We start from the raw sequence: 115,508 nt of genomic DNA, 5'->3' as shown, positions 1-115,508 counted from the left end.
TGGCAGTGCCAGGGCCATGATCTGGTAGGCCTGAAGGGGCGCTTGGGGCCACCTACATCTGGGCTGTCTGCTCAGCAGGGCTGGTGGGGAATCTTCCAGGCTGTCGGTGGGTATACAAATGGGGTGGGGTGGGTGTCACCTCCACCCCAGGCACTGTGTTTCTTTAAGGCTCCTCCTCACCCTCCCCACCAGGCTGTGGCTGGCGGGTTTCCATGGAGATGGGAGCCAGCTCCCTCCACTGGCAAAGATGGGGGAAGAAGGGAGGAAAGCTTGCCGCAACCTAATGGGTAATTTAGATACTACAGAAAAGAGGCTCCTGGGTGGGAGCCCCCACAGGTACCGTGGTAGGGGGGTGGGGGGGCGGCCAGAAGTCTTAGAGGAAGCTGCTGAGTCCCAGCCTCGCCCCACCCTCAGGGAGAGCACGCCCTCAGCCCCTACAAGGCTGCGGTCTCCAAGGCAACGCCAGCTCACCTGTAATGGACCATTCTCCTTACAGGGTAAGGAAGGGGTGGGGCAGAGGTTAACCCTTTGTGGGAGAGAGGGGAGAGCGGACGGTCTCCAATGAGAAAGGAAGGGGGGTGGAAATCTCCCCAACGGCAGTTGGACATTCCCACCTTTCCTATTTTATTAACTGAATTTGTGGCCAGCACGTCCCACATGCCAGGAACGCTTCTAAATAGCCTTACATGCATCACTCATTGAATCCCGAAAATGACCCTGGGGGAGCAGTACTATCATTATCTCCATTGTATACATTGAGGAAACTGAGGTTCAGAGAACCGGAGCACCATGCTCACCAGGTATGGGGTTCTAGATGCCATGGAGGCCCCCAAAGCCGCCAAAGACGACTCCAGGGGGATCAGCTTGCCTCTGGGCGTCTCAGGCATCCTTGTGTGTACACCTGCCTGCGTTCACAGAGGGTCAGGGGCCTGGACAGGGATGCACTCCAAGCCAGCCTGCCCCCTGGGGAAGGGCCTATTTGCTAGGCAGATGGCAGGCAAATGTGGGCAACCGGGAGGGAATTCTTGGGAGCAGGCCATGCGGAAGTAGAAGGCGACCCACATCCCGTCTCAGCACAGAGCAGAAACCACCCTACCCCTCAACCCCTCCCCCCCCCCACCCAGGACTCTGCACAAGAGAAGGCAGACAGCTCTTGGTTTCTGGCTCCTCTCTTCCTGGCCATGCAGAACCTTGGGATGCTCTGACCCCTTTCTGTAAACCAAAGGCTCCAGGGCCCCTCTCACAAAGACCTGGCTACCTAGAGGGCCCCTCTTTCCAGATTCAGCTCAGGGGTGGCATGGACTCCCTTCCTGGGCAGCAGAGAGGTTCCCAGGATGTGTGGCCAGTTGGGAAAACTGATGCCCACGGCCTAAAAATGGGGCCCCCTCATCCCCTTTAAGCCCTCCCTCTAGGTCTGGAAAGTGGGCTCAGGATAAGGTCGCAAGCCCGCATCCTGAGAAATGAACCTGGCACCAGAAGGGGGCTGGGGGCTTTGGGGACCGGGCAAGAGAGGGCGACATATATCTGCTCCAGGACCCCAGAGGAGAGAAGGTGGCAGGCCCTATGGGAGATGAAGGGTGCCCGGACAACGGGAGAGGCAGGAGGGGCCCGGCCCAAGGCCCACCCCGAGCTGCGCAGCCCCGCTGGCCCCGGGACACCTGGCCCAAGTGAGAAGGGGCCTCCTGGAAACAGCTCAGACACAGCCGGGCCTCTCTGGTTGCCTCAGGGCTCCCTGTTCCAAAGGGTTAAAGGGCAGAGGGGGCACCGGAAGCCTGGAGATGGACAATGGAGGCTCTGTTGTCCCCTGGGCCTCAGCATTCCTAAGGCATGAACGCAGGCGGCCAGGGGAGGGGCCAGAGGGCACCCCCCATCCCAAGCAGGAAGCCCCCACCGCACACAGGGAAACACACACACACACACACACACACACACATACATACACACACGGCCTCTGAAGCCACCACCAGCATCAGCCCCGCCCCTTCCTAGCACAGGATCCACGCGGCACAGGACAATCTGTGTGCACACACTCTCCCAAGCACAAGGAAACACACACACGGTTGCACACTTGCAATGAGATGGCTAATGCTCATGCATGCAAACAGGAATATGGGGAAGCCATGCACACACACACACACGCGCACACACACACACACAGAAAGCTGCCCTGGTGCAAACCTCCAGACCAGCTGCCTGGCTCTGAACACTTCCGAGGGAAGCCTGGCTCCTGGGACACACCAGAAGGGCAGGAAGGGCCAGGCCTAGGACACCGCAGCCCTCCTGCTCCTCTCAACCCGAGGTTGTCCCGGTTGGCCCTACTAGGTTGAGGGCCAGAGGCTGGCAGTGGCTGCCCCGTTGCAGGGGAGAGGGTGGGTCTGCAACCCCCTCCCCCAGCTCTGTGACCTGGGGAGAACATGGCGGGGGGTGGGGACGTAGGCCCAGGCCTCGGGTGGGGGGCACTGGACAAAGAAAAGCTAGAAAGACCAGCAGTCCATCCAGACCCTCCCCTGCATAGGAACTCACCACCCTCCGGCCCCTCCCGCTCGCAGACCACAGCCTCTAGGAAGCCACAAAGATCCTGTTGATGTCTGGGGAGAAGGTGGGCCAGCCTCTGCTGACTGCCCCCAGTCCTTGGCTGGCGGCCACCAGGTGCCCCCCGCCCCCGCCCTGGCCACCCTGCAGGTCAGACAAAGCTCCACGGGAGGCCGGGGCCCAACCCAGTGGACGCAGGCTAGGAGGTGGTCACTCTGAGATGGGAGACAGACAAAAGGGGAAATGGGGAGACAAGGGACAAGGGTGTGTGGGGACCAAAGAGAGGGGGACAGTGGCGTGCCCCCCCCACAGCGATGGGGCAGGAAGCGAGCAGAGGGAGGAGGAAGCTAACAGGTGGGGGGTGAGGGTATAAGGAGGCAGCTGAGAGCAGGGTGGGGGGGAGCATCCAGTAATGGCCAGGTCAGAGCTAGCAGGAGGGAGAAAACTGGTGGGGGGTGTAAGGCCCCACCCAGGGACCTCAACCCAGCCTTCCCAATTAGGGGAGGAGGAACAGGGCCAAGCCAGCAGCCCACCTGGGACCCTAGAGCGGGGGTTCAGATCCTTTCTCTCCCTCACGGTCCACATCCCAGGGTGGGGCACAGCTCTGGGGGGACAGCACTCTGGATGGCCACTGATGCCATGTGGCGGGGGTGCCTGGTGGAAGAGGGAAGTGGGCTCCGTTATTCCATTCTCCCCCAGAACAGACCCCTGCTCAGCCCAGGGCACCCCCTGGGAAGCTGCTCCCACCCACTCCTGTGTCACCCCCAAGAAGGGGTTGGAGAAAGGCTTCCATCGCACCTTCGCCCTGGCTCGCCAGGGCAGGCACGGCAAGGCTGCTTGCCCCCTGGACAGAAAGAGTGTCCCAGGAGACATTCTGTCCATCAAGAGGGGCACCAGGGACAGTCTGCCTTGAAAGGGACCTTGCAGATGAAGGGGTCCACACCCCACGTGACAGCCAAGAATGCCATGATTCAGAGGGGAAAGGGCAGAAGGGCCTGCGTCTCTGGGCCATGCAATGGCGGGTGTGGCACAGGGGCGCCTCCCCAGCTGGCCTCGCCCAAGTGCGTGCCATGGAAGCTACCCACCCTGGCACAGGAAGAGGCTGATGGGGGCACACAGCCTGGGCACGTCTGCCCACTGGAGTAGGCCCAGGACAAGGCCCTGCCTCAATTCTTGTCTCCTCTTACCCTGTGGGGAGTCACAAAGGAAAACAGAAAACCCATCTGGAGACAAAGAAGGTGCGGGTCCAGTGTGTCCCTGGCTTTTCCATGGGCAGCCCTGAACCTGGCACAGGCAGGCACCCAGCAGGGCATGCTGCCCCGTGAATGACTGCGCGCCCTGTGGGCCCTGGAGCTCCTGAGCTGGGAGGAGCTCCTGACTGCCCGGTGGCAGGGGGCTGGGCGCTGGGGGAGGAGACTCTTGGGAGTGGTTTGTAACCAAGCAGGGAGACTGAGGCTGGGGTGTGCTGAGCGGGGGTCTCTCTCTGTGATCAGATCCCCAAAGATCCCTAATTTCTTTTGTTCTTTTTTTATTTTTTGTATATTTCAAGCCCAGCACAATAAGATGTATTACTTTGGGGATCACACACACACACATGAAGAGAAAGAGACACACATGAAAAGAAAGGATGTAGCAAAGACAAACATCAGGTGGAGGGGTGTCGCAACCTCAGCACTGATAAGGGCTTGCCATGTGGCCATAGATTAGCCAAGAGCCCCCCACGAGAGCTAAGGAGCCCATGGGTGCACCTGTGGGTGTTGCATGGAGGCCCTGTGATTGGCCAAGCTGGGCTGAGCCCCATCACCTGCAGCAAGGCGTTGGTCAGAGGCGAGAGGCCCCCCCACCCCACCCCAGCCACCCCACAGGGGACCAGGAAGGTGGGACTCGGAGGCACTTCATGGGAGGGAAGCGTTACTGGCTTATTCACCCTCAGGGCCACGTGAGTCAGCAGAGATGGCACCGGGTTGCCCAGAAGCCCCTGCTCTCTGGGTGGAGTTAACTGGAAGTAGGGCACCTCCTTGGAAGGGGGTGTCAGGCCCCCCACTTCTTGGGGGGGGGGGGCGGATGGCCCTGGGCATGTCAACCAAGAGTCTCCCAAAATTTACCCTAGGAAGCGGCAAGAGGAAATGCCATCTCCTCCCATAACTAGACAGCCAGAAGGAAGATGGCCATGGGCACAAGCCCTGCAGTGGGCAGGGCCGAGTCACGACTAGACCAACGCGGCCCCCTCTTCCTGCACCTCCCCTACCTGATGGGCCACAGTCTACATCCATGTGCCCAGTGGCACCCTAGTGGGTGTCCAGGCCCACCTCACTTGGGGTGCCCTCTTTGGGTCCCGAGAGCCTGCAGAACCTGCGGGCTCCAAGGCGGGAGACTCTGGTCTTTGGCACAAGGGGGGAGGGGAACCCTGGGGAGGCCAGGTTGGGGTTTAGAAACCAGGAGAACAAAGCCCCCCCTCTCCTACCTTGGGGCAGAGAGCAGGGCAGCGCCCAGCCCAGTTCCCTCCCCTGCCCCCCCACTGCTGGGCGGCCTTGTCCAACCTGCCCCCCAAGCACACAGGGAAGCTTAATATTCCACCAAACAGGATCCTGAACGGGGGAAGGGGGGCAGCCACGCCCAGGGCCACACCCCACGGCGGCTGATGGGGACGCGTGGGTGGGGGTCCCTGGGTCCCACCCCTCTTGCCTTCTCACCCGCGCGCGCACACCCGGCGAGACGTGTCAACTTCGGCCCCCCATCGGCCCGCACCGACCCTGCCCGACTCCCCCCGGAGAGTCGGCATTGGGGGCGCCGCCCAGGTAGTCTTCACCTGTCGGGGATGCTCCTTCCCTGCCCCGCTGCGCTCTGCGGGGCCCGGAGCTGAGCGCCCGGCCAGGGTGGAGCTCTGGCCGCTCCGCCGGTGGTCGCGGGCTGGTCCGGGTGGGGCACCCCGCTCTCGCCCACCCGCCTACCACTCCAACCCCTCCGGGAAGGGCTGGGACAGGAGGCTCGGGGCGCTGCCCGCGCGGCCCCTGCGAGGGCTGGCCTGGCCGCCTTACCTGCGCTGTGGCCGCCTCTCGGGCTGCCCGCCCAGCCTCCGCACGCGCCGGCCTCGGACCAGCCGCCCGAGCGAGACTGCGATGCTGATGCTGCGGCGGCTGAGGCGGCGGGGCGGGGGCGGGGGCGGGGCGGGGCGGGCGTGCGCGCGGGGAGGGGGCGGGGAGGGCGGGGGACGTGAGGGCGGGGGGAGTGAGATCACCTCCCCGCCGCCCGCCCCGCCCCGTCGTGCCCCTCGTCCCGGCGGGACCCGGAGACCGAGGCCAGCGCAGGCTGGGGAACCCCGTGACCCCCCCTCCGGAGCTCAGTGGCATCCCGGCCGCCGGGTCCCGCCGGACCCGCGCCCGTAGCCCTGGAGTCCCTGGCCTGGCGGCGCCCCGCAGCCGAACATCCACACCGCAGTGGAGGCCCTGGGCAGGAGTCTCGAGGCTGGGGCGCCCCCCGGATCGTGGTGCCGGGCGGCGGAGAGAGGAATCGGGGGTCGAGGTGGGGGAGAAAGAAATGCCCCCCAGACTCCACCCGGCCTTCGAGGGCGCTGGCGAGCGGCGGAGACCCACGCGCCAAGCGGGCTCGGCCGCGCCCTGGCTGGGGGATGTTTGGATGGCCCCCCGCCCCCCACCTCCAGCAGGATTCCCGAGTTTCTCAGCTCTTCCTGGAACCACTCCTAGCAGCTCTGTTCGCTAGGGCAGGGATCTCAGCTAGTCAGGGAGGCACAACGGGGCGCGCGCTCCTGAGCAGCACAGAGCTCCGGGAAGCGGGGCGCGTGGAGGTGGCTGAGAGGGACCCCCGTCGAGCTGCCATTACCCATTCCCAGAAGTACCCCCCCTCGCCCCGTCCCTTTTTCTGGAGTCTGATTTCTTTGTCCTGGGAAATGGCCTCATCCCGACCTCTCCCGGTGGCCCAGCCCTTCCCTTCCCTGGAAAGTCCCCGGGGACCATCCCCTCCCCAGCGCCCCCCACCAGTGCTGGCGGCCGTGACCTCCGAGGCCAGGAGGAGGGCAGAGCTATTCCGGAGCCAGCCGAGCCCAGCCGCAGGGCAAGGAAGGCCTAGGGCCCAGATGGCAGATTGCGGCCCTGGTGGCCATGGTATTTTTATGGGCATGCCTGTGGCCCAGTGAAGCATACTCAGGCCCTCAGCTGGGCCTCCTGAGACCCTCTGAGTTGTGCAAGGGGCCCCCGTGGGAGGGGACCTCGATTCGCCATTCCATCCCACAGTCCTTGGAAGGGGAATCTTCGAGTGGTCCCACGTGCCCCCAGGGAAGGTTTGGATGCAAGGTTGCCAGGCGTCTTCAGAATCTTGAGTGAAGCGGGGGGGGGGGGGGGGGGGGGGGGGGGGGGGGGGGGGGGGGCTGGGGCAGGGAGAACCAAGGGAGCCAGGTGCAGGGTGTGTCCCAGGGCGGCCAGTGGCCCCCCACTCTTCGATTCCAACAGACACAGGGCAGGAGAGCTGCCTGGGCCTTTGTGCCACCCATCCGGCCCCTTCAGGAGCCGTGAGGAAGCTGGGGCTAGCGGGGGCACCAGGCCGGTAGGCTGGGAGCTGCGCGTGGAGGAAGCTGGGCAGAGGGCGGGCATGGGCGCCCAAGAGGGGGTATTTTCCATGAGGCACTGAGCTGCGGTTGGCTTCCTGCCGGCTCTGATCTGACCTCCGATAGGCCTGGCCTATGCCTTCACTCAGCACCCTCCCCCCCGCCAAGTTCCCAGCTCCAATTTCCACAAGTCTTTTAAGGACCCTAGGGTTCCATGCTTATCCCTGGGATGAGAATGACCACATTGAAGTAAGAAGGTGATAGAGCCATTTCGTGTGCTCCTGCTAAGCGCAGAGTCATGGGCTCAGTCTCCATTTCTCATACTATATTCATTACTATTCCACTACATCCCATTTACTGACCATTGCCTCAGACCTGCCACTGTTCTCAGCACATGTCGAGTCTTGGCACATTTACTTTTCACACCAACCAGTGAGGTCAACCATGAACCACATCAACCAGCTCAAGGAACGTGTCCAGGAAGCAAAGCTGGGAAGAGTGTCTTTGTCTCTTTAGCTCATTGTGTCCACAAGTTACCCCCCTCTCCAAGAGAGGGGCGCAAGGGGCAGGGGGGCAATCGAGCAACCAGGGGTGATGTATGGAGCAATTCGCCTGCATTCACCCACCTGTTCTTCAGCACATCACTCTATGTCAGCACCAGCATTACTCCCATTTCCCAGATGAAGAAACTGAGCTTCACACTGGTCAAGTGACTGACCCAAGATCACCCAGAAGGTGAATGGTAGAGCTGGGATTTGCACTTGCTTCTGTATGACTGCCATATGCAGAAATGGAGGAATAAGAGAGGACTCTGGGCTCCCCAGGGGAAGCATTGGCAGGCAGATTCTTTACCTCCGAGCCACCAGGGAAGCCCCAAGTCAACAATCCTCCAATATAAATTACTTTTTAAAAAAGAAAGTGAAAGTTGCTCAGTCGTGTCTGACTCTTTGTGACGCCACGAGCTACACAGTCCATGGAATTCTCCAGGCCAGAATACTGGAGTGGGTATTCTCCAGGGGATCTTCCCAACCCAGGTTTCCTGCATGGCAGGTGGATTCTTTACCAGCTGAGCCACAAGGGAAATGAAATTAAAAGACGCTTGCTCCTTGGAAGAAAAGTTATGACCAACCTAGACAGCATATTAAAAGCAGAGACACTATTTTGACAACAAAGGTCTGTCTAGTCAAAGCTATGGTTTTTCCAGTAGTCATGTATGGATGTGAGAGTTAGACTATAAAGAAAGCTGAGCATTGAAGAATGGATGCTTTTGAACCCTGGGGTTGGGGAAGACTCTTGAGAGTCCCTTGGACTGCAAGGAGATCAAACCAGTCCATCCTAAAGGAAATCAGTCCTGAATGTTCATTGGAAGGACTGATGCTAAGGCTGAAACTCCAATATTTTGGCCACCTGATGCAAAGAACTGACTCATTGGAAAAGATCCTGATGCTGGGAAAGATTGAGGGCAGGAGAAGGGGATGCCAGAGAATGAGATGGTTGGATGGCATCACTGATTCGATGGACATGAGTTCGAGCAAGCTCCAGGAGTTGGCGATGGACAGGGAGGCCTGGTGTGCTGCAGTCGATGGGATTGCAAAGGGTCGGACATGACTGAGCAACTGAACTGCACTGAACTGAAAAAGAAAAAGAGGTGGGCCTGAAAGCTGAGCGCCAGCGACTGTCCCAGCAGTTCCCTCAGCTCTGGGCCATCTTTTAGACAGACTGAACGTGCTCTTTTTTCATTCTCCCCTCTTATTTGTTTAGAAGCACTGTAGTTTCCATTTCAACATGCCTCCTTAACAAAGTCTAAAGTTATTCTGGTGATTTTAACCTGTGGCCACAAGCTCTTTGATGCTCTTCTCTTCAAGAGGTGCATCCTCTCGGGTGTGGGCTGGACTTGGTGACTCACTTATAATGAATAGAGAGAGACAGAAGGGACAACAGGCAACTTTGGGGAGCAGGTCATAAAAGGCACTGCTTCTTGCTTCCTGTTCTCTTCCAGGGTTGCTCTGTCTGAAAGTCAGACGCCATGTTGTTTGAGGTTCTCCTCATCAGGCCTGGCCACCCTCTGCTCCTTCTTGTGCTATCACTCTGCCAACCTGCCCTTCACCCATATGACATCCCCACCTCTCAGTTCCTTGACCTTATCTCTAAAGACCTTCTTGGCCTCACCTCAGCCTCTCCCTCTCACAGTTGTGCCTCGTCACCACCCACAGAATTGCTCTGAGGTGTTAAGTTCCAAATGCCACCTCTCTGGGCATGACCTTCAATTTTCCCTTCTCGTTCTCTAGCTCTCACCCTTCTACCACCCCTGCATTTGAGCTGAGCTCCAAGCTTTTCAGTTCCTTGACCCCTGCACTCAATCTATCGGATCCCACTTGACTTTTTTCTCCCTTCCATATCCCACCTCAGCTCGATAGTAGATCTCTTCACGCTCAAGTTTCTGCCTTGAGGGAGGGTTCCTGTAAGAATGAGGAAGGCCGTTGTGTCAGTCAGAGGTTTTCTAGAGAAACAGAACCAATAGGATGTGTCTGAGTGTGTGTGTGTGTGTGTAAAGAGATTTATTAGAAGGAATCAGTTCCTGTAAGTATGGAGCCTGAGAAATTACAAAATCTACAGTTGACAAGCTGGAGGCCTGACCGTGTAAATTCCAGCCCATGTGCAGGAAAACACCCGTGTCCCAGCTCCTGCAGTCTGGCCAGAGAGTCCCCCTCACTCAGCCTCTTTGTTCTATTCTGATCTTCAATTGATTGGATGAGGTCCACTCACCTTATGGAGGGCAATCGACCTCACTCAATCTACTCATTCAGATATGGACTTCATGCACAAACACCCTCACCAACATGCCCAGAATGATGTTCAACCACATGTCTGGGCATCCTGTTGCCCAGTCAAGTTGACACATAAAATTAACCATGACAAGGTTGACCTCAGACATACGGACGGGTCCCCTGGCAAAACCCGACACCTGAGCTCTGGGGAATCTGAACCAGATTTTTGAGCAGGTCTGTGGACCAGGTTTTCTGATCTATATGCCCAGCCTCCCACCCCTGAGCTGCTATTATGGTGACTCAGCACCTGTAGCTCCCACCACCACCAGCCAACAATATCACCTCTGCTCTATGGCTGTCTTTTATTCATCCCTTTGCTTCTCCCTAATCTTAGTTTCTGCTCCCCATTGGCTTCGACTGCTTCATGAAAGTCACATGTGACCTTTCCCCTGCATGTCTTTTGGCTTCTAATCTCACTGCAGTTCAAGTACCTACAAGAAAGGAGCTTATTGGCCCAAATCCTCACCATCCTTATTTGGGAAGAGCCTTCATCCCAGGTAACCTGATAGGCAACTAACTAGTCTATATAGACTGGTTGTTCTTGGCCAGTGCTTGCTCCTGATCCAAGCAGCTAAGATTAAAGTTGGGGCCGGCTATTTGATATATAGTCTGGTCATCTGCTATGGACTGAATTTTGTGTCCCCCTCCCCCCACAATTCATATGTTGAAACTCCAGCCTCCCATGTGACTATATTTGGGGATCGGGCCTCTGAGAAAATAATTAAATTTGAATGAGGTCATGGGGTGGGGCCCTGAGCTGATAGGATTAGTGTCCTTATAAGAAGTCACACCAGACCCCACAGTCAACTGTCCCTGTGTCTCTCTCTCTCTCTGCTATGTGAGGACTCAGTGAGAAGACAACCATCTACAAGCCAGGAAGAGAGCTGACAAAAACAGCAGCTACATGTAAATCACTGGCTGGAGGTGCTCCTGCAGCAGGGAGCTATGTCTTTGGTGGCATTTTGCTGGGCCTGTCCAGTCTAACCATACCTAAGTCACCTATTCTCTTGTTTTCCCTATAAACCCCCAGGTTTTGAATGGAATTGCCTATTTGACTTTGCTTCCCGCAACAGGCTGCAGAGAGTGCTGCTGGAAGAAACCAAGTCAGTGTGTAGACAGATCACTAGGGACTCACGGGCTCCAAACAAGCTGGCTGGTGGGCACCATAGCCCTGTCACACACCCCCTGCCAGCCTCCCTCTGTTTCCATTCAGTGGCTTCTCCAGACTTTTTCCACATACTGTTGACTTGGAAACAAAGGGGACAGATGAACACATGCATTTACTATCTCTCCCCGCCCACCCCCGCCGGAAGCCCCACGACAATGACAGTAAATGATTTTTTAAAAGCAAAAATTCTCAAGGACAAAAATAATAGGAGATGAAATAGCAGCAACAAGGTTATGACAACAGAGCAGTAACCGCTGTAGCAGGTCAAAGAAAGCCAAGGCAGTGCGGACGACTGAGCACCAGCTGAATTCACAAGGCAGAGCTCACGCAAGGCTTGGAACTCGGTAGAAATGGCAGTGGGGAGGGGAATGAAACTGTACAAGAAGCAATTGGATGCCATCGTCCATCCCAGAAGAAAAATAACTTCATTCTTTGGGGATGATGAAAGCATGAGTGTCTCAATTAGAAAACACCAGGAACAGCTGAGCGGTTACCATGTTGAAAACAAAGAGACTGTTTATTTACTTACTGAACATGGGGTCTTCTGGGCCTTCTCACTGACTCAGTTCTTCAAGTGCTGACAACCAGCCACAGCCATCAGACTAAAGGTCTTTCTCTGGACCATTTGAACATTTCACAAGGAAGGGACCCCAGAGGGTAACGTTGGGATTCCCCTCGAAAACAGCCCAGGTACTTCACCCTACCATGAGGCTCATATTGACAAGCCCGCCTCTTGCAATAAGCTCTTTAGTATCCCATCCTTAAATATGAGACGACAACCAAGACGCACTAGACATCTGAGAATGCCTCCAACATGAAAGCATGAAAAATAAAGATCAAAACGAAGAGGAAAACAACTGATGGGAAACAGGACTGTGAGGGATAAGAAATATTTTCTTTAAAACTCCTTAACTTCCTCAAGGAGATAATAAAATGAATATCCATGAAAGAAGAAGAGGAGCCATAAAAAGGAACATTCAGAGAACCAAAGAGAGCTTTCTGCAGTTGCAGAAATTCCAAAGTCAATAGATGGCTATTTTGCTGCTGTCTGGGAACAGAGTCATAGGTTTTTTTCTTTGAAGCCTATCAGGGATCTGAAATTGCAACAAAAGTGGGCCAAAATCTGAAAAATGACAAGTCCTTCCCAGGAAAAAGACCCATCACTGCTTTTATCCTGGACGGCAGCTGCAGCAGGAGGAGAAGGAAGCTGCCAGACACTAGTGTGAGCAGAAAACAGAGGAACTTTTGATAAATTTTTTAAACGTTGAGTATGGGATGACGTGACAGTTTGAATCCCTAGAAACCTTAGACATAGAGTTTGCATTCACCCACCAACCCTTTGCTATGGGCCTTCAACAAAATTTGCAGACAGGGCAGCTGGGCTGAGGGAAACCACACTCCAGAACTTCCAGTGCTAGTTGTTGGCTGGGAAGGGGCAAAAGAGCTAAGAGAGAGCCTCCCCAGGTCGAAGGGACAAAGATGGTGAGGTCATAAGTCAGGATAAGGAGGACTGAGAGACAACTTCCAGGCCACCAACTAAGTCTCCCACTGAGACTTAGGGTGAATAAAAACCCAAAGCAGAAGGCTGCTATGGCAGAAGACTGGAAGCACGTGTTCATGGACCTACTGGAGTCCAAGATCACAAGTCCTGCTAGAGAGAAGGTTCTGATCCTACCTTGAAATCATTTTTATTTTCTTTTTGGCTATGCCCTGAGGCACTGGGAGCTCGGAGTCTTAACCACTGGACCACCAGGGAAGTTCTTACTTGAAATCTTTGAAGCTCGCGGAGAATAGAATCTACCTAAATCAACAGGAAATTGCAGATGTAGCTCAACTACAGAGCAAATTGACTCAGAACCAACATCCAACCCCCCCCCCCACACACACAAATAGTCTAACAGAAGAAGAGACATGTCTTTTGGAGGGCATAAATATGTTTCTGCTTTGTTTTTTAATTGGAATATAATTGCTTTACAATTTTGTGCTAGTTTCTGCTGTACAACAAGGTAAATCAGCTATTCAGTTCAGTTCAGTTCAGTTCAGTCGCTCAGTCATGTCTGACCCCTTGCGACCCCATGGACTGCAGCATGCCAGGCTTCTCTGTCCTTCATCAACTCCTGGAGCTTGCTCAAACTCATGTCCATTGAGTTGGTGATGCCATCCAACCACCTCATCCTCTGTCATCCCCTTCTCCTACTGCCTTCAGTCTTTCCCAGCATCAGGGTCTTTTCCAATGAGTCAGTTCTTCGCATCGGGTGGGCAAAGTATAGGAGCTTCAGCTTCCAATGAATATTCCGGACTGATTTCCTTTAGGATTGACTGGTTGGATCTCCTTGCAGTCCAAGGGACTCTCAAGAGTCTTCTCCAACACCACTGCTCAAAAGCATCCATTCTTCAGCACTCAGCATTCTTTATGGTCCAACTCTCACATCCACAGAGGACTGTTGGAAAAACCATAGCTTTGACTAGACAGACCTTTGTTGGCAAAGTAGTCTCTGCTTTTTAATATGCTGTCTAGATTTGTCATAGCTTTTCTTCCAAGGAGAAAGCATCTTTTAATTTCATGGCTGCAGTCACCATCTGCAGTGATTTTGGAGCCCAAGAAAATAAACCTGTCACTGTTTTCATTGTTTCCCCATCTATTTGCCATGAAGTGATGGGACCGGATGCCATGATCTTCCTTTCTGAAATATTGAATTTTAAGCCAGCTTTTTCACTCTCCTCTTTCACTTTTATCAAGAGGCTTTTTAGTTTGTCTTCACTTTCTGCCATAAGGGTGATGTCTTCTGCATATCTAAGATTATTGATATTTCTCCCTGCAATCTTGATTCCAGCTTGTGCTTCATCCAGCCCAGCATTTCTCATGATGAACTCTGCATATAAGTTAAATAAGCAGGGTGACAATATACAGTCTTGACATACTCCTTTCCCAATTTTGAACCAGTCCATTGTCCCATGTCTGGTTCTAACTGTTGCTTCTTGAACTGCATACAGATTTCTCAGGAGGCAGGTAAGGTGGTCTGGTATTCCCATCTCTTGAAGAATTTTCCACAGTTTATTGTGATCCACACAGTCAAAGGCTTTGGCATAGTCAACAAAGCAGAAGTATATGTTTTTCAATCTGATCTCTGGTTCCTCTGCCTTTTCTAAATCCATCTTGAACATCTCGAAGTTCTCAGTTCACGTACTGTTGAAGCCTGGCTTGGAGAATTTTGAGCATTACTTTGTTAGCATGTGAGATGAGTACAATCGTGCAGTAGTTTGAACATTCTTTGGCATTGCCTTTCTTTGGGATTGGAATGAAAACTGAACTTTTGCACTCCTGCGGCCATTGCCGAGTTTTCCAAATTTGCTGGCACATTGAGTGGAGCACATTTACAGCATCATCTTTTAGGATTTGAAATAGCTCAACTGGAATTCCATGACCTCTAGCTGTGTTCTTAGTGATGCTTCCTAAGGCCCACTTGACTTCGCACTCCAGGATATCTGGCTCTAGGTGAGTGGTTACACCATTGTGGTTATCTGGGTCATTAAGATCTTTTTTTGTATAGTTCTGTGTATTCTTGCCACCTCTTCTTAATATCTTCTGCTTCTGTTAGGCCCATACCGTTTCTGTCCTTTATTGTGCCCATCTTTGCATGAAATGTTCCCTTGATTCTCTCTAATTTTCTTGAAGAGATTTCTAGTCCTTCCCATTCTATTGTCCTCTATATTTCTTTACATTGCTAACTTAGGAAACCTTTCTTATCTCTCCTTGCTATTCTTTGGAACTCTGCATTTATATCTTTCCTTTTCTCCTTTGCCTTTTGTTTTTCTTCTATTCTCAGCTATTTGTAAGGCCTCCTCAGACAACCATTTTGCCTTTTTGCATTTCTTTTTCTTGGGGATGGTCTTGATCACTGCCTCCTGTACAATGTTGCAAACTGTCCATAGTTCATCAGGCACTCTGTCTATCAGATCTAATCCCTTGAATCTATTTGTTACTTCCACTGTATTATCATAAGGGATTTGATTTAGGTCATACCTGCTTCCTCGGTGGCTCAGACAGTAAAGAGGCTGCCTGCAGTGCGGGAAACACTGGTTCGATCCCTGGGTCGGGAAGATCCCCTGGAGGAGAAAATGGCAACCCACTCCAGTATCCTTGCCTGGAAAATTCCAGGACAGAGGAACCTGGCAGGCTACATTCCATGGGGTTGCAAAGAGTCAGACTCGACTGAGTGACTTCACTTACTTCTTTACTTTCTTTCTGAATGGTCTAGTGGTTTTCCCTACTTGCTTCAATTTATGTCTGGATTTTGCAATAAGGAGTTCATGATCTGAGCCACAGTCAGATCCCAGTCCTGTTTTACTGACTGTATAGAGCTTCTCCATCTTTGGCTGCAAAGAATATAATCAATCAGATTTTGGTATTGGTCATCTGGTGATGTCCATGTGTAGAGTCATCTGTTGTGTTGTTGGAAGAGGGTGTTTGCTATGACCAGTGTGTTCTCTTTGCAAAACTCTGTTAGCCTTTGCCCTGCTTCATTTTGTACTCCAAGGCCAAACTTGCCTGTTACTCCAGGTATCTCTTGACTTCTTCCTTTTGCATTCCAGTCCCCTATGATGAAAAGGATATCTTTTTTGGTGTGTTAGTTCTAGAAAGTGTTGTATGTCTTCATAGAACCATTCAACTTCAGCTTCTTCAGCGTTACTGGTCGGGGCATAGACTTGGATTACCGTGATATTGAATGGGGTTTGCCTTGGAAATGAACAGAGATCATTCTGTCATTTTTGGGATTCCATCCAAGTACTGCATTTTGGACTCTTTTGTTGACTATGAGGGCTACTGCATCTCTTCTAAGGGATTCTTGCCCACAGTAGTAGATACAATGGTCATCTGAATCAAATTCACCCATTCTGGTCCTTTTTAGTTCACTGATTCCTAAAATGTCAATGTTCACTCTTGCCATCTCCTGTTTGATCACTTCCAATTTACTCTGATTCATGCACCTATCATTCCAGGTTCCTATGCAATATTGCTCTTTACAGCATCGAACTTTACTTCCATCATCAGTCACATCCACAACTGGGTGTTGTTTTCTCTTTGGCTCAGCCTCTTCATTCTTTCTGGAGTTATTTCTCCACTGATCTCCAGTAGCATATTGGGCACCTACTGACCTGGGGAGTTCATCTTTTAGTGTCCTATCTTTTTGCCTTTTCATACTATTCATGGGATTCTCAAGGCAAGAATACTGAAGTGGTTTGCCATTCCCTTCTCCAGTGTAGCATATTTTGTCAGAACTCTCCACCATGACCCGTCCATCTTGGGTGGCCTTATGAAACATGGCTCATAGTTTCACTGAGTTAGACAAGGTTGTGATCTAAGTGATCAGGTTAGTTTTCAGTAATTGTGGTTTCCATTCGGTCAGCTATATGTGTGCATAAATCCCCTCCCTCTAGGATCTCCCTCCTACCCCACCCCCATCCCACCCCTCTAGGTCATCACAGAGCAGTGAGCTGAGCTCCCTGTGTTGTACAGAGGCTACCCACTAGCTGTCTATTTCTACATAGTAGTGTGTATATGTTAATCCCAATCTCCCAATTCATCCCACCCTCCCTGTCTCCCCCTGTGTCCACATGTCTACATATGTGTCTCTACCTGTGCCCTGCAAATAGGTTCATCAGTAGCATTTTTCTAGATTCCATATATATGTGTTAATACATGATATTTGTTTTTCTCTTTCAGACTTACCTCATTCTGTATGACAGACTCTAGGTCCATCCACATCTCCACAAATGACCCAAAGTTGCTCCTTTTTATGGCTAATATTCCACTGTCTATATGTACTACATCTTCTTTATCCATTCATCTCTCAATAAACATTTAGATTATTTCTATGTCCTGCCAGGCTCCTCTGTCCATGGAATTCTCCAAGCAAGAATACTGGAGTAGGTAGCCATTTCCTTCTCCAGGGCATCTTCCTGACCCAGAGATCGAACCTGGGTTTCCTGCATTGCAGGCAGGTTCTTTACCATCTGAGCCACCTGGGAAGCCCTTCTATGTCCTGGCTATTGTCAATAGTGCTGCAATGAACACTGGGGAGCATGTGTCCTTTTGAATTATGGTTTTCTCAGGATATAGGGCATAAATGTTATTTATTATACTTCCTACTGTTCTATTACATATGATGTCTGGCATTCAATTTTTTTTTAAAAAAAGATACATGTGGAAAAGCAAGGAAACAGGATCCATCATCAAAAGAAAAGAATCAATGAAACCAGACTCATAGATGACCCAGAGGTTATAATTATCAGACAGAGACTTTAATATAATAATGTATTTATCATAATTCCAATACCCTCTAGGCACTTCATAGTGAAACTGCTAAAAAAAACAAAATTTCTTTAAAACCTTGAAAGCAGTCAGAGAAGAAAAGACATGCTATATCCAGAGGAATACTAAGAGTGACGGCAGACTCCTAATCCAAAAACAAATAGAGGCCAGAGAGTAATGAAACAACACCTTCAAATGCTAGGGGGAAAATAAAAAATTTTAATCTGGAATTCTATATCCAGTGAATATATCCTACAAAAATTAAGACAAAATAAAGTTGCATCCCCAAATGGAAGATAAATGATATCAGACTGAAGAAAGGAATGAAAAAGACCAGAAAGAGTTAAAATATGACTATTTACTCTTTGAAGTAAAAATAATAACAATGGAAGGTAGAGTTATCTTTTTGTATGCTGTGTGTGAAAATAATTATATAACAACCAGAACACAAAAGTTGGGACTGAAGGAACTGGAATACTGTTGTAACAGTCTTACATTATTTATAAAGTAGTAGAATATTTTTTTTTGAGGGTAGAGTGTGCTAAACCAAAGAAACAAACGTTAGTCTCTAGAGCAATAATTTTTAAAATAATACCAAAGATTTAGAACTACCAAGGCAATAAAGAAGATGAAATACTGACAAAATCCAGTTTGTCCTCTCCCCTTGAAGAAGGGGGGGAGAAAAGGAGAAAAAGAAGAAAAAAGGATGGAACAAATAGAAATCAAACATTGAGATGATCGACCCAAAGATATCAATAATTTTGGTAAAATATCAATGGACCAAATGTTCTAAAACTTTTCCTGTTACTGCTGTTGTGTAACAAATCGCTCCAAAATCTAGTGTTTCTATTTTTTTAATTAATTAATTTATTTTAATTGGAGGCTAATTACTTTACAATATTGTAGTGGTTTTTGCCATACATTGACATGAATCAGCCATGGGTGTACATGTGTTCTCCATCCTGAACCCCCCTCCCACCTCCCTCTCCTAGTGTTTTTATTTATTTCTTCCCTAGTGTTTTTAAATAGTTAAAATAATTTTCTTATTGTGCATGCTTTCTGTGAGTCAAGTATATGGGATAGGCATTCCTCGAAAAGCTAAACATAGGAGGACCATATTATCCAGTAATACCACAGTTTTTTTCTTTTTAAAGGATTTGGGAAGGGCTCAACTGGGCAGTTCTGACTGAAGGTCTTTCATGCAGTTATCATCAGACAGTGGCTGGAGCTGCGGCAGCTTAGAGCTGGTCAGTTACCTTTCTCTCTATCTTCATGTTGTCTCAGAGCGTTTTCATGTGGTCTGTCTGTCAAGGGCTACCTTGGGCCTCTTCATAGCATGGCAACCTCAGGGCACTTGGACTGATCACGTAGTAGCTAAAGGCTGCATTGCCTTTCCTGATCTAGCCTCGGAAATCAAGCAGCACCACTTTTACCTTATCATCTTGATTAGAAGTAAGTCACAAGTCTGTCCAGATTATAGGGAGAGGGTTAAATCCCACCTCTTGATGGGAAAATGGAAAGGTTCCAGAAGAGCATGTGGGATGGGAAATATTGTTGCGTCTACCTTTGAAAAACACAATCTGCCACACACACCAGTTAAAAGGCAGGGAGCATCAGGCTAGATAAAATAGCTCTGTCCTATTTACATGCACAAAGACACAGAGAAGTTGCAAGTAAAAAGACAGGAAAAGATACACCATGCAAAATACTGAACATAAAAAAGTCGGTATAGCTACATTAACATCAGATAGAGTAGACTTCGTGACAAGGAATATTACCTGAGGTAAAGAGGAATATTTCATAATGGAAAAAGGACAAATCATCAAGAATATATAAGCATTTAAAATATGTAAGCACCCAATAACAGAGTTACCAAGTACATGAAAAAAAATTGACAGCACCAAACTGATCTGAAAATAGACAAATCTAAAAACATAGTTGGAGACTTTCCTATTCCTTTCTCAGTAACTGACAAAATAAATAGCAAAAAAATTGTTAAGCTAAAGAAGATTTGAACAACACCATCAACCAGAGTGACCTAACTGATATTTATGGACGACTACACCCGACGACAAGAGTATATACATTCTTCTCAAGTACATATGTAACATTCACCCACATAGACAACTTGCTGAGCAATAGAGCAAGCCTCAATAAATCACACAGGATAGAAATCACACAAAGCAGGATTTCTGAATACAAGGAAATTTCTATTTGGAAATGAAAAAAATATATGCTTCTAAGTAACCCATGGATTGAAGGAGAAATCACAAGTTAAAGTAGAAAATATTTGTAATTGAATAAAACTAAAGACATGACATATCATAAATTGAGAATTCAATTAAATAAGTGATTAGGGGAAAATGTGCAACATTAACTATTTATATTAGAAAAGGAGAAAAGTCCCAAATCAATTTTGTTCTTTCTCTTATGACTTATTCTCTGTACAGGAATTTTTAAAAATTGTTAAATAGTTGAACTTAATGAATTTAAGTGAAATAATACAGAGAGACAAATGATCTCACTTATACATAGAATCCAAAAAAGTGGAACACGTAGTAACAGAGAATGGTGAGTACTAAAGACTGTGGGGCAGCTGAAATGGGAAGATGTTGGAAAAGGGTACATAGTTTCAGTTATAAGTTCTCTAGAACTCAATAAGTTCTAGAGACCTAATGTATGGCATGATAGTATACTCGAACTCTGCTAAGAGAGTAGATCTCAAGGGTTCTCACCACCACCAAAAAAAAAAAAAATTTCAGTATACCTAAATATATACAATTTCAAGACAATAAAACTGGGGGGAAAACTGGAATTTATTTTTATTTTTTTTTATAGTTTCTCGTTTTATCTATCTGTGTGTTTGTTTTACTATAATGAGGATGGCTTGTCCACAGCAAGAGAGAAAAATTCTCCCATGTTTTCTTCTAGTGTTGTTCAGCATCTGACTCTTTGCAATCCCATCGATTAAAGCACGCCAGGCTTCCCTGTCCTCCAGTATCTCCTGGAGTTTGCTCAAACCCATGTTCATTGAGTCAGTGATGCCATCCAACCGTCTCATCCTCGGTAGCCTGCTTCTCCTCCTGCCTTCAATTTTTCCCAGCATCAGGGTCTTTTCTAATGAGTCGGCTCTTCACATCAGGTGGGCAAAGTATTGGAGTTTCAGCTTCAGCATCAGTCCTTCCAGTGAATATTCTGGATTGATTTCCGGTAGGATTGACTCATTTGATCTACTTGCTGTCACATTCCAACCTTTCCTCTATCTGGAATTTCTTCTGCTATAAAGTGTGAGGTAGTGACCCAAATAAATTTTTTTTCCAACTCACTTTCCAGTTTCCCCAATATCCTTCATTCAATAATTCATATTTTCCCAACTGATTTATAATACTATCTTTATAATAATTGTATGTATATAAATTATATATAACATTTCATATAGATATAGTCTTAGGTTTTTAATTTTGTTTCATTGATCTATGTGCATACTGTTAAAAAAATTCAGAAAGTGACTTTGAAGATCTAATTGGCTTTATTAGGCAATTGATGAATTGGGCAGCATTCCCTCTAGCAACGAGAGTAAATTAAATAAAAATTAGGTAGAAGGGAGAAAATAATAAAGATCAGAAATCAGTAAACTAGAAAACAGAAAAATAATATAGCAAATATATGAAACCAAAAGCTGATCTTTGAAAAGATTAATGAAATTGATAAACCTGTAGCCAGTCTGATCAGGAAAAATGGAGACAAGATATAAATTACCAATATCAAAAATGAAGGAGGGGCCATCAATGCAGATCTTACAAATATTAAAAGGATATTGACAGAATGTTGTAAAAAACATATGGCAATAATTAGATGAAATGGAGGGATTCTGTGAAATATACAAACTATCAAATTTCATTAAAGAAGAAATAAATAACCTGACTAACCCTATAGTCATTAGAGGAGTTGAGTTTGTAGCAAAAAAACATTCTCACAAAGAAAACTCCAAGCTTGTATGGGTTCCCTGGCAAATTGTACTAAATGTTATGGAAGAAATAATACCAACTCAACACAAACTCTTTCAGAAAATAGAAGAGGAGGGAACACTTCCTAACTCAGTTTACAAGGTAAGCATTATCTTTATACCAAAACTGAAAACATTACATGAACAGTAAACTACAGAGCAGTATCGCTCATGAACACACATGATGTAAAAGTACTAATCAAAATTTTAGCAACTCAGGGAATTCCCTGGCGTTCCAGTGGTTAGGACTCATGCTCTCATTGCCAAGGTCCTAGGTTCAATCCCTGGTCAGGGAACTAAGATCTTACAAGCTGTGAAGTGCAATTTTTTTTTTTTTTTTTTTTTTACAATTTAGCAAATCGTGTCAGCAATATGTAAAAAGATAACACATCATGACCAAATAAGGTTCCAGTTTGCTTCAATAGCTGAAAATCAGTCAGTGTAATTGACCATATTAACAAGGCAACAATTAAAAAAAGAAAATCAAGTAGCTGCAAGAAAACATTTGATAAAATTTCACACCCACTCACAATAAAAGCTTTCAGTAAACTAGGAATAGAGGAAAACTGCCTCAGCCTGATAAAGGGTGTCTATGAAAAACCCACAGTTACTGTCATATTTAATGGTGACAGATTGCTTTTCCCTTATGATCAGGAACAAGGCAAGGCTGTCTGCTCTTATCACTTTCACCCTTTGCTGCACTGGAGGTCCTAGCAAGTGCAGTAAGGCACAAAAAAGGAATAAAAGGCAGACAGATCAGAAAAAAAAAAAGAGTAAGAGTGTCTTGATTCAGAAAGAATATGATTGCCTATGTAAGAAAAAATTCTAAGAAATCTGCAAAAACCAGTAGAACCAATAAGTGTTTAGCAAAGTTGCAGGATAAACAGTCAATATCCAAAAATTGTTAGTATTTTTATAAACTAACAGCAATCAGAAATTGAAGTTTAAAACTACCATTTACAATAGCATCAAAAATGTGAACACTTAGGGATAACTTAACATATGTGTAAAACCTGTATATCAAAAACGACAAAATATTGCTGAGAGAAATTAAAGAAACTTAAATAAATGGAAAGAAACACCACATTCTTGGGTTGAAAGACTTGTTACTGTTACGATGCCAATTCTCCCCAGATTTATCTACAGATTCAATGTAATAGCAATTAAAATCCTGGCAAGCTTTTTTTATTTTTTGGTAGAAACAGACAAGCTGATTTTAAAATTTACATGGAAATGCAAATTACCTAGACTAGCCAAAAGGATTTTGAGAAAGAACAAATTTACAAGATTTATGCTATCTGATTTGAAGACTTACAATAGGGAATTTTCTGGCAGTCCATGGGTTAGGACTCAGCTTTCACCACAGAGGGCATGGGTTCGATCCTTTATCAGGGAAGTAAGGTCCCCACAAGCTGTTTGGCATGATCCAAAAAAATAAATTACTATCACTCTAGAGTAATCAAGATAGCGTAGCCTTGGGTTTCCCTAGTGGCTCAGTGGTAGAGTGTCTGCCAGTGCAGGAGACGTGCGTTTGATCCCTGGTCCAAGAGCATCATGCTTGTCTAGGAGCATCTAAACACCTCTGCCGTATCTATTGAGCCTGTGGTCTAGAGACCGGGACCTGCAACTACTGAAGCCCTCACACCCTAGAGCCCATGCTACCCAACTAGAGAAATGACCACAATGAGAAGACTATGCACAGCAATTGGAAAGTAGCCCCCGTTCTCTGCAACTAGAAAAAAGCCCAAGCAGCAACCAAAACCCAGCACAGCCACACAGTAAACAAAGACATACATATTTTTTTTCTAAAAAATAAGCAGTGTAGCCAGCCTTGGTATAAGGCATAAGAGTAGGCATAGAAATCAAAGGAACAGAATTGCAAGCCCAGAAAAAATAAGACCTACACACATACGATCAATTTTCAGGGAAGGTGCAAGATAATTCAAGACAAAAAGAACAGTCTTCTGAACCACTGCTTCTAGCACAGAAAACACACAGAAAATAAGGAACCCAGACTTTTACCTCATACTATGCACAAGATTTAGCTTGAAATGAATCGTAGAGCTAACTGTAGGAGCTAGAAATATACACCTAGAAGAAATCATAGGAGAATATCTCTGCAACAGTGAATTACTCAAAGACTTTTTGGAGAGGACACAAAAAAACACAAACCATAATAGAAAAAAATATATAAAATTAAACTTTGTCAAACTTAGAAAACCATTTGCCACAGGGTGGGAGAAACTATTTGCAAAGCCTTTCTGCTGGAGGACTTGTAACCAAAATACACACAAAACGGAAAAAAAATGAGAGAGAAAATTTTTAAAAAGTGCCAGAGATTGGACCAAAGAATTGTATATTGTATATTCCTCACCAAAGAATATAGACAACTGGCAAGTAAGTATATGAAAAGATTCTCACCATCATCAGTCAAAAGGAAATGCAAAATAAAACCTGAAGAAAATACTACTGAAATGGTGAAAATTGAAAGAGGCTCAAGAAAAATGACAGACCAATCATAGCAAGGGCTGGTGAAGATGCAGAGCAAATGGAACTGTGCTTGTGGGAATGCAAAGCTATCCGAGGCATGTGGAGAACAACCTGCTGGTTTCTTATGGAATGAAACCTACTTATCACAGGGGCTGGCGGTCCCAGGGCCAAGGCACCGGCTAGAGAAGCTAAAGCCTGGAAATGCTGGCACTCAGGGGCTCAGAGTCACCTCATTCATGAAAGCCCCGAACCGGAAGCGACCTACCTGTCCATCCACCGCTAATGGAAGAAGCTGCCTGGGGTCCATCTGGACAACAGAATGCTTCTTAGCAAGAAGAACGAACAAAGTCCTGATACAAACAGCCATAGAGATGAACTCAAAGGCATCTTGTTGAGTGAGAAAAGCCAGACTTGAAATATTGCACATGCTTGGATTCTATGTGTAGACAGTTCTAGGGAAGACACAGTTATAGGGATAGGAAAATGCCAGGCTCTGGGTAGGGGAAGGAGACCACAAAGAGTCATGAGGAAGCTTTCTGCAGTGATGCAACAGTTCTGTATCATAATTGTAACAGTGCTTACATGACTGTATTGGACTTCCCTTATGGCTCAGCTGGTAAAGAATCTGCCCACAATATGGGAGACCTGGGTTTGATCCCTAAGTTGGGAAGATCCCCTGGAGAAGGGAAAGGATACCCACTCCAGTATTCTGGCCTGGAGAATTCCATGGACGTGTTCATGGGGTTGCAAAGAGTCAGACGCGAATGAGCAACTTTCACTTTCACTTACACGACTGTATTGTGTCAGATCTTGTGAAACAAGCCGTGAATTTTACTGTATGCTAATCATCCCTCAATAGAGCTGATTTTACAGAGTCATCCCTGGGGAATTCCCTGGCCATCAAGTGGGTAGGACTCAGTGATTTCAGTGTCGAGGGTGAAGGTTCAATCCCTAGTCAGGGAACTAAAATCCCACCAGCAGAGGTGAGACTGAAATGATTATTTAATGAATTTTTAAAAACTATGCATTTATTTATGTATTTATGGCTGTGCTGGGTCTTCATTGCTGCACGGGCTTTTCTCTAGTTGGGGTGTACAGGCTTCTCATCGTGGTGGCTTCTCTTGTTGCAGAGCATGGGTTCTAGAACATGGGATCACTAGTTATGGTGCACAGTCTTAAGTGCTCTGAGGCATGTGGGATCTTCCCAGATCAGGGATGGAACACATGTCTCCTTCATGGGCAGGTGGATTCTTTACCCCTGAGCCACCAGGGAAGCCTTCATGACTTAATGTTTGAAAATTCATCCAGGACCCGGAGAGAGCTCAGAGCCTACAGGGCTCCTAAGCCATCAAATTCCATTGCCCGGCCTCCCCCAATGTACAGGGCTTGTCTCACTTTCAAAACCCCTGTTCACTTTCATTCAGACCTCAGGCGAGTGGTCACCCTGTCTTTCCATTGTCCCAGCACACACTTGCCCAAAAGCACATGCGCATGTTTGGATTCAGGGCATCTGTGTCCGCAGCCTGCCTCCAGGCCCTGCTTTGTCCCTGTCATATCAGTTCACTCGCTGGGACATCACGCATTCCTCCCACGGCAGGCAGGAGCTGCAGGTTGCAACGCCTGCCCCTGGAGGGATGCCCAGTTACGGGCCCTCTCTCCATGTCTGGTGTGGACAAAGAATGTCACCTGCACCCCTGCATCTTCCACACACAGAAAAGTACTTGATGCAGTCACTTGAGTTGTCTAGCTTTCTTTAGCCAATGCTAATCTTTGGATGTTCCCATGACCTGATTTTAGTTGCAAAAACTCCCATACATCCTGGCTCCTCCCTTACCTGTTGGGGACCGTCCCTCAGAGCTTTCCGAGAGGCTGGTCCCCCGGGATGCAGTCCTCTGAAAGTCTGCTAAATAAAACATACTTCACTTTTCAGGTGTACATTTTTTCCAGTTGACCCGAGGTATGGCCTCCCCTCGGCTTGGCTCCTGTCTTTCCTTCCCTCACAGTACCTGTCTCCCCTCCCAACCTTGGGAAACCCTGCTCCCCTGGTTTTTCTCCAGGCTTTTTGTCACTCTTTTCTTGTGTCCTGGGCTGGCTCCTCTTTCTTGCTCATGCCTAAAATAGCCTTCCAGGGTCTTCCCAAAGGCCTGAGAAATGCCTTTTGTCTCCATTCCTGCTGGGCTCCAAAATCACTGCAGATGGTGACTGCAGCCATGAAATGAAAAGACGCTTGCACCTTGGAAGAAAAGCTATGACCAACCTAGACAGCATATTAAAAAACAGAGACATCACTTTACCAGCAAAGGTGCATCTAGCCAAAGCTATGGTTTTTCCAATTGTCACATATGGAAGTGAGAGTTGGACCATAAAAAAAGCTGAGCACCGAAGAATGGATGCTTCTGAACTGTGGTGTTGGGGAAGACTCTTGCTAGTCCCCTGGATTGCAAGGCAATCCAATCAGTCAATCCTAAAGGAAATCAGTTCTGAATATTCATTGGAAGGACTGATACTGAAGCTCCAATACTTTGGCCACCTGATGCAAAGAGTCAACTCATCGGAAAAGAGCCTGATGCTGGGAAAGATTGAAGGCAGGAGGAGACAGGGAGGACAGAAGATGAAATGGTTGGATGGTTGGATGGCATCACTGACTCGATGGACATGAGTTTGAGTAGGCTCCGGGAATTGGTGATGGACAGGGAGGCCTGGCGTGCTGCAGTCCATGGGGTCACAAAGAGTTGAACACGAGTGAAGGACTGAAAAACAACCACCATCACCTGTTGCCTGCCTGCACACCACTTGGCACAGGACTGCACTCCCCAGGGAGGATCTGGGTCCTGCTCCCCCGACCTCCACCCTGGCACCCAGTACCTGGGGGACGGCCTTCTTTAGCCTTCTGCTCAGACACTGGGCCAGGGGAGCTCAGGGCACACTCCTTGGCCACACATAGAACCTATCTGCAAGTGCAGTCCTGGGCAGGGCAGAGGGGGCTGTGCTGGGGAAGGGGCTTGAGGGAGTGGGGAGGGTGTCTACTCAGCTCTGCCCCATGCCTGAGGCCACCTGAGGCTAATCAGCATAGCTCCATGGCTAAGTCTTTCTTGGTGGCTGGGGCAGGGGCCTCCTGGGGCATCTCTCTCTCATAGGTCTCTGCTGCAGGCAGCAGGACTCGGCCCAGGCTCTCAAGGGGCACAGCACCTGCACGTGCACCGGGGTTCTGTGGTGGGGGGTGTTCTCAGGGGCCAGGGGAAGCCAGAGTCTCTCTCCAGGCACAGCCACTGGCCTTGGGGTCTCTCTGTCCCTTCCAGAGGTCCCCAGCACTTGCTTCCCTTTACACCCTGGCTTTGGTGTAGACACAAATCCCTCCCTTTGCTTCTTGGAACCCAGAGAAAGCTGCAGGGAGGGGCCTTCCCTGTGACTTTCCCTGGACTCTCAACAACAGGAAACAAGGAACACGGGGAGCAAAGATGGTCCCCGGCCCTGTGCCAGCTCGCTGCTGGAATCCAGCCCTGCCGGGCCCCGTTTGGGTCTGGGCAGAGAACCCCATAAGGAGGTGATGGGGTTGGCACTTCATCACCAGCCAGCTCAGGTCTCTGCCCATCCTAGAGCCAGGGCTCAACTTTCAGTCACTGGATTCCCATTTTACAGAGGGGCAAGCTGAGTCACAGAGAGCTGGTCACAGCCTTCCAGAGTCACACAGTGGGGGAGTGGCAAAGCAGGTATCTCAGGTTCCCAGGCCGATGGGGGAGTCCTGGGGACTGGGGTCCTGTGAGGCACATGGGGACACAAGGCAAGAAGAAAGACATACTGGGTGGTGGTGTTGTTTCAGTCACTAAGTCGTGTCCAACTTTGTGACCCTGAGGACTGCAACATGCCAGGCTCCTCTACCCTCCACTCTCTCCTGGGGTTTGCTCAAACTCATGTCCATTGAGTCAGTGTGATGTGATGTGAATTTTTCCCAGTGGCTTACAGTTTTCCTTTGAAAAATCTGTTCTATAAACTTACCTGGAAACTCTGCTTTCTACCTTTTTATTTGATCTAGATGGCAGCTGAAAAGTTGTTTCTATGCTTGTGGGTTAATAACACTCATGTGGTTACAGGCAGAAAGTGAGGACGCTCTTGTTGTCAGGAGCTGTGGCTGATGTATTCAGACGTGTGGCGCTGGTATTCTATAACTGACTTCCAAATAGGAAAAACCATTACAAATACCCATGTGTACTGCAGGGGTGTGAGGCAGAGCATGTGTACAAGCAGTGTGTGTGTGTACTGTGTGCTGTATGAATACTGAACATGATGCAAGTATGGTATGCTGTGTGTGGGTGTGTGGTGTGGGTGTGTGGTTTGTGTGGTGTGTGCTGTGTGTGGGCGTGTGCTGCTGTGTGATGTGTGTGTTGTGTACTGTGTGTGGGTGTATGGTGTGGGTGCGTGGTGTGGGTATGTGGTGTGGATGTGTGTGGGTGTGGTTTGTGTGGTGTGTGTGTGTGTGTGTGGTGTGTGTGTGTGCATGCTGTATGGATGTGTGCTGTGTATTGTTTACACTGTGTGGTGTGTGTGGTGTATGTGGGTGTGTGGGGGTGTGTGTGGGTGTGTGGGGGTGTGTGTGGTGTGTGTGGCATATGGTGTGTGCTATGTGTGATGTGTACGTGTGCATGCTGTGTGCTATGTGTGGTGCATAAGGTCGGATAGACCCCTGTCCTAATGTCCCCCTACTGGTGCTGCCAGAGTCCGGCTAGGAGGAGGAGGCCTGACCTGGGCTGTACCCGGGCCTGTTCTGGGAGAGGCCGTTTTGGTCTCGTAACCTCGCAGATCAACAGGGAAGACGGACAAACAGGAAGACAGGGCCAACGTCAGCCTGGAGCCAGGCTCTGTGCAGTGCACAGGCCATGACCTGGGGCTGGGCTGGGCCGGCCTGGACTGAGGGAGGCTGGGCCGGTGGCAAGAGAGTGTTGGCGAGGGGAGGAAACAATAGACTGGAGGGGAGGGGGTCCTGGAGGCTGAGGAAGCACATGGAGGGGGAGACGGGATGTGGGGTACAGAGACGGACAGGTAACTGCGAGGGGGGATGGGGTGTCCAGGCTCCCACAGAACCTCAGGGGAGGGAGCTGGCAGGACCTCATCTCTGGCCCTCATCTCCGGGAGGCCTAATTGAGGACGGGAGGGGCCTTGACTGGCTGGGGACAAGCCCTCCCTCTGCCTAGTCAGGGCCTCGGGCGCTTCGCCCAGGCCCGGAGAGGGGCCAGAAGAGCCTGTCCCGGTGAAGGGGAGTCAGGCTTTGCCAGGAGAAAGCTGTGTGGTGCTGAGCCAGTGCATCTCTGGTCACAGCTGCCCCACTTTGAAAATAAGACACTGTGAACTCGGGGATGGCCCAGAGCTCCGCAGACCCGACATTGTCATAAGGTGGTATGTGTGGGGAGCGTTAGGGGGTAGCCAGGCCCAGCTCAGGAGGGCTCGGGTCTTCTCAGGGGCAGCCTGGGGCCCCAGGGACGGACCTGGGATGGCTCGGGCAGGCCGGGAAGGGAAGCAGAGAAGGCCAGGAGCCTACTTCCCTGTACCAGAGGCAGGGAGGCTCGTGGAGGCGGGGAGGAAGTCCCCTCCTGAGCTGGTCACTCCCAGAGGACTAGCTGGGGCGGGGCTGCCCATGGAAAGCCGATCTGAGCTCTGGGGCCACCTTTACGCCTGCTGCCGCCCAGCTGCCCAGGAGCCTGGGAGTCCAGCCAGGTAAGGGGGACATAGCAGCCCTCGCACCCTGACCCCAGCCCTCCAACGGTTCCCTCTCTGGGCCTCTGTCAGGGTGGGGGGTGGGGGCGTCTGTATGTCTGCCTCACTTCTCATGGGTGGGTCTTAGGCTGGGTTCGTCCGTCTGTCTGACGACCCCTGGCACCATCTTCCCCTGTCCAGTCCTGGGCGCCAAGGTCCGTGTCTGCCTCAGTGGCCAGACTTTACCAACGTCGATTAAACTAAGACATACCCCCCAGGGCCCGGCCATGGGAATGAACACACACACACATACACACAGTCACACACACACACACAGTCACACACACACACAGTCTTTCTCACACACACACACACGAGTCACACACACAGTCTCACAGACACACACACAGAGTCGCGCGCACAGGCGAGACCCCCACCCCACCACCCCGGCCAAGGCTCTAAGGACCCCTATCCAGAGACTCTGGGCAGCACGGCTGGCCCCTTGGGTGGGAGGCTGAGCTCACAACCTTGTCTCCCCCAGGCACTCAGGACTCCTGCCTGCCCCGCTATGTTCTTGGCATCCACCACCTCAGGTAAGCTTCCTGTCCCTGGGCGCCCCCCATTCAGCCCGCCTCCCTCACTGGAAAGAGCCAGCCCTCTGGTTCACCGGGGCCTGAGGCTGCCCTTTCCTCCCCACCACATGCGGTTTGAGACGGGCAGGGGGCAGGGGGGGCGGGTTGGACGATGTGTGTTGTGCTGGAAGGCCAGGAGCCAGGAAAGAGGAGGCTGGAGGGAAACAGAGGGCCCAGGGTGACAGCGGCCCAGTGCCCGGGCAGAATAGACTCACTGACTTGGCCCTCTGTCCCCACTTCTGCCCAGCTGTGCCCCGGCACCTCTCTCAACCTACCACAGCAGGCAATGGCAGCGAAGGGGAGCTGTGGACTGCCCGGGACCCGCTGCTAGCCCAGGCAGAGCTGGCACTGCTCTCCACCGTCTTTGTGGCCGTGGCCCTGAGCAACGGCCTGGTTTTGGGGGCCCTGGTGCGGCGGGGCCGGCGGGGCCGCTGGGCACCCATGCACGTCTTCATCGGCCACCTGTGCCTGGCCGACCTGGCCGTAGCTCTGTTCCAAGTGCTGCCCCAGCTGGCCTGGGATGCCACCGACCGCTTCCGTGGGCCTGATGCCCTGTGCCGGGCAGTCAAGTACCTGCAGATGGTGGGCATGTATGCCTCCTCCTACATGATCCTGGCCATGACGCTGGACCGCCACCGTGCCATCTGCCGCCCCATGTTGGCACACCGCCATGGGGGTGGCACTCACTGGAACCGGCCAGTGCTGCTGGCCTGGGCCTTCTCGCTGCTCCTCAGCCTGCCCCAGCTCTTCATCTTTGCCCAGCGTGACGTGGATGGCAGCGGGGTCCTCGACTGCTGGGCCCACTTTGCCGAGCCCTGGGGCCTCCGCGCCTATGTCACCTGGATCGCCCTGATGGTGTTTGTGGCGCCTGCCCTGGGTATCGCTGCCTGTCAGGTGCTCATCTTCCGGGAGATTCATGCCAGCCTGGGGCCGGGGCCGGCGCCAAGGGCCGGCGGGCCCCACCGAGAGTGCCGGCCGGGCGGCCCTGCCGAGGGAGCCCGGGTGTCGGCGGCCGTGGCCAAGACTGTGAGGATGACTCTGGTGATCGTTATAGTGTACGTGCTGTGCTGGGCGCCCTTCTTCCTTGTGCAGCTGTGGGCCGCGTGGGACCCGGAGGCACCACGGGAAGGTGCGTGGCGGTGGCTGGGGCTGCAGGGGGCCGCCCAATCTTGGTGCACATGCACCTTCACCCCTCTCCACCCCCCCAACCCAGACAGCTCGGCCTCCGAGCCTAGGTGCACTGACCTCGAGGGCCCCTCAGCCCCAGCCCTGATTCCCGCCCCACACAGGGCCGCCCTTCGTGTTGCTCATGCTGCTGGCCAGCCTCAACAGCTGTACCAACCCCTGGATCTACGCCTCCTTCAGCAGCAGCGTCTCCTCCGAGCTGCGAAGCCTGCTCTGTTGCACCTGGAGGCGTGCCCTGCCCAGCCCGGGGCCCCAAGAGGAGTCATGCGCCACAGCCAGCTCTTTCCTGGCCAAGGACAACCCCTCCTGAGAAATCGGGGCAGCAGTGGGGGCGGGGGGCGGGGCATGGAGCTGCTCTCCTCTAGAGGCTCCACGGAACTCAGCTGACCACCTACAAACTGGCTCCGCAGGAGCCTGGCCGAGACATGTGGCTGGCCAGTAGAGGTCCCGAGGGCCCAGGGGGCGGAAAAAGGAGGTTGGGCCAGGGACCATCCTTGTCCCCACTGTCTTGTCCCCCTTGGCCCTCCCTCTGACTTTGCCCTCATAAAAATTCCAGCTCATTTTCCACCTGGTGAGTCTCTTTGAATACTGGGGTACTGGAGAAATGAACACATTTTCAATAGATTTCCCATATTTTTCTATATTTGCTTCTTTTTGTTCCCCTTCTCTACAAGGATGGTATTTAAAAAAATTCATGCATGTTTAATTGCATTAAATGTGGGGGAAGTGCAGAGAGATTTTCAGGCCTCTCCCACACCCACAGACGCATGCAAGGTTCTGGAACCTACCACATAGGAGACGGGACTTCCAAGGTACAGGTCCCCAAACCACAAAGCCCTGTGCCAAGTAGCCGCAGAAGCTGGGCACCCTGGCCTCAAGTGCTGGGGGTGCCAAGAGGCTGGCCCTGTACCCACCTTCCAACCACCACCCCCCCATCCAAACAGAGAACTGGCTTGCATCTGGGAGTCAATGCACAGGATTTTATGAATGGTTGCCAATGCCTGTCAACCCCCACCAGGCTGGCACCCTCAGCTGAGCAAAGGCACCCGCCACCTGCTGGCTGTCAAGGGTGACAACCAGCCACGAGCCCTCACACCCAGGGCCAGGAGGGACCTGCCCCCTGCCTCCCTCCGCGGCGGCCTCCCAGAGGGGCCCAAACCAGAGCGGGGAAGGCAGGGGGGAGCTGGAGAGGCCACTTCCTCCTCTCTGCAGAGGGTCACGAGCAGGTATGCTGGACAGGGCCAGGGAGAAGCAAAGGGTTGGGGGCACCCGGCCAGTCTTGCCCTGGGCTGGGGCAGGGCCTGCAGAGGATGAGGTGAGCCTTCAGTGTGACTTGAAGAGTGAGTCCAGGCCCTGGGGATGGGAGGTCGAGGGTGAGGCCGGGGCACCAGGGCCCCGCGAGAAGCCTTTGTTCTTGCCCAGGCGCCCACAGCCTGGAAGCTTCGGGCTGCGAGGCCCGGGGCTTGGGGAGTTGTTGGTGCCCGGTCCAAGGCCCTGACGGAGGGCGGTCTTCCCCAAGAGCTCCTTAAACACAGAGTCCATGGTCTGTGCCACAGCCTGGCGGAGAGGAGAGAAAGGCAGGATGTTGGCACAAGTGGGCCCCACCTGCCCAGCCGGTCCCCTGCCCCCAAAACAGTGACCTGACTCAGGAGTCAGGCCCTCTGACCCTCTAAACTCCTCTGCCCCCTGAAACAAAGTCCTCAGCCACTGCCTCTGTGGACTGCGGTGATTAGCTCAGCCTTCAAATGGGAGCCCCTCGGGCTGGGCCCTGGGTACCCATCCTCTCCCCACTCTCTCCCTGGCAGAGATCACAGCCACCACTCCCTGGCTTGGGGGGCCCCCAGCAGGCCCCGACCTCCCAGGCCAGGGCTCCCCAACAGCCCGCCTGGCCCAGCCTACTGGCCACCTGCCCTGGGGTCTCATGGATGCCCTGCCCCTCACCCCTGGCCCATACTCCCCCGGCCACCTCACATGTGTGTCCCCAATCACCCCTCTGTCCCTGGTGCCCAGACCCGGTCACCAGGCCACACCTGGGTCACGGTGGGCTCTCTTACTCTCTGTCCCCAGGCTCACACTGTCCCCCACGGCTTCTGGCAGTGCCCACCAGGAGCCCATGGAGGGGTGTGCTGGGGCCAGTGGGCACAGAAGGCAGCTGGGTGTCTCCCCAGGCTGCACCCCACGCCAGGGCCCCATCTGGCACCCGCTCTCTGCCCCCCTGTAAGAACCATGACCCCGCCAGGCTCCCCAGTTCACCACCTCACTCAGCTGCTTTTCCATCTGCCCCTTTCATCTTCTTTGGCTCACAAAGCGCCTGCCATGTTACCACCTGTCACCTAGCCTGGCTCTAGATGCCAGCCTTAAAGCCTGTCCCGTGCGCCGTTTCCCACTCAGGAACCAAACATGAGGCCTAAATGTGTGACCGCCCTCCCCCAGGTCTCCCACTACCTTGCCTCCAGGCCGGTCCCTCCCCACCAAGCTCACTCCCTTACCGGCCTGCCCCTCTCTAGGCTGGGCTCAGCCAGTGTGCCTGCGATCAGGAATGTCAGACTTGAACCTCAGGCGGGAAGAGTGGCTCATAAGGGGAAGCAGAGAACCCACACCTGGGCAGGTGCACCCCTCTTGCCACGTGACCACTCCCAGCGCTCACCTTATCCACCTCCACATGTCGTTCCGGGGATGCTGGGACCATGCAGGGCCGTCGGTGCCCGGAGTGACCCCCGGGGATGCCAAGAGGGATCTCGGGTGGGGTGCATGGCTCTGGCCTGCAGGGCACAGACAGGGAGCCTAGAGGGGGCCCTGGGGAGGCCCCATGCTCCCAAGCAGGGGCTTCTCCCAGCCTGGGGCACAGGAAAGGGAAAGAAACAGCAAGGCTGGTCCCTGGCCACTCTGCCTCCAGCCTGGGTTGGGCGAGCAAGGCCCAGAAGGGGTCTTCCCCGCTCCTGCTCACCTCTGGACAAGCTCCACCACAGGGAGCCCCTCTGAGCTGCTCAGCAGGTCCCCGCCGGGCAGCAGCCCCTGGCCCACCGCGAGCTTCTCCGCTCTGGGGATGGAAAGACAAGACATTTGGAATGCTCACTCTGGGTTTGGGGTCTGCAGGGCAGAAGGCATGGTGCAGGCCAGCAGTCAGCAAGGCACAGCCTGGGACCGCAGGACCTGGGACTCTGTGTATGGGAAGGATTGGAAACCCGGGGGTGGAGGGGGGGCTAGAAGGAGGCTCTCCTTCTAGAGCCTCCAAACTCACCCCGCAGGTAGAGTGATATACTTGTGGGGGATGAGCCCCCGTGCCCCCGCATGCTCGCCCCGCCACCAGTCGCCTGAGGCCCGCTCGTGTAGCCGCAAGACGTCCCCACGCTGGAAGGTCAGCTCCTGGGCCGTGCGGCCCGTGTAGGCAAAGCAAGCCACGGCCTCCACGACACCCTCCAGGTCTGGGAGGAGAGGAGATGCAAGTGAGGTGGGGTGGGGGTGGCGTAGACGCCCTGGCCAGGGACCTGGTGGGGCTGTCCTTGCCCATCCTCACCCTCCTCCTGGGCTGAGGTCCCTGGCTCCAGCTCCAACTCGTTGTCCCCCGTCGGGCCCTCCAACTGGGCATCCCTGTAGTCCAGAGAAGAGCGAGGTGGCTGAGCGTCCTCAGGGTGCCCCCTGCGGCCAGCCTCTCTCTCCTGGCGGTGCCAAGAGCCTACCCCAAGCAGCTGGCAGAAGGCGGGGCCATGCACTTCTCATAGATGGGGCCGGGCAGCTGGGCTGGGGCCGGGAAGACCCGTACAGGCTGGATGATGAGGGTCTGCACCAGCTGGTTGACACGGCCCTGCAAAGCCACCGGGTCCTGCCCAGCAGGGACGGGCAGCAGCGTCGGCCCAAAGCACACGGCCAGGTTGTAGGGGTCCATCATGTTCTCGTCGCTGTACTGGGCCAGGCTGAGGATACAGGCAGGTCACAGGCACGGAGCTCCTGGCTCGGCATCCCCACTCCCCCAACTGGGCTGCCCCTGAGCTCCCCCCCTGGCCCCCAGAAGCACTCACTGGTTGAGGAAGGTGAAGAGGTACCGCAAGACCACCAGCACGGGTCCAGGCAGCCGGGACAGGAGGCCAGCTACGTGCTCCACCCGCTCGGCCACAGCCTCCAGCTCTGCAAACAAGGCCATCACCCCAGGGAGAAGCCATGAGCCCGGGCAAGGTGGCCACTAGGGAGTAAGGAGCCCCCCACCCCCACCCCACCCCCAGGCCCCTGGCTCACCCGCAGAAGCCAGCAGCTCTCCAAACAGGTCTGGCGGGAATATGGGGGGCTGCAAGCTCCGGAAGTAAAGTTTCAGCACACCTGCCACCGAGTCCAGGTCATGGGCGGTGCAGCCCTCCACCAGCGGGTCCTCTCCTGGGAGGGAGTAAGGAGCAAGGCTCATGACATCAGCTCTCCCAGCTCCCCCACCCCCTGCCCAACCTCGCCCATCCCCACCTCTCTCAAAAGCATCACGGATCTCCGAGATCCGGGGCTGGGCACCTGACACCCGGAAGATGCCCTCATGCTGCAGGCCTGTGGGAGGACAGAAAACTGGTGTGCACCAAGCCTCCTTCCCACCCCCGCCCCTCCAATCTTGGTGGAGGGGGCGGGGCAGGCCAGGGGCAGGAGGGTCCAGATCTCACTCACCATTGAGGTTAATGAAGCGGACACAGCTCTCCACCACCAGGGGCACGGGCTGGCCCGAACTCTGCGGACAAAGACAAAGAGAGTGCCCTCCACAGTGGGTATGACACAGCCCACCTTGTCACTCGCTCATTTTCATTTTGTCTTAATGCATTCCGCAGTCACCAACAAGGCCAGGGAGATGTATGCCCGGTTGGGGGGGGCGGGTTTCTGATCCCTGGTGCCGTGCCTGACATTTTATCTGCTTCCTGCTACAGAGTGGAAATACCACCCACCTCTCTCTGCTGACCTCGAATCAAGCAACATCATGAACCTTGGGTTTGTTCACTTCAATAACCTGCTGACTCTTCTGAACGGTGAGAGACTAAATCACATCACTGCAAACAATAGTGTTCTTTTCTGATCTCTGGTGCTTTCCTGACTTCCCTCCCTAGCGAGCATCCCAGAAGAGGGGCTTGCGGGTACCCGTGCTCCTGGTAAGTCCTCAGCTCTTGGTAACTTGTTCGGGCCCACAGGGGCCCCAGGGCTGGAGGCACGGCTGAAGCAGGGAGGGGCCTGCACTCGGTTGAAGGGAAAGGCAAGTACCTGGATAAACTTCTCCATGTCTCCCCCGAAGAGTTTCTGGTTATACTGGGAGCTGGGGCGGGGGGCGCGGCTCTTCTGGAGTTTTCTCTGTGTGTACTGGGTCCTGTCGCAGTGAACAGGAGCTGCCTCTGAGGGGAGCGGACCTGGACACTAGGCTGCTCAGACCCCCCCCAGCCCAGCCCAACTGGACATTGGGGCTCGCAAGTTATTCCAGAACCCTCTGGGCAAAATAAGTAGAAAACTAAGGACACCGAAGAACAGGGGAGGTGGGGATACCACGGGTCCTCAGGACAAACTGGTCCCTCTCGAAGGACTCACCAAGTCACCTCCCGGTCTTCCCTGTCACCTGGCAAGGAGAAAGGGTTGGTGTGCCTCTTGGGCTGGGAGGTTTCTCGGCGCATGGCAGAGGAACGGGGCAGCCTACAGGTGAGGGCGGCCGCAGGACAAAGGGCAGGATAGGGGCCGGGACCCTGGCTGGCTTCCTTCCTGCGTGCCCAGCACACTCTCTGGCCAGGAAGAAGCCGCAGGAGGAGAGCCACACTGTGGCTGGGCTGCTCCCGGCCCTGGGGGTGGCGAGGCAGGGGGTCCCACCTCTCTGGATGGCGTCCTGCAGTTTCTCATGTTTGGCCTGCAGCTTGGCAAGGATACTCCGTCCACTCAGGTACTCCTGGAGTTTCTGCCAAGCCCCCGGAAGAGCCCAAGGCTTTAGTCCTGGCCCCGGCCCTCCCTGGCCCCTGCTGCCCACCTGCCCTCCCGGTCCAGCACCACCTCCCCACCGTGATGTAGAAGGTCTCGGTCTCCTGCTGTTGGCCCCGCCGCCGGCCAGCCTGCCGAGCCCCTGGGTCCGAGCTGGTGGACTTGAGGGACTCGGTGGATGGACTGGCCTGGAAGGAGTCGAGCATATCTCCATCTTCTGATGCCACCACCTCCAGCAGGGCCTGCAGTGTGGCCTTCAGTGTCTTGTTCACCTTGGGAGGGGATGGTACCCGGGCAGGAAGAAATGGGGGACAGGTGAAGAACAGGGAGGTCGAGTCAGAAGGAAGGAGAAGGGGAGGTCACGGCCATCCAGCTCCATGTGTCCAGGTCCCTGTCCCCACCCTGGGGCCAAGCTACCCCGTACCTCCTCTGTCTCGATGGTCTGGCGGTCCAGGCGGCTCTGGATATTCTGGGCTCTGGGCAGAATCTCATCTCGCAACTCCATCTCAACCCGGATCTCAGCAACCTGCAGGGTGCAGCATCAGGTAGAGGGGGTTAGGGCTGCACTTGAGACACAGGTGGGCTGTGTAGCAGGCACAGAGGTTTCTGGGGCTGGTTTTCGCTGCCTTGGGGGCCACTGCAGAGGGTCACCAGCCTTGACACCCGGTCCAGCCAGATGGGAAGCATGGACCCCTTCCAAGAGGAAGGTGGTGTACACTAATGAGCACTGAGACTTATGCACGGATGTCCTTGCAGCGCTGCTCGTAATAGCCCAAAGGTGGAAGCACCCCAAGTGTCCAGCAGCTGATGGGTGAATAAGCAAAGGGTGGTGTCTCTATAGAGTGGAATATTATTCAGCAGTAAAAGGGAGGAAATTCTCATACATGTTTCAACATGGGTGAACCCTGAGGAATACTCAGTGAAATAAGCCTTCTGTAAAAAAACAAAACAAAACAAACAAACAAATTGGGACAAATAGTATAAGATTCTACTTATATGAGGTGCCTGGAGCAGTCAAGTTCATAGAGACAGAAAATCAGATGGTGGGGTCCCGGGCTAGGGCAGGGCGAATGGGGAGTTAAAATGTCTAACAGGGACAGAGTTTCTACTAGCGAAGATGGAAAATGTTGGGGGGATTGGCTGGTGGGGGTGGCTGCCCAACCATGTGAAGGTCCAAACGGTAAATCCCATGTATGTTTGCCCACAATTATAAAATTTCTATCCAGGCTCTAAGAAACGCTGACATGAGAAGACCCACCGCCCTCAAGCCCACATAACAGGCAGATCATGAGAAATTGACTCTTTGGAAAGGATAAATCAGAGACTAGTCCTGATGAGCAGGCACAGCAGCCACCGCCATCTGTGTCTCGGCGTGGACCTGTCAGACATAAGGGACATCACAGAGCATCAGCATCACACAAAGCCACTCTCTGGCCATGGCGGCTGAAGACAAAAACAATATCACCTCATCAGCACGTCTGAGCACGGACCAGAACAAGAACTTTGTCCAAGCCACAAAAATGACCAAACCTCCTGCTGGCCTAGCTAGCATGCCAGGCATTTCCCTCCTTGTTAATGACCACTCTAGCTTCCTTCTACCCACCTCCGCCCCGTCTTCTTGAGAAGATTTATTAAGACACAGAATCAGAGTCACCCCTGCCTCCTGACAGCATCCAAGCGAGAGCCGAGCCCCTCCCCCAAGTCCTTGAAGTTCTTTCCAGCAGCTGAGACACCTCCAGTTCCCCGTGCTGAAGGCGAGCATCACAGAACATTCCAACTCCCTACCCAGCCACCCTGTGGGGAAAGCCACTGTTGACAAGCTCTTCTCACACACACCAAATACCTAATCCATCTCTCAGAGCCTCCTCAGGAATAGGAACTGACAGCTAAGAACTGGCAGCAATTTGAGAGAGAGCTCTAAAGTAGAAGACATAAAAAAAAAAAAAAGAAGAAGACATAGGGACTTCCCTGGTGGTCCAGTGATTAAGATTTTGCCTTCTAATGCACAGGATGCAGGTTCGATCTCTGGTCAGGGGGCTAAGATCCCACATGCCTCAAGGTCAACAAACAAAATACAAAACAGAAGCAATACTCTAACAAATTCCATAAAGACTTTAAAAATGGTCCACAAAAAAAAATTTTTTTAAATAAAGTGGAAGACAGAGATCAACGCAAGCAAACAGAAAAAAATGTAAGGGACATGGGAATACCAAGAAACGCGATAAACATTTCAGAAAAATTTGAGAATATACTGTATCCATGAAACAAGAACAAAGGGCTATTTTAAATAAGAACATGTAAAACAAACCAAAACTGTTAAAAAAAAAAACTTATCAAAGTAAATTTTTAAGAAAAATTAAAAAGGGGTGGGCAGAGATAAGTCAAAAAGGTCTCTCAGAGAACAGAATTAAAAGGTATAGTGATGGGACTTCCCTGGTGGCCCAGTGGCTAAGAATCTGCCTTCCAATGCAGAGGATTTGGGTTCGATCTCTGGTCTGGGAACTAAGATCTCACATGTATGCTGTGCACCACAATGCTGAGTCCTCATGCTCTGGAGTCCACATGCCACAAGTAGAGAAAGATCTGTCATGCCACAACTAAAGACACAATGCAGCCAAATAAATAAAATTTTTAAATATACCTAAATAGTATTAATAAACATAAAAGGTGTAGTGATGAGAAATAGGAAAGATAAAAGATAACGAAATTAGACAACCCATGAGGTTCAATATCCAATTACAAGAATTCTTGAAAGCAAGCACAAAGAAAATTAAGGGACAGGAATTACCAAAGGAACAATATGAGCTCAAAACCTTAAGACTTAAGTTTCTGTACTGACAAAGCCCACAGGTGGCCCAGCACCATGAAGGCAAAAGGATCCCCAAGGCATATCATTATAAAATTGTACATGAGGAGAAGGGACTATCCTAAAAGCTTTAGAGGGTCTAAAGCAGGGATGGAGCCCTAATCGTCCATAGAAGGGGATCATAGGGCCTCTGGCAAGCTGCAAAGCACAAGCAACACCTGATGCATTGTCTGCAGCAGCAGCTAGAAGACTGGGAAGTGGCTGCATCTGGGGAGTGGGAATCAGGAACAGGAAGGGTGGGTCAGAGAAGGGCAGTGTGCCCTTGAACGCCTTGAGTAACGTTTGACTTTATCAGATATGACTTTGGTCAAAATACAAATGAAATAAGCAAAAAAAGAAAAAGGTCAGTGGAACCCCAGTCCATGCACAGTCCAGTGTAATCCCAGTCCATGCTCATGAGGATAAACTGGTAAAGGAGAGTACAGCTCAGAGATGCATAAAATGCCCTAGTGAGGAATTCCCTGGAGGTCCACTGCAGGGGCACAGGTTCTATCCCTGGTGGGGGAACTAGGGTCCCCCATGCCACACGGTGCAGCCAAAAAAGAAGATGCCTAGTTATATGCTAGTGTTTGCATGGTTTCTTTCTCTCCCAAGTTTGCATTGTGAAATATCTAAAGCACACAGAACCACCAAAAGAACAGTATACAGGCAGCTGTCTACCACCAACCAGCCGGCCTCAAAATTGCTGTCATCCTGGCTATGTTTGCCCTCGTGGTGGGGGAGGTGCTGTGTTCACTGGCTGTACCGCAGAAGTGGGTTAGGGAGGTCTGCTAGTTACAATGCAAGTGCAGAAACTCCAGAGCCCCATTTGCCTTGAGGCCACTGCACAAGGGTCTGAGAAGTAAGTGGCATTCAGGAGGTTTGAGGTCTTGGCAAAGGGAAGGAAATCCATTCCACTCAGCTACCACCACAGTGAAGATCAGAACACAAAAAGCCATTTTCCTGAAGGCTGGGCAGAGACCCTCACCTCATCCCCTTCGTGGGGCTGGTAGTCGAAACGTAGCGGGGGACAGAAGGCGACAGCATGCACCTCCAGCACCTTGGCCTTGTCACCTACGGGATCCAGGGCATCCACAGCCTCCTCCAGGCTGCCCAGGCCCTGCATCTGGGAGGCCTGGATGCGGCTCTCTGCAGCCGTGTAGCTCCGGAGCACTTGGCCCAGGGCCAGGTGGAATCCTGTGTCACAACACTAGGGGACGAGCGAGGACACGGCTTGGGAGGGCTCGGGGCGCAGGTGCCCGGCCCCCCCGGGCACCCTCCCCACACCCCACACTCACATCCATCAGGTCCATGACGTCCCGCAGGTAGTAGTTGCTGACGGCGGCATTGACACTGGCCAGGCTTAGTAGGTACTCATTGCGAGCCTTTGTGCACTTGAGTTTGTGCTCCAAGAACTTGGCGTGACGCTGCTCAGGATCACATGAGCCCCCGGGTCATCCATGTGGCCGAATGCCCCAGCCCTGCCTTCCATGTACCCCTCACCCTCGACACACACTCCCCACCCCTCCCTTCCCCATTTGGACAGCTCCCCCACTATCCCACCGGGCCCCTCAAACTATATAGCCCAGAAGTTGAAAGGTTCTTCATTCCTAAACCCTGACAGCCTCCACTTCCCCATCCTTCCTTCGGGGACCATCTAGAACACGCATCCTCCCCGCTGATCACTCAGCCCCCCATCCAACGTGTCTCCTCACTCCTCTATCTCCCAGCACTGTGTGAGGCGAGAATGGGTGGGAGGCAGGACCCCCAGGCTTGGGATTGCTCTTTGGCCAGCTGGGTTTGCAGGAAGGGGAGAATGCAGGCTGTCCTGGGCCTAGAGACTGTTCTCCTGCCCCCTGTGTCTACCAACTGAGCCCAGGGAGCACCCCCGCAGCCCCCCTCAGAGCCAGCCCTGCTTTACTGACCCATACACCACCTCCCTACAAGGCCCAGTGAGGGTTGAGGACGTGAAAAGACAAAGGCCAGGAGCCAGAGCCTTTGGACACAGACAGGTGCCCCCCAGGCCCACCTTCTCCACCAGCCGCCCTCCCTTCTTGATGGAGCCCTTGCGGAGTGGCCCGGACTCGGTGCTGGTGGTGGTGGCGGTAGCACTTCGTCCTGCCCGCTTCTCCTCCTGCCGCTCGGCTTCGCGGAGTTTGGCCTCAGCACTCAGGCTCTCCGTGTGGTAGACCTGATAGGTTTTCTTGGCCTGCAAGGAGGCCCAAGGCCAGGCAGCCCTGCTCAAGGCCGTGGCCACAGCCAGCCCACCCCATCCTCCTCCCAGCCTGTCTCGGACTCGGGCCTTGAGCATTTGGTCCAAGCACTCAGCGCCCAGGGCAGGGAGAGAGGGCCCGGCTTTCGATCCCTGAAACCCAGGTCCCTGATCCTCCTCCCTGAGCCTGGCCCCAGGAGAGGTGAGGTGACGGCCTCCCTGTGATCACGGGCTCTCACCATCTGAAGCTCTGACACCACCTCCAGGAGCTCCTCTTGCAGCTGTTGCTCCAGATCCTTACTCTGGGGAGGAGGCGAGCTGAGTGCCACCCTGCTCCAGGGCAACACCCACGTCCATCCCACCAGCCCTCAGCTCAGCACTCCAGGCTCCCACCAGCTCCCCCCAGCCTCCAGGGCCTTCCCGTCCCTGACACTTGGGCTTTGAGCACCCACAGGCTGCCCTCGCTGGATCCTGGGGTCTACCCGCCTCCCGGGCCCAGGGCAGAAGTCTTGCCTTCTTGACCAGGCGCCCCACATCCTCGGCAATGTAGCTCAGGCGCTGGGCCAGGGGCCCGCCCAGCACCTCACTGAGGGCTGTGCTCTCCCGGCTCTGCTGCCGTGTCTGCTGCAACAACACGGCCCAGCAGTGCAAGGGCGAAAGCAGGGACGGCTCCTTCCTGGGGATGGGGGTGGTGGAGGTGGGGGCTCAGACCAACCGGGAGTGGGCCTCGGGCTCGGCCATCCCAGCTGCCCGGCCCCAGGACCCACCGGAAGCTCTGGTGCTCCCGACTGCCGCCCCCGAGGCGGCCTCCACGGCCGGAGAAGCGCTCCACCAGCTTGTCGAGGCCCCGCGAGTACTCAAGCTCAACCTCGGCACGGCGCCTCATGAACTCAGCCAGCTCCTGCAGCAGCTCCCGCCGCAGCTCGCCCTGCAGCTCCAGGCAGCGCAGTTGCTCACCCAGCTGCCAGCGCATCTCTGCAGGGCAGGAGGGCAGCTCAGGCCAGGGCTGTGGGCCCCCTGAGTCCAGGGAGGTGATGCTGGCCCCGTGGGGAGAGGGGCCAGTTCCGGGATTGGCAGTCTGGCTGGGCTCCGGGTGGGCCTGAGGAAACGGACCTCCAAGCAGAAGCTAAGGGGAACCAGCCAGGTGGGCCAGGACCCGAGGAACAGAAAGGCCGTTCCCGGGACCATGGGCCAGGGCTGAGACGGAGTGGGGTCCATCCCTGCCAGGCACCAGTCACGTGGCCTTCTCATGATTCCCTGCTTCCCAGAAAGCCCCCAGTGGCTTCCCCTGCCACTTACGGCCCCTGGGGTGCCCAGGACTCCAGGCAGGGCAGCCTCCTCGACAAACACATGGACGCACGGGGCTGCACAGGGCTGGGGCAGCCATGGCACTCTTGCCAAACTTGCCATGAACTTGTGGCCTCGGGGGCTGGAAACCCAGCCCTCGCCCCCAGGAGAAAGGGTGGCCCCACCACAAGGGCCAGGCTGGCCAGTGGGGGCTGACCAGTGACAGGACTGAGGCAACGGGGCTGATTTCTGTTCCCAGTACCAACTCCCGATGACCAACCTCCAGGGCACCCTAATACCACCTCTCGGCAGAGAGCCACACCCAGGGTCCCCACACTGCTGGCTTGTGACACCTTATCGCTGGTTTGATTTGGCAATGCCGCTTTCCCCACACAGACCCAAAGCAAAGAACCGCCTCAATGAGAATGACGAGCTTAAGTAAGCCACTGGTAAGCCCTGGGCATCCCAGGGACAGAAGCCCTGTATCTTGGCTTCTGGCAGGTGGGTCACCCCTGTACTAACAGCTGTCCAGATGCCAGGCAGGGGAGGGGCATTAACTGATGTCTTCATTCAGCATCATGTTGCTTATACACTCGGTGGGTCTAGACTTGGAGACACACTTCCTGCCCTCCTGGAGCTAGGATGGGAACAGTGTAGGTGGCGGGGGGGGGGGACAGCAGGGGAACAAGGGGTGACAGCGCAGAGTGGGAGGTGGTGGCAGGGAGGGGTTCTTTTAGAGGAAGGTGGTCAGGAACAAGCAGCTTTGGAACACAAGAGCTGAAGGAAGTGACAGAGGGGCCGTGGAGACATCCGGGGGAAGAATGTTCAGGCAGACGGCACTGTGAAGGCTGTTGCAGGCAGCATGGCTGAAGAGAGCCACGCCAGTGGGGGGCGGCAGGGGGAAGACAGCAAGGGAGAGAGCAGCCACAGCAGTGGAGCTACAGGGTCCTGCTTTGCTCTCAGGGTCCACACGGGCTGCCGTGAAGAGCCTGGGCAGGGATCAGGTGACAAAGGAAAAGTGCCCAGCCCCAGTGGCCACCAGTGCACCCGTCTAGGCAATAGAAAATTGGGGGCTTCAACCAGGAGCCAGAATGAGAGGAGGCAGGAAGCAGCAGGACCCAGGGTGGCTGTGGATAAGGACTCAGTACTGGTACACTTGGGACTTCTGTCCCATCAGTGCCATTCCAGGGGGGTCTGTGGGGCCTGCAGCAACCTCCATGGGTCCTGCCTGCCCAGCACTCCCATCTCCTCTGATTTCCCATTGGAGAAGGTCCCTTTCCTACTCTCAGCCCCTGGGTCCGTCTCCCTGGCTCCAGGCTCCCCAGATGTGGCCCCTTCACCCCCCTCCACCGCTGGGACTAGCTCAGTGAAAGGCCCAAGGGCCACCAAGCCCATGCTTTCACTGCAAACACTGAATGGGAGCACTCTCTTTCCAAGGAAGAGTCAAGCTGGGTTAATGGAAGCCTGGGGGGGTGGGACTGCTTCCTGATGCTGAAACCAACGCCGTCTCCTTACACTGTCTGAGGCCTAGTCCCAGGGGCAGACTGAACTCCATGGGCCAACTGGAGTGGGCTCTCAGCCACCTGCGATCATGAGACTCTTCACTGAATCATGGTAACATTTTTTCGGATAAAAGTCAATTTCACTTCATTCCAAGAAAGAGCTGAGATGTCCTGGCTTGCCTCGCTGTCCACTGGAACAGTGGAACAGTGGCTTGCTCTCCTGGAACAACAGTTCCCTGGGGACCTATCACAAGTGAGTAGTGCTCGACAGGCCAGCACAGCCAAGTGTTCTTTTTCAGTGCAACCAAGCCTTGGTTGAGATCCAGCAGACCTGGTGTCAAGCAGACGTGATTCGGCAGGGTCTGAGCACAGCTGGCACCTACCTAAATCCCCAGGCTCTAGGCCGCAGCAGCATCCGGCTCTCATATCTTAGCTGAGGTGTACTCATCAGGGAACCCTTCTGGATCTCCCCATAAACTAGGTCTAGCCCTCTTCCCATCCACTTTCTGGACATCTGAGCTTTTTCTTTACAGTGGTTTTCATCATAATTGAAACAAGTTGTGTGATAAGTTGTTTACTATATGTCTCCTCCACTGTGAGCCATATGAGAGCAAGGATGGCTTCTCGTGTGCTCCTTGCTGTACCTTCAGAGCCTGGCAGAGAACCGATGCGTACAAAACATCTGTCAAAAGGATGGAATCCATGTCTGCTTGCATTGCTGAGCCGGGACTGGGCCCCAACAACACTTCCTGTGAGTGAGGCATTCAGTCTCACTTCTGCTGACAAGCAAAGCAGAAAAGACAGCCTCCCAAACCATGACTGTGCTGACCTTTCAGAATTTCGGGTGTCAAGATACTGATCCTCTTTTTGTAGCATAGTAGGAAGTTTCTTTGGCGGGGGCTGGAGGGCGGAGGAGATGGGAAACAGAAGCTCAAGTCATTAGACGCCCACAGCAGGCGAGGAACATCTAAAGACAGCCTTGCTCAAAGCCCAATCTTTTCGGTGTGAATGAACTGGCACATATCTGCTGATTGAAGGGTTTCCAAAGTCCTTCAGCTTCATGACGTTTGGGGGATACAGGCTGGGATCGCTCTCTCCATCTGAGGGATGATGCAGCAAGGCCTGGAGAACGGGCTTGCCATGCACAGTCACATCAAGCTGGGTCTGGACAGCAGCCCATCTTTACCAGACGGGAAGGACTTGCGCACGCTTTAGTGCAATTTGCTTGTATCACAGAATTACATTGGACTTTCCACCTCTGGACTGGAAGAACATTCGAGGTTCATTTCCTTACACCTCCTAGGACCTATGGTGCTGTGTGACCATGAGCACGCTCTGAGCTGCGTCTCCCTCGTCGGTAAAATCAAGTGATTGAGACACCAGGAAACTGCTGGTGCTTGGATGTGGCTTTCTTCCCTTTGCAAGAGCCACCACACCCTGAATAAGACCCGGAGACAAGCTGTCGACTAAGTCTGCAAAGCTCATTTGCATGCGATTTGCACAGAGTGTTTATCAGAACCCAAAGAGGTCTGCTCTGCAGTCCACCTTCGCTGTACCAGCTGGACCCAGAGACAGTGGCCTTCAACTCAGAGCCACCTCAGGGCCCAAAGAAGGGCAATCGGGACTGGGTTACAGGACTGGAGTGGTCTTAGGGTAAAGCCATCACTAATTCACCCACTGAAGCCCCCGGACACCCCTACCCAGCCCCCTTCAGCAAAGTCAAGGTGTTCCACTTTCTGGTGGCTAGAATGCCACTTTTTGAGGGCCAACAGGTGGCCCCCCTTTCCTCCTCGGGCTCCTGAGGGGCAGGGAGAACCTAGGAGAGCAGAGCCACCAGGGCAGGAATGGAGGGAAGGAGGAAGGAAGCGGGACCAGCGGCAGCTGGGGCCAAAGGGGCGTGAGGAGGCAGGCAGGGGGCTTGGGTTCCCTCCCTCAGCCCGCTCCGGAGGTTGTTGGGGGTGGGCTGCGAGTCCCGGGCCAGCGGCCAGCACGTTGCGGGCTCTCCCACGACCTTTGGGGTCTCCGTGGGGAAACGGGCCAGGAGCACCTAACGCCCTCTCACCTTTGACCTGTGCCTCATAGTCAGCCTGCGGCCCTCGCTCTCGACGTAGCTTCCCGTGTGTAGCCATGGTCGCCTAGTGGCCACGCCGTCAAACCCAGCTGCTCCCACGCGGCCGCGAGCCGGCCAGGCGCGGGGACCCGCGGGCCCCGGCAGCCAGCACCCTGCGCCAGCCCCGCCCCGTCCCGCCCCGCCCCATCCCGTCCCCAACGCGGCTTCTGGGGCGGGGCGCCCTGGGCCTGGCACTGCCCACGAGGGTCTCGGCCTGATGTGGTTCTCACTGCGGCTGGACCTTGCTTCCCCCGCCCCCCGCCCCCTGGACACACGGGGCATGCCCTCAGGCAGCCTTGTGCCCCAGGTTCAGCTGCTAAGCAGCCAGGGTGGCTGTGAGAGCCCCAAGGTGCCTGACAAGCTGGCATCCTCTGGCTGCCGCTCCCTCCCAGACTCCAGAGGGCTTTGTCGTCCCCGTTGCCAGACTGCACCCCTCACATCATGGCCATTAGCCATCAGTGCCAGTGTGCAGAAACACCGTAAGCTGCTCCTGACCACTGGGCTCCCATGGGTCAGCTGCCTTCCCCAGACCCCCAGGACATTCAATGGGGGCCACCCTTCCCAACACTAGGAGAGCCAGGGGGGAAGGAAGGTCAGCAGGGGAGACCAGAACCTGCCCTTGGTCCCTCCAGGCCACATGGTGGGGTGGGGGCAGGGGCAGAGGGTAGGGCTAGGCTAAGGTTCCCCTTCTGTTTAGCCCCATAGAGAGGAACCAGCCTTGTTTCCCCATAGGTGGTTACCACTTCCTGCTACCGGAAGACACTCTTCTGTCTCCTTTCCCCTGCATCTCACACCTGCTCAGTCTTAGGCCTGGGGGGCTGGGGAGGGGTAGCTCGCTTCCTGAACCCTCAGAACAGGGCTTTACTGAGCCTGGGGGGCAGCTTGGAGCTTCTCTTATCTAGGGATGCTTCACGTCTCTCTAGCAACTCAAAGTCAGAGGGCAACAGTGTTTCTCTGGTATACTAAGGCAGGATGCAGTTAGCAAGTGACAAAGCGGAGCAGACAACTGTGTTAGAGAAATCCCTGGGGTACACAGATGGTGACAAGGGTAGCAGAAGTATTTAGGCTTTGGGGTGGTGCCCAGGGAAGGGGAGCCTGTGGGCACTTGTGCAAGGGGTCCAGGCATGTGTTTGCATGGACTTCAAAGTCAGGCTCTGTGCAGATGTGGGCACACATGACCCTGACCTGCAGCTCTGCAAGGGAGGAGACTTTGCACAGGTACTTCCTGGCTTTCAACTGTGCACAGTTCTCTTGCCCAGAAGGGGAAAACATACCTTCTCAGCTCCCTGCCCCCCACCCCCAGTGTCTAGGCCCTTCTCTAAGGTGCAGTGTGTGCATCAGGGACTGGGGCTTTTGGGCCTAGGAGCTGGATGGAACACATCTTGCCCCTTCCCCTCTATCTGAGCCCTGACTGGTCCCCTGAAGTCCCTCCCCCATTCAGCAGAGCCAGGCACAGGGCTCAAGCCCGCAAGAAACGGCTGCTGAACTGGCCTCGGCCCCTACTCTCCTTCTGTCCTTTTGCTTTATCACTCCAGAAATATTCACGTGATGCCCCATTCGGCCACTGGTGTAAAATTTTGAGTCACTAGTACTGGCCAAACGCTTCTTTGGCATTTAAGGCTGTACTCCCCGCTCTATCCTCAGCTCTATTGTTCCACTTCGGAGGATCTAAACTGCTCAGAAGGGCAGGACCACATCCGTGCAGGACCAGATCTGCTAAACCGGTTGGCGAGTGAATACTTGGTCCGGGAGGAGGCGGGGTCAGGTCTGCTACACGGAGAATGGACCAGAGGGAGATGAGATCGGTGGCGAGGCTGTTACCAGGTGCCTACGTCAGGTTGTGCACCTCGGTGTATAGGCTCATGCCAAGGAAAACTTCCCCGGAACCCACCCACAGTCCCACGGCTAGAGGGCAGGCATTCCTGCTTTTCCACCCCCAGCCTTCTGGCCTCAGGTGGGCACGATGGCCCTGAAGCGACCGCTCCAGAGGCGAGTCCTGCAGAGGCGGAGGAAGTGCTGGGCCCCAAGGGTCACCCGGGCCTGCGGCTTCCCCTCTTTGCCCTCTGCCCTCGCCGCAGCTCCCGCCTCCGCTCAGGAAACCCGACCGCCTAGGGGCGGCCGAGCTTCAGCCGGCCCGCCTGGGCCGCAGGGCCCGGTGGGGTGGGGGGTGGGGGTAGAGCGCGGGTCGGACGACGGAGGAAGGAGAGGCCCGCAAGGGGCCGTGGGAGCCTCTGCCGGCTCCCGCCCGCCTGCGCTGGGGCGCGGCCGAGGTAACGCGCATGCTCCGCCGCTCGCCCCGCCCCGCCCTCCGCGCGGAGCCCGGCCCAGCCGCCGCCGGACCAATCAGAGCCTGGGAACGAAGCCGGCTCCGTAGGCGAATCGAAAGGGACTGATGCCGGGCGCGAAAGGCGGAGCGAGGCAGAAATTTGAGTCCATCAGAACACTGCCTCCCTCCCCCTCGCTGGCCCAGGAGCCGGCGGCGGCGCACAGGCCCGCGCAGGCGCGTTTTCCAATTCCCGACCCGCCCACTGGTCTCCGCTTACCAAGCTGCCTGTTGATCACGTGGCAGGCGCCAGCCAGAGAGAGACAGGAGCTCCAACCTCTGGTAGCGAATTATTCAGCGTAGCAGGAGAGCAGTGTGCCATCTGCGGTAGCAGGGGCATAAGGTAGTGACAGGTAAGGAGTGTTGAGCTCCGCTGGGAGGTGGGCGGCCCAGGCAGCCCGCCCAGGGAGGAGGGGCAGCAAACAATGGTGCTGCAGCCAGAGGGAATAGCAGGGATGAAAGGTACTGGAGCAAATTTTAGGCTTCTATTCTGCATGAATGGAGAAGGCAATGGCACCCCACTCCAGTACTCTTGCCTGGAAAATCCCATGGACGGAGGAGCCTGGTGGGCTGCAGTCCGTGGGGTCGCGAAGAGTCGGACTGAGCGACTTCACTTTCACTTTTCACTTTCATGCATTGGAGAAGGAAATGGCAACCCACTCCAGTGTTCTTGCCTGGAGAATCCCAGGGACTGGGGAGCCTGGTGGGCTGCCGTCTATGGGGTCGCACAGAGTCGGACACGACTGAAGCGACTTAGCAGCAGCAGCAGCAGCAGCATTCTGCATGAAATGACATGATGTTATTTGTCAAAACCCAGAGTGTACAATGCAGAAGGAAATGTAAACCCTGAACTATAGTTATAATGTATCAGTATTGGGTCAAATGTAAGAATACAAAATGTTATTAATAATAAAGTAATTAGCCTCCAATTAAAAAGAAGAAAGGTAAAAATGTTATTAATAGTGGAAACTGGGGGGGGGGGGCGTGCATCCACAGAAACCCTGTACTATCTGCTCACCTCTGTGAATCTAAAACCGTTAGGAAGGAGATTCAAGGGGTATCACAGTGATCAAACACACAAAATTGGCAGACCTTTTAGTTTGCAGGGGAGGGAGGAATCAAGGACACTTGCCAGGGCTTGGGGAACTGGGGAGCTGGTTGGGTCACTACTGAGATGGTAGGTAAGGTCAATGAGCAGCTGAACTCCCACATCTGGAGCCTGGCAGGGCAGCAGCACAGCAAGGCTCAGAAGGCTTCCAGAACTCCAGGGTCTCTTTCCCCCACCCTCCCAGACCCAAAGATGGCTCCAAGCCATCAGACCTCTCCAAAGCCCTGACAAAGCTCTTCCCTTCTAGGAGGGCTTGCAGGACACACTGTGCCAAAAGGCTGTGAGGTCCACGTCCAGAGGAACACAAGAGCCAGAGTGGGGCATCCACACACCACCCAAAAGGTGCACACTCGCACACGTGAACTCCCCAAGGCCACTGGGTGAAGTTTATTGTGAAACCTCTTGCAGTGAGGATGGGATGGGCAGGCCAGGACAGGGAGGGGTGCAGGTACGGGCTCTAGGAAGCCGAGTCAGAGGCCTCTGAGCTGTCCTTGACGTCGGTGCTCTCTGTGGTCTCGCTGACCTCGCTGAGGTCCTTGCTGTCACCACCGCTGTCCTCCGCAACCAGGCCCTTTTCCTCACGACAGGCCTCCCCTGAGCTCGGAAGCGAGTTGCCCTTGCCTTCCACCTTGTTCTCGATGGAGCCCAGCACCACATGCCTGCCCTTCTCCTTCAGCTCCAGGTGCCGCCTCAGCTGCCACCGGAAGCCCGGGAGAGGCGGGAGGAAGGAGACAGGGCCTAAGTCTCTAGACCACAAGGGTCTGCTCCCACTGCCTGTTTCTGGTCCCTTGCTGCGGGGGGCAGGCAGGGCAGGAAACATAGGACTGCGTTGGGAGACCCAGGGCTAGTCCCAGCAACTGCCTCCTCTGGGCCTGTTTCCTCTTCAGTGAAGTGGAGGTGTTCATACGCCCTCACGCGGCTTCTGTGGAGCCCTCTGAATGGCCCTGGCCCCTGTGGAGCCTTGGGCAGAACCCTGACTGTCTCCTCAGCCTTGGAGCCGGCCGCAGCCATCCCCAGCCCCGCGCCTCAGCACGTCCAGATGCCTCCCCACTGTCCTGTCACAGCAGCCTCTGGGCAGGACAGGCCTCCTCCTCAGAAAATGGAGCCTTGGCCCAATGACAGCCTTCTTTAAAGCCCCGCCAAGGTCCAGCTCCCCACCTGTCAGCTGAGGTGAAGAGGACCAGGACACCTCCAACTCCCTCAGGCCACCCCACTCAGCCTGCTTGGGGCCGGCGGCCTTGGCCCCACCGGACTCACCTCATCGGCCATCTGGGTAAGGTCCCGCTTCATGGCGTATGCATCTTCCCCGTCAGCGTAGTATTTGGGCTCCACTTCGCTGATCCTGGGGGCGGGGGGGGGGGGGGGTGGAGAGGAGGAGAAACCGAGTTGGGGGCAATTCTCCTCCACCCTCTATTGCCATCTGCCAGTGGGACAGGGTGTCAGTGCCCCCCCAAAGGCCCTTTGGAGACGTTTCTGACGTGGCCTTCCGTCTGCTTTCTCCAACAGTAAGCTGGACTCCCTCCCACCCCTGGCATCCTGCCACCACCCCTCATCCCTAACCTGGCTCCCAAGGATCTGTGTCTGTGGTTTCCTGGGAACCGTCGCCCCTGAATGTGGCAATACCCTCCCCCTCCTTGTCCAGTTCCCTGTCACTTCCTGGGCACGCATGGCTAGCTGCCTCCCATGCCAAGCAGTTGGAAATGGGGGGGGGGTGCTGTGGCCTCTGTTCTTGGTGTTCTTGGACGGCCCAGAAAGGCCCTGCCAGCCTTCAGACCCGGGAACTGTCAACCAGCAGGGGCGTCTACATCTAGGTCAAAGATCCTCAGATGCCCAGCCCGTAGGTCCTTCCCTTCCTTAAGCGAGCTGAAGCTAAGGCTGTCTCAGTGGGCTCTCCACAAACAGCCCATCCCAGCGGCTTTCACCACAACGCCCTGGGCAGGGCAGTTCCTGGCCAGGCTCTCTGTGTCCTGTGCTGGGCACACTGAGCAGACTGCTCTCGCCCACTGGGACACCCAGGGCTCTAGACCCCTCTGCTGCACCCTTCCTGCACCAATGTGCTTTGGTTTACCCTTTCTTCTGGTTCTGCTGAGATGCTTCTAGGTGCCTGGTCACTTTCAGTCCTGTTCCTGTCCTGGGTCCTTGTCTCTACTTCTGAACGCCTTCACCATGCTGCCCTTCACCTGGCCCCCACCAGCAGCAGGTAGTCGTCTTCTGCCCAGCAAGAAACACTAAATGTCCTCTAGACCCACAACACGTCTCGAGCAGACGGTGGCAGGTAGGTGTCACTGTCTCCAAGTGGAGGCCACAGCCTGTCCCTAGCTCCAGCTGCCGCCCACCCTCATGCCTAGAAGGTAGCTCAGCCCATCTCAGCCACCTGGGCAAGCCAGACCTGGGGACTGTCCCATTCCCATTAGAAACATCTAGATCTACTTACTGAAAGTTGAGCGTGTTGGAATAGAGGTGCAGAGCTGCCCGGTTACTGTAGGGGAACAAGGCAGTGCTGAGCTCTACAGACCAGGCCAGACAGGGACAGCACGTCCAGGTCCTGCCCCTCCTCCCAGTCCCCCTCCCCACAAATTCCACCTCCCAGTCTTCTCCAAAAGCCAAGGCTGCCCAGGACCCCCAAGACAGTAGCCCCCATGCCCCTTCCTTTGACCCCGGCTTCCACCTCTTCCGGACATGCAGGGAGACATATTTGGCATTGAAGTTCTCGATCATGGCTCGGGAGGCCTGGTCCATCAGCTTTTGAGCCAGACCAAGACGCCGGTGGGAACGCTTCACAGCCTGGGGGCAGAAAAGTGGGACCTCAGAGGTGGCTCCAACTAACTTCCACGCCCACCAGAGCCTGGGGGGGGGGCGGTCCTACGCACCAGTGAGGTGATATGTCCATGGGGCACATCGTCTGGGTCTTCTTCCCTAGAGCAAGAAGAAAAGAGAGGCTAGGAGCAAACCCCACAGTGCCCCCAGACCCAGGGTAGGGGAGAGTCAGGGCTCTCCAGACCCCAGGCAGCAGACAAAAGACAAGTGCAGTATCAATGGAACACTATTCAGTGCTAAAAAGAAGGGAGTTATCAAGCCAGGAAAAGACATGGAGGAAACTTCAATACAAAAGACTGAGAGGCAGTCTGAAATGGCTATACTGTATGTTGAGGTACGTGCGCAGTCAGTCGTGTCTGACTCTTTGTGACCCCATGGACAGTAGCCCACCAGGCTCCTTTGTCCATGGAGATTCTCCAGGTAAGAGTACTGGAGTGGGTTGCCATTTCCTCCTCCAGGGGATCTTCCCCACCAAGGGATCGAACCTGTGTCTCCTGCAGTGGCAGGCAGATTCTTTACCACTGAGCCACCTGGGAAGCCCACACACTGTATGATTCTAATCGTGGGATGTTCTGGAAAAGGCAAAACTATGGAGATAGTAAAGAGATCAGTGGTTCCCTGGGGAGAGAGGAGGGATGAACAGGTGGCTTACGGAAAACTCCGCAGGCAGTGAGACTACTCTGTGTGATACTATAGAAGTGAACACATGTTGTTATACATTTGTCCACATGACTCCAAGGATGAAACTTACTGTGAACTATGGACTTTAATAACAATGTAGCAATATTATAACAGATGTACAAGGAGATATTAGTAAGAGAGGCAACCAGGGAAGACAGGGGAGGAGTTATGTGAGAGGGGTGTGTATCTTGCACTCACATTTCCTCTAAAGCTCAAACTGAACTAAAGAACAGTCTATTCATTTCAAAAAGAAAAAAAAAAACCCAACCCAGGCAGCCTCCATCAGACATGTGCAAATGTCAGTGTCCCTTCTCCCCCACCCGCAGGTCAGGCGCCAGTCTTGTCTCTCTGTCCCTGATGACTCACATTTTGGCCAGGACGTACCCCACGATCTTCCCATTCTCGTCCTCGGCAATGTACGAGAGCTGGAAGACAGGAGGAAAAAGGAGGCAGAAAACAAGTTTCTATCAGAGCTGGAGGAGCCCTTAGCAGACACCTGGTCAAACCACCTGTCTCTTGCCCTGGCCATGATGGACAGCAGCCCAGGGTGGAGTTCAGTGACAGCTCCTGACCTCCAGGCAAGGTGGCCTTGTTTTCCCATACCACACGGTGCCCCTTGTTCTTAACCGGGAAGAGGTGGGCAGACAGGTGGTAATTCTGCTTCTAGGTTGGCCCTGTTCATCTCCCGTCTTCAGGCACCTCCTTGCCACCCCCAGCCACCCCAGCTGAAGCCAACCCTCAGGGCCTCCTTCACCCAGGCGCCCCCCGCCCTGGACTCTTCATGGTCTCAGCCAACCCAGGGTGGGAATTCCCTGGCCTCCTTGACCCAGTCCCCAAATTCAACAGCCGCCCCACCTGGGGCCAGGAGAGGCCATGGTAGAAATAGTATTTCATCTGGTAGTTCTCAGGCAGGCACAGGAGGTTGCAGTGTTGCATGTTCATCAGGTCCTCTGGCTGCGAGGGAGGGCAGTGGAATGCGGTCAGGCCTGGGGCTGCACTAAGTAGGCCTCGGTTCTGTTGGAGCCCTGCTCGCTGTCTACTTACCGACCCCCCACCCCCACCCCCAGATCTGGGCGGGAGCTGGGACTATCTGTCTCTGCACAGGCCTGGCCCAGGGCCGCCGGGCAAAAACTTGACGGTTCCAGGAACGGACGTGAGAGCGCCAGGAAGCTCCCCAACACCACCCCACGGAGCCCCGACATCCCCGAAAGAAGGGGTTCGCAACCCCGGCCTTGAACCCCTGGCCTCATCTGTGGGGAGGGCCAACCCCATGGGAACGGTAGTCTTTACAGTTTCGTGCCGGGCGGCCGCAGGCGCTCCAGGCGGCCGGCCCTGGGGCTCGGCCGGGCCCCTCAGGAGCATGCGCACGCGGCCACCAGGCCCCGCTCCCACGCGGCGCGGACTGTCTCCGGACCCGGCCCCTCACCCTCGCATTGCGGATGTTCATAACGGCGGCGAGGCTCGCGGCTCCCAGCGGGTCGTGAACGCGCAGTCAGCTGCCGCCACGCTCCGGAGCAACACCGGGGCTGCCAGGCCACGGCTAGGGCTGGAGCTAGGTCCCGGATCGCGGGGGCGGCGGCGGAAGAGGCGGTGCGCGCCTGGCCCGGCCACCGGCCGGAAGTGGCGCACTGTCGGACCCACCCTCCTGGGTGTTTGGCCAATGCGCAGGGAGCTCCAAGAGCAGGGCGGGGCGTCTATGCGGGGCGGGCCAATGGCCGGGCGAGCCCCGGCGCGGGGCGGGCCTCTTGTCAAGGTAGGAGGTTCCAGAGCTCCGGGTGGGTCACTGGCCGGGCGAGCAGGTGCTCTCCAGCCAAAGGCGGCGGGCGTTACCCCCACTCCCGCAACCCCACGGAAGCTCACACACGCAGACAGTGTAATAGGCTTCGTTTTATTCTGCACCCGGGCGGGCGGGACCAGCGGGCGGAGGCCGGGCGCTGAGGGCCGAGGCAGGAGCGAGACGGCTCAGCAGGTCGTTCAGCATCTCCTCGCACATGGCCAGGCACCGCGGCACGTGGAAGCAGCCTACGGGGAGAGGCGGGACAGCGGGTTGGGAGGGCTAGGGACAGCCAAGTGCCCTGAGCCCCTGCGGCTCCGCCCTGTCCCCCACTCACCTTTGAAAGGACCCCCCTTGATAGTGAGGGCGACCTTCCCATCTCGGTTCAGGTAGCCAAACCATTCCCCATACTCTGGATCGCGAAACTGCAATAACAAGGCAGTGACAGGCAGCGCTGGCAGGAGCTGCCCAGATGCCAAACGCCTGGGGAATAAGTGTTCACCCGTCCCACTAAAGCGCTACCCGGGATCAGAGCCCAGGCAGATCCCAGATACCGTAACTACAGAACCAGTGCTGTTAGATCCCGTGTCCTGGACAAATATGAACACAAAGGGCTTTCTCTTTTCCTTTTTCTGCAGCCGAAGTGGGCACCTAGATACCCCACTTTGGAAAGGGGCTGCTGACTGTGAGATGAAACCTTGCAAGATGGAATAAAGAACCCTGCTTGGGTATGATGGAACAGTTCCGTATCTTGAGTATGCTGGTAGTTATACAGATATATATGGGACTTCCCTGGTGGCTCTGTGCAAAAGAACCTGCTTGCCAATGCAGGAGACCTGGGTTGGATCCCTGGATCGGGAAAATCCCCTGGAGAAGGAAATGGCAACCCATTCCAGTATTCTTGCCTGGGAAATCCCATGAACAGAGGAGCCTGGCAGGCTGCAGTCCATTGGGCCACAAGAGTCAGATACAACTTAGGTACTAAACACAGATATATACATTGCTATATCTCAGTGAACTGAATACTTAAAATGGATACTTAAAATATTCATTGCACTTCAACAGAATTGATTTAAAGAAAGAGAATAGAAGTGCTGACCTGTCATGTAACTTTCTAACAGATGATTCCCTTTGAGTTCCTGTTCTCCGCTTCACAGGCCTGTCTTCCAGTTGATGAGATTGTAGATATCTAGCACTGAGCTGACTCCAGCCTTGCTTGTCACAGGTCCCAAACACATCTCCCTCTCCCTTGGAGCCCTCTGAAGCCTGACCCTGCCCAGCAGCTGTGTTGACCCATTCCGAATTTCTTTCTTCTCTCTTGCCCACAGTTCCTTGCAGATGCTCCAGGGTAGACTCCAAAGCCCTGGCCTAGACCCTTCTCTTTCCTCCCCAGATAGAGACCTGAGTGGAATCCCTTCTCAGAAGGACTGTGGAAGAAGTCAGTGACACTGAAGTACACTATAAAAATGTCTTTTTAAATGTCGACCTGTGAATAGGTCTACTCCTCTTCATAGCAGGTAACACTAGTTCTATATCTATTCATTCTATCTTTCCAGTGACACTGCTCATGTCCTCACTTATTATTCAACTATTTGATCTGACACGGACAGATTGAACTGTTTTCCTGTCCAGCATTTCTGTGGATGTCTGAATTTCCTGTCTTCTGTTATGATGATCAGTGCATAATGACTGATCTGTTTATAAGTTTCCTGATTGTTCGATGGCCATCTCTCTTTCTTGACAATTTATTCCTTAAATTTCACTTTATGCAGTTAACCCCGATGGCCTCGAACACAGGTTCTTTTGAATGCATTCAGTATTAACATACATCACCCCGGGTCTTGTGACTGTTGTGTTTGGAAGTAATGATGAGTGTGTGCAATACTGGGAGATGCCCCTTGAACTACAATGTAACATGAACACATTTGGGATGTCTACTGGTGATGAAGTCAGACACTGCTAATACCACTGTGCTTTCATTCATGATGGAAGCAAATACCGGATTTCGGTTAGAGGTTAGCGTAAAGAAAGATAGAGTTTTCTCCCAGGTCACAAAACCCACAGACCACCAAGTAAGACCCCCTGTTGTAATCCCTCCTGTACTAGGGTTTACTGATGGAGTGAGTTGTGGCTTTCGAAACACATTGGGAATTTTCCTTCATTCAGGCTCAGCCCCCAAGGTGCCTCTCAGCCATGGCTGGCACAGGTCATCACTCCACTCATTACACTCAGGCCTCTAGTGGTGGGGGGTGTCCCTGGCTTCCTTCCTGCCTCACAACTGATTCTTGTCTCCTTTGCTGGGCCCTCCTATTCCCTCTTCTCTTTTCTTTCTGTCCTCAAAGCTCACCTTGCCTTGTGGCTCTCAGTATATATCATCTATATTCTTATGACACTCAGACACTTGTGGCCAGTTCAGACTTCTCCCATTCAACCAGACTCTGAGCCCTGCTCCTGTTGCATCTTCCACCCCAGGTCAGGCCCCCGCTCACTGGCCAGGATGACAGCCACCACGCCATCTCCCTGCCTTGGCCTGGGGCCCTATGGCCTCCCCTCCCAAAGCCCCGGCACCCTTGAACCCCAGAGTCAGGTTGACCCCTCTTTGCTGAGCACCCCTTCCAGCTTTTTTCCTTCCCATCAGCACCCCCCTAGCCCCCTGACCTTGCTGTATTTCCCAGAGCTCTCATCCCCATCTCTGTTTGCTTGTTTACTTGTTTATGGTCAGTCCCACTGCCAGCAAAATGTGAGCTCCAGTGGGGAAGGGGCTGCTCTGTTGACTCAACAGAGGGTACTGGGGCCGGGACCTCCATGTCTGCTGAGGGGCAAGCGGGGGATGTGTAGGAAGACTCGCCCTCCCCGCCCAGTCTGCAGTCTCCACACCTTTGCTGAGACCAAGAAGCAGCACTTACCCGGCGGAAGGTGTACTCGGCCACCTGGTAGAAGATGCGCAGCAAGGCGGGGTCCCCAGTCTCACTGTAGCCCATGAGGAAGGCGATCATGGCTTCACTGTGTGGCCACCAGAGCTTCATGGCCCACTCCAGCTGGGAGCAGAGAGGAGGCATCTGGAAGCCTGGGTACCACCCTCCGCCACCCCTCTCAGCAGGAAGGTCACCCCCATCATTCAGGCCCTGGCTAAGACTCCATCCGGCCCAGGCACTTGGAGCTTCATTGTGGCATGGACGACTATGGAGGCCTTGACTGCCCAGCAGATTGGCACTAGCTTCTTGAGCCGGAAGGGCAGGTCTGGGCCAGCCTCCCCTTGAGCCCTGGAATCCAAACCCTGGCTGTCTCATTGGTCTGTCTAGAGCCCCTTGGACAATCAGCTCCTGCCGGTGGCCAACTCAGCCACCTTCTGTGGACCTCAGTGGGATCAAGGTATAATCACACAGACATAAGGGACCAAATCTGCCCCCACTGCTGATGGCTTAGAATCACCCAGTGAGCCTTTCCAAAATGGAGGGACATGTGTCTCCTTGTGTGTGTGAGCTTGAGGACCACTGGGGTCTCCCTGGGCCCCCCTCCTCTGTAAAATGGGTTGAGGACAGCCCTGGGCACATTCCCACCTGGGTGGGGCAGAGGCCATCAGCATCCTGGAAGTAGAAGAGGCCACCATGCTCAGGGTCCCATCCAGAGTGGAAAGGCAATAGTAGGAACTTGTCGATCACGTGGGCTTGAAGTTTGGCATCACCTCTTCGGATGGCATAACGGAGCAGGAACCAGCCAGCCTCCAGCGCGTGGCCTGGTAAGGGCTCAGGGTAAGGCAGGTAGTGTGGTCTCCCCCAGGTAGGGGGCTCCAGCCCCCTGCGCTGCATGCTAACTCCCTTCCTCTCTTGCCAGCAGTGGGGGGCTGCTTTGAGCCGTGCCCCCAGCATGGCAGGCCCATCCCTGCTTCTCTGCCAGGTCCTCAGTGCCCAGTGTGGAGGGAGGCAGGCAGTTCCCACATCTGAAGCCCACCCAACCCCTCACCTGGGTTCTGGTGTCTCCCCAAGCAGCCTGAGAGTTCCTCACCATCCTCTGACACATTCTCCAGCACAGCCTGCCCACCCCTCTGCAGAGGGAGGAGCAGAAGGGGGTTCAGCATTCAGCACCCACCTCTGCCCCCTCCCTCCCCATCTGCAGGCTTGGGTGGGCTGGCAGGGGTGGGCGAGGGGCTTTGAGGAGCTGATTCCCTCCCAAGGGTCTGGAACTTGCTTTGGGCCTGGGCCCCAGAAGACACTGAATGGGGAGACTGAGATTGGGCCGACCTGGCTGTCCAGAGGCCTGGGAAGAAGCTGGGTCTGGGTTTCGAGCTCCTTGATGGGCCTGGGGGTCTGGACCCCACCCTCCTGTCCTCACCCCCACCTGGATCCCTGGGGTCCTCCCCCACCCTTTCCAAGGGTTCTGGGCCACACCTCCCTGTGTCTCCCCATCTGTAAAATAGACCCCTAGCTCATGAGTGGGCTTCCCTGGTGGCTCAGATGGTAAAGAATCTGCCTGCAATGTGCGGCAGACCTGGGTTCAATCCCTGGGTGGGGAAGATCCCCTGGAGGAGGGCATGGCAACCCACTCCAGTATTCTGACCTGGGAGAATTCCCATGGACCGAGGAGCCTGGTGGGCTACAGTCCATAGGGTCAGAAAGAATTGGAGACGACTGAGCTCGGGGGTGGGTGTGGGCCTGGGGGTGGGGAATGGTGGTCACCCTGTGCCCCAGCCCCCCAGGACTGGTCTGGCAACCAGTGTCTACCTCCTGCCCCCACCTGCACGTGTTGCAGAATCCTCTGAGCACACCAGTCCCCCAGCTCCGCGGAGATGCCTGCCAGCTCCTCGTCCGCCTCCCCGAGTTGCTCCACCAGGTTGAGCAGCATCATGGGCACTGCCATGGATTCCGAGGCCGGAGCCCCAGGGAGCTGGGGCCGGCCCAGCCCGGAGGGGTCCTCCCGCACCCAGCTCACGATCTGATCCATCATCTCCATGGCTTCGCTCTGCGGGGGGAGGGGGGAGGGGAGACCCAGGCTGAGGCTGCAGCCCATCCAGTCTGTTCCGCCCAGGTCCCCTGGGCTGAGCTCCTAGGACACCCCTACCAAGGCCTGGCCCCAGGCTGGGTGCTAGGGCTCCTGGGCTGGGGGTTGCAGACCGTGCCCAGGCAGTGAGGTCAGCTTTGAAAGATGATGGGGCCAGGGAGGAGCACCCTCTTAGCCAGGGCAGGGCTGGTCTCTCTGGGCAGGACCCTGCAGAACCTGGGGGGTGCAGGCAATTGATCCCCCAGGGTCCCCCACTTCTTGTTTGTTGAAAAGCTTTAGCCTCCTAGGCCTTTCCAAGTTCCAAGGAGCATATTTAATCAGAGAAGTGAGGAAATGCAGAAACAAAGGAAAACAGATAAGCAAGACAAAACAATGAGTTTAGACTAAAGTCTTCCCCAAGAGCCAGAAATAAAATCCTGAGTTGTATCCTTGAGCTGTTTTGCACATAACTAAAACACCCACCAGGGGGAAGAACTTAAGTACATGATGCCCAGTGGCACATAGAGCACAGACCATTGGTACCAGAAAGTGGATCATGTAACTCCCTCCTGGTTATCTCACCACCAGCCAATCAGAAGAATGTTCCTAAGCCGATCAGGTGCCCTTCGACCTCCTCCTTGATTTTGCCCTAAACCCTTCTCTGAAAGGTGTTTTGAGCAGGACCTACCCTGTCCCTTTGGAATAAATGCTGTACTTTCCTTCCCCACCACCTGGTGTCAGTGGATTGCCTTCACCGCACATGGGCCCAAGTCTGGTTTGGTAACACCTCTGTGCCCATCCTAAAGAAAATCAGTCCTGAATATTTATTAGAAGGACTGATCCTGAAGCTGAAACTCCAGTACTTTTGGCCACCTGATGCGAAGAACCAACTCATTAGAAAATACCCTGATGCTGGGAAAGATTGAAGGCGGGAGGAGAGGGGGACGACACAGGAGTGGATAGTTGGATGGCATCACCAACTCGATTTACATGAGTTTGAGTAAACTCCGGGAGTTGGAGATGGACAGGGAGGCCTGGCATGGTGCAGTCCATGGGGTTGCAAAGAGTCGGACACGACTGAGCCACTGAACTGAACTGAACGGTGCCCAGGGCCCCTGTGGGGGTTGTTGGGGGAGGGCCTCTGGGGGAGGGAGGACACAAAGTGACAGTAACAGCAGTAACAGTGGGCGTGACTGGCAGCCCTGCGCCCTGTGGGCCCAGAGAAAGGACTGATGTTAAGGACAGATCTGGCCCGCACCCAGGTGCCAGGAGCCAGCGAAGGTGAGGGGACGGAGATGTACAGCGTGCCCACCCTCCCCCACACCTGGTACCGCGCGTCCCCCGTCACCCTCCACAGCTCGTTCATGGCCATGGTGTAGAAACACTCGCTGAAGATGGTCCGCTGCACCTTGACTGGGCGGCCGTCCCTGGTCAGCACAAAGGCACACTTCTTTGCAGGAGGTGCCACTTGGGCATAACGCAGCAAAAACTCGCCACCTGGTGGTCAGGAAGGTGGTGCGCTGGAAGGCGCGTTGGGGATGCCCCAGACGGTGCCTTCCTCCCCATCAGTGGGCACTGGGCGCCCTGGGGGGGCTTCCAGAGCCGGCTGGCAAGCAGGCAACTGGGAGTACCGCGCGGCTGCGGGGATCACCGAGAGTGGCCTCTGGGGAGACGGGGACGGGGAGGGAGGGCACCTGCTTTAGCTGCATTCAAAAGCTCCGGGCGGCGGAAGCGCTCAAACTGGCGGTACAAGCGACAGTACATCCACACCTGGGTTGGGGCGGGAGGGGGGGAGCGGAGGGGTCGTGGCTCAAGTGGGGAGCCGCCGTCCTCAGGGCCGTGGGAAGGAGGGCGGTGAGCCCGCGATCCCTGACCGGTGTGCGAACTCAGGCAGGACCCAGCGCGCCGGTTCCAGTCCCGGGCGCCCCCGGGCACGCCTCGTCCGTACCTGCCTCCCCTGCAGCCAGACGTACTTGAGGTCATCGTACACCCGCCCGTCGCGGCCAAGGCACGTGAAGAAGCCCCTGCGGGACACGCTGACATTAGCCGAGTTCGCGGGGATGGGGGTGGGGGCGGGGGCTGGGGGCGGCGCCCCACATATGGCAGTCAGTCCAGAGTGAGGTACAGGGGCTCCAGAGGAGCGAAGAACCCAGTCCAAGGCCCCCAGAAGGGCGAGGCGCGCACCCCTGTTCCTGGTCGTGGGAGTGCTCCAGCCAGAAAGCCACCACGCGATCCAGCTCGCGCGCCACGCGCTCTTTCCAGGCCCGCAGCGTCTCTTGTTCCTTCTCCATGTCCTGTGGACAGAGACTTGGAGACACGGCTCCCCTACAGGCCGCCCGTCTTCTCGGGTGCCCGTCCCGTCGGTGGACTCCCCGGGGCCGCAGGTCACCCCAGGCTCGAGTGGCCCCCTAGGGCTGCCTGACTCGGAGCCTCGGGAAGCTCCCCCCCCCCGCGCCCCCCGAGGCAGGTCTGCCCTCCTGACCAAGATGGGCCCTGGGACTGAACCCCCCCCGTCCCCGCCCCCCGTCCTGGACGGCCTCCTCCAGGACAACACCGACCACCCCCAGCCCTCACCCCTTGCCCGGGCCGCCCAGCACTGGCCTGCCACACTCGGAGACCCCGGCTCATCACTCCCTCTCCAGGAAGCCACACGGAGCGGAGTGCGGTCGCGTGACTGTCACTCAGCTGACCCAGCCTAGCACCACCCACCTCTACCCCGCTAGGTTCCGCCTGGCCCGGGGGCCAAGCCCACAGCGGGGGCGGGGCTTGGCTGGCTCACGGCCATGCCCCCCCCTCCGGCCACGCCCCCCGGGCGGACCCTCCGCGCCCCCCCCCTCCCCCGCGAGGGAAGCTGAGGCCGCTAGAGCTCCTCTGCTGGGCGCCCTCCGCTTAATGCCCTCCTGGTGGGAAGTGCTGGGTGAGTTGGCAGGACATTCTGGGATTGGGGTGGGAGGTGGGGTAAAGAGGGAACTCAGGGCTGTCTTCCCTCCTCCAGCCACGTCTCCCCGCCTGAGGGGGGCCCCCCGGGGCAGGGCATGAGTCCAGGTGCCCAGGAGAGGAAAAAGTGACAGTGAAGTCACTTCTGACTCTTGGCGACCCCATAGACTGTAGCCCGCCAGGCTCCTACGTCCATGCGAATCTCCAGACCAGAACACTGGAGTGGGTGCCATTCCCTTCTCCAGGGATATTCCTGACCCAGGGATCGAACCCAGGTCTCCAGCATCGCAGGCAGACTCTTTACTGTCTGAACCACCAGGGAAGTCCAAGAGAAGAGACAGCTGGAAATGCCTGAACGCTGAGACCCCTCTGACCTGTGACCCCACAGGGCGGGCAAGTCCTCTCTCTGTGGAATTCGCTCCACAGCCCCTGACCTCTTCACCCCAGAGATGCCACTCGACAGTCAGGCGGGAAATGTGCAAGTGAAGAGCAGGGTCCTCAGAGCCAGAGTTCTCCAGGCAGACCTTCCAGCACCCAGTCTGCCTCTCCGGACTGTCCGATTACATCGGGTGCTCTGAAGAAGGCGGGTCAAACTTCCTCCTCTTGCTCAGCCAATGGAAGAATTATGTGGAGGGGCCGTTTCCTGGACCCTGGACTCCCATGGGGGCTTGGGGAAGCTTGGGCTTCAGAGGGGGGCACCCTGTTTGCCGGAGATGTAACAGCCTCTTGCCTCATCCGTGCAGCCCAGAGGCAGGAGCCTGGCGCGCCGTGTTCTTGTCCCGACGAGACCATGGGCGCCCTGCAGGTCAGCACACCCTGTGGCCGCTGTGTGCCCCCCATGTGACCTCGTGCTTGGGGGGCGGTCCCGGCTGGGGTCCCAGCTGGCTTGGTATCAGCCACCCAGCTGCAGATGCCCATCATTATTCCTGGCGTATCCTTTCTACCCAGCTTTCCCCTGCCTTCCTGTAACATGCCTAGCCAAGGATGAGCTTTGCTCCGGGGAGGGTTCTGAAGTTCCAGCCTCAGACATGGCCGTCGGTCATGGGGCAACCCTGAGGTGAAAGCGGGCGGTGCTCCTCACCCCGTGACTTCTCTCTGGAGTCCCTCAGGTAGACTCTCTGCCCCACAGTTGGCCCACATCTTCCCACCCCTGGACATTGCCCGCCCTGCTGTAGCCTGAATTACATGTGCCCACCACTCTCCCTGGGCCTCTGCCTGCCCCCACCACCCCCATCCGGGCCCCTCGGAGGCATGAGGTGCTTGGGCTCTGAGTCAGGTCAGAGTTGGCATGGTGAGGGACCAACAGGACCCCATGCTCACAAGACCCCATGATTCCAACAGAGAGGGTACCAGGGACAAAGGAGCATGCACCGGGGTGAGGTGCCATGGTGTGCCCTGAGTGGAGAGGTGCAGGGGATAATAGTCAGCTGCCTGTTGTTCTAAGCCATGAGAAAAACCCCATGGGCAAAGAATAAAATATAGCAATACAGCATAACCCAAATAAAAGTACATCGGGTTGATGAGTTGGGGTCGTCATGCCCTGCTAAGCTAAGGAAAAACATAGTGTGGACCTTGGAACGTTGGGTCAGCACAAGTTCAGAATACTGCTTGTGCACACACCAAGATGTTTTCCCAAGGCCTATGCAGGTCTATGACTTCCAGCTAGGTGACACCCCTTGTACAAGAAAATAAGAGATAGTTTAAGGTAATAAAATGGGAGATGTGACCAGGGACACAGGAGGCTGACTTCATCAGAGCACAAGTACTTTGTTTGCCAAGACACTAAATAAATGTGATGTGGCTCCGAGGAACAGGGCACTTGATTCGAGGTCTTGAGTCCCCCAGTCCTGTCTTTAAAACTTGAATTGTCTCTAGTTTTTTTTCCCAAACTGTGCGTTGACCACTTTCCATCCCTACCTGCTGGATTTTGGTACCAGAGGAGTGTCCGAGCCCCATCCATGTCAGTGGGGCAGTAGCCTCACTGGTCTTCTCTGGCACCGAGGCTGTGCCAAGCCCTGGCCACCCCACTTGGCCCTCTGGGCCTTTGTCCTGGTTGGCACTGAGGACTGATGCTGCCTGCCTGCCCCTGGCTACACCACCATCTTAGCCCTGGCACCACAACCCAACAGTGGGACTGTTTATTTGGGGACCCTGACCCATGTGCACAAAGAGCAAGGCCAGGAGTTACTCCAGCAGTGCCCTCTGACCACAGGGGCGTCGCTCCGGTGATGCTGGTCTGTCCTAGGGGCTGTGAGATCTCGGTCCAAAGAGGGTGGTGGTTGCCCCCTGTCCTGTGGTGAGGGAGAAGAGGGAGGTAACATGGCCTCCACACAGGGAGTCAGCAGCAACTTTGGCCCCTTTGGCCTGTGCCCTGCATTCCGGCTGCCATTGTGGGATCTTCTGGGGGAAACCAGGTCCTAGATCAGCTCACTGCCAAGGCCACAGCTCGCAGCACAAACTTTGGGCTGTGGGAGGCGATAGGAAAGCAGAATTCTGGGAGGAAAAAACTCCTGGACAGAGAAGGGTGGTTTGTGAGCCCCACAGGGCCCAGCTTCCCGCCTCCAGCCTCCTCCCGTGGGAGTCCCGGACACAGCAACACAGCAGGTCGTTATTTCAAAAAAAGTCTTTTAATTGTTCAAAATAGCACAAAACGACATCGCACTATGGTAATATTGAGTCACAAGGGTTACTCTACAATAATGAATGGGCGTACTGTTTCCAGAAACAGAGAGATCGGAGGGCGCTCAGGAATCGGGCTGGGGGGAAGACAATGGGATCAGGCGGTGGGCTCCAAGGTGACTAAACGTGACGTTTTCCACAGCGAAATATACTATAATACAACAGAGGCCCCAGAGGGTGGGGGCTGGGGGCAGGGGTCTGCAGAGGCTGGGGTCTTCCCAGCCCCAGCTGCATCTCCAGGGCAGAGGAAGGGGCTTTGAAGACATCGGCTGTTCGGTTCAAATCCTTCGGTGCGACTTGCTTCCAAGTCTCACTCCTTGCAAAAATCCTTGCACATGGGGCAGAGCTGACACTGGACTAGCCACTCCCAGCAGAACCCAGAGCCCAACTTTGTAGCATTGATGGTACTGCACGACTTGTCATCCCAGGCAGCTTCAGAGGCCGGGTTCCTGTCCATTGCGTGCCAGCCCTGCCCAGAGGGTGGCCACGGAAAGCGGCAGCTGTGGGTGTTGGATGCTCTAAGCGCTCATGCCAGGGAGGGAGCCTGGGAGTTGTGGAGAGGGCCACAGACCCAGGACTGGGTATCAGGTCATGCCCACGCCTTTGCACCATCATCCTCAGGAAGTCTGACTCTGGGCTCTAGCAGACTCTAAAGCTCAAGCCTCTAGATGTTGGAGCCACAACCCATGAGGGGGGCAAGATTTGACCGCTCACCCTCCGTCATCCCAGAGGCCTGGGGACAGGCAGAGGGGCACAGGGCAGGGGCCAGAAAGAAGAAAATCGCACTGGGCAGCAGACACCAGACCCACAGGGAAAATGCCATACTCCTCCTGCCCTGGCCACCCCTCACTTTTTCGTCCAGAAAGATCCCTGCCAAGGCTTTGCCAAGGAGAAAAGGTAAAAAAAAAAAAAAAAAAAAGACAACAGAAAAAGATACACATTCTGTACACAACTAACAACAACAAAAAAGGGACAAAACCCCACACGCTAAGACTAAAATTACAATAAAACTGTTAACTTCACCCATTTCAACTTAAAAAAAAAATACAACAAATGCAGCAGTTGGTGATGTGGCCCCCAACCCCGACCCCAGAGAGGCCGTGGCCGGGCTCAGTGGGAGGGCTCCTCGAGGCCCCAGGTGGGCGTCAGGAGGTTTTCACAGAACACTGCTCAGGCCACCCCGGGGCTCCTTCTCCACCCCTTGCTTTTTCTTCTCTGAACAGGTAAGAGGAGGGGAGGGAGGACGGGATGGGAGGACGAAGGCCTCTGAGAAAACGGGTCAGCTTCCCATGGGACTGCCAGGCAGGGCAGGGTTGGATAAGCCAAAAGGACAGGCAGGTATCACGTGGCAAGAAATGCTAAGGTCACAAAAGAAAATAGAACCAGACAGATACCCGGTTTGGGGGGGGATGCCCCCCAAGCCTCTGAGACTAGAGGCAGGGAAGAGGGCCAGGGGGTGCTTCTACAAGCGCCCCCCCCCCACTCCTCAGGCCGTAGCTGATCCCTGGAGCCAAGGGCAACAGCGAGGGGTGTGTAGACTTTGGAGGCAGGCTTTCCGTCTGCTCCAGTGCGTTTCAGTCTTTCCCTCGAGGGCTCCCTGGAGGAAGGGGGGGCACCCACTCCCTCACTTGCTCTTTAGCATCTGCCTTCCGCTCCCCCCCGCCCCGCAGCCGTGGTAAAATGTGCTTTCTCAAGATTCTTGTAAAAACAGAGAGAGAGGAGGGGGAGAGGAGGGCAGCCGCTGGCTCGTGAGGGCGGAGTGCGCGCCGGGCAGTTGGGGCGGGCGGCGGTCCTGAAGCAGAGGGGAGGCTGGAGAAGAAGCCAGGCGCCGGGCAGCTGCCTTTCACTGACCGTCTGCCTTCGATTTCTTTGGCGCGGATTTCCTTGGAAGATGAGAGGCAAAGGCAAAAAAAGACAGGGTCAGCGTGGGTCTGCGTGGTGAAGTGAGCGGGACTTGGCCAGAGCTCCAGCTGCCCCCCAGGCTGGGCGGCCCCCCACGTTTCAGGAGAAGCAGGGCCCAGCTGTCCCCACTGCTCCTTGCTCTCGGGGTCTGCCTACTCCCGGCCCCAGAAGGCTCTTGGAAAGGCACCCCCTGCTTACATTTCCGGAGACGACATGGGCCGCTTGCTGGCCGGCTTGGCGCCAGAGCTGTCTTTACTGGTTTCTGAAAGCAGAGAGGGGGGGAGTGGGCGGGCAGCCCTGACGCCACCCAGCACAGCACAGCCGGGCACCGAGTGTGCCGGCCCCTCCCGTGGGCATGTGCCCCAGGGTCCTGGCCACCCGCATGCCACCCCCCAGGGCCATTCTGGACGCAGCTTAGAGGCCTCTGCTGTTGCCCCCCAAGTGACAGAGCAGCCCGAAGCCTGGGCGCCCACCCCCCACCTCTGGCTGCAGGTCTTATTGGCCCTCCCCATGCCCACCCCCCTCCAACAGCCCCCCAAGGAGCTTTCTCCACCAGGTGAGGTGAGGGATCCACCCACCCCAGAGGGTCAAGCTCACCAGGCCAGCGGCTGGCAAGAGTTCTCCCTCCCCAGAGTGAGCCCCACACACACCCACCTTGCAACCACCTGACTTGGGTGGCTGGGCCATAGCCCTTCTCATTGCGGGCGGCAATGCGGAAGATGATGGCGGGCTTGGTGGTGTAGTCAATGTGGGCGTTGGAGAGGCTGGAGGACTGCACGAGGCAGGAGGGGCTGGGCCCACAGTACACCCGCATGAAGGCCAGCTGCGCCGGGGTCGAGCTCTTGGTCTCGCCGCCAGCCTGCGCGCTCTGGATGGCCAGGTACACTGAGTACTCGATGATCTTGCCGGAGGTCACAGAGGGCGGCTCCCAAGTGAGGTGAGCACCATCTGGACTCTAAAACAGAGGAAGCAGAGGCCAAGGGGGCCGTCTTCGGCCTCTGTGACTTATTCCTCCCCTGCCTGTCGGAGAACAGAGAACCTAGACCGAGTCGAAGCTTCCAGAACTGACAGCTCCTTCTTCACCCCGCTCCTGACACAACAAACCTATTTCACAGCAGAGCTCAAGGAGCTCCAAAGAGATGGCTTCGTCTGCCCCCACCTAGAAGGCAGCGTGACACAATGGCAAAATGAACCGGGACTCCAAACACTTTCCTAGACCTGTTCTGTCACCTAACAAATGGCTTGTCATTTAGCCTCTTGGTGCCTCAGTCTCCCCATCAGAAAAATGCAGAGTCACAGGCCCAGACCTCATCAGGGAGTTTAGGCATTAGAGGATTAGGTGAATGAGCACGTTAGTCATGGCTCACGCTGTGTCAGAGAGGGAGAGGCCAAGAAGCTTCAGCCCAGACCCACCGGACTCTGCCTATATCTCGGGGCCCCTCCCAAATCACCCCCACCCAGACCAGCAAAGAAGAAAGCCCCATGAGCACGGACTTAGTTGAGGACAGAGGCTGATCTCACAAGACTCACTTTGCTGATTTTAATGGCACACGGGGCCCCCGGGAAGCCAGGCAGACATGTTTTAAAGGCTGAGATCTCACTGAAGGGCCCCCGGCCACAGGCATTGATCCCGGCAACGCGGAACTTATATGCGGTGCCTGGCTGCAGCTCCTGCTTCTTTAGCTGGTTGTAGTCGGGCACGGTGCCCGAGTCATCCTACAGGGAGAGATCAGGCGAACAGGAGAGATGAGAGTGACGTGAAGCCCACCACTGAGAGGGCTGCAGGAATCAGTGGAGCACTTTTCCACCATGGGGACGGTGGGGTGAGCAAAGGGCAGCCATGGCAGCCCCGTCATGACCAGGGGGGACAGGGCGAGGGGGGCCAGGGCTGAGCTTTGCCACTGCTTCAAAGGCTGCAAAGGGGATAGGGTGAGGAGGGGTCAGCCCTGAGACGGAGAGAGCATCCCTTGGGAGATTCACAAGTCCCTGCCCACCTGAGGGTGTTGGCTCCCAGGGATACGTACATCAGTCGGGACAGCATCTTCGCGTGGCAGGAAATAGTGTGTCACCATCACATTGGTACCCTTAATGACCCCCACGTCAAACCACTGGTTCTCCTTCTTTACAGGGGCTTTGCTAGGTGGCGGTGGCAGGTCTGGCTTCTGGAAGGCAGAGAGGGAGAAGTGAGTGATCAGGACACCCTCTGAGTCCGGATTCATTAGCCCGCTCCCAACACCCTGTCACTCCAGACTCACCACGCCCAGGGATTCAATGCCATTGGCCACTTCCGTCAGGGTGGCCGCGGCCTGCAGCTTCGCAGGGCTGGCCACAACGACCGGCTGGGGGGCCACAAATGTGTTGGACGGGGCCAGGCCTGGGAAGGACAAAAAGGCATCAGCAGGAAAGGCCCCGGAGACTGGGCCTTCTGTACAGGAGCCCCTCCCTTGGGCTATACGACAGGGCCCTCTACCCCGAGGAACCTGGGACCCCACTCACAAGACTTTCTTCCCCAGTCAACTGACTTCCCCAGGGGAGCGAGGCTGCAGGCCAACCCGCCCGTGGCCAGGCAAGGTCCCACATACTCTCGGTGGCCGTGGGGGGTAGCAGGCCCACGGTGCTGGGCACAGCTCCGGCCAGCTCATTGAGGCAGTTGCTCTCGATAGTTGGGTCATTGAGGCTGTCGGCAGGGGCCAGCGCTTCTGTGGGCAGGTGGTGCTGCTGCTGCTGGGCCTGCGCCTCCTGGAGCTGTTGCTGCTGCACCAGGGCGGCCAGCTCCTGTTGTGTCAGCACGATGGGGATGGTGGTTGCCTGGCCTTCCTGGCCCTCAGCTGACAGGTGGCTCAGTTCTGCCTGCGTCACTGCCGCGGCCGCCTCTGAAGTATCCATCGGCTCCCCAGTGCCTGCTCCAGAGGCAGAAGACGACAACTTAGGAGGGACGCTAGCCCCGGCTTCCCACCACCACTGCCCTCTCAGAGCGACGGGCAGGATCCTTGGACACCGGCCCTCAGAGCCTGTCCCCCAGACCTCTCCCCTGCCTTCCCCCTGGCGAGACCCGCCTCCTGTCTGTGCACCAAAGTCAGCTTCAGTTCCGGTTAGGCCATACTGTGCCATCCTGGTGGCAAACAAGCTCCCCTTGCTCAGGTTGCCTGGAGGGAGGTGCCTGAAGCATGGTTTGTTACCCCTGAGCGGCCTGTCCCTCCCTCAGGGCTACCCCCTGGCCTAAAGCAAGGATAGCCTGCTGAGCCAGCTGGCCTACGTGCAGCACTTACCCATGACAGCCTGCTGTGCGGCCTGGAGCACGGCCTGGATGGCCAGGGCCTGGGCCTCCTCTGTGGCTGCGGCCTGTGCAGCCGCTTCAGCAGCAGCAGTCACTGCCAGCTCCTCTGGGGTGAGCCCTGTCACCATGAGGGTGGTGGTGCCCGCCTGGGCCTCAGCCATCAGCTCTTGGGGGAGGGACAACTGGTCTACTTCAGACTGGGTGGGTGGCGGTGGCTGGACCACCACAGTGGCCACCACAGCCGAGCTGGCAGGCTCCTGGCCTGAAGACGGGTCCCCTGTACTGCTCAGATCCACGGCGGCCTGGAGCTCAGGGCTCTGGGAGGCTGACAGGACCTCGGCGGAGTCCCCCACCAGGGGCGCGGAGGCAGGCTGCAGGAGCTGCCGTGGCGGAAGCTGCTGGCGCGGCCCTGGCGAGGCCTGGAGCTCCTCTGGGGGCTGCAGGATGTCAACAGCAGAGAAGGGCATGTCAGAAGTTTCTGTGTTGGCTATGGTCACTGTAATCGTGGCCGGGATGGGGACTTCGGTGGTCAGAGCCCCTGGGGCAGTCTCAGTCACAGATGAGATCTTCTAGAAAGGGAGAGAAGCCCTGTCAGAGGGGAGGAGAGGAAGACAGAAACCAGGCAGACCTTCATCTTTCCCTGTGGGTCGGGATCTGCATTCTCAATGGGTTGCCACAACCCTGCCTGACAGACAGGGACAGTACATCACTGAGCGGCAGGAGGCATGGCAAGAGAAGGCGAGACTTCTGACCCACTGGCCCATTTTAACCCAACCCCAGAGAGACCCCTTGGTCTCATGAAAGGGGCCCACCAACTCCTCCTGTGCTACTCCATAGCCAAGTGATGAGCCACAGGAACCAGCTACAGCAATAAAATCACCCACAGGACACCCACCAAGGACTGGGGCCTCCTGTGCCCTGCCCTGTTAGGCGAGAAACTGCCCTTTTATGGTCTGGAAACGGGACCAGGAGCGGCGCGTGCCTGGACCAACAGCGCCACCTGGTGTCCAGTTCAGGAACAACATGGGCCCAGGCGCTCCAGGTCACAGGGACCCTCCTGGGCTCTTACCGGCACCGAAGGGCCTGGGACTGGCGTGGACTGTGTCACGGTGGTCACAGCCCGTGTCAGCGTGGAGGACACTGTTGTCGTGATGGGACTGGAACTGGCAATATTCACACTGTCGCCCTGGGTACTCTCCACCTCTCCCTGGTCGCCGGCAGGTGGTGGGGGGTCTGATGGGGCAAGCAGAGAACGGGGTGACAGGCCCTCCTCCAGCAGGGCTACCACCCAGCTCTGCCACCAGAAAACATGGCTGCCTGGAAGACCTGCCCGTACCGTACAACCGGGCTGCACAGAACTGAACTGCAGGCTTCTTGGTGAGCCCTGGGCCTGGGAGCCTGCGGGGACCTGGCTGGTTGTGTCCACCTACCTTGATTGGAACTCATGTTGGAGGTGACAGTGGTGGCCGTGTGTGTGGTGCCTGTCTCGTGCGTCTCACAGGGCGGGTTGGAGCACACCCTTTGCGTCGGGAAAGGAGTGAGCAATGAAGCGCCGGGCTGGGGGGCGACTGCGGGCGGCACCGCCACCTCCAGGCTGGACTCCAGGGTCCTGTGGGAGGGTGTGGCATCTGGGAGCAGGGCGCCCAAGCTGACGGACATGGTCGTGCCAGTGGAAGCGGTCTGGTGCGTCTCACAGGGCCGGCTGGTGGGAGGCTGCTGCCCACCCTCTGGCTGGCCTGCAGCCCCTCCAGACGTGGCTGTGGTGGGCGTGTGGGTGGTACCCGTCTCGTGGGTCTCACACGGGGGGTTGGAGCAGACCTGGGTCACGGTGGCTGAGGGGCACAGCAGTGCCTCCAGAGCCGCGGCAGTCACAGAGGCGCTGGCTGAGCTTTCATACACCAGTGTGGGGGACCCCAGCAGCTCGTGGGGCTCCCCGGCACCCATGGCAGAGCGGGCCACAGTGGCCGTATTGGTCGTGTGCGTGTGATGCACCTCCAGCTGGCGCCCCACGGACACCAGTGGGCCCAGGCTGGCGACGGACCCTTCCTCGCCACTGGGCCTGACCTGGGCACTCAGGGGCCCCAGCTGTAAGAGAGTGGCACCACGGCCAGCGGCCTCAAGGGCCACACTTGGTCTGAGGAGCGGGCCGGCTGAGCACGGGGCCCCGGTGGCCATCACAGTCATGGTGGTGCTGGTTGCACTCGTCTGACGGGTTTGGCACGTGGGCTTGATGGAAACCTGGGCTCCCTCTGACGCCCCAGCAGCCACGCTGACCCGGACTACAGTGGGAATGGTGGTGGCCGCGCAGGCGAGCCGGATGTCTCGCCGTGGCCCGCCTCCGATGCCGGACATGGCGGTGGTGGCTGTGCTGGTGGTGCCGGTCTCGTGGGTCTCGCATGGCGGGTTGGAGCAGACACGAACGACGCTGCCATTCGGCTGGCCCACCGTGGAGGTCACAAGAGCAGCAGTGGCCTCCTGTCTGTCGCAGACGAACTGCACTTGGGTGGGCTGGGGGTGCCCCCCCAGATTAGCGACGACAGTGGTGGTGGCTGTGTTGGTGGTGCCCGTCTCGTGGGTCTCACACGGCGGGTTGGAGCACACCAGGGTCACAGTGCCGGGCTGCACATCACCCTGGCCCGAATCAGCGATGGTGACCGTGGCTGTGGGCTGTTCTGTAGTAGGGGAGGCCAGAATGGACACTGGGAGGTCGTGCACAGGCTGGGCCTCCACCCCACTTGGGGCTGTGATCAGAGTCACCTGGGTAGGCTGGGAGACAGGCTGGGGAGAGGGTACACGGGGAGTTAGTGCTGCTGCCCATCCTCCCACGTCTGCCCCTGCCACCAACCTACAATACCCCCTGGGACCAGTGGCTTGGCACCTAAAGCAAAAGCCCTGGCAAGTCTAGGACCTGCTCACCCTCACTCCAAGACACTGACTGGCTCAGGGACCAGGGAAAAGGAACCGGGAATGGGTGGAGGAGCAGGGCCTAGGCTGGGGCAAGCCCTCGGTCGGGCAGGGGTGGGGGGAAAACCTGGCTGACCCTGTGCTGTGCCAAGGCCAGCTTCACCACTTCACCAGGAATTCAGCTCAAGATGCACAAAGAACCTAGTGCTCAAACGCTAAACATGGCTGAGATATATCATCTCAACTTGACAGACTAGCAGGCAGTGACTAAGAATCGCGATTATGTACCTCCAGAGTAACCATCCTACGGGTGCCACATGCGGGAGGGGAACCAAGGGCCCGCCGGCACACTGCAGCTCCAACTGCCCTACCTGCATGGTGATGGTGGGCGTGGTGAGCCCAGCGGCCGCTGTCAGCGTTGTCTGTGCTGCTGACACGGTGATGGCAGTGGGGTTGATCACCTGGCTTGAGAGGGTGGCGATGGTGCCCAATGTGGTGATGGGCGTGGCCAGCGAGGCACTGGTGCTATGGCCCCCAGCTCCGGCCAGGCTGGTGGAGACGGTGCCTGTCACTGTGCCCAGGGTCGTGACGCCTGGAGGCGGGGAAGGAGGCGGGTGTGGGAGGAGGTCAACAGCTGGTGCGGCTGTTCTCCCCAGGTGAGTGGGGCTGGGGCACACCCCAACCCTGCCCTCACGGCCCTGCACCCTGAGGCCTCCATACCTGTGGTGCCCTTGACGACCAGTGTGGTGACAGCTGGCTTGACAGCAGAGACAGTAACGGGAGTGACCAGGCGGACGCCCCCCATAGGCACGGTGCGGAGGATGGTGCCTGGCTGGCCAGGTGCGCCCTTCAGCACCACCTGGAAAACCAGAGAAAAGGGCCCCCGTGTCACTTGGGGGCTGGCCAAAGCAGACCCTCTGCTGCCCCTCCCAGGCCCCTTGTGGTCTGCTGCGGTCCCGGGCTGGACCCTTGGGGAGGACAGGGCCGGGCACACCTCACCTGGGTCACTCCTTGCTGCCCGTGGCCCGTAGCGATTTTGGGAACGGCTGTGATGATTTTGGCGGGGGCTCCAGTTCCAGAAGTCATCACCTTGGTGGTGATAATGGTGATGGGCGACTTGATGCCGGCACTGCTAGTCACGCCTAGAGGAGAGGAGGGCAGCCTGGCTTTAGGAAGGGCCAGACGACAGTGCCAGCCTCCCACCCAGGCCCGCTTCTCTCGGGCCCTCTTTTCAAACAGTTACGCCTGTTGCCCCTCAATTAAAACAAAGTAGTACGAACTGCAGCCGTACCCTTGCTACCTCCTGACAAATCGTAAACAAGAGGCAAGGAGAGGGCAGAGCAGACAGGAAAATCTTACACAAGAGGCAAAGAGAGGGTGGAGCAGAGAGGAAAACCTCAACGGAAAGACGATGCAGACTGGCTACCCCCTCACCTGCTTTCTCCCCAGCACACCGGGGAAGGCCCCTACCCGTGGCGCCCGCCTGTGTGATGATAGCCGACATGGGGATGGTCTTAATGATAGTCGTGGTGCCGGGTTTGGTAGTGCTGGGGGACACACTGCTGATGCCCAGGATGGTAGGCTTAGTCCCTGCCCCGCTGGCCTGCGTGGTTGTGATGATGGTAGTGGGCTTGCCATCTGCAGACGTCACCAGCTTCAGGATGGTCCCGGCTGGCAGGGGTCCTTTAGTCTGTAAGGAGAAAACGCATGGGGGGAGGAAGGCTGAGATGAATGGGCATCACTGCTGTGATGCAAAGTGTGGCTTTGTTGTCATTGTTGAATTTTAATTGAAGTCTGGTTGCTCTATGATGCTATGCTAACTTCAGGTGTCTAACAGAGTCGGTCGGTGATACACATATGCATCTGTCATTTTTTAGAAGAACTGCAAGTTTAATGGTGAGTCTGGTCTGGCCAGGATTCACTGCCAGCCCAAGCAGCTTGGACTATCCTGAAGACTGCAAGTGACAGAACCAAGCAACAGGACCTTCTGAGCCACTCAAGCTCATCTAGGCAGGGTCCCAGTCTAGGGTCCACAAGCTCACCTGGATGATCTGAGTCACTGGGCCTGTAGACGCCTGGCCTGTGACTGCCGAAGTCTGAACCGGTTTGGTCTGGACCACTGACATCACTTTGCCCAGATTGGAAATCTAAAAACGAAACGACAGAGCACCAAAAATAGTGATCCAGAGACCGGTCAAGGGCACGGCCTGGGGTGGGCGCTCCTGGTGGTGGTCACTCACCAGAGCACTGCCTCCTGGGACCGAAATGGGGCTCTTCACCAGGGTGATGGTCTTGGTGACCCCACCCACCACTGTGGTCACCACCTGGGCTTGCTGGGCCACTGTCACAGTCCCAGACTTGTGTACAGTGATGATGGGACGAGTAGACGTGTTGGCGGCAGAAGAGACAGAGGTCCCCACCTGGGCAGCTGCAGTCTTTAGCATGCGAGTAGCTGGATTGCTCACCTGGAGATCGCAGAGAAGAGTGGTGGGTAGGTCAGAAAGCACCCCAGACTCGACCTAGAACTGGTGGGGGGAAGAGCTGGCCCCTGTGCATTTGTGTATGTCCACCAAGCTCAGTTTCGTTTACCTCTCCTTTAGTGAAACAAGGGAGGTCACTGGGCCACAGGTCTGGCCACAAGGCAGCCACACCCCCATGGCTGCCAGCTTATTCCCCAGCCCCCACCGGACCGCCATCCTCTATGGTTGGTCCAAAAGCCAGAAGTAGTGACCACTGTCTAACGACGATATCCAGAAACCCCCGGCCCCAAGGCTGTGAGCTCAGAACCAGCTCCAAGGGACACTCACCATGACTGGTGAGGAGGCCACCTTCACAGTGGCTGGGAGCGTGGTGGTGCCCGGCGTTACGGCCACGGTTTTGACGATGGTGGTGCCAGCCGGGACACTCAGGACCGTGGGTGCCGAGGAAGGAGGGATTTTCTGAGTGGCAGCAGCCGCGGCTGCCAACGCAGCCATACCACTCATCTGTGGGCTGCTGCCAATGACCTGCAAGGGACACAAGGAGTGTGAGCCCACAGGGAACACCAGGCCCAAGGCGGCTCCAATCCCTGCTTCCTGGAGCAGCACCTCTCGGCTTTGAGGACAGCCAGGTGCTGCTCTACTGACCCCAGACCTGGACTCCCACCACTGACCAGGCCCATGTCAAACCCCAGCTGGCTAGCTTCTCCCCTCAGAAAATACACATTTAACATGCCCTTGAGATCAGATGGCGAGGAGATCATTCTGAGGTGTCAGCTTACTAATCCTGAAGTTAGTGCTGAGGTCGCCTCATCAGCACTTTCCAGGCCCTGGATGAAAGGTGCTAGTGCAGGGTGGGAGTCAAACCCTGCCAGTGCGCCACTACCAAGAACGTCCCACCACGCCCTGCCCTGGCTCCTTACCGTCCCCTGGGCGCTCTGTGTAGGCACAACCATCCGCACGCCTGCGGGAAGGGAGGTCACGGTCACGGGGGCTTTCCCAGCCTGGCTGGCAGGTCGCATGGTGACTAACGGGGTTCCCGTGGTAGCCTGAGGACCAGTCACTTTCAGCACAGCCGGGACACCTGCTCAGAGAAGGGGCCGAAGTGAGCAACTTCCGGGATCTGCTTGGGCTTCAGCTCCCGCCCTTCCAGCACCGCTCGGGGACAGTCTCTGCAGGTCAGGACCAGGCCTCCGCAACAGCACTCAGCCTCCGGTCTGCACTAACGGCCTCCAGGCGTGCGGTCTAGCAGCCCCCGCTCAGGCATGCCACCTCCGGGTGAGCCAGTTCCTGCCCTCGAGCGCCCGGCTCACCTTGAGTCCTGGCTGCGGCGGGCACGGAGATTGAGCTGCCAGGCACCGTCGGCAAGACCTGGATGGTGGTGGTGGTCGGGGGCGCGGCAGCAGCCTGGGGCAGGAGCGTGATGCCTACTTGGGTCAGCGGCTGCACGGCAGGTGCGGCTGCTGCTGGGGCAGGGCTCTTGGGAGGGTTGGCAGGCACAGACGGGACTGGATTGGGTGTGGGGGAGGTGGCAGTGGCAGCCGTGGCAGGAATGTCATATTTCTGGAGCTGCAGAAGGTAACTGTCGGCTGTCGCCACGGCCCCCCAGCTCACCTCCAGGGAGTTAGTGTTGGCTCGCACCAGCTGTACCCGGGCTGGAGGTGGTGGCTTTTCTATAAGAGAGCATCACTGGTGAGGAGGGAGAGGCAGACACTTTGGGGACAGGTGTGGAAGCTCTTCTCTAGTTGGCCTTACCTGTTTCCAGGTACCAGAGGTCCTTGCAGCAGACCTGGTTGTTCCAGGCCTTTCGGTAGCCGTCACGCCCACTCCAAATGTAAAGGCGGGTATTGATGGCTACTGCGCAGTGGCCAGCACGGGCCCGGGGAATATTGTCTTCCAGCGTATCCATCAGGATGGTCTCCCAAGCCATGGTATCTGGGGAGGACAGGATGTGAAAGTCAGCAGGGCACAGAGGAACTGACAACCCTCAGGGGCTCTTTGGCCTTTTGCTGTCAGGGATGGGGAATTAAAATCAGGAAGTCATCCAAGATTACTAAAGTAAGACGAAGACAAAAACAAAAAAAAAATACAATTCTGTATGGCAAAAAGATTGTACAAAATTAGAAACCACAAACTATAAACTGGGAAAACTACATGAGAGACACAGTCAAAGGTTCCCCTTCTTGCACATGGAGCAACACAAAAGCCTCTAGAAAGAGATGGGCAAAGAGGAACGCAAGTTACGGAAAAAGTGACAGAAGATCTCAGAAAAGAAAAATACATACCCTCACTCAAGATAAGAGAAAGGCAAACTTAACCCAGAAGGTGCCTGGCAGCTTGATGTTCCTTTTGCTGCAGCCAGGGTTGAGGGTGAGCCAGGGGAGGGGACCGGGAGCTGGCCCGTGGGAAGTCAAGCACCTACTGGGCTTGGTGAAGAGCGTAGGCTTTGCCGGCCTGGTGAGCACCGCTAGGGACATCTGCATGTCCAGTAACATCCCCCTGCCAGCAAGGCTACCTCTAGGTTGTCCCTCTTCGGATACACCTGAACGTGGTGAGAACGGTGCAAGGATACTCACGGAGCAGCGTCGGTGCAAGTTTTGACACCACGAGCGCAATTCAAAAGAATGAGCCACTTGCCCTGCGAGGATGGGATGGTCTCCGGGACAGAGAAAACACAAGGGCCAGGCACTGCGCTGCATAGAGCAGGCCACCGTCCTGTGTGCTCCGTTTTTAAGGAACCTATAAGCAATGCTCACATCTATAGCGTGGTCCCTGCAGGGTGGGTGAGAAACCACCAACAGGAAATGAGAGGGAGGCACTGCGTGGTTATGCCGGTGAGGAAGAGCCTATTCAAAACACGCCAAGGAGCGTCCCTCAGGGAGCTTAGACCACTGGCTACGCCTCGCGGAGCTCCAGAGGCACGGCCTAGAAGCAGCTCGGCCCCCTGCGCCCCCAAGACAGCCCGCAGGCTGAGGTGGGCCAGCCTCCCGCAGCCCTCTGCAGGCCGCACTGAGCCCGAGGAGGCCATACCCAGGTTGAGACAAGCCAGGGTGTTGGTACACTTCCACTCCTTCTCGTGTGTGGCCACTTTGACGTCATCCATGACGAGGGGCACCCAGCCACCAAACACGTACATTCTGGGACGAGGGAGGGAAGAGTAGGAGACGGTTGTGGACGAGGTGCCAAGCTCGAGGCCACCTCTTCCATCCAGAATGTCCTGAACACCCTGGGTCCTCTAGTTCTCCCCGGGATGCACAAAGCTCTGAATGTGGCCCTCTCTGCCTTGGTGGCTCAGCCCTCACAAGAACTGTGTCACCTCCAGCGCACAGAGCTTTGGTGTAGCTCACCCAAAGCTCCACTCTGTCCCCATCATCCTTACGTTCACTCTGGGACCTTGGCATTGACAAAGACACTCAGCTGCTGCTGCAGAGGATCTAGAACAATCTGTGTCCCTCTACCCTCTTTTTTTTTTTTTTTGGTCCCCCAGGGTCATAAGGGGAAGACAGGGCTGCTGAATGCCAGCCCAACCAAAGAAAGGTCTCCTCAGGCCTCAGGGATTGCTAGAACGAAACTGTGAGCCCATGGGGGTGGGAGGTGGGGGCTACAAAGAGAAAAAAGCCACGGCTGGCTACTCACTTGTTTCCTATGGTCGTGGCCGAGTGGAGACTTCGAGGAAGAGGTGCCACCCCGCTGAGGCTGGGCTTATTCCACGTCAAAGTCTCTGTGCAGAGCAGTGGGAAGAGAAGGTTACTCACAGCGGGTTGGACACGTGCCCTTTGGCCCACAGGCTGTGTCCCAGACATGGGGAAGGCTCTGGAAAGCAGGTATTAACACAGCACAAGAACTGCACACCTGTCCTCCCAACAGGCCTTGAGAACCCCCCTGATCACCAAGCTCTGGCACTTCCGAAGCAGTCTTTCCCGAGCACCTGCTATGAACCAGGGCTGGGGCTGGGGGTAGGAGCCATCGCCATACCCTCCAGACGAACCATAACACCTCCCACTCCTCAAGAGGCACTCACCCACCGTCAGCTCCACCCTCTACAGACCCAGGGCTGCTAGGAATTCTGTGCCCAAAATGATCTCTTTAGAATGCCGACGCAACGCTACAGGACCACCTAAACCTCTATAGTTGTGCAGTCGGTCACCTTCTCTCCTCCACCTTCTTCAGGTCAAAAGCCTGAACTCCTTTCAGCCTGAACTCCTGATTCCTTGCCTGTCGACCTGCCCAAATAGCCCCTAGGGGTCTCACCGTGTCTGGGCAGCCCCTCTGACTGGGACAGACCAGGGGGCCCTGCTCCCGGAACACCGTGACCACTGACGAGTTGATAGGGACTCATGCTACCTCACCCACACAACGTCATTCTAGGCCGTTCCCTCTCCCCTCACTCTACTGCAAGCTAGCAGATCGACTCGGTCAACAGAGCCTTGCGCTTTCTTAAACACTGCAAGCTCAGGGCAAAGAGGACAGCCCCAGATAGGTCCTATCCTGACCCAGTCACAAGTAGGGTGCTAGGCAGGACACTCCCCCTCTGCGACGGCCCCACCACAACACCCCACGCCAGCTGCCCAACTGCACTCCTAGACCACAGGAGCAGCTACACCCACGTCGTACCGATATCCAGGGTCCAGAGGTCCCCCAGCCTGCAGCCACTCATCCCTCCATAGATCACCAGCTTGGACTTCTTGTTGTCTTTCTCGGTGTAAACCACTGCAGTGTGAGACTCTCGGGGTGGGGGCAGGACACCATAAGTGATGGGAATGTCCCAGGCTACCACTCCAGAGCCCGGCCGCAGTTCCAGGATGTATAAGTCATTCAGGTACCTGGAAAAGAAAGGTCAGGTTAGGGCAGGCCACCCGCTTTGACGAGGGAATGGCAGACTCCTGAGGAGAAAAAAGCGGGGCTAACGCTACACGAACTCCAAATCCTTCTACCTCTGTCCTCACCCCTAAGGAGGGGTGCAAGTGGAAGGGGAGCAGCAGGATGGGGTGTGCTCAGCTGCCCTGCACGAAGCTGGACATGACATGAGGACCTCCGAGGTGAAAAGGGAGCACCAGCTCAGGACTACCTACAGACTTTAAAAGGCCCTTGGAAAATACCCATCACGAAGCCTGCAGGCACTGAGAAGGACCAGCTCTAAACTGGGTCTGAGGAGCAGGAACCAGCCCAAGGCAAGGTTGGGGGAACCAACTCTCCTGTTTCACAAATGAAAGGGACCTGGTACAGCAAAATTGACTGCTGTGTGGGCAAGCTCCCCAGCCTTCATGGGATTCCACATGAACAAGACAATGCCTCACCTCGGAATGTTGTTCTTAGGGTCCTCACTATCATTGGCCAGACCCCCAAACAGGTAACATTTGTTGCCCACAAGGGAGAAACTGTGCCCGAGTCGAGGACACGGAGGAGGCCCATTTTTGGGTGTCTTTGCTTTCAGTCTCTTCCATTCCCACCGGCTTGCCTGCAAAATCAAGGTTCAGTGATTAACTCAAGGGTGAGCTGGGTTGTTTGTCACATACGGAGGGGCTGCTGGGGGTGGGAGGGTGCACCTGACTAGGGTAAGAAGGTCTGGGTGGCACAGGGCCTGCCCACGCTCTGACAAGCAGGACACTACCTGGAGCTCGTAGAGGTCGTTGCTGTACTTCCCATATTCCACCATCCCTCCGAACACGAGCAGGCGTGTCCCATCACACACGAAGCCATAGGCTGCACATCCAGGAGGGATGTCCCCTCTCACAGCCGGGATGAACCACTGGTTGGTCGCTGGGGGACAAAAGTTAGCAGAAGTCAGAACACCCTGGGAGCCACCAGAACCAAAACCACCACCCCTCTGCCTCCCTAAACTCACCAGCCTTCAAAATACAGTCCAAGAAAGGACAGGCTAAGACAGCGCCTCTTTTCCCAAGGATGTGGGACTTCTTCCTTTGAGCATCTAACTGCTGACCCTCTAAGCCATCTTCCAAACCCTTTGGTCTCAGAGACCACCCCAAAGTCACCCTGCTTCTCATCATAGTCATCTTAATAAGCAGGAAGTCACTGACAAGAGAATCTGTCAGCTTCTGGAGATGGGGCCACCTCCTGCCACTCTATGGGGACTTGGAAAGAAAGAAACAGCTAATACCCAAGCTACCCTCCCGGAGGCCCACAGCAGGCTGCACGTCTCAGTGGCTGAAAGAGCGAATGCTGCAGGCCAGGGGCAGCAACCCGAGTACAGGCCCAGGAGAGCCGTGGGGGCATGCTCGAGCTCTGCTGCGGTTTCCCCGGCGACGGTCCACAGCTCCCTCCTCCAGAATACGGGCAGAGGCGGTGGCGGGCAGCCTCCCAGCCCTGGAAGCTGCCTCAAGTCCACCGCCTCGAGCCAGGGTGGAGCTCCCCAACTGCCCCTGTTCCGCCTGGCACCCCCGTACCTACCAGGCAACCAATCCCTTGCCTGCCATGCCAGGTCTTCCTGGCAAAGTCACAGGGAAAACACTGCCCTCTTTGGAGGAACTCCTCCTGTCCTGTATTATTTGAAGGGCCATCCCCTGAAACACACACTGCACTCTCACCAGACACCTCAAACCAGCAGCCAGCTGCAAACCTGACTCCACGCCCCTCCATCAGTTTTGGTCAAACACAGGCGAGCAAATCAGGACTGAGGAGACGGTGGGCAGGGAAGGGACCTGAGCGCCAATGGAGCCCCTCCCAGGGCATGACAGCGGCCAGTCCCTACCACCCTCTCCATGCTGGGTAACCGGACTCCCACAGCTTCACCCTCAAGGAGGAAGAGGCCTGCCCCCTCATCCCAAAGCACATTGCACCTCCCGGCATAAAGGCACCCTGGCTGGCCACTTCCCAGGTGGACACAGCTGTTTGGAACGGGCTGCGGGTCCCACCCTCGGTTCAGGGGAGTCACTGGGCCTTGGGGACGCCCAGCACTCCCCTCCGTCTCCCCTGCCTGCTCCGTGCACCCTGGCCCCAGAGTCCAGAGATCCGCCTTATCCTTCCTCAAGGCGCAAAAACAAACCGAGAAGAGCAGCAGCTTTTCAGGCTTAAGCCCTCAGCCCTACACAAACTGGGGGGAGATGGCTCACACAGCGTCCAAAGGAGGTACATTCAAGTTCCCACGATAAATGCCGACACAGACCTCTGAACCTCCCTCCGTGGACATGGGAAAGAAAATAAAGTCGCTCAGTCACACCCGACTCTTTGCAACCCCATGGACTGTAGCCTACCAGGCTCCTCTGTCCATGGGATTTTCCAGGCAAGGGTACGGGAGTAGGTCGCCATTTCCTTCTCCAGGGGAATCTTCCCAACCCAGGGATCGAACCCGGGTCTCCCACATGGCAGGTAGATGCTTGACCATCTGAGCCACCAAACTTTTTAAAACTGGACACAGGAACAGAGGCCGAAAGGGGAAGTAACTGACCAGAGCTCACAGGGTCAAACAGACACACGAGACAAGAACCCTGTCCCCGAATAAAAGGTGCCTCAGGTGCCTCCCTGAGGGCCGGGGGGAGGCTACACGGGAAAGGGATGGGCCCACAGGTGTCGGGTCACCTGCCACCCAATTCAGGGGCTGGGTGAAAGGGACCAGTGACGTCCCAAGAGCTCATTCTGCAGCACCCAGGAGGGGCTGACCTCGTTCTAGAACACTCCAGGCAGGAGCAGGCTGTCAGGCAGCGCGGGTTCCGGGCTGAAGCCTGGTTCTGCCCTGAGATGGCAGCTGTCCCCTAATCCTATCACCCCTCACTCATCTGGGGGGGGGTGGGTGGTGCACGACCCCTGCAGGTCCCTCCGCCCCCCTCAGTTCTGGCTTGCCGCCACTCTCGGCTGGGAGGGAGGCTAGGAAGAGACGCCTGTACCCTGGAGGAAGTGGCCCAGCGCCCCCCACCCCCCCGCCCTGCTTCCTGCATGGTGCAGGCGGTGGCAGGTGCTAGGAGGCACGGAGTGGGGGAGATGATTCTCAGAAGAGGTGACACAGGAGCCAGGGCCTTGAAGGCTGAACAGGACTTCCCAACAAGTGAAACCGGCGGGGCCAGGCAGGAAGTGCCTGTGAGAACGCGAAAGGCCGGGAACAGAGAGTGAACAGGTTGGAGATAAGCTCAACTTAGTAACCACTTAGCCCCAAGGAGAACACGCCCGGGAGGTATCCCCAAAGCGGGGGCCTGCACTTAATAACCGAACTGAAGGCCGAGATAGCCAACAGGGTGACCCTGGACCCAGCACGCCCCGCCTGAGACCCCAGGGTCTGTGTGTGCGAAAATGAGGAAGTTTCACTAGCCGCTTTCCAAAGCTCCTTCTGGCGTCATCAGCTGGGGACGCTGGAGAACCACTGAGGCAGACCCGCCTCAACTGCTGCTTCGCCCAGCAGCCACAGCCTCCCCACACCAGGGCTCACCCCACCGTGTCAGGGCCAGGGCCCCTGGGTGATCCACTTTGGTGTTGCCAGAAACTTCCCTGAGGTTGAGGATGGGTCTCCCAAAGGCCGGGGAAGTGTTCCACGGCCACCGAGGTGGAAGGACACACAGTTCCTCATGCACCCCCTTCCAGTTCAGTGCACACCTGCCACCCCCAGCCCCATCACCCCCGATCTCTGAGCTGCCCGAGATGGCAAAGCAGGCACATGCCCCCCTAGGGTCTTTTGTCTTAGCAACTGGGAACTCTCTCTGAATGATGAGTCTCTCTGTGCATTCCTCTTACAGAAGGAGAAGCTAGAGAATATGCTCTGACCTCATTTAAGACACAAGACACAAGGTAAGCAGGAGGCCGGCTGTCAAGGCAGCACTGAAGATGCCCTAAGAAGGATGCTGGGCATCTGTGCCCCGGCTGGTGGGAGAGAGGCCACACCAAGCCTGGCTCTCTGAGAACAGCAGAAGCTCGAGGCTCCGTCAAACAGGAAACACTAACATGCGGTGAGGACCGGAGAGCCGCATTCACTAGCAGCGAGAAGTCGCCAAGGGAGTTCTCAGGGCACTTTCTGAACTGGTACCCTGGAGGAATCCAGGGCTGCGGCCCTTTGGAAGGCTGGCTCCCACTACCACTACTACCCTTCCAGAGGGGAAATGAGTGAATGCCGAAATGGTCAACTCAGTTTAATACACGCATGTCGACAAAGAGGCCCCAAGAAGCAGTGGCCTTTGGAGCTGATGGTAATTAGGCCCCTGGCCTACTTTCTAAAATTGGCGTTCCGTGCCAAGGAACCTGCTCCAGGCCTTACAAGAAGGAAGGTGGTCCAAGGGGTTGAGGAGGTTCTGCTAAGCACACCGGCCTCTCTAAAAACAGCCCTGCCCCTCGGCCTTCCCTTACTGGGCTAATCGCTGCCACCGCAGCTGTCCAAGCTGGCACCAAGCTCCAGCAGCCAGCCCAGCCTCCCTGGAGGCAACAGGTGCTCCGACCCAGAATGTGAAGGGCCACCAGCAACCCACCAGCCTCGGAAAGTCAACTTTGTAGGGTCAACCACTTACAAGACGCAATCACACTGAACTCTGTGCCTCAAGGGAGGCGCGGGCGGGGAGCACTCAACAGAGGGAAAGCTCGGGTCCAACCCTCAGCGCACTGACCAACAGCCTAGCTCAGAGCAACCTCGGAGCTGGGGGCGGCAGCGGCAGCGGGGGTGGGGGGAAAGAACACAGGGTGCCCAGACCCCAGGACCCCGGCCCACCAGAACCCTGGGACAGGACGGCTAGGTGGCCAAAGTAGTTTGACAGATGAGCTGGCACGGGGGAAATGGGTTAGAAGCCAGACTCTGGCCGCGGCTGACCCCAAAGCAACCTGGAGCTGTGGAGGAGAGCTTGCTAAAAGCACACTATGAGCTGGGAGGGGATTTGCAGCAGCCCCGCCTCCGCCTCTCAGGCTCTGGAACGGAACGCAACGCAACGCAACGCGCCCAGGCCCACTGCCCCCAGTGAGAACGCTCAGTCCCTCTCCCCGGACCAGCCTCCATTCAACAGGCAACTGGGGCCCACTAAGGCACCAGGTGTACCAACTGGCCACCACGGGGGAGGGGTTGCACGAGAATGCGGCGAAGCTCTAGAGACCAAGCAGGGGCACCAGACAACAGGACCACAGCAAGTCAGCCTGGTGGCAACACCCGGAGGCAGGGACACACCGCGGTCTTCGACTCTGACTGCACCTGACTCCTCCCAATGAACCCAGCCTCAGGTTTAGGGGCGGCCTGGGAATGGGCAGGGTAACCTCCTCGGTCCACTGCACGATGACCGCAACTAATCCCTCTCTTCCAGCCAAAGGCCCCAGATCCAGACCACAGGCCATGGGAAAGGAAACACTGCAGGAGTCGACACTGCAAGTGGGGAACGGCAGCGTCGTCGGATTTGTGGGGCCCCAGGACGACAGTTCCCCAGCGTGGCACACCGCCTGCCCGCCCCATCCCCGGGTCAGGATTGAGGCCGCTCAACTCTGCCCCTTTTCTCGAGACGGCGACCTCATCTGTCATCGAAAAGTTGTCACTGCTCCCCAAACCGCACCAGAGATGAGGAAGAGCCTAGCAGGCATTGGGGTGGGGGGGGGGAAGGGGGTGGGACTCTGCGCCAAAGGGACGCATCCGCCCGCCTAGTTGGCGGGGGTAACGGTGTCTTGTCTGAAGTCACCACCGCGGGCGCCGCCCCCGCTCCCTCACCAGCTGGCCTAGAGGGTTCCTCTCCAATACTGAAAGACACCCCCTTCGAAGGCAGGAGAAGCAGAGGTGTCAGGATGGGGACAAGAGCAGGGCAGAACAGACAAGCCATGCAGAGCAAAGGGTCTCGGAGGGGAGTCCCATGCGGCTGGAGGAGGGGGAAGAGGGCAGCCAGAGAAGGGAGGAGAGGAAGGAGAGAGAGAAAGGGAGGAGGGAAGGAGGAGGGAGGAGAGGAAAGGAGGGAGAGGGAGGAGATGGAGGGAGGGAAAGATTCGAGGACCCAGCGGGCTTTGCACTCACCCGTGTTGTACACGTGCAGCTCGTCCACTATCCCCTCGTTGCCGCCGCCAAACACCACGATGAGCTCCTTGATGGCCACGGCGCGGTGGCCGTGGCGGGGCCGGGGCACTGGACCCGACCAGCCCACCACTCGCTTCCAGCGGGGCTGCAAGAGCACCGCTGGCGAGTTGGCGGCTGACACGGCCGAAGCCATAGTTCCGGGAAAGGGTGCGGTGGAGAAAAGTCGCCAAGTGGGAAGGGAGCCCCCCAATTCCACTCACACACACCCCTTTAAGTCTAAGGTGGCTCTCACTGAGAAACTGTTCCTCACACAGCGGTGGACGGCTCCATGGAGGCCGCCATCTTAACTATTTTCTCCTTCCCTTCTCCTCTTCCCCTTCTTCTCGCTTACCGCGTCTCGTCAAGAGCCTCTTGAAACTGTCAAGCGACTGGACCCGAGAAGCTGGAGGCCGTCGAGTCCCGCCGCCCTGACTACTTGCCTGGGAGCTCCCACTTACAGGCTCGAGCGGGAGGCCCTGGGAGCCGCCATCTTGAGCCGCCTCTCTCTCCTCCCTTCCTCAGTCGTAGCCCTCCCCTGCCGGAAATGGCGGAGCCCCGGCCCGGTTCCCACACCCCCCGAGTCCCCTGCACTGGCCGGCTTCCGGGGCGGGTGGAAAGGAGCCACAAGCGCAGCGGTTGTCTCAGCCCCGCCGGCGCTCACACCACAATTGTGGGAGCCGCCATCTTGAGACCGTCCCGCTTCCCCGCCCAGCGCTTAGTGTAGAGGCCGCTCCCTTCACAGCCTCGACACTCGTAAGGAATAGAGGCGCGCCAGAGGCCAGTGAAACGAGCTTGAGTTCTTGAGGGCTGCTCAGATACTCGCCCCGTATGGCTCGTGAGGTCTCGAGCGTCTACCCTTAGTCCGCCTCTGCTGCTCAGGCTGCGCCTGCCGCCCTGGGAGCCGCCATCTTGAAACTAGCTCCCCCTTCCCCCCTATTCTCTTCCTCCCGGGTCAGTTCTTCCACTGCAAACCAAACGCAAGGCAGCGTCCGATCCTCGCTTTCCTCTTTATGACTCCTTTCCACAGGAGCCGCTTCAAAAAGGCAGAGTTAGGCCCCGAAGTGGCAACTGTACGGCAGGAGGAGCGGTAACGGCAGGGCGCTCATGCCTCCTCCCTGGGAGCCGCCATCTTGTGCGAAGAAGTAACAACTAAACATGGCGGCAGCGGTGGTCGGGCGAGGGGGCGGAGTCGGACGACGTCACTGTTTTTCACCCACCCCACCCCGCCCTCGCAGGCTTCTCCTCCCGGCTAAGGCCCGTTAAAAGAACTCCGCGCTGTTTCGCGGCAAGGGACCGGGGCCGCTGCACGCTAGGCTTGAGGTCAGGCTGCGCTCGGGTCAGGCACAGGCGTGCCCAGCTCTGTTACTGCCGAAGCGCGCCTCCACGCCTCCGTTCTGGGAGCCGCCATCTTGCCACTTCCCTTCGCCCGGCCGTCCGCGGGCGTCAATAGCGACTTTCAGCACAAAACAAAGATGGCGGCTGCGGCATCTGGGGAATGCCCGGATGAGAATGCCTCAGACGCGGTTGGCCCCGCCCCCTTGGGAACTGCCCCCCCCGGGTCGCTGAAGGGACACTTGCCAGAGGAATCGTTTTAACTAGCAGTGGGGACAGGACACAGGTTGCAGAGAGTGCCTGACGGGAGACACTAATATCAGGCTTCGGATCGGGGAGCGGACATTTTCCCTCCTCACACCCAGCTGGCTCCAGGGAAGCAGCCCGAAGCCCGCCACGGGGGGAGCCGGGGGCGGGGCGAGCGTGGGCGATAACGCGGCCTGGCGCGCGACGCTGGGGGAGGAGCCCTCCCAGGCTCCCAGGCCTCACGCCCCGCCCCCAAGTGGGGGCGCCGCAGAGACCCCGCCGTCGCCCCAAGAAAACTAACCGGGCTACCGCGCGCCGGGCCGGCCCCCGCCCCTTTGCCCGCCGGGCGGACGGCCAGGCTGGCAGTGTTTGAGACGAGCGGGCGGGCGCGGGAGAGGTCCGCGTCTCCCCGCGTCGCCTCACGTCACCCCGCCCCACCTGCTTCCCAGAGCCCTGGGCCCCGCCCCGCGCGCAGGCGCACAACCGCCTTTAGGGTCCGCCCTTTTTTGAGATTTGAATTTCCCCCAGCAAAGCAAGAGAGGCAAAATACCCGGATGGTGATCGCTGGCCTTTTCGCGCCAATACTGTAAGTTCTCACAACAATCTTGAGAGGTGGGTACATCATCCTGATGTTCCAAATCTTGCAGGAGCCAGTCTGGTCGCCGCCCCAAGCTCACTCCCAGACGGTGCAGGCTGTAATGCGCTGCTTTCCGGGATCTTGGAATGACAACAGATGGTTTTTCCAGTTTCTCTCATTTTTCTTTGACCTTTACATTTATCAGCCTCTAGGCAAAATTTGGCTTTTCCCGCAACTAAAGTGTAGGTAACGAAGCACAGAGCGTTAACCTGGTGATTGTGTCACCAAGGGAAATGACAACATTTGAGATCATATAGCTTTTCTTTTAGATAGCCTGAAAGTTAGCTAAACTGCAAGTTAGTACAGAATAACTCATTTGAAATTACTGTAGTTATTCAACCTGCCCATAGATCCTGTAATTTAACATGTTAGTAAAGAAGCACATTTATTACTATATCATACATTATCAAAAATATTTTAATAACTATCTTTAAACATATTAAGTTTGTGCTGTAATTCTCTGTTTTAGTTTATGGATTTGGAAGCATTTGTTTGAGGACAGGCCAACGAGTCCTGTGACACAGTCAAGGGACAAGAACTCTCACCTGTGTTTCTGTGCCACCAACTGCCCTAAGTGACCTTGGCCATTCACGTCACCTCTCTGGCCAAGTCTTTCCCCTCTCAAATAAGGAAACTGAGCTGCAGGTTCCCAGCAGCCTTGCCCACATGCAAGGATTCTGTTCTCAGAGTTCAAGAATTACTGTGGTAGCTCCTTGGGCATCCAGGTGGCTCAGATTGAGCTCTCCTGCTGGTGTCCCATGGTACAGCCTTCAGACTGGCATCCCCTTACCTGCAGAAAGGGAACAACGGTGGTCAGGGTAGTCACAGGCACAACAGGCAGTTGTCATAAGGGATACAGGTTAAAGAAGCCACCACTGTGAGAGGCAACAGTGGCTCTTGCTTAAATGCATACAGACTGAGAAAGCAGAAGAGTTTAAGGAACGCATCTTAACCCCTCAGCCCGGGGATTGTCGGGTTTTGCAGGACTTACCACCGCAGCGAGCCCAGAACCAGACCAGGGGAAAGGGTGATGCTGGTGAGCCCTTGGACCTTCATGTGCCACGCAGGGTAAACTGGGAAGAACTTTGAGAGTCATGTCACAAGGGTCACAGCAGCTTAGGACTTAGGCCATAAGAGACCTGCCCTGGCCTTCCTAGTGGACTTGGGAAGTTGGTTTGCTAACATGTCGCTTTCAGCTTGCACAAGGGCTCAAGCAACCTCTGCCCAGCGGCCGGAGAGGAGTCCCTTTCAACGCCCTTCCTGGACCTCCTCCTCTAGCAAGCAGACAGTGTTGGACTGCCTGTCCGCAGCTCTCCTCCCTGCTTGGCTGGTAGACAGGAGGGTCAGGCTAGTGCTGGTGGCCTGGGGCCGCAGAAGCCTGGCTCTTCACACCAGGGATTCAGACCCTGGGTGGGGTCAGGGGAGGACCTGGAGACACCAGGTGAGGCCTCAGCTGGTATCCCCGCTGGACTCGGGAGCTGAGTGGGGAAGTGCTGGTGCTGGAGAGGAAGTGAGAGCTGAGTTGAGGGCTTCAGCAGGCCAGGCAGAGGAGGGCAGGAAGACAGACTTATGCCTGGGAACTCACAGGACTGTATGAGCATGGCACTTTGGTGTCTGGCCAAAAGGCTGGGGCATGATCACGTGTGAGCTGAGAGCCAGCCACTGAAGGGTGTTAAACAGGGGCGGTCCTCTAGGGGGCTGCTGTGTGCAGACCACGTGAGTGGTGGCGAGCCTGGAAGTGGGAACCCTAGGGGAAGGACAGCCCCCCGACTTAAAGACTCCTCCTTCACCAGAGGCTGCAACGGGGAGGTGCACGACAGTGGCACGGGCTGAGATGAGGGTCAGGACAAGGGCTTCAGTTCCTTCATGGAAATGCTGTTCCCCTTAACAACAGGCCCCCTGGAGGTGGGAGGGGAGTGAGAGGGTCACCATGAGGCCCAGCCAGCCACTTCCCGGATCTTACAGGTGGGCCCCAGGGCCAGTCAGAGCAATGAAATGGCAAACAGGATGAGGACAGAGGAGAGGTGTTAATTTTGTGCTTGAACCGAAATTAGCAGGTCTTTGCTAAGCATGGGAGGGAGGGCCCAGGATCAGACCAGGCCCTGCCCTTTCAGGGCCGAAACTGCAGGAGGGGACAAGGGGCCTCAAAAATAAACAGTGGTCTGCATACCTAAGGACTCATGTAGGTCACACAACAACTCTGCTAGGATGTACATCCCCATTCTACAGGTATGCAAACTAAGGCCCAGAAGGGTTAAGGCCCAAGATCACAGGGTTAGTAGGTGGGGGAGCCAGGGTTTGACCACAGACAGTTCTTCTCATCCCCACACCCATGTGCTTGCCTGCCAGCTTGGCTTTGAGTCATCTTCAGGGCACCGAACCTCTTCTCTTGTTAATATTAATACATTTCTTGGCAACGAGGCCCACTCATGCCACAGCTGGCCCCGGAACAGTTGACAGTCCATGAAAAGTCCACATTGTTTTTAAATTATCTGTCTGCTTCCGAGACTTCAGGAAATGGAAGGTTTTCGTGTGAGCCAAGGACAGAAGGTGATTTTGGAAGGTGTGGCACTTCAGGGGAGGGCAGGGGAGGGGGTGACCCAGGTTGGCAGGCCTGGGGGGATGGCTCCCTCTGCTACCTGGCCTCACACCCACTAAGCAGCCGAGCCCTTCCTTCCTGTCTGCACCCCCAACCCGCCCCACCATTCCCTTGCCTTAGATTCCAGAATCTGGACCACAGCTAATGTCTCTAATTTAACTGGGAGTTTAGTTCAAAGTGCTTTGGGACTGGCTTGGAAAACTCCACATTTGTAATACCACAGAGGTGAGAAAGCATATCCTGAGTTTTAACAACAGACCTAGGGAAGATTTAAGTTTCTAAATGCAGTGGCTCTAGGGGAACAGAGATGAGGAGCAGGATTTTTCATAATATGCAGATAAAAGAACAGCATAGGTGTCAGGAGAGACGGTCATGATGAAAACTTTGGTAGATGGAGAAGGAAATGGCAACCCACTCCAGTATTCTTGCCTGGAAAAGTCAATGGACAGAGGAGTCTGGCGGGCTGAAGTCCATGGGATTACATGACTGAGCGTGTGTGCACGAGGGTGGAGGGAGATGGGTTGGTAGCAATAAAGTGGTAGAACTAAAAAAAAAAAAAGAAAACTTTGGTAGAGCCTGAGGCTGAGAATTGGGAAGATGGAGGCGCTTTTTTGGATGGTTTTCTTTCTACCCACACTCTTTTTTGTAACCACAAAGGAAGAAGGCAGAACGGGCCTCCACTGGTGCCAACCAATCAGCAGAACCGCTGCCTTCTTCGGGGCCGCTACCTCCACTGGGGCAAGGTCGCAGCATCTGCGTCGGAAATCACGGGGACTTCTTCCTGCTGGCTCAGCTGGGAGGCTGAGGAGTGTTTTGCAAAAAAAGAAAAAAAAAAAGAAACCGTTTATCCGAATTCTGAAATAACAGCCAAGGCGGCTGCTTTGTGAAGCTCTCCATCCTGGGGCCACACCTAGGGTTCCAGATGAAGCCTGAGTCGGGGCAGGCCCTCTTCCACGTGGCCCTGGTCAGCTGCCTCTGCGTGGCCACCGTCCACACTGGTATTTTTGAACGTGTCTCTGTCCAAGTGGGCTATGAGCACTACGCAGAAGCCCCAGTCACCAGCCTCCCTGCCTTCCTGGCCATGCCCTTCAACTCCCTCATTAACATGGCCTACGTTTTCCTGGGGGTGTACTGGCTGCGGAGCCAGGCCTGTGCCCCGGGAGGCCTCGCAGAGAGGCAGAGGGCTCGCTACCTGAAGGACGTCTTCGCAGGCATGGCCCTGGTCTATGGCCCAGTCCAGTGGCTGCACATCGGGATGCAGACACGGCCCACTGCTGTGCTGGACCAGTGGCTCACCTTACCTATCTTCGCATGGCCAGTGGCCTGGTGCCTCTGCCTGGACAGGGGCTGGAAGCCCTGGCTTTTCCTGGCTGTCGAGGGCCTCTCCCTGTGCAGTTACAGCCTGGCCCTGCTGCACCCCCGTGGGTTTGAGTTGGCGCTGGGCCTGCACATTGCAGCTGCCGTGGGCCAGGCCCTGCACACCCAGGGGTGCCACGGCGACACTTCCTCGGGAACTTACTTGGCTCTGGGCGTGCTCTCCTGCCTCGGCTTTGTGGTCCTCAAGCTTTATGACCATGAGCTCACGCAGTGGCGTCTCTTCCAGCAGCTCACAGGCCACTTCTGGTCCAAAGTCTGTGACGTGCTTCAGTTCCACTTTGCCTTCCTGTTCCTAACCCACTTACACACCTGCCGAAGATGCCCGCCTATGGAGAAGATGCGTTCAAGTGTGGGAAGAAGGGGCTTATGACCACCAACCCCCTCCCCAACATCTACATGCACTGACCGATGGCATTCTGTCATCAGTGCTCAGTGTCCTGGGTGTGATGACAGGGTGATGACACAGAAGGCTGTCCCTGCCTTTGAAGTTACAGGCTTCAGTATTATGAATATGAGCATTTGATTTTATGAAATGTTATGCTTTCTGCAACTTACTTTCAAAGGCTTGGAGCGAATATCTAGGGGCCGGGGATGTAGGGGTCATTGTACTAGTCTTGTAATTTTTCTGTGGTTTGAAACTTTTCAAAATAAAATGTTGGGGGGAAGTGACCCCCAAGAAATCCATCACACTCACAGTTGGCTGGAGAATGGTTGTCTGCTTTGGGATGTTGGCTCCAAGCATGGGCGGGCGACTGGGAGAAAGGGCAAGCTTCTGACCAGTGTGCCGGGCAAGGCACTGGGGTTACCAGTGAGTATCCCCAGAGGTAGCTGGCTTCAGGGAGACAGAGTCATATTAAACACACACCTAGCAGACTGATGGGGAAATCCAAAGGCCAGAGCACTAATTCACCATGACATCTGTGACTGCCAGGCTCACAGCAGGTCACAGGAAGCCACATCCCTTCAGATCCTCTGTGGAACAAGGTGAGGTGCGTCTAGGTGAAGAAACGCCCACAAGAAACACAAAAGTTGAGTTCTCAACAGAATGTTGTTGGTTACTCTTCCCTCAGAGCCAGGGGATAGCTTAGATGTCCTTAGCAGCTAGGGTTACTGAAGTGTCAAGTGTCTGTCACCCATGGAGAAACCTGGGGCCATTGGGAACCATGATTCCCCTGATGGCATCTCAGGTGCATGGGCCCTGGAGTTGGCATCTTTCAGCCCTGAAGTGTGCTTTTCATGCAGATGATGATGTCTGAACCAGCGGCCCCACCCAGGGGTGGGTGACGCTGACAAATGCTGAGGACTCTGCTTTGGAGTTGCCCTGTGGAGACTAACTCTCTCTGCACTCTCTCCTGTTTGTTAACGTGTTCCTTAGACACCAGTTTCATTCCCCTGTCACCTAAAAGGCGTCTGGTCTTTAAAGACACTGGTGAGGGTGGAGAGGAGAGGATGCCCTTTCCCTGCCAAATGGCTCCTTGGTATGGGCAGCCCACATGCATCTGTTCAGTGTCCCCTGAGTGTCCCTAGAGCCTCAAGGGTTGGCCGGTTGACCGTTGCCATGACTACCAAGGTGCTTTTGAAACCAGATACCTGGTGCTGGATGTTCTGTCCCAGCTGGCACATCCCCAGTGGGTGGTGGGTCTCAACCAAGTCGTTAACCTGAAGGATCCAGCTGAGGACTGTCACCTCTGCCCCTCTCCCCAGGAACTGGGCCCGAGGCGGGGCCTGCCGGGCAGCATTTGCCTCAGGAAGCAACTTTGTTCTGCCACGATTATCTCGAAGGCTCTGTATGTCCTACAAGAGCACAATGGCCAGGACATCTCCTTGAAGAGGCCAGAGGGGAACATCTGATTTCTCGGATGGCTTGGTTAGAGATGGAGGTGGGAGGGTGAAGGGCCAGGGGAGGACCAGGGTCTGATCGGGGCGGGGGGGGGTGGCTCTAACTCCCCTCTGCTCTGCTGTCTCTCTCAGAGTTGCTGTTTCCTTCCTTGACAGTGTGGGTCCCCTGAGAACTGGGACTTTGCATAGCCTCATTCATTCCATACCTTTGAGCCACAAGTACCCATAACATATTTAGTTGTTGTTGTTGTTGTTTTAAACCAATTCCCATTTAATAAATAACCCTGAGAACCTTCTGGGTGTTGTTCCACTCCTGCGTCAAGCTGGGTCCCCACAGGAAACAGGTGGCACACTGAGACCAGGAGATCTACACACACCACTGTGTGCAGGTGGGGAGAGTGAGTGGGGAACCGCAGGGGTCTTTTCCACTCTGGGGCCTGGGGAGACCCTGGGCAGGGTGGACTCTGCCCAAAAAAGAGACTTGTGTGGAAGGGACACTTCAGGGGGGGGCCGAAACCCCCAGAAGCCCAAAGCCACTGCCTCCTGGCAAGCCTCCCACCTAACATGGTCCGATGAAATACAGGATGACAAATGATATTTCAGGACCACTGGGTCTCCAGTGTCGCACAACACATGCTTATACTAAAAAAATGTTCATTGCTTATCTCAGATTCAGGTTTAACCGGGTGTCCTGACTTCATTTGCCAAATCAGATGACCCCGCATTGAGCCAATCCAACCAATGCCAGAGGCCTGGAACCTTCCTTCTCTGGCCCATGTATTTGATCAGCGTTTCTCAAAGGGTGGCCAGCGTCTGCCACGCAGCTTCCTGTGTCCCCTCCAGCCCTGGTGAGTCCTGCCTTTCTGGGCTGGTCCAAGCCCAGCCCCAGCCCTGTCTGAGATCCTGGAGGACAACAGAGAAGCCAGTGGTTGGCAGATGGGCCCCTCCCCACATTTGGCCTAATGGTTTAGAAGTTCCCTAGCTGGGCGGGATCTCAGCATCTGTGCCAACCCCCTCGTTTCACAGAAACTGAAACTCTTAGATGTTCGACTGGGCTGCAAATTTCATCACTGAGCATCAGAAAGGCAGGTGGCCGGCCTCTGGGCCCAAAGCCTTGTCCTCGGGGCTACCTCACCTCTCCCAGGGGGCGGTGACCGTGGCGTGGCCACCTGGCCCCTTCCTACCCCCACCAAAAGTAGCGATAACGGTTTTGCTCTGATCACGCAGGTATCCAGGCTCACGGCAGGGAAGACAAGCCACCTGAGAGCTCAGTCAGGGTTGTGGTTGCCCTGACATCGGACTCACCCCCACCACACCTGTCTTTCCCAGTTGGTGCTGGGCATGGCTGCAGCTGCGTCTACGCAAGCTGCCCTCACCTGACCTCCTGCATTTGGGCCCTGGAGCTTGTCTTCCTCTGAGTCAGCCTCAGGAGGCGACTCAGAGGACACCCGGGTTGCCTTTCCCACTGACACTTGTATTTCCCACAAAAATGTTTTTGACGGTGGTCAGAGAGGACTCCCGGGGTCCCCAGCCACAGGCAAGGTGTCACAGGCTTTTTCATTTTGTACCAATCTGATGGGGGCGAGGCAAGATCTTGCTTTGACTTTAACTCGTGCCCCTCTACACACACACACACACACACACACACACACACACACACACGCACACTTGTGCACAACTCGTGCTTGTGCTTTCTATTGAAAGTTAGGATTTGTTCTTCTGTAAGATGTTTATATCCTTTCCTCAGTTTGGACTTTTTCTTCCAAAAGTTTGCAGAAGCTCGTTTTATATTATATTAGCCATTCACCTGTCATATGGATGATACACGTTTTCTTATTCTCATTTGTCTTTTGCTTTTGTGGGCATCTTAAAGGAAGGTGGTTGCAGGTTTTCCCTAGCCATGGATTTCTATATGTCTGTCTTTTTCCTTGTAGCTTTTGGGGTTCTTGTGTACATATCAGCTACCTTTGTCAAATCTTAATATCTGCAATAGCTACTTCAGATATTTTGCCTTATAAACATGTATTCTAAAAGTACTCAGAATAAAAATTAAAGTAGTTGAAGTGTGCATTCAGAAACCAAACAGTGCAGCTGTCACCACCGCTCACAGGAAATTCACCAAACTAAACTTGACCAGAGCCATTCATAGTCACAATACATGGCCGAGAGGAAATGCCCAAACCCCAAATGTGTTTCATCAAAGGCTGGAGGACAAAGGAGGTTCTGTTTCTCGGCACTTAAAATTGGCCGCATCCCACAGGTAAGCATTTCCCTCTCGCCTTTGAAGGCCTCCATGAGGGGAAATCTTTGGGTAAATAGAAATGAGGGAATTCCAGTTCCCAAGTGAGCCCCCAGACAGCCACGTAACTAGCCCCTTATCAGCAGGGCTTAGGTTCCTGGTGTTTGCAGGTCCACGTGGCCCTCGAACCGTAGCTGCCTCTCTTCTAAGTGACCTGGAGGCTGCCCACCACCACCTGGGCTGAACGATGGGGCCCAGGGTCCTTCTAACCATTTTCATGCGTTTCTAGTATTTTCTTCCATTTCCTGCTTTTCACTTGGATCCTTGCCCTCCATTGAGCTTCAGAACCGCTGACTTCTGGTTTTCCTTCTGCCTCTTCTTTCTCGGCTCTGCCTGCCTTCCACTTGGGGCATCTTCCATGGGGTTTGCACTGCCACTATCTCGGCCATCCCGTGCAGCGTCACAGATCACATTGGGGTCCTGACCTTACCCTCCCACCCGAGGCAGCTGCCCTCGGGAGTTTGGTGTAACCCACTCCCTGGTACATTCTGAGACCTTTCCTGGGGGCAGAGGGAGACGAGCAGCCATGCCCACTGCCTGCTGTCACATGCTCTAAACTTCTCTAGATGCACCACGTGGTCCAGAGCCATCTCCCACCGGCTGCAGGACCCAATCTGTGGGCGTTTGCTCCCGGGGCTCCTGGGTACTCAGCCGGGGAGTTCCTCCTTTGGTGCTGCTCTCTGGGACTCTCTGCCTACGTGTGAGCACGTCGCTAGAGGATCTGCCCACGTGCAGCATGCCTGCACCTCCAGCCACAGTGGTTGCTGAAATGACTGCCTGCCAGAGTCTCTGTGCGCCAAGCATCACCAGCACATGGTGCTGGGAGAAGGGTTGCTGTCCGCTACCCGGACAGCAGCCAACTAGAACTGCACTGCCTTCTTGCTTGCCTTTCCTGGCTTAAAATTGAAGTTGCCCGGAAAAATCAAACATACGATTACCATAGGATCCTGGAATCCTACTTGAAGGCGATCTCCCCACCAGAAGGGAAAGCAGGGCCTTGAAGTGATACTTGTCCCCCTGTGTTCACAGCAGCCTTATTCGCAATAACTAAAACATTTAAAACAACCCAAGTGTCTGTCGATGCATGCCTGGATGAACAGAACATGGTCCAGCCCCATAATGGAGTGTGATTCAGCCTTCAAAAGACAGCCGCTACAACACAGCTGGACTGACAAGGCGTGATGGTCAGTGAGAGAGGCCAGACACAAGGACAGACACAGTATGACTCCACTGGTATGAGGTGCCTAGAGTCGTCAGACCCTAGACAGAGAGAGGAGGATGGGGAGGGGGCACGGGCTGGGAAGGGGGAGTTAGAGTCTAATGGGGCAGAGTTTCCATTAGGGAAGATGGACCGTTCTGGGGATGGCCGCACACCCACGTGAACATACTTAGTGCTGCCAAGCTGGACACTTAAAAATGGTCAAGATGCTACATTTGATGTTTGTTGTTGTTTAGTTGCTAAGTCGTGTCCAAGTCTTTGCGACCCCATGGACTGTAGCTCACCAGACTCCTCTGTCCATGGGATTTCCCAGGCCAGAATACTGGAGTGGGTTGCCATTGCCTTTCTCCATGGGATCTTCCAAACCCAGGGATCGAACCTGGGTCTCCTGTATTGGCAGGTGAATTCCTTACCACTGAGCCACCAGGGAAACCCAAATTTGATGTTATCAGTACTTAATTACAGTTTCAAAATCGACATTGATGTCTGCAGTTCAGGAGCTGGGACACCTTGCGTACATTTTGTCAGCCTTCTGTGCCTCAGTTTCACCTCTTATATGAGCACTGGACAAGGTCACATAAAAGCAGGTCACAGGCTTCCCAGCTAGTCCAGTTGTTCAGAATCCGCCTGGCAATGCAGGGAACACGGGTTTCATCCCTGGTCAGGGAAGATCCCACATGCCACGGAGCAACTAAGCCTGTGAGCCGAAACTTCTGGAGCCCGCACACTTGAGCTTATGCCCCACAAGAAGAGAAGCCACCACACCGCAATGAGAGAAAGCCCATGCAGCAACAAAGACCCAGTGCAGCCAAAAATAATAAATAAATCTTAAAAAAAAAAAACCAACAAACCCAGCAGATCAGGAAAGTGTCTGCACAGAACCGGGTGGTGTTCCTGGCCACCCTTCCCCCCCGGGGCTGCGTCTCTCAGCCGCATTGTAGATGAGGAAACACAGATCATTTCAGGGAAGATGGAGGCCTTACTGTCAAGAACAGCAAGTTTAGAGGAGGTGAAGGACCTTCAGGTCCGAGGAGCTAGGAAGTGGCCAAGGTGAGGCTTGCCCTGCTCTTGGCTGCTACGTTGGTCTTTTTAACTGGAGCCCTTGCTACCATGGCTTGGGAGCCAAATTTCGTTTGGAAAATACATTGAAAAATTCAGATCTGAATGACATACCATATAATTCATGTTCTTTCATGTTACTTTTGATAACTTTTTTTTTGGCCATGTGGCTTGTGGGATCCTAGTTCTGTGACCAGGGATAGAACCTGAGACCCCCCCGCTGCATTGGAAGTGTGGAGTGTTAACCCCTGGACCACCAGAGAATGCCCCAATTCACACTGTTAATGTGTATGTTTCAGTGTTTTTAGTACATTCACAGGGTTGTGCTGGGACAGGGGCTGATTTTCTGTTGAATTTTTGGAGGACTGGATGCACCATTCCTACCACTGTGAACGAGGCTTTTGATTTCTCAACATCCTCACCACTACTTGTTACTGATTTTTTTTTTACTGATTTTTTATTGTAAGCCTCCTAGTGGGCATGATACGGGGTCTCATTGTGGTTTGGACATACATGCTTAATTTCAAAGCCCTCTAATCAGCGCTCTACTGTGTCATGGGGCACCTCAGCTTCTCTGGAGAGCACCCTGACCTTGCCAGGCAGCCATCTGAAATGTTTATCGTTTGCAACTCTTTGTCCTTGCCATTCAGATGGGCTTTCTTTCCAGATTGTTCTTCATAGTGTACAACCCAAACAGGTGGGGGAGCTGAGAGTGTGACATCCACAATGAGCTGAGCCAGCCCCACAGGGCAGAGGGGCGGGGGGGTGGTGTGTGGTTGCTTCTGTGGTGGCCGACACAACAAACAACAGATGTCAACTCTGAGAGGACTTCAGATAGCGGGACTGTTAGAGATTACAGACATTGTCACACTGCATCCTAACCACAACTTCCAGGCATATGCTGTTTACTAGAAACTCACCTAAAACATATGTCTGTGGAAAGATCACATGTGAGAGAAGGAGAAAATCAAGATCTACTTGGCACCTAAGAACCAAGAGGGAGCTGGTGTAGTTATATTAATATCAGACAAATCTACAACATTTTAGGAATAATGTTAAAATAGTTTCAAAATATATAAAGCACAAATGGACAGAACTCCATGGAGAAATAGACACATCTAGCACCTTAGAGGGAGGTTTCCATGGACTTTCCTTGAAGGTATTTAGGTCAAGCAGATGAGTTCTGTGAAGATTCAGAAAACATAAATGAACCTGTGGCTAGGGGCATCTTCCCTGTGTCTGCAGGTGGCTCTGAAGATCATGGTAGTATTGTCACCATAAAGCAAGAAGCAGGCAAGCTGCAAGGTGTGGTGTCACACACACACAACTGCCACATGCTGCAAAGTTGAAAAAAATCATCACAAAAATTTAAAAGATACTTAGAGCTATAGAGAATTCCCTGGCGCTCAGTGGTTAGGACTCTGTGCTTCCACTGCCAGGGCCTGGGTTTGATCCCTGGTCCAGGAACTATGATCTCCCAAAATGCCTGGTGCAGCCAAAAAGAAAAAGACTTAGAATACAGTAATAGAAAGAAGGAAATATTAAAACTGGTGGCTGACAGTGAAAGTGGTATTTAAAGTAAAATTTACAACTTTATGAGCTTACTTACCTGCATTATTTTTATTGAACCAAAACATACTGAGTGTAACCACTGGAACTTTCCATACACACAGCGGAGGCGCCATCAAACTCAGCCCCAAAGCAAACTCTCCAGATTCCTTTTGCAGTTCTAGACGTTGGTATGAAAAGAAGCTCACAGTGACATCCATACCTGTATCGGCACGTCCATTCCTTTTTATCACTGAGCAGCAGTCTGTGATATGGAGGTCCCACATCTCTGCTGATGGGCATTTATTTAGTTTGTTTTCAGCTGGGGGCTCATAGGAGAATAGCTGCCGTGGACATGCAGGTACAAGTCTTTGTATGGACATGTGTATTCCTTGCTTTTTGCTACACACCTAGAAGGGGAATGGGCTCAGTTGGTAAAGAGTCAGCCTGCAATGCAGGAGACTCCGGTTCGATTCTTGCGTTGGGAAGATCAACTGGAGAAGGGATAGGCTACCCACTCCAGTATTCTTGGGCTTACCCTGTGGCTCAGCTCGTAACGAATCTGCCTGCAATGTGGGAGACCTGGGTTCGATCCCTGGACTGGAAAGATTCCCTGGAGAAGGGAACGGCTACCCACTCCAGTATTCTGGCTTGGAGAATTTCATGGACTGTATAGTCCATGGGGTCGCAAAGACGACTGAGCGACTTGCACTGCACTTAGAAGGGGAATGGCTGGCTGGGGGGTGGGGTGCGTAAGTGAAGTTCAAGTTCGGAAGAAAAGTGGCTGGCCCAGGTTGTGCCGTGGTTGGCTCCACTCCCTTGCCGACACTTGGTATGACCAGTCTTTTTAGTGTTAGTCATCCTGGTGTGTGTGTACACAGCCATGTCCTTGCGGTCTTAGGCGTTTCCCGGCGACCAACGAGGGCGGGGGCGGGGCTGTGCAAGGAAGGGGGAGGGGGAGGGCGGAGGCGGGGCGGGGCTCGCAGGGAGGAGCGCCGGCCCGCTGGCCCCCACCGCCGGACCCCGCCGGGCGGCGCGGGGTGTCTTCCGCTTCTGAGCGGTGGCCGCGCCCATCCTCTCTGCCGACTTGGCTGCGGACACCGCCGGCACTGACCGCAGAAGAAAGAGAGCAAAAGGGGAGAGTTGTCAAATGCATCCTTTCTGGCTTTTCAGAAACGGGTCGTGCCACTGTATTCCAGAAGGTAAAAACAAGCTTCTAAGTGCGTCTAATGAAACCGGAAGAACCTTCTTGAGAGTGGCACACACAGGCCGACTCCCCGTGGTTCTCCCTCCCGGGCTCCGTTGCAAGAGTCCAGGCCGGGCGGGGTGCTCCGTGGACACTTCTGGCCTGACTGACGGTCTGAGCTGGTTTCCAGACTTGACAAAGAATCCTTACCCACCCCCCCAAAAACAAACACACCACAAAGAAAACTACAGATTCTTTGCACCGAAATATTGGTGCACAGTTCAAAAATTAAAAATTAGCTAAGACAATCCAAAAGCAGATTAAGAAATGAATATAGCATAACCTAGGGCTTCCCTGGTGGCTCAGCGATAAGGAATCTGCCTGCCAGTGCAGGACACGTGGGTTTGATCTCTGGGCTGGGAAGATCCCCTGGAGAAGGAAATGGCAACCCACTCCAGTATTCTTGCCTGGAGAATCCCATAGACAGAGGAGCCTGGCGGGATACAGTCCATGGGGTCACAAAGAGCCGGACACGACTCAGCAACTACATGACTACACAATGCCATAACCAAGTGGAGTTCATTCCAAGAGTGCAGAGGTGATTCAACTACAAATGACGTTACTATAATTAGCAATATTAATACATCCAAGGAGGAAAACATGACATCAGTAGATCTCGAAAGGGTATTTGAAACAATTCCACCCAAAAGAATTGAAAGCAGGGATTGGGACAGGTACTCATACATCAGTGTTCACAGATGAGTGGACAAATTGTGGTAGAGACATACAGTGGAGTGTCATTCAGCCTTAAAAAGGAAAGAAATTCTGATACATATTTCAACATGGACAAACCTTGAAAATATTATGCTGAGTGAAATAACCCAAGACACAACTGGACAAAGAGTGTATGATTCTATGGTATGGGGTCCCTAGAGAAGCTCAGCTCACAGACACAGAAAGTAGGATACTGGGTGCCAGGGTCTGGGCAATGGGAGGGGGAATTAGTATTTAAGGGGGACAGAGTTTCAGTTGTGGAGATGGAGGGAGCTCTGTCGATGGATGGTGGTGATGGCTGCACACAAGTGTGAATGATCTGAACTTAAATACCACTGACCTGGACAGTTCAAAGTGGTCAAAACGGTAATTGTTAAAAAAAAATTCAGTTCGCTTAATAACACAGGAATTGGAATAGATGGCATTCCAGTTCACTATCCACCCCAGAATGGTGGCTTAAATCAACTCCAAAGGTCCATTTGGCTGGTGGGTCCAAATCATGGGCAGGGCTCATCTCTGTTCTATGTGGTGTCAGCTGGGGCCAGCCCACTGAGGGCTGGGCATCTATTGCCAAGATGGCACATGGGCAAGAGGGTGCTGGATGGTCCCTCTGCACACGTACCCCTCCGGGTCACCTCCTTCACAGTGTGGGGCCTGTGAGGGTGAGCCTCTCAAGAGATGGACTTCGCCTTGGATGTTACTAGTTTCTTCTGCCAGACTCCATCTAGTCAAGGCAGTCATAAAGGCCCACCCAGGGCCAAGGGGACTCTACCTTCTGATGGGGGAGTGGAAATGTTCTGGAAGAGCAAATGGTGTGGGGGATATCACTCCAGCCATTGTTGGAAAGTGAAATCTATGATAGATGCTAGCTTCAAAAGCTGATATATATGCCTGTGTGCCAAGTTACTTCTGTCGTGTCTGACTCTGTGTGACTCTATGGACTGTATAGCCAGCCAGGCTCCTCAGTCCATGGGATTCTTCAGGCAAGAACACTGGAGTGGGTTGTCATGCCCTCTTCAATATATATATATATATATATATATATATATATATATATATATATATATATATCTCAAGCCAAAAGGCTAGGTGAGTTACTGTCTAGATGCTTCACTCTGGGGAATAATTTTGAGGATTAATCTGGGTTGTTTTGTTGTTGTTCAAGTCGTGTCTGGCTCTTTGTGACCCCATGGACTGCAACATGCCAGGCTCCTCTGTCCTCCACCTCCATTCAGGAATCCATCCACCTTGGGTTTGCCTTCTTTCTCACCTCTCAGCCCTGCTGACCCCACAGCTCTTGCTGCTGGGGGTCTCTCAGTAGGACATACTTTTGGGTAGAAGTCAGCGAGAAAGCCAACCTGACAGCCACCATCTCATCACTTTCAGTCCCAGGTGGAGGTGGCTTCCCCCACACTGCAGCAACTTTTGACCTGCTCAGGCGAGAACCACAACCGCAGTCACCCAGCCTCTTAGCTCCCGGTGCCTCTGCTATGCCAGGAAATTCTTGTCTAGGACACAGAAGTTGTAAATAACTTTATTGTTGATTTCAGGAGCTTCCTCAAAATCCATTTATCCAAACATGACCTTCTTTAACCAGCCCTCATCAGGGTGACGGCCTCCAACTGAGCATCACAGCACTGACTTTGCAGAGGGCCCCTTGTTCTTGCAGTTACCTTTAAAGCCCTGGCTCAGAAGGGTCCACCAATCCTGAGTCAGGTTGGCTCCATCCCCATCAGATCCCATCATTAAAAGTCCAGCCTTACAGCAGACTCAAAAAAATCTAATTAAAAACATCTCACCCCTGACCTGGCCCTTCTGAGAAGTCTCTAAGGTCGTGGTCTCTCTTAGTGCAGCCCGAAGTGATTTTGGCCTGGCTTGACCAAATATCATCTTGGTGACCTCACAGGGGAGTGAGTGGGTACCAACAGTGGCCTAAGGGTCTTAACTTGTGAAATCTGACACCAGCATCCTTTCCTAGTCCCGTGTTACATCATACTGGGAACAAACAGACCATCCTGTCCCCAAGACAAACAATTCTGGGACTGGGCATCCTTTCCCACTGTGTTGTCAAACTGGGAACAGAGCAGAGTACACGAGTTTCTGGCTACAGGACAAACTTGGTCCAGGAAGGTAAGACTGTAACCCAACCCTAGGTGAAGACCCACCCCTAGGCTGTGTCCACCAATCAATCCACAGTGACCATGTCATACCCTTGGCTTGCCCCCAGATTCCCACCTGGATTTCAATGCGCACTTCCCTGGCTCCGAGTCTTTTTTCTAGTTTCCTTGGTCAAGGTGGTGTCCTTCCTCATCGCCTTTGCACTGAGTCCAGTAAACTCAGCTTTGCCGGATCAAAAGGCTTTGCCTGTGGTCTTTGAAGAGTCTTCTGCCAACAGCTGCAATTGGGAAAAGGTGGGAGGGGGGCCCCCATGGTCACCCCGAGGCAGAATTGTGTTCAAAGCCAGATGGTGGCACCAGGTGGGGGAGATGTGGCCCCAGCCCCCAGCAGGCCTCAGCCAGGCAGGGTCCCCCAAGTCTCATTCCTTCTTACACTCCCTGGGCTCACCCCACTGTGGGAATGCCTCTGTGAAAGGTAAGAACAGTTTGCTGAATACAAGCCCTTTGCATATCATTCCATATCATGTGTGGATCTTGTTGGATTCGGTTTTTCTACTTTTTGAGACTATTTTGACATATACCCGGGAATGGAATTGCTGAGTCCTGTGGTAGTTCTATTTTTACTTTTTAAAGGAACCTCCATACTGTCCTCCATAGTGGCTGCACCAACTTATCCATTCCACCAATGGCGTATGAGGGTTCCCTTTTCTCCATGTCTTTGCCTACATTTGTTATTTATTTGTAGTCTTTTTGATGCTAGCCGTTCTGACAGGTGAAGATTTGTACAATTTTGCATGGCAAGTACCAGGAACAAAATTAAAAACGTGTCCCAAATGAGGATAGAATACTTGGAACACAGATCATCCTGGATATGGAAAGAACTCTCTGTTCCCGATAAAAGCTATAACTAGGTCGCTCACATGAAAAGAAACTCAAAAGGGCCCATGAAGAACATCCAACGCCACTCAAACCAAAAGAAATGTGCATAAAAAGCAAGCTATGCTTTTTTGCCAGTAAATTGGCAAAGGTGAAACTTTGGCCAATACCTGGTGTCTTGGAGGCCACGTGGGCTACGTCTACCAAAATGAGCTAGTGATCCAGTTCCTGAGGGTCTCACCTAAAAAATATCATTGTCTCAGTGTGTAAAAATACACATGCAAGGAAGCAGGATTGTTTGTAGTGGCAAAAGCACAAAGAGAAGAACTGGAAACAACCTAAGTGACTCCCCAACAGAGGACCACGTACATCACTTGACAGCATATCCAGACAGTGTCTGCTCCGCAGTTCCGCAGAGGAGCAAAACGGGGGTCCACCTGCGAGCAGCCTTTGAACACCTGGCTGGACGTGGGGTAGGCTGGGGGAGCACAATTTTGAGCAGCGGCCAGTGGACCATGGAGGCTGGCATGGTTGCTCTCTGCTCTTGGGGAGGAGATGATGCAGGAAGGGAAATTCAGAAGGGCTTTGTCTTCCTTCATATACTATACTCCTAGGCTGTTTGGGGTTCTCCATGAGAAGCAGGTATTTTTAAAAGGCAAGGTTTGATTTTTGGAAAAAAAAAAAAGACTCTAAAAAATGTTCTGGCTAGGAAAAAAACTGACCACATGGTGGCCAGGAATGGGACTACTGATCCCAGGTTGGCTTAGCTCCCAGCCTGCTCACTGGTTGCCTTAGAAACAGGCTAAGAGAGGGGGAGCCAGTTATCTCGGGGAGCCATTAAGGCAGTGACTCAGCAGAAAACCTAGCCCAGGAGGGAGGTCTCCATTCATTGTTTGTGCCTGCTGACTTTATTCTTTTCTAGAAAAACAACAGTGAGGGAGGATTTCTGATGTCACATTTGCAATCTGGCGAGAGGATAAAAAAATGAAGGTTTTAGGACACGTTGACCCTCTCTTCTATATTGTCACTAGCAGAGTGATGTCTCTTCTGTCCCTAGGAGATCACAGGTCCCCTGCCCTCTGCCAGCCGTTCCTTTGGTTCTACTGAATCTGCAGCTTCTACTTGTGGCCTGGCATCCCAGAGCCTCCCGCTGATGGTGTAAAGCAAGCTTCCTTTTGCAACTGGTGGTTCCTAGAGCACAAGCAAGCCAAAATCACCACCCAGTATTAGCTAGGGAGCTTAGTGTGGTTCATCCCTTCAACAGAGAGAAAAGCGAAGGGACATAGCTTTGCTTGGATTTGGTTCTGGCTTGCTGGGGCACAGATCTGTCTTGACCAACGTTATAGTTTAATATCTGAAGAGACCCAAGTGGCAGGAAAGGAGGCAGAGGGGAGAGATACACAGTGTGGAAGAAGATAAGATGGGTTGGCTAGCTTGTGTTGGGAGTTCGAGTGAGGGAATGGGAGGTGTCAAGAATAACTTGTGGTGAGTTTTCATTCTGGTCACAATTGATAAGAATATATCAGAACTAACTCTCCCTGGAAACACCTTGAGAAGTTGGTCAAAATGTACATTTTTCCCAAAAAAAATGTATATTTTTCAAGAACAATTTGTAGGCACCACAGAACAAGGCCTACTCGAGCGGCTAAAGAGGAAAGAGGACAGAAGCAATATTTGAAGAGATAGTGGCCAGGAACTTTCCAGAAGGGACAAAAAGACATCAGATCCCAGGTTCAAGGAGGTTACAAACATTGAGCAACATAGATACAAAGAAAATCACAGCTAGGCGCCAGGCACCTTACACAGTCAAACTGTTGAAAATGCAAGAGAGAGAACTATTCCAAGCAGCTAGAAAGAAATGAAACATTGCCTGCAGAAGCATTGTAATAAGGCTGGTAGTGGGCTTTTCAACAGAAATAATGAAAGGTGATAGGATGATACCTGAAACAGTGCCAAAAGGGAAAAGTTGCCAACCTGGAGTTCTATACCCAGAAAAATAGCCTTTAAAGATGAAAGCGTAATAAATACATTTCAGGCAAAGGTTGGGGAAACTCAATGCCAGCCTACCTATCCTGTATGAAATATTGCAGGTAGTTCTTCAGGCTGAAGGGAAATGCCCCTGCACATGAAAAGATGTTCAACACCATTAGCCATTAAGGGAGTAGAAACCTGCAAACTACAATAAGCTGGCCCTTCACACCTACTAAAATGGTGCTCGTCAAAAGGACAGACAATAACTTGGGGCCCTCACACGTTGCTGGTGGGACTGTAAAATGGTGCAGCCCTTGTGGAAATAGATCCTCAAAATGTTCTATGTAAGTTACTATACCACCTAGCAATTCCACTCCCAGAGAAATGAAACACAGCCACAGGAAAACATACATAAATGTTCATAGTGGCACTATTAATAGGCACCCCAAAGTGGAAACAACCCACATTTCCATCTATGGAAGAATGGATTAACAAAGTGTGGTCTCTCTGTACGATGGCATATTATCCAGCCATCAACAGGAATGGAGGTCTGACACAGACTGCAATGTGGCTGAACCTGAAAGTCAGGCTACTCAGGGAAAGAAGTCAGACACAACAGATCACATTTATGTGGAATGCCCAGAATAGCTAAAACCATAGAGAGAGCAAATAAGTTAATAATTGCCTTGGGTTGGGGCTTCCCAGGTGGCGCTAGTGGTAAAGAATCTGTCTGCCAATGTAGGAGACTGGTTTGATCCCTGGACGGGGGAAGATCCCCTGGAGGAGGACATGGCAACCCACTCCAGCATTCTTGCTGGGAAAATCCCATGGACAGAGGAACCTGGCGGGCTACAGTCCATGGGACCACAGTCGGATATGACTGAGTGACTAAGCATAGCCTTGGGCTGGAAGGGGGACAGGGAAACACAGGCAGTGACTGCTGATGGGCATGCCATTTCCTTTTGCAGTTTGGAATAAGTGAACGCTATGGTATGTGAGTTATAGCCAAGAAAGGGTGTCACAGACCCCAGCATAGTCACCCCAGCCCTCTTGATAAATGCGTGAAGGAGCCCTGCATTTCCCCTGCATGCAGAGGTCCATCCAGAGAATATTTGCTATTTAAAGTGTTATTCAAAAAACACTGACGTCTAGGTCATGGGCCCCATAGAGGGGATTTGGTGATGTTTGCAGGAGTCAAGAGCAGAAAACAACAGAGGATGGTTCATACTCGTTAATGGCTCCAGTGGTGATGTTATCCTCTCATTATTTTCTTGACCCTATTTTCAGCCAGGAGATGAAGTCATTTGAGAAATAAAGCAAGGGAGGGAAGGAGGGATCCAGGGTGGAAGACCAGAGCAGCAGGAAGGCATGCAGAGTATTAGAAAGGGAATCTATGCAGTCAATGCAGCATAAGTGAAACCATGCAGACACTATGAAGCCAGGAGTGCTGGGGGAGGGGTACATGCAGGGCTGCAGACCTGATCCGCAGGGTAACCCAAGACAGATGACACTAGTGACATTGAAAGAACATGAGAAAGGAAAAAGGAAGGAACACAGAGCAGATGGGACAATATGGGCATCTCAGGAGGGAGAATGGGGTGTCACTGGTTAGTGGGCACAGGGTTCATGTTGGTAATGATGAGAAACTTGGGGGGTTTCAGTGGTGGTGATGGTTACACAACACTGTGAATGTATCCAGAGCCACTGAATCGGATACAAATGGCTCGCATGATAAATATTATGTCATGTATATAAACCACAATAAACACACACACAACCATATGGGCAATTACATTAAAATGTCAGTGGATAAACAATGATTGCCAGGCTGGATTAAATGGAAAAAAACCCAACAATATGTTGCTTAAAAGAGTCACACTGTATTTTGAAAAAAAAAAAAAAAAACCAGCTATCTTGAGATAGAATTGATATAAAATCAACTGCTCGTAATTGAAAGCCTAGACCTCTGAAAGTTCTATCTATGAAACCGTCACCTCCAAAAGTTTCCCCTCCCTCTTGGTGACTCCCCTCTCTCACACCTCCATCCCCACCCATCCCTAGACCAGCCACCCACCAGCTTTTTGTCAGGAGAGATAAGTTTGCATTTCCTAGAATTGTGTGCTTTTTTTGGTCTGGCTCCTTTCACTCAGTGTAGTTACTCTGAGTCCAATAGTTCATTCCTTTTTTTTTTTTTTTTTTTTTTTTTAACAGCTTTACTGAAATAAAATCCACATGCCATAAAATTCACCCATTTAAAGTACAACTCCATGGCTTTTAGTATGTTCACATTTATCAATAGCGTTTAGTAATATTCATATACAATTGTGGAGCCATCACTACAATTCAATTTCGGAACATTTTCTCCCCCTCAAAGAAACTCTGTACTCATAGTCAGTACCTGATTTCTCTCTTTTGCCTTCAGCCCTAAACAACCACCAATTTACTTTCTATCTCTATAAATTTTGTCTACCATGGACATTTCATATGTATGGAATTAGACAGTATATGTCTTTTGTGTCTTTCACTTAGCATAATGTTTTTTTTTTTTTTTTTTCCCAGTGGGTTTTGTCATACATTGATATGAATCAGCCATGGAAGTTCATTCCTTTTTATTGCTAAGTTTTCCTCTGTTGTATGATTATACAGTTCATGCAGTCACCTGTTGGCTGTTTGAATTGTTTCCACTGTCTGGCTGTTGTTATTAGAGCAGCTGTGAACACTCACGTACAAGTCTTGGTGTGGATGGATGAATTTGCTCCTCTTAGATGCTAGCCGGGGAAGAGTGTATCATCATATAAGTGGATGATGACATTTTAAGACACTGCTAAACCATTTTCTAAAGTGGCTGACCCATTTGACATTCCCAGCAGCAGTGGAAGAGAGCTTCAACTGCTCTACGATTTATGTGGAAATGCAAAGAGCTTAGAAAAACTGGAAGATCGATCTGGAAGAAAAACCAGATGATCTAGAAGAAAAAACCTGAAGGCTCAAAGCTCACAGAAATAGAGACCTGCTCTAAGGCAGCAGTAATGAACCTGATACAGTGCTGGTAGAGAGAAGGCAGAGAGCCTGGTGTAATGGAACAGAGAACAGAGCTGGCCAGCAGGTTGATGACAAAGTCCCCACTGTGATCCACTAGAGAAGGATGGTCTTTTTACTTACTGGTGGAGGCTTCCCCAATAGCTCACAGTAAAGAATCTGCCTGCCAAGCAGGTGATGCAGGAGGTGTGGGTCTGATTCCTGGGTCAGGAAGATCCCCCAGAGAAAGAAACCCCATGGACAGAGGAGCCTGGTGGGTGACAGTCCATGGGGTCACAAAGAGTCAGACATGACTGAGTGACTGAACATACGTGGGAGAGACTGGATATCCATGTGGGGAAAAAAAGGACAGCTTGATGTCAACCTGCCACCAGAAACAAAAATCAACTTGAGGTATTGCATGGACCTAAATATGAAATGTAAAACAATGAAGTGTCTAGAAGTCAAAGGAGAATATCTTCATGACCCTGGAGGAAGCCAAAATCTCTTAAGCAGAGCACAGACCAACAGAAAAGATCCCTTAACCCAAACGGAAACAATCACTATGTTGGGCTTCATTAAAATTAAGAACTGTTCATCAAAAAATGTCATTCAGAGCATGAAAAGATAAAGTCCAGAGTGGCAGAAGATGCTATGGGACACTTGTCATCCAAGACAAATCCTCTGAATGGACACAGAAGCCCTGCATATCAACAAGGGCCTCATCAGGCGGTGTGCCTTTCCCAGGAGTGGACCTGCAGATGGCCAACAAGCAGATGAACGGACACTGACCATGAGTCATCAGGGAAATGCAAACTGAAACCATGAGATAGTCCTTCACAGCCCTGTTGGAATGACTACAGCAAAAACACGTAGAGAACACCAAGTATCCGTGAGGATGTGGAGCAACTGGAATGCTCACGAACTGCTGGGGGAGGGGGGGTAAACTGGTACAGCCTCACTGGAAAACATCTGACAGGACTCACTACAGCTGACCACATGCATCCCATGTGTATATGTGCCTGAGCTGCTCTGGTACTGTGTCACTCAAGCTGAACTGAAATTTCTGAATTTCCCAGAATTCCCCTCCACATGTGATCCCAGGGCAAGGTTGGCCTCAGGAGAAATTTGGGTGCAATCTGGCAGATAAGGAGGGGGTAGGAAGGCTGGTGGAGGGCGGAGTGCCTTTGTGGTCTGGAGTTGACAACTGTGGGAAGCGTGGCTGGGGGTTGCTGTGCGTGTGACCTTCTGTACTGGCTTGTCCCGGGCCGCTTGCACCATGGAGATATGGTGAGACCAACGCAGGCTTCACTGGGGTTTGCTTTCCCATGAATGGCTGTCTCTTCTTTCCAGAAGCCAGGCCTGCTGACCTGAGGTCCGAGAGAGGCAGAAGCTACAGCCTCACGCACCCTGGCAGGCCGAACCCTATCTGTAACCAATAGTGGTTCTGCCTCTAGGCTGAAACCCTAATGCATAGAACATCCAAGAGAAATGCAGGCATCCATCACCAAGACATGCACAGAAATGTTCACGGCATCTTTATTTATACCAGCCCCTGAATGAAAACAACCCAGACGTCCGTGAAGGGGAGAAGGGGTGAAATGTGGTCTGCGTGTGCAATGGAAGAGCATGCAGGCACGAAATCCTGTCTGCTGCTACCACTCAGCTGTATCTCTGAACAACGTGTTGAGTGAAAGAAACCGGCCACAACAGGGCCCATCTACGTGGTTCCATTTCTGGGAAGTTCAAGAACACAGCAGACTCTTCTGTGTTTGAAGCCAGCAAAGTTGTCCTCTTTGTGTAAGGAAATGCCCTTGTGCTGGTTTTTGACACATCCATGAATCCTCTGACACTCCTCGCACCAAAAGCTGGATTGTAATCACTTCCTCCTTGAGGATGCAGCAGAAACCAGACCAAAACTAGTGATATGGCCTCCAGCAGGCCATCTCGAGGGGCTTACTCTTAGAAGCAAGCCCCCATGCTGGGAAGAAGCCATGTGGCCACAAAGAAGTAGTATGCGCAGGTAGGTGTCTCGGCCCCAGCAGGGTACTTGGCAAGCCCCCAGTGTCGACTACCAAACACGTGCAGGAGCATGAGTGGTCCCAGCAACCAGCCTTCTGGCTACTCCAGCTGACGCTGAGTTGTACCCATCAGAAGCCTGCCCACGTTGCGGGTTTGCAAAATAAATGTCATCTTTTCAGCCCGTTTTGAGGTGGTTATTTGGGACAATAGATAACTGGTGCTGACTTAGATCTCAGTGGTGGCTGTCACCTGGCTGTCTATAGCCAAACAACATCAATGAGCTAGGAATCCAATGTTCTATTTTGTCATTTAGGTTTATGGCACCTGTGAGACATCAAAGAGGACATGTCTGGTAGGCATCTGGGTGAAAAGGAGGGAGTGGAGGTAGTGAAGGGGTGGCATAGAGGACACAGCAGGTAACATCGCAGAGGTGGCACCCAGAGGCCCGGAGGATGAAGTCAGAAGGGGGGGGGTCACAAGATTCAGTAACATGGTCAGTGGTGTCTTGGACATAACTTTGGTGGAGTGGTCGAGTCAAAGCCAAATTAGAAGGGTTTGAAGAGGAAATGGGGAAAAAGTAGGAAAAGAGACAATTTTGAGACCTTTGTCCATAAAGAGGAATAGAAAATTGGGGTTATGATTTGGAGAGAGGAGCTGGGTCAAAGGAATGGTTCAAGCTACTAACCAACCTACTGTATAGCATGGTGAATTCTACTCGATACCTTGTGGTGACTGACCTATAATGGAAAAGAATCTAAAAAAGAACAGATATAGCTATAGTGTATAAGTGAAACACTGTTGTACACCTGAAACAACATTGTTAACCTACTGCATTTCAAGAAAAATTAAAATCAAATCACATGAGACTAGAAAATAAAGAAAGAATGGAAGCTACTAGAACATATTTGATGAATGTAGATCCAGGAGTGAGGAATAAATGGATCCCGCAGGAGAAAGATGGGGTCATCTTAGGACTAAGAACTCCTCAAAAAAGAGGGGAATGTTGTGATTCTGGCCAGAATAGCCCTCTTATTGTGAAGAACTAGAAAACTAGACAAAATATCTGAAACAACTATTTTTAGATATTGGACTACTGGCAGTGATCAGAAGGAAAACAAATGTTGTGACCGCTATGAGCAGCCTGGTATTTCTGCCTAGGGGTACTTTCCAGGATATGATGCAGCTCCAGAGTAGAACCAGGGGTCTCAGTTATTAGAGCTAATGAGCAAACAGGAGAGAAATAATAGAATACAAGAAACAAGTGATTAATCAAGATATTAGGGACAGAGGAAAAGAGGAACACA

The 115,508-nt window shown here is 54.4% G+C and overlaps 7 protein-coding genes and 1 long non-coding RNA gene across 24 annotated transcripts in view; 2 read left to right on the top strand and 6 right to left on the bottom strand.

Annotated features, from left to right (window-relative positions):
• Positions 1 to 5,671, bottom strand: part of L1CAM (L1 cell adhesion molecule) — a 23,369-nt gene extending 17,698 nt beyond the window's left edge. For 3 of the 5 annotated variants that reach the window (XM_061136375.1, XM_061136373.1, XM_061136377.1), the window contains exons 1-2: positions 5,571 to 5,671; positions 3,066 to 3,186 (exon numbers count right to left, since the gene is read on the bottom strand). The gene's annotated coding sequence lies outside the window, so the exon portion shown is untranslated. The remainder of the gene's footprint in view (positions 1 to 3,065; positions 3,187 to 5,570) is intronic. The other 2 variants (XM_061136374.1, XM_061136376.1) reach the window with 2 other exon arrangements.
• A 23,864-nt stretch (positions 5,672 to 29,535) lies between these two features.
• AVPR2 (arginine vasopressin receptor 2) lies at positions 29,536 to 31,911 on the top strand. The gene is made up of 4 exons (XM_061137136.1): positions 29,536 to 29,607; positions 30,128 to 30,179; positions 30,466 to 31,347; positions 31,508 to 31,911. Exons 2-4 carry the CDS (start codon positions 30,155 to 30,157, stop codon positions 31,711 to 31,713), a joined length of 1,113 nt encoding a protein of 370 aa, XP_060993119.1. The 5' UTR covers positions 29,536 to 29,607; positions 30,128 to 30,154; the 3' UTR covers positions 31,714 to 31,911.
• Positions 31,912 to 32,369: 458 nt separating this feature from the next.
• On the bottom strand, positions 32,370 to 47,390 carry ARHGAP4 (Rho GTPase activating protein 4). The gene is made up of 22 exons (XM_061136051.1): positions 47,231 to 47,390; positions 43,147 to 43,354; positions 42,893 to 43,055; positions 42,619 to 42,681; positions 42,197 to 42,376; positions 41,466 to 41,594; positions 41,156 to 41,377; positions 37,747 to 37,848; positions 37,403 to 37,594; positions 37,218 to 37,302; positions 36,945 to 36,972; positions 36,627 to 36,729; positions 36,045 to 36,105; positions 35,853 to 35,930; positions 35,637 to 35,771; positions 35,423 to 35,528; positions 35,084 to 35,317; positions 34,921 to 34,994; positions 34,645 to 34,828; positions 34,351 to 34,443; positions 34,051 to 34,165; positions 32,370 to 32,960 (listed from the first exon to the last, which is right to left on the bottom strand). Exons 1-22 carry the CDS (start codon positions 47,295 to 47,297, stop codon positions 32,727 to 32,729), a joined length of 2,856 nt encoding a protein of 951 aa, XP_060992034.1. The 5' UTR covers positions 47,298 to 47,390; the 3' UTR covers positions 32,370 to 32,726.
• A 2,677-nt stretch (positions 47,391 to 50,067) lies between these two features.
• Positions 50,068 to 55,812, bottom strand: NAA10 (N-alpha-acetyltransferase 10, NatA catalytic subunit). 2 transcript variants are annotated; one of them, XM_061136007.1, is made up of 8 exons: positions 55,634 to 55,812; positions 55,063 to 55,161; positions 54,574 to 54,632; positions 53,580 to 53,625; positions 53,378 to 53,493; positions 53,144 to 53,188; positions 51,967 to 52,051; positions 50,068 to 50,380 (listed from the first exon to the last, which is right to left on the bottom strand). In XM_061136007.1, the coding sequence occupies exons 1-8, from the start codon at positions 55,652 to 55,654 to the stop codon at positions 50,231 to 50,233; spliced, it is 621 nt and encodes a 206-aa protein (XP_060991990.1). In that variant the 5' UTR covers positions 55,655 to 55,812; the 3' UTR covers positions 50,068 to 50,230. The 2 variants fall into 2 exon arrangements, with proteins under 2 accessions (XP_060991990.1, XP_060991989.1); XM_061136006.1 differs by lacking the exon at positions 50,068 to 50,380 and adding an exon at positions 51,074 to 51,403 and having other exon boundaries at positions 55,634 to 55,809.
• A 262-nt stretch (positions 55,813 to 56,074) lies between these two features.
• Positions 56,075 to 63,662, bottom strand: RENBP (renin binding protein). Of its 3 annotated transcripts, none has more exons than XM_061136004.1 (11): positions 63,560 to 63,662; positions 63,143 to 63,252; positions 62,907 to 62,982; positions 62,653 to 62,728; positions 62,283 to 62,455; positions 60,716 to 60,940; positions 59,945 to 60,026; positions 59,542 to 59,717; positions 58,888 to 59,019; positions 56,319 to 56,406; positions 56,075 to 56,229 (listed from the first exon to the last, which is right to left on the bottom strand). In XM_061136004.1, the coding sequence occupies exons 1-11, from the start codon at positions 63,584 to 63,586 to the stop codon at positions 56,096 to 56,098; spliced, it is 1,299 nt and encodes a 432-aa protein (XP_060991987.1). In that variant the 5' UTR covers positions 63,587 to 63,662; the 3' UTR covers positions 56,075 to 56,095. The 3 variants fall into 3 exon arrangements, with proteins under 3 accessions (XP_060991987.1, XP_060991986.1, XP_060991988.1); XM_061136003.1 differs by having other exon boundaries at positions 63,533 to 63,631; XM_061136005.1 differs by lacking the exon at positions 56,319 to 56,406 and having other exon boundaries at positions 63,533 to 63,631.
• A 2,841-nt stretch (positions 63,663 to 66,503) lies between these two features.
• HCFC1 (host cell factor C1) lies at positions 66,504 to 89,698 on the bottom strand. Of its 6 annotated transcripts, none has more exons than XM_061137329.1 (26): positions 88,047 to 89,698; positions 82,746 to 82,894; positions 82,432 to 82,592; positions 81,749 to 81,957; positions 80,771 to 80,855; positions 80,165 to 80,271; positions 78,890 to 79,069; positions 78,448 to 78,807; positions 78,058 to 78,218; positions 77,465 to 77,662; positions 76,898 to 77,122; positions 76,700 to 76,804; positions 76,092 to 76,347; positions 75,657 to 75,799; positions 75,378 to 75,516; positions 75,029 to 75,249; positions 73,184 to 74,531; positions 72,823 to 72,986; positions 71,746 to 72,319; positions 71,059 to 71,379; positions 70,732 to 70,850; positions 70,501 to 70,638; positions 70,007 to 70,192; positions 69,131 to 69,431; positions 68,675 to 68,738; positions 66,504 to 68,457 (listed from the first exon to the last, which is right to left on the bottom strand). In XM_061137329.1, exons 1-26 carry the CDS (start codon positions 88,237 to 88,239, stop codon positions 68,418 to 68,420), a joined length of 6,147 nt encoding a protein of 2,048 aa, XP_060993312.1. In that variant the 5' UTR covers positions 88,240 to 89,698; the 3' UTR covers positions 66,504 to 68,417. The 6 variants fall into 6 exon arrangements, with proteins under 6 accessions (XP_060993312.1, XP_060993310.1, XP_060993311.1 ...); XM_061137327.1 differs by having other exon boundaries at positions 71,746 to 72,322; positions 88,047 to 89,697; XM_061137328.1 differs by having other exon boundaries at positions 71,059 to 71,376; positions 71,746 to 72,322; positions 88,047 to 89,697.
• A 464-nt stretch (positions 89,699 to 90,162) lies between these two features.
• Positions 90,163 to 94,971, top strand: TMEM187 (transmembrane protein 187). Of its 5 annotated transcripts, none has more exons than XM_061136576.1 (2): positions 90,163 to 90,249; positions 93,557 to 94,971. In XM_061136576.1, the coding sequence occupies exon 2, from the start codon at positions 93,822 to 93,824 to the stop codon at positions 94,644 to 94,646; it is 825 nt and encodes a 274-aa protein (XP_060992559.1). In that variant the 5' UTR covers positions 90,163 to 90,249; positions 93,557 to 93,821; the 3' UTR covers positions 94,647 to 94,971. The 5 variants fall into 5 exon arrangements, with proteins under 5 accessions (XP_060992559.1, XP_060992560.1, XP_060992561.1 ...); XM_061136577.1 differs by having other exon boundaries at positions 90,164 to 90,275; XM_061136578.1 differs by having other exon boundaries at positions 90,167 to 90,249; positions 93,561 to 94,971.
• LOC133051904 (uncharacterized) lies at positions 90,192 to 91,693 on the bottom strand. Its single transcript, XR_009691939.1, has 3 exons — positions 91,292 to 91,693; positions 90,846 to 91,090; positions 90,192 to 90,380 (listed from the first exon to the last, which is right to left on the bottom strand). It is a non-coding gene; the product is annotated as an uncharacterized LOC133051904 (long non-coding RNA).
• Positions 94,972 to 115,508: the final 20,537 nt, after the last annotated feature.

The sequence above is a fragment of the Dama dama genome, chromosome X (assembly GCF_033118175.1).
Source record: "Dama dama isolate Ldn47 chromosome X, ASM3311817v1, whole genome shotgun sequence".
Lineage (NCBI taxonomy): Eukaryota > Metazoa > Chordata > Mammalia > Artiodactyla > Cervidae > Dama > Dama dama.
The sequence above is the reverse complement of the archived record's forward strand: the minus strand, read 5'-3'. Positions and strand labels throughout refer to the sequence as shown.

What these genes read in the sequence shown, in the direction of transcription:
- AVPR2 (XM_061137136.1), top strand. Translation starts at nt 30,155, where the DNA reads ATGTTCTTGGCATCCACCACCTCAG. An exon ending in CTTGGCATCCACCACCTCAG is followed by an intron (nt 30,180 to 30,465) that starts GTAAGCTTCCTG and finishes ACTTCTGCCCAG; the next exon opens with CTGTGCCCCGGCACCTCTCT. An exon ending in CCCGGAGGCACCACGGGAAG is followed by an intron (nt 31,348 to 31,507) that starts GTGCGTGGCGGT and finishes CGCCCCACACAG; the next exon opens with GGCCGCCCTTCGTGTTGCTC.
- ARHGAP4 (XM_061136051.1), bottom strand. Translation starts at nt 47,297, where the DNA reads ATGGCTACACACGGGAAGCTACGTCGAGAGCGAGGGCCGCAGGCTGAC. An exon ending in CCTTCTGCCAGCTGCTTGGG is followed by an intron (nt 34,995 to 35,083) that starts GTAGGCTCTTGG and finishes TCTGGACTACAG; the next exon opens with GGATGCCCAGTTGGAGGGCC. An exon ending in GTGGTGGAGCTTGTCCAGAG is followed by an intron (nt 34,166 to 34,350) that starts GTGAGCAGGAGC and finishes TGTGCCCTGCAG; the next exon opens with GCCAGAGCCATGCACCCCAC.
- NAA10 (XM_061136006.1), bottom strand. Translation starts at nt 55,654, where the DNA reads ATGAACATCCGCAATGCGAGG. An exon ending in TCCAACACGCTCAACTTTCA is followed by an intron (nt 52,052 to 53,143) that starts GTAAGTAGATCT and finishes CCCCGCCCCCAG; the next exon opens with GATCAGCGAAGTGGAGCCCA. An exon ending in TTACCCAGATGGCCGATGAG is followed by an intron (nt 51,404 to 51,966) that starts GTGAGTCCGGTG and finishes TTCCGGTGGCAG; the next exon opens with CTGAGGCGGCACCTGGAGCT.
- RENBP (XM_061136003.1), bottom strand. Translation starts at nt 63,586, where the DNA reads ATGAGCCGGGGTCTCCGAGTGTGGCAGGCCAGTGCTGGGCGGCCCGGG. An exon ending in CTGGGCGGCCCGGGCAAGGG is followed by an intron (nt 63,253 to 63,532) that starts GTGAGGGCTGGG and finishes CTCTGTCCACAG; the next exon opens with GACATGGAGAAGGAACAAGA. An exon ending in TTTGAATGCAGCTAAAGCAG is followed by an intron (nt 62,456 to 62,652) that starts GTGCCCTCCCTC and finishes CCTGACCACCAG; the next exon opens with GTGGCGAGTTTTTGCTGCGT.
- HCFC1 (XM_061137327.1), bottom strand. Translation starts at nt 88,239, where the DNA reads ATGGCTTCGGCCGTGTCAGCCGCCAACTCGCCAGCGGTGCTCTTGCAG. An exon ending in ACGACCTCTACGAGCTCCAG is followed by an intron (nt 82,593 to 82,745) that starts GTAGTGTCCTGC and finishes TTGATTTTGCAG; the next exon opens with GCAAGCCGGTGGGAATGGAA. An exon ending in CCTAAGAACAACATTCCGAG is followed by an intron (nt 81,958 to 82,431) that starts GTGAGGCATTGT and finishes TTTCTTTTCCAG; the next exon opens with GTACCTGAATGACTTATACA.
- TMEM187 (XM_061136576.1), top strand. Translation starts at nt 93,822, where the DNA reads ATGAAGCCTGAGTCGGGGCAGGCCCTCTTCCACGTGGCCCTGGTCAGC.